This window comes from Nothobranchius furzeri, chromosome 14 (assembly GCF_043380555.1).
Source record: "Nothobranchius furzeri strain GRZ-AD chromosome 14, NfurGRZ-RIMD1, whole genome shotgun sequence".
NCBI classification, from domain to species: Eukaryota; Metazoa; Chordata; class Actinopteri; order Cyprinodontiformes; family Nothobranchiidae; genus Nothobranchius; species Nothobranchius furzeri.
Window position 1 is genome coordinate 12265522 of NC_091754.1, and position 141630 is coordinate 12407151.

General features: G+C 42.5%; 8 protein-coding genes, 2 long non-coding RNA genes and 1 pseudogene across 40 annotated transcripts in view; 8 read left to right on the plus strand and 3 right to left on the minus strand.

Moving 5' to 3' along the window:
- Positions 1–1556: 1556 nt before the first annotated feature.
- On the minus strand, positions 1557–20849 carry nxph2a (neurexophilin 2a). The gene is made up of 3 exons (XM_015966804.3): positions 20640–20849; positions 20394–20543; positions 1557–2450 (listed from the first exon to the last, which is right to left on the minus strand). Exons 2-3 carry the CDS (start codon positions 20436–20438, stop codon positions 1704–1706), a joined length of 792 nt encoding a protein of 263 aa, XP_015822290.1. The 5' UTR covers positions 20439–20543; positions 20640–20849; the 3' UTR covers positions 1557–1703.
- A 7296-nt stretch (positions 20850–28145) lies between these two features.
- LOC107390211 (UDP-glucuronosyltransferase) lies at positions 28146–31210 on the plus strand. The gene is made up of 5 exons (XM_015966803.3): positions 28146–29142; positions 29855–29986; positions 30193–30280; positions 30368–30587; positions 30689–31210. The coding sequence occupies exons 1-5, from the start codon at positions 28282–28284 to the stop codon at positions 30969–30971; spliced, it is 1584 nt and encodes a 527-aa protein (XP_015822289.1). The 5' UTR covers positions 28146–28281; the 3' UTR covers positions 30972–31210.
- An 8099-nt stretch (positions 31211–39309) lies between these two features.
- Positions 39310–40937, plus strand: LOC139062613 (uncharacterized). 2 transcript variants are annotated; one of them, XR_011516173.1, is made up of 3 exons: positions 39310–39712; positions 40602–40665; positions 40752–40937. It is a non-coding gene; the product is annotated as an uncharacterized lncRNA (long non-coding RNA). The 2 variants fall into 2 exon arrangements; XR_011516172.1 differs by having other exon boundaries at positions 40602–40937.
- A 522-nt stretch (positions 40938–41459) lies between these two features.
- LOC129164973 (spectrin alpha chain, non-erythrocytic 1-like) lies at positions 41460–46456 on the minus strand. Of its 6 annotated transcripts, none has more exons than XM_054747104.2 (10): positions 44004–46455; positions 43716–43933; positions 43200–43292; positions 42985–43089; positions 42877–42909; positions 42501–42548; positions 42320–42388; positions 41928–42239; positions 41627–41833; positions 41460–41544 (listed from the first exon to the last, which is right to left on the minus strand). In XM_054747104.2, exons 3-7 carry the CDS (start codon positions 43263–43265, stop codon positions 42338–42340), a joined length of 303 nt encoding a protein of 100 aa, XP_054603079.1. In that variant the 5' UTR covers positions 43266–43292; positions 43716–43933; positions 44004–46455; the 3' UTR covers positions 41460–41544; positions 41627–41833; positions 41928–42239; positions 42320–42337. The 6 variants fall into 6 exon arrangements, with proteins under 6 accessions (XP_054603079.1, XP_070400026.1, XP_054603078.1 ...); XM_070543925.1 differs by adding an exon at positions 42757–42792 and having other exon boundaries at positions 42320–42548; positions 44004–46454; XM_070543926.1 differs by lacking the exons at positions 41460–41544; positions 41627–41833 and adding an exon at positions 42757–42792 and having other exon boundaries at positions 42224–42239; positions 44004–46454.
- Positions 46457–47526: 1070 nt separating this feature from the next.
- Positions 47527–60393, plus strand: LOC107390210 (mast cell protease 1A). 3 transcript variants are annotated; one of them, XM_070543927.1, is made up of 8 exons: positions 47573–47652; positions 49539–49682; positions 49812–49883; positions 50031–50162; positions 59203–59350; positions 59543–59684; positions 59766–60023; positions 60133–60393. In XM_070543927.1, exons 5-8 carry the CDS (start codon positions 59262–59264, stop codon positions 60283–60285), a joined length of 642 nt encoding a protein of 213 aa, XP_070400028.1. In that variant the 5' UTR covers positions 47573–47652; positions 49539–49682; positions 49812–49883; positions 50031–50162; positions 59203–59261; the 3' UTR covers positions 60286–60393. The 3 variants fall into 3 exon arrangements, with proteins under 3 accessions (XP_054603076.1, XP_054603073.1, XP_070400028.1); XM_054747101.1 differs by lacking the exons at positions 49539–49682; positions 49812–49883; positions 50031–50162 and adding an exon at positions 59043–59122 and having other exon boundaries at positions 47527–47652; XM_054747098.2 differs by lacking the exons at positions 49539–49682; positions 49812–49883; positions 50031–50162 and having other exon boundaries at positions 47559–47652.
- A 139-nt stretch (positions 60394–60532) lies between these two features.
- LOC107389878 (granzyme B-like) lies at positions 60533–70292 on the plus strand. Its single transcript, XM_070543928.1, has 6 exons — positions 60533–60909; positions 61010–61110; positions 61870–62047; positions 62211–62364; positions 63924–64062; positions 67900–70292. Exons 3-6 carry the CDS (start codon positions 61951–61953, stop codon positions 68215–68217), a joined length of 708 nt encoding a protein of 235 aa, XP_070400029.1. The 5' UTR covers positions 60533–60909; positions 61010–61110; positions 61870–61950; the 3' UTR covers positions 68218–70292.
- A 4532-nt stretch (positions 70293–74824) lies between these two features.
- LOC139062614 (uncharacterized) lies at positions 74825–75812 on the plus strand. Its single transcript, XR_011516174.1, has 2 exons — positions 74825–74892; positions 75700–75812. It is a non-coding gene; the product is annotated as an uncharacterized lncRNA (long non-coding RNA).
- Positions 75813–84809: 8997 nt separating this feature from the next.
- Positions 84810–86866, plus strand: LOC139062728 (granzyme B(G,H)-like; annotated as a pseudogene).
- On the minus strand, positions 86547–94307 carry rabl3 (RAB, member of RAS oncogene family-like 3). The gene is made up of 8 exons (XM_015966800.3): positions 94198–94307; positions 93387–93478; positions 93028–93157; positions 92826–92940; positions 92573–92723; positions 92429–92500; positions 87232–87270; positions 86547–87128 (listed from the first exon to the last, which is right to left on the minus strand). Exons 1-8 carry the CDS (start codon positions 94241–94243, stop codon positions 87072–87074), a joined length of 702 nt encoding a protein of 233 aa, XP_015822286.1. The 5' UTR covers positions 94244–94307; the 3' UTR covers positions 86547–87071.
- A 55-nt stretch (positions 94308–94362) lies between these two features.
- Positions 94363–105301, plus strand: gtf2e1 (general transcription factor IIE, polypeptide 1, alpha). 2 transcript variants are annotated; one of them, XM_015966798.3, is made up of 6 exons: positions 94363–94546; positions 95244–95539; positions 95622–95779; positions 99841–100033; positions 100197–100432; positions 104618–105301. In XM_015966798.3, exons 2-6 carry the CDS (start codon positions 95250–95252, stop codon positions 105067–105069), a joined length of 1329 nt encoding a protein of 442 aa, XP_015822284.1. In that variant the 5' UTR covers positions 94363–94546; positions 95244–95249; the 3' UTR covers positions 105070–105301. The 2 variants fall into 2 exon arrangements, with proteins under 2 accessions (XP_015822284.1, XP_015822285.1); XM_015966799.3 differs by having other exon boundaries at positions 100200–100432.
- A 29480-nt stretch (positions 105302–134781) lies between these two features.
- Positions 134782–141630, plus strand: part of stxbp5l (syntaxin binding protein 5L) — a 210037-nt gene continuing 203188 nt past the window's right edge. For all 22 annotated transcript variants that reach the window (XM_015966780.3, XM_015966783.3, XM_015966784.3 and 19 more), the window contains exon 1: positions 134782–135957. In XM_015966780.3, the coding sequence (XP_015822266.1) occupies positions 135790–135957 (168 nt within the window). In that variant the 5' untranslated portion in view covers positions 134782–135789. The remainder of the gene's footprint in view (positions 135958–141630) is intronic.

Here is a 141630-nt window from a genome sequence, read left to right on the forward strand (position 1 = left end):
ATCCAGTGTACAGCTTGCTTGGCGGGCTGATGCCTCAGAGTGCATCCTGCAAACACAGATGTTGGATTTCAGACTAGTTTAGCACACACACGCCTTAGGATAACTGTAGCACGAATGTGTTTTAGGGAGGAAGCAGGGGAGTATTTACGCTAAAGGTGGACAGGTGGTTAGATGTGTGATAATTTACAATCGTGCTTCCACATTTTGTTAAAATTAGGTTTGTTGGATCAATTTATTTTGTCATGGGCAATTTGGGATTGTTTGAAGCCATGCTTCTGATGTATTCTTACACAAGAAAGATTTTTAAATGGCTATAATTAAATATATAAATAAAATAATGAAATTAAATAATTTAAGCAGCAATCAAGAGTTTTTCAGTAATTATACATATATTTTAGAAATTTGTAAAAGTGATAGTCTTACCTACTGTGATATAAATGTAGACAATACCTCTTTTTTTCTCGCTAAGCCACCTTATGTCCGTAGAGCACCATGCAATTTGAGTTAAGCGCCGATCAGCGTTAGCCAATAGCATTAGACATCCGTTCACATGTAGATGTCAATCACAGAACGTGTGCAAGTATTTGCGGACATACCTAGATGCAGTTGGTAACATTTCTCATGGTAAGAAAATAAAATAAAAGTAAACATGTATATATATATATATATATATATATATATATATATATATATATATATATATATATATGTATATAATGTTATGTTACGTGTTCACAAATGAGAAACATAGCTTTCAGCCTTTTTCTTGAAAGTAGCGAGTGGGGCTTAAGGTGCACCACCACCTTTTCACTGGTAGATTGTGCCATTTGAGAAAAAACTCCAGATTTCCGCTCAAATTATTGAAAGCTTTTTAAAAATAGCTACTTTTTCCTTCTTTTGTGTTCTAAGAAGTATGAGTGAACAGTGGTGGACTAGGTATCGGGAGCACTGGGACAAGTCCTGCTGGCCTGACAGCTGGAGTGACCCGCTCAGTATTGCCTGCAGTCCCCCCTGTCGGTGATGTCCGTTAATCCAACTCTCTTCTCCCTGCTCATAAATTCCCCAATGCACGACCGAAATTCGATCTGCTGACCCCTCAATCAAATGGAAAAATGTTTGCAAGTTACTAGTCTGCTCTGGGTTGGTGCCAAATTCCCGGCCTGAATAATTTTTCTAGTTTACCCCGGGAATAGATTCCAGATCTACTACAGAGAAAATGATTAGACTACATTGGCTAAATATTCAAAAGGCAGCAATGTCCCTCATGAAATAAAATCTGTGGGTATTGCAATAACAAACATGGTGACGTTAGCATCAATTCAGAGCAGTAGGAAGCCAGCAAAGCTGTTCCAGTCAGCCCTGAATTTGCCTGTGGTCTAGCCTTGTAGGAAACATCTGGACAACACAGTAATTACACCAAAGAAGTGTGCTGTTGTGATGAGGAGATACCGATGGTTGGTAGCTACTGGGGCATTCCACACCAGCCCCTAAATTCAAAGTCTCTGGACGCCTCTCTGAAGTTGTGTGTGCAGTATTTACAAAGGTTTCTCCAAATCCCTTCAGCATGTCTGTTTATTTGTGGGGCGGGGGGGACTTGTCAACATATCACAGGTTGTTAGGTAGTTCAGGACGACGAGTTTGGAGGCTGACTTTACATATTTTGAAGATTAAACAAAAGACAGATGCGTGTTTCAACAGCTAGGTCATCCTGTGGAGGAGTAAGGTGTGTCACTGTGGTAGTTGTAGTCAGGACAGACCTTCTGCACCAGTTTGTAGTCTACACTATAAAAGGCTATGTAGATGCATATGACCTTGAAGGGTTTTGAGCACAGCCATGACACGTGGCTCTGTGTGTGCTCCTGATAGCACACCTTGGATGGGTCATAGCCGCACAGGGCGGTCTTCTTGTTGCGGTCCGTCTTTTCGTACTCGATGCGACAGTTGAACGACTTGGTGTCTTTGGTCTCCAGAGTCGACTGCTGGGCGATCTCAAACTCTACGACCTTGGACGGTGGCACCAGGCTCACGGATACGTTCCCCATCCCTGTGGAGTTGTGACGGAAGTAAACACTAAAAGTGCCATTCCCGTGGTCGACGATCTTCCCCGTGATCAGGAGGTTGAGTTTGACGGTCTTGATGTTGGAGTGGAAGTCCCCCCACCCAAACATCTTTTTGAACTTGCCAGTCTTGACGATGGGTCTACGTTTAGTTCTGGTCTGTGCGCCCTGAGCATCTGTCTGGTTAGATAACCAGTCCCAAAAGTCCTCCATATTCTGTAAATATGTCATCTCCCTCGTGTTGCTCTTGAGCTCGGGGGAGACCCTGGCAAATAAACGAATGGGGTTGAGAACCCGTGGACTGGCCCCCGTGGGAGAAAGCTTCTGTTCGTTATCACTGTCGCTCCACTCGATGAGTTCTCTGGCTCCTCCATGAACTTTCCTGCATGTGACCTTTATAGACAGCAGAGACAGGGTAGACAAAGAAACATGATTAATCTTTGAAGCACTGCAGACTTTTATTCTTGATAAACACTCAAAATCAATAACGTCTTTAAACATAGGATCTTGTCAGGAGTCGTGAAGTAATTCAGAGGTTTGCTCAGGAACCCTAAAATCGCAACATTTCTTATACATATTTGAAAGTTTTTATTGCAGTAAATCAATGAAATGTGGCCTTTTGGCATTTTTACTTTGAAACAGTGGCAAACAGTCCAAATTTTGTGCTCCTCAAAAATGTGGGATTGAAGCATGCATGCTTAAACTAATCACTCAAATGTTTGCAGGTCAAGAAAAAGAAGTATTGGGCAAAAGTTTGGATGCAACAAACATTTGTTTGTACTGTAGATCTGCAAATGAGCCTTTGTTTTTCCAGTGTGACAAATCTGCAGTTCCTTTTACTTATGAAGAAGCCTCGGTGAAAATATCTGTTGCAAATGTCTAAATGTGTTTGTGTGTGTGGAGGGGCCGAAGAAAGGGCCACATTTGTGCAGTTTAGTATTAATGGTATTGTCTAGATATCACTCAACATCCAGGGTAAAAGAGGAAAGATTACTGGAACGAGCTGCATCATTTAAAGATGTGGAACAGCGATTTTTCTGATTATTATCGGTCCCTCTGAGTTTTCATGCAGGCTGAACATGAAAATAGTCTCTTACACCTATCTCCTATAGCTTCTGATAGAATAGATGGTGAGACTTCAGGATTTGAAAAGCCTGACACATCTACGTCACACTGTCACTTAACATTCATGAACTCACCCATCTTGACTCAACAGGGAAGGCTGTTGTTGGTTTAGCATCCAGGAAACGTCCCAAATAGCAGAAGCTAACCGTAAGCATTAGCACCTCCACCACACAGCAAAATTCCCTCCGTCTTGTGTTATTTGTGGAGATAATCATCAAACCAAGCAAAGTCAGTGGTAGAGTCATGCTGCTGTTAGCCAATCAAAGGACAGATGCCAAAATATCAGGAAATAAGACTCCAAATTCTGCCCCCCCCCCCCCCCCGTACAACTTACAAGGCATTCGTTCCTACTAGAGACCGCTGAAAATGCATTGATTAAACAAGTGAACCACACCTTTAAATTTTGATTTAAAATGAGGGAACTTTATTTTTTGACTATTGCTGCCCTCCTTTTGGAAAAAAGGATTTCTCATTCTGGAACGCCCCACCTGTTTGAATATCACACTGATCTGGGCATTCAAGACAAAACATAATTCAACTTAACTAAAAAAAGAAAAGAAAAACACAAGTTTAGGTCTGTTATTTTGAGTGCCTTGGACTCCAGGTACGGTTCTATTTTAGTTTGACAGGTCTGACCTCTCCTCTTTAGTTTCACATTACCATTTTTGATTTCTACACCGATGCTCAACAGGAAAACCATTCTCTATGGAAGCGTGGTTAAAAAAATGCTGGTCATAATCCAGACGCGGCTACGAACCGTGATCCCTCGTATCTCAAAGCCGTTTAGCTTCGGGAGCGATTTCTGGTCCACTTCAGATAAAGCTGCAATAATTCACAGCAATGAGCTTAGCTAGTTTTATTAGTAATTAGTACTGCTCGCTCTCCCCAGGCCCTGTTCTAGGGATCACTGAGAGAAGCAGATGTTAAAAGTACAGAGCAGCGGCTGTTTGAATCCTCACTGAGATGCTCCGCGCTATACTCCCAGACTAATTATAATTTTGCTGTAAGCCTAACAGAAACACGTGTGTACAAAGCCAACAAACTAGGTCGTCTGGCACTATTTGCTTTGTCACGGCTTCATACGAACAAACCTTTCCGCCGAACACGTGAAAGTGCTGCATTTATCCAATTATCTGGCACAATGTCTTTTAATTACAACTTCTCGCTGGTGAGGCCACAGCCCCAGACCGTAGTGGCACCTTAAAGCCTAAAGCAGAGGGGAACAGCTCGGCTTTCTGGATATGTGATGCAGAATCAATACGTCTGGCCAATCCATTAGCTCACACGGTGCTTAATTAAGACAGTTGCTCCTTGAAAACACGAACAAATGAAGCAACACTGTAATAACGGTCCCGTGTGTAGTTCATGATGGCCACGGCCGTTCTAATCGACCCGTGCCACTGGCAATATTCCCAGCTGATGATGCTCTTAGTAATACCTCGCGTGAGCTCTGCTGTTAATTCGGCTGGACTCCTACAACATGACAGTCACCGCTGTTGCACAAAACCCGTGAGCTCCCAACGGGAACATTTCCTCACCTCTGTGAACAACGGAGACATGGCGCTCGTCTTCCCACCAGCTCGAGCTGTCTTATCCCTTACACGTCGCGTCATGGCGCGCCGCTTCAGAGGTGAAACTAAATTGTCTTTCGGTGTAAATCTCACGTGAGCTTTGTCTGGAATAATTATAATGGAAATGAGAGAGGAGTTTAAGTATGATGAGCAACGGGGGAAATTGCTGTGACAACAAGCGGATCAGCACAGGGATGTCTAATACTTAAATGCCCCAAGAGAGATGAAGCACGGGGAACTTGAAAGCGTCGCGCTGAAACACGGGCTTTGCTTTCTGCCTCTTTCACCGTCTCCTTGCACACCTTGTGCGTTTAGGTGGAGATGACGGTTACAAAACAGAGGAATATGAGTGTTTGGAGGAAAGAGGGAGCGGGGAAAAAAAACGAGGCAAGGTCTGATGAAGGAGAATCTACAAAAGCTTAATTAAGATTTCCTAATCGGAGCAGCCGTGCTAGAGGCGTTTCAGGGCGACTTGAAACAAGACATTATTATGATAATAACTGCAGACTTATGGAGCTGAAAACTCCAGACTTCATTTCAGCCGCACGAGGCAAAGTTACCCGAGGCGGATATCTGTCTGTGTGGTTTGGCTTCTTCCTTTTCCTGTAGAAAAACACACTCCAACCTCACACACAACAGCTAATCTATATCTCCTCATGCACCACAACAGAGTTCATCTGACTTATAACACAGTGCATAAATACGAATCTAAATGTAGAAAAAAATATGTAAAGTTGCTCCAGCTGATATTCAGCATCAGATAATTAAAATTTTATTTATTATTAGGAAATGCAGCAATTCAAAGTTTTTCCCATTTAAGGAATTGTATGGTTTACTATGTGCTGTGACATAATCTAGGAAATGTGCCATTTTTTTCTTTGCTAAGCCCGTCCCGTATAAACGAAACAAAAAGAATGAATAAACAACATAAAGCGATTATTCATAGTTTAGTCTTCAAAGTGTGCAGAGAAGCCACCATTAATACCACTTTAACATGTTCTTTTGTGTTCTGTTTAAACCCAGAGTCAAAAAATCTGCATCATGTGAAAATTATGAGTTTGTGCCAAAAAACGTCACAGAAAGTTCTAATTAAGTCATCTACTGGCTTTCCCAAGAGTGGTTTGGCAGTCGTCTTTTTTTTTGGCAGGTTTCTGAACAGACTGACAGGTGAATGGAGCTAGCACAGAGGGACAATCCCATTCCACATTCATGTCCAGTTTAGATTCAATAATTACCCCAATATGTCCCTTTTTGGGGGGTAGTCAGTAAAAATCACAATCTTATACTGTAAATCAGCAGCATTTGCACACATTGCAGAATAAAATGTGAAAATTCCTTTCAGACAAAGTGAAAACACAACACATTCTCACTCCCTAAGCATCAAAAACAAACGCTTGGTCAGCCACCCTCCACGTCAGACCCCTGACGCCAAAAGTGCCCTTTTTCGTTACTTATGTGCGAAAAGGGTTTTTTCCCTTATTTGACTGCAGATCCCAATGCAGCGTAAAACTGAAGCCATGGGATGTCCGCTACCGTTGCATCCCAATGCAGCGTTACACTGACGCGATGGGATGTCCGCAGCCAGGGCACCAAACAAGCTCATTGTACCTCACCTTAACCTCTTATTATTTAACCTTCCCCTCACCCCTATCCTAACCTTAACCATCTTGCTAGTGAACACGTTAGTGATGTGTCGATCGCTCTAAAAGCCGGCTCTATGAAGTGAACGGCGGGAGCCGCCTCGTCATTGGTCGAGTTTGGACCGAGCCAACGCGAGGGGGAGGTTTAAACTACCAAGGTGGAGGTTAAAAGTAGAGGGTATGTGTAACCTCCCCCTCGCCAGATGGGATGTTCTAACGTTCCCCTTGGGCGGCAGATACGAAAATTCACAGTCAGACTCTGACTGTCAGAGTCAGAATGCACGGTAAACAAACACTTGATCACAGCGAGAGTAACGTTTTAGGCAGCAAGAGGGTTAAGGTTAGGATGAGGGAGAGGGGAAGGTTATAAATAGTGAAACGTTAAAGTTTAGGTGCGGTTAAACGAGCTGGTTCGGTGCCGCATCAGCGGATATCTAATCACGTCAGTTTTACGCTGCATTGGGATCTGCAGTTACAAAAGGGAAAAACCCCTTTTCGCACATAAGTAACGAAAAAGGGCACTTTTGGCGTCTGGGGTCTGACGTGGAGGGTGGCTGACCAAGCGTTTGTTTCCGACGCTTAGGGTGTGAGAATGTGTTGCAACTGGAAAAAAACACAAGTTACGTGTTTGAGTCTGCATTGACCGAGTTGTGCAGCTTTCATCTTACTTCACAAGCAGTCATTACTCTCTTTGTTACATTATTGCACGTATTTTTACTCACGAGTCAATGTGTAATATTCCCACAAAAGGACTTATTTTTCTTTGAAGGTCTTGAAGAAAACGGTTTAATGTTTCTCAAACCCCAACTTCAGGCTTTGAAGTCAATATTAAAATATTCGGGCTACAGGTTTCACCTTTAAATGTTTGCTGCTCTTTCTGCACCGTTTGGGCCGTTTATCCAGCCAAATACCTACATTGGAATTATTTTTGACAAATGTTCTTTGCGGTATTTTGACAGTCAGACTTATTTAGAGATTTTGGGGAAAAACAGTGACCGGAGCGGGAGCGAGTCACGCGGTGAGTCAGGATGAATCAGCCTCGACATCCGTCTGTAGTTATGGAGCTGGCTGCCTGCTGCTCCTGTGGGTAGACGTATCTTTTAGAGGCCTGACATAAAGGTAATTGCCACAGCGACCAGAACTAGCCTCTAGAAAGTTATTAAGAAGCCACTGACATCTGGCCTCTGGATCATCTGGAAGATGACGTTAAAACACATTTGAAATGAGAAGCGGGTGACTTTGTGCTTATAGCTGTGATGAGCCGAGCCGGAGGCAGGGCTGTTGTTTCGTTTGCGAGTGACCGTGGACATCACACTAAACTCGCGTTAACGTCCTCCCTACTTGGTGCGTTAGACCTTTTTATTTAAGCAGAGGAAATAAAGTTTCTTTTTGTGCAACTCAATCATTTTCCTACATTTTATATTGTGGATTTTTCTTTCTTTTGTTTGTTTTTTGCAGCACATAAGGCCCAGATATGTGTCTGGGGGAAATTGGTTTCAGGCATTTCTCTCTCAATAAACAAAATAGGTAATTAACCTGCTTATCAGTGCAAGCAGAGTCGTTTCCACGATGCACCCCACTGTTCTTCATGGATTTATCTGTGCAAATCGACCCCACTTTGGTGGTGCAATTCATTTCTCTGCTAATTTTCCATGTACGAACCTTCATTAACTTGATGCTATTCTGCATAGTAAAAAATCTGGACATTCAATGAAAATTGCACCACCTTCACCTTTGCCTTTCCTAATACTTTCCCAGCATCGCTGAAACACAACACCTGCCAGCTGCTCAGCTGGCGCTGTTAGTATCAGTCCACCGATTGAGTGCAGCAGGTTCCTTCCAAGCATCCACCATGACAAACAGCTCAGTTGACATTAAAACCATTCTCAGCTGCTTGAAGACCTTCCCGAGCCATCTTCCTCCTGATGTTACAGGGCATAACATTTGTAATGACTCACATCCAAAGCCGATTCCAGGAGAGGAGGCCCTGGAGGCGCGTTGGCAGCACGCTGCAGAGACTCGACACCCTGCTGAAGAATAGATTGGTGCTCTGATCGCTGCAACAGCCTCACGCTCCAGAGCCATCACTTTTAATCAGAGGCCGGCCAGGGAAATACATGGCAGGTGCTTCAGCACTGTGGTGGATCGCAACAGCAAATCCACACCGGGGGCCACTTTACCAATCACAGAGAGCCACCGTGTGTGTGTGTGTGTGTGTGTGTGCGTGCATGCAGCAAATCTGCTCCCCTCCAGTATAATCCTTTAGGCCATTACCTCCTGACCTTTGTAGAAATCAGACAGCTTCCAGTATTGGAATGCTCTTCCCAAACATCTTATAAATCCTAATTTGATTTGTGACCATATTTGACGTGAGTATTGATCAGCATTCACGCGCGATTCAGTACCGTGCAGACATCCTAAACTATGTTCACTTTTTCATGTTTATTATTCAATAAGAAAACCGTTCTCCAGGTTGTCTGAAGATAATTTACACGGGACGTGTTTAACCAATTTTTTCTTAAGTTATAATAGCTCTAAGATCGATACAAAACACGTTCATGAAGTTTCTTGCTCTAAATCCATCTAACACAAAGCAGTCTGAGCAGTTTTCTTCTTGGCATTGTCAAAACTTCCAGAATGAGCCGTTTCAGGGCTCTGTCGCTTAAATAAAACAAGCTGAAGCTGGCCACGTCCACCCATTGCCTGCCCAGTCTGCTATAAGATGAGAAGCTCCGATGTCTGGGAGGAGATCGGAGTAGAGCCACTGCTCCTCCAGCAGCAGCTCTCTCTTGCACCCAAGAGTCAGTTTTAATGTAATTTCCCAGTTTGTGACATCACAAACAGAGACTTTTTGAAACGGTTTGTTTTAACTGCATAATTCCTAAAACAAAACATTGTCAGAAAACAGATGGATGGACTTTTAAACTTTTGGTGTGTTTATAGAGACAGTAGAGACCCACATGGTAGCATAAAAATTTGCCAAAGGTGTGTTTTTGCATAATACGCCCTTTTTAAAGAGTAGTTCATTATATAACCATTTGAATATAAAGTATTCCAGTCATTATTTTTACCCTAGCCCATTGTGGCTGCAAATGAAAAAAAAAATGCAAAAAAGACTCAAAGAGAATCTTTGTGTTGGCTTTAAAGTGACGATGTGTATTTTCCCTGGTGATAGGGGGCAGTACATACCTGAATCATTGCAAACAAGAGTTATTTTGTGTTCCAGTAAGACATTACCAACGGATGGCCGTTAAGGTCAAAAATCCTGATGAGCGCAACCTCCAGCAATATGAAAACACATCAGACTCCCTTTCGTCACTGGCAACGAGCTAAGAGTTAAATGTGTAAAACACACGTGTCAGACACAAGGCCCGCGGAGCATTTTTATGTGGCCTGCGAGATAAATATCAAAAATATATTAAAACTGACCCGCTTGGCGATTTTACTGCAAAGACTACAACTCCCATGACGCTTTGCGGCGTTAGCGCAGAGCCGAAGCGCACCCTCCTTTGTGTTTTTTCCAGCGTCTCCAGCGAGTCGTGGTGGATGGCTGCTTATACTGAGCCAGGATTCTCTGGAGGTTTCTTTCTGTTAAAAGGGAGTTTTCCTCTCCACTGTCGCTGCATGCTTGCTTAGTATGAGGACTGCTGTAAAGTCACTGACACTAGTCAGTGACTTGATGCAATTTGCTGGGTTCCTTATATAGAAAACTTTTTTCTGATTGGCTTAATGAACTGACCTGAATTGGAATGTTTATTATGTGAAGTGCCTTGAGACGACTCTTGTCGTGATTTGGCGCTATATAAATACAATTGAATTGAATTGAATTGAATTGAATTGAATTGAATTGGTGTCTGCAGCTCCACTGTCTCGGACAAACTAAACAATCCTCTCACACAGCGCCGAGTTTACTCAGCTATTTGCTGATGGAGTCTCCTCCTCAGCTCAGGTCAACCCCATGATGCAGGTATCTGGCTGGAACAGGTGAGCATCACAGTAAACCAGTGGAGCAAACTGAGCTTTAAATATTTTGGTTTTACGCTCTTTTTCTGCTCCAAAACATGAAAGTTAACAGGTGAGATGTTGCATTTTCATTTAAGATAAAATTACATTTTTATTTTGTTGTTGGCCCGTGAGAAAAGATTTAACCTACAGTAAACAGGAAGTGGAAAGGCTGCAGATAGATGAATAGAATAGAAAATCCCTTTATTGTTCCTCAGTGGGGAAAGCTAGACGTCACAGCAGCGATGACACTTATTACAGGAGAAAAAAAGGAGAATAACGCATAAGAAAAATGAATAAACAACAAGAAAACATAAATCCTGAATAGATTTTAAAAATGCTGATTATACCACAAGTAATGAATACCACTGATGTGTTTTATTTAAAACTGACTTGCTCGTGTGTAATTTAGTTATTCCACATTCAGTGTTAATGCAAAAGTGAGTTTGTTTCCAGGTTCAAAATTGCATATACTGTAAAGACAATGTGCAAATTTGCCGTCAAATATTTTTCAAAAAATATTAAGTTTGGCCCGCGACTTTTTCACAGATTTTCATTTTGGCCCCGTGTGACTTCGAGTTTACACCCCTGGTGTAAAACAACAATGTTTATGAATGGTGAATGATTTGTAACCACTTGTTACAAATTAGGAAATGTTTGTCCTCACAGGCTCCTGTACAAGGAAACATGGAGTCACCCAGAGACTTTGGCCCGCTCCCATGTAATCTAGTCACAATTTTTATGTTTATGTGCAACAAAATTCATTTTCAACAACATTTCGATGAATATTTCCAGAGTTCAACAGTAAAAACTACACAGTGTCTCTTTAAATGATTAAATGATGGTGGGAACATTAACTAACTTTTATTCCTTGTCTCACATTAAATATACATTAAAGCTAAACAAAACAATTTATTCATAAGACAAAAATATGATGCATGGGTGTGTAAAAATATAGATAACAAAGGGCGTCTACCCATAAAAAAGAAATTAAAGAGATGATGAAACCAGTAGAAAGTTCAGATGGGTCATGATATAAAAACGCTGATAATTTCAATAAATCTTCCTGAAAAGACATAAAAAACAGATGATCCAGAATGTTGTGGTGCATTTTGTATTTGACTGACTTCCACTGGTTTCCAGTGGCGACCAGATTGACACTGACGCCCCGATGTTGCACAAACAGACTCAGAACAACGTCAGCACTAAACTCGGCACTTTCTCCACCACTTCTTTTATTTTTCCCAAGAACTTTTTTACTTCTACCATTTCAACACAGAAGGCATTTCCAGCATTATATCCATCTCCATCTCTTTTTCTCCACTTTTAAAAATGTGTCAAAGACTCAACTTCTCTCCAGGAAACACCTCCTCACTCATCACCTCTAACACACCCAGCATGCATCACCAGCCCTTTCTTTGCCCCCCCCCCCCCCCCCCCCCACACACACACACCTGCACCACCTGTACTGCCGTTTGAGCTGTTTCAGAACCTAAATGGAAAGTTCAGATATTTTAGATATATGGACCACATAAAGTATTTTGTTTCAGTTTAAAGAGACAATGTGTAGTTTTTACAGTGAATCTCTGGAAATATCCATCGCAGTGTTGTTGAAAAAGAATTAAGTGATGCCCAGTTGTTGAAAAATATTGGCAGCTTTGTAGCATATAACCAGAAAAACCAGGTCTCAGTTACATGGGAGCGAGTCTAAGGTCCAATTCCAAAATTCGCTCTTTCACACTTGTGCCCTTCAACTGCACGATCCCGGCCAGGGGTGCGAGTGTGATTCTCAAGTGCAGAAGTTGATCATACCCCTTTTGCACCTTAATGCTGGTGGTGGTCAGAGGGACTAGTAGCTCTAGTGTTCAGCAGGCCTCATTTCTGTCAGTGCGCCCCCGGAAGACCAGAAGACCACAGGGCACAGTGCAAGTATTGGGACTGTGCCCTCGTCTCTGGGTGATGCCAAATTAGATGCCATGTTTCCTTCTACAGGAGCCCATGAGGACCAAGTGCATTTGCTGATTTGTAACAAGCGGTTACAAACTTTCGCCATTCATAAATCTTTTTGTTTTACAGATTTACCTCTTCCCTTGTTACTAGAGATGAAAGGCAGTCTGATGGGCTTGTCACTTTGCTGGAGGTTGCGCTTCCAGTGATTTTTGACCCTAATGGGCATCTGTAGGTAAGGTCTTACTCAAACACAAATTATTTAGGTATGTACTACCCGCCATCACCAGGGAAAATACACACCATCACTTTAAGCAAATTTATTGTAAACTATTTCAGATAAACTTTACGAAACCAACACATTATTTGGATGCAGTTCTGTGGTTAATTGTGGTGGACATTAGCTGGGAACCTTTAGCTACTTATACCATTCTAGATGGGATTTCATAACAATTCTGTTGCAATAATTTTGGAATATCAAATTTATAGAAATGTAAATAAATAAACTCATGTGAAAGTTTTCAGACTGGCAATGAGATGTTAGCTTTTCTAACTGATCAACTCAAATTTCTGTTTCTCCAAACTGAAGCCATTCAAAGAGCTATCTACTACAAGTATTAATTGTTCATAATCTTTGCAGAGACCCCTGCTCTGAAAACTGTGCCACATTAAGGTGTAACTGTTGATAAAATTGTGCAAAATATGTATAAAAAATGTGACTATTGATGTTTATTTTGATATAAATGAAAACTTGTCAGTGTTAATTCCAGATATTCCCCATATAATTAATTACATGCTATTTTCATGATTTAAAATGCTACTGTTGGCTTTTCGTTCACTCTAAAGACTGTTTATTAAATTTTTAAATGTACATGTTAACATTTAAAGTGTTCATGTGCACTGAAAAGAATGAAATGTTGAATTTACTTAACCAAGTGACATCAACTGTTTTCACTAATCCATGTTGCTTAAAGCAACACCGAAGAGTTTTGAACACTTTAAGCAAATGCTTTCAAACTGCTTTCGGTGGTTCTTGAGCCGTAAATTTGAGCTACTTCCATTTGACAGCACTGCTTCCCTCTGCTGAGCAAAAACTGCACTAAACCACAGGTGGGAGCTCATTTCCTGCTTTACAGCAATAGCTGTTTACTTTTATGGTAGCTCATATAAAGGCTAGCAGTTAGCTTTTCAGTTTGCTGACCATCAAGAAAAAGCACAAGAAAGTTTTTTGCTTTTTAGTTGGCATCGTGGCAAAGCCTGGAAGTAAAAGTAAGACCGGTGAAGCAAAGAGCCGAAACCAGAGTGAACATCGGCGTGGCCTACGCTAGCTCGAGGAAGGTAAAGGAGGCTACTGGACATGTAAGTAATAATATTATCTGTCCAACAGTTATTTTGTGGCTTATTTGGCTTCAATTGGCTTGTGGTAGCATTAGCTTGTTGTTAGCGCTAGCTACAGCAGGCCATGCCAGAGTTTTTCAGCCTTCAACCAGTAGAAGACAGAAGGGGGAAACTTATTAAGTGTTACTTTAAATATAAAGAGTAACATACATTTACTGATAACAATGTATATTACTCTTTACGTTTAAGTAACACATAACTTGGATAAGTAAATTCATCCAGTGTGGCATTCAGGCTGACGGACATCTTCCTGAACGCTCTCTTCCATTTTCACTGTTGATCTGAAGTTCTCTCATCGAGAAAGTTACGTTCATCTTTAAAAAATACGCTTTCTTTTCATTTATTTCTTAGATTTCTAATTATTCCTCAACAAATGTGCTCTTAATAAGTTATAATAGAGTCAAGCAGCATTTCCTGTACAAGACCACCTGAGAGCTCATGATGTCACTTGGGGCTGCTCTGTGATTAGCATAAATTATAGCATCCAGCTTAACCCTCCTCAGGCTACCATAAATCACATCATGTGAGCCATTAGTCATGTTTACAGTGTCAGTGCTGCTCTGGTGCAGCTCAATCACAAATATCTCCCTTTTTCCTCGGCGTCACTCCAGTCTGACATGGGCTGCATGGTGGCGCAGTGGTTAGCACTGTTGCCTCGCAGCACGAAGGTTGCAGGTTTGAAACTCGGCTGCAGCCTTTCTGCGTGGAGTTGCGTGTTCTCCCCATACGTGTGCGGGTTTCCTCCGGGTGCTCCGGTTTCCCCACAGATCACAACATGCCCGATAGGTTATAAATTGTAAGTTGCTTTGGATAAAAGCGTCTGCTAAATAAATAAACATAAACATAAATATAAACAGTCTGGCTAAAAGGAAATGTCTCTGATCTTAAGTCGACATTAAGACTTCTAATTACTATTTTTGTTACTAAACTGAATGAAACATTCACAATGCTTTATAAATTTGATCACTCCTCTACAAACAAACACTCACGTACCATATCTGAATCAGGTATTTAGGGCAGTGACGGTCCACTTAACTACAAAAATGATTATTGGCAAGCAGCTTGTGTCTGGGATTGATTGCTACCCTTTGTGATACTGATGCAGTGATGAAGATAAATGTTGGATACGTTTGCTTGAGATGAGTCTCAGTTTAAAACTAAAACCTGCGAGTATCTGTGAAAACGTGGCATAAATGTGTTTAATACCATTTTACATTAGTCACTGGGAAGGAAAGTCACCTTAAAGTGTCAGTTAAAGCTCTCCAATAATTAAAAAATGTTGTAAACTGTTTTTTACTGTAAAATATGCATATTAAATTATAAAAACTAAATCACCTTAAAAAGAAATGCGGTTCACCTGCAGAGATCAGGACGAGAAAAGGAGAAAACGGCACCGTGAACGAGTGAGAGCAGGAGGGGCTGCAGTAAAAGCGTGTGTGAGTGTGTGTTTGTGCATGTATGCATGTGTGTGTGTGTGTGTGTGTGTACGTGCACGTGTGTCAGCCGGCTGTTGGGAAGATGAGAGGACACGTAAACAAATCTGACATGGATTTATTCAAGTGCAGAAATTGTGTGTCAACACTTTCCAAACACAAACACTGTTACTTAACAGTGATAAATGTCTGCATGAAGAATGTTTTTACAAGCTTTTATTAAAAATTTATTTAGATTTTATGATGAAGAAGCACAAAATTGCCAATTTTTAGAGAAACACAGCGTGGATTATTTATTTTATTGCAGTTGCAAGTAACTGTTCTTCATTTTATCTTTCATATTTTCCACGGTGTAGATAAATAAAAAAAAGATATAATTTCAATCTTTTTTTTTAAGTTGTTAATTCTTTGATTGCTATTCATGACATGTCTAAAAAAAGTCCCCATTTCCTGTGCAATTTTCACACGAAGGTGTAAGAAAAATAAAGAAATATTCACATTTTTTCCCAGCAGAATACTCAGAATATAAGGTCATAAAATCACAATGTCTAAAGAAACAGAGAATTTAGGTTTGAAATAAGAATCTAATTTAAAACTGACAAAGAAAACTACATTTTGACAGCCAACTGTTGAAATCTAATGAAAGTATAAACGCTAACACTGGCTTGCTCGTCACTCCAAAAAACTTCTCGCATGCCATTATTTTTATTTTTATTTTTTGTAAAAACCGCAGGAGTCATGCGGGTGAAAATGAGATGTTAGCGAACGGTGTGTAAAATTAAAATGTTGCAGATGTTTTAAAAAGTGTTAACGAAGATCCCAAAAGGGAGTGGGAGGGGCTCTGGGACTGGATCCACCAGGTAACGGGAACACTTGTTATCTCAGCACCTGCCACATCCGACAGCAGCAAAGCTCTCAACACTTCACTTTTAGGCAGGCGTCACCTTTCAACGCATCATCACTTTCATAATCCCCTTACATGGTCAAAGCAGCAGCTCCTGCTCCAGCTGCTGACACCTGCTGCACACCCCTCGGATTTCTGATAGCAGGAATTTGGAGAGGATGATGCCACAAGGCACACGGACTGGGTGTAATTATCCCATGACCAGTTTTAACACCTCCCCACAACGCCTAATGCACTTGTAAACTCTTCAGCCAGCGCAACAGAAGCCGTGATCCAAACACTCTTCCCCTTTACCCTTCGTGACAACTCCCGTTTAACATTTCCCTCCAAATCTGCGCCGGATAAGAATTGAAACAAAATTTAAAAAAAAAAAAAAAAAAACGCTTCTGTTGGATTTGCTCAAACGTACGTCAAACGAATTCGACTGAGCAAATGTTTCTGTTCTCAAAGCTGATTGTGCTGCGACTGATTTCACAGAAACGGCTCCCCTTGAAGAAGAAATGAGAGACTCTTTTTACCCAAGACGCTCAGAAGACAGGTACATCACAGGAAATACACAAAGACGGTGGCAAGCTGACAGCGCTTTGTTAGGGCTGGGAATGACGAGCTGCAGAGGAAGGCCTCAGAAGCTCCGAGGCAGGAGGAGAAGAAAAAAACTCAACATGCTATAAGGAGAATAGTCAGAGCAGAGATGTATTGTACTTATTCTGAAGCCGTCACATCTCGCCGTTTTACATGAAAGCCATGCAGCTTTAATTAAAGAGGTCAGTCATTTTTCTGAGCTTTGACGTGTGGCGTGATGGGCTTCTCCCGGACCAAACCAGGTGGTTATTAAACATTAGCACGTCACTGTGTGAAAAAGCTTGTTTTTGACGCGTTTAAACAAACTTTAAATGAAAAAAATGACTAAAATTTTACAAAACGAGAAACCGATTCCATCTGAGTTGTGTTACGATGAAATGCGTCGCGTTTCGTTGCTGCCCTGCAAGAAAATATCATGAAAATGCAGTCAACAGCCTGTTAAACAGAACGGCTGGACATCGGTGTTTCTGAGACTGCACAGCAGTAATGACAATGCTCTGAAGCAGCAGCGACTCCAGATCTAACGGCGCCTCGGGCTGCGCGACGCCCATAAAAATTCATAGCTGTGGACGGAGACCAGGAAAGCCAACAGCATATTTAACATGACGTCTCCTGCACCAACACTGTAACCTCACAAGAGCAGCAATCAGGAAAATAATCAGGCCGTTAATAGCTGACTTGGGTCTCTAATGGGCCCTCTGGTTTACAGATGAAGGTTTTTGTCAGCACAAAGGGCAATTGTGTCACAGCCATCGTTCACGTCCCGTCTCTTCAGTCCCGGACCTTTATCGAGGATTTATTGTCAGTAGTGGTGTTGTTGATGATTGGAGAATGAATAGCTCAGCTGGAGCAACATGTGGAGGCTGCAAACTGTGCTTAAAACCACAACTTTGCCTTCAGAGGCGTGAGACGGCAGAACGAGGAGCCCAAATGCCACAGACCGCGTTGTTTATGAGGGATTATCGAATCCAGCCTCTCTGGCTGTAAAGATGGTGACCCCAATATGAGCGGATGTACACATCTGCACCGTGTAAGCCCCAAAATGATTCCTGGAAGGCGGCGCGTGCATACATGCCCTCTTCACTCTGCCAGTCCACGTTTTAATCACTTCCTCTGAAATTTTCTCTGGCCTTTTTGGCCATTTTCTCCTGCATTTCTCTCCCTCTCCAATTCCTCTGGTGACTTTTTGAAGACTTAAGTTCCACTCTTCCTTTTTCTCTCTTCTCACAAGGCAAATCCTGGGAGAGGTTGATGTGAAGACCAGGCAGAGCGAGCGAGGATGTGAAGAATACAAACACTTTTTTTTATTGTCCAGGGGCGAGGGGAGGGGGGTGCAGAAGGGCTTGGGCGGTGGGGGTCTGTAAAAGAGACGAGGACCTTATCACAGCCCAGCAGCTCTGTAATTCGCCACCGTGATAAAGTGGCGGCGCGGAAAACCTTACAAGGCTGGCACAATCCAAAGACGGATTAAGGTTTTCTGACATAAGCTTGCTGAAAAACTAATCAATCAGCCCATGCAGCATTATCAGGAGCGTGAGATTAAAGAGCTTCTCCTAATCCTCCCAACTGTACATTTTATTACACTTTCCACTGTTTGTTGACTTTAAATATACAATAAATAAATAATAAAAGCAAACCAAATGGAGCATGTGGAAGGGGAGGCGGGTTAAAAGGTCCCAGGAGAGGGATTTGGTGTAGAATGTGTGTTTTGTTGTGAAGACGCGGATAAAAGCGTCGTCCTTGCCAGAGCCGTTTCTGCTGGACGGAGAGGAGCGGGAGTTTCACCGACACAAACGGGAAATTATTCTCACGCTCAAAACTCCATCTCTGCTCATCGCCCGTGCACCACGTGGACGATTAATAAATAAAAGATTGAAAATTAGGGCCAAATCCTTAGAGAAATCTCGCGTAATCCCCCAAATCGGCACACGAACGGACTCGGAGCTTGGCGTGATCCCAACTATAAAACTGGAAGTCAGTCTGGAAAGTGCTTTAGCCTCAGGCTGCGACCCAGCCTCCCCGTTAGCGTGATCGCTCATTCCCGGGGTGCTGCTTTCATGTGGTCACAGGGAAGGGTTGCTGTGCATTTAACGCTGCCGCCGATCCGTGCCAAAGTTTTGTCGTGATTTAAAACGACCAAAGAGCTCTATCTCTTGTCAGCTGACACAAAGACTCTCCTACTTAATGCTAGGCAGAGTTGAAAAGTCCCACGGTGCCCTGCGTGCTATCTGAGGCTCAGAGCAAGGTGACCAGACGAGAGCGGGGTGCTCATTCGTGTTTTCCTTTCATCTACATTGTCCTGCTGCCACTGCACATGGACGCCGGCAGCAGATGTCACAAGGTAGAACGTATTCTCCAAAGACGGTTTTGACCCTCTTATTCTCCCCCCTGGGTTTTGCACAGATGTTAGGAGTTGCTACTCGATTTCACAAGCATTTTACCTAAATGCATGTTGGATACAGCATCTAAATGATGCTCTAGGTGTTTAACATCCTCTTAACCATAAACATCAAAGACTTTAAGAGCTTAAAATGAACTTCACCCAGTTTTGTTAGATAAAGTTAAAGTAATATTGCTAAAAAGGCTGCTCTGTCTCCAGTCAGGACAGCAGTGGGTGCTCTGGGACAGAAGGCACCGAGGCGTATAAAGTGAGAGCCTCCCCAGAGAAGCAGCCTGCCTCTTTTTTCCTCTGGAGGCACGTCTCCCAACAGGCTCAGCGCTGATTACAACAGAACAGAGAGACAGCACGTTGCAGCTGCAGCTGCACGGTTCAAGGCTATCTCTGAAGGAAGCCCTCTTTGAGGACTGGGCACAGATGTGAAGAACGCCTTCAATCGGATGATATTTTCTGTTCGAGTCTGATCAGAAAAAGGATAATAAAGACAACGAGGACGAGCAGAATGAAAAGCAAAATGAGCAAAAATGAAATGAAAGGCAAGACAGCATCAGCAGATGTTGATCAAAGTAGAAATAGACCTTTTAATTTCACCAAAGACAGCTTACTGTAATATATTTTCCTTTGAGTAAAGCAAGATTATCTCCAAAAGCTTAACTTAGTTTTCAGTACAAACAATTTTCTGCAGACAAGAGATGATTGTATAAGTTTTAAAGAAGAAAGCTTTAAAAAAATCTGCGAGTTTGTTAGCTTTAAGCTATTTTTTACAGTGTATAAGAGAAAAGGGTCATAAAAACTTCCGCTTTTTGGTTCTGCAAATAAAATGAACAGAAGAAGAAATTAACTCCTGTTGCGTAACATCCAACAGCAGTACCTGATGTATTCACAGAGGTTTTTTTACATTAAATCAGGAGGTAAAGAAGCACAACTCTGCAAGTTGACAAAAAGTGCCGATTAGATTATTTATTTTTAAAGAATTATTACTATTTGGTTCAGAAATTATACATTTGCATACATTTCTGAGCACAATTGCTGCAAAACTGAATTAAAACATAAGAAAGCATTAAAATAAATTATTTAATCTAGTTTAATATTACATATAAACAATCTTGAATTTTACTTCAAATAATGCAGATAGTTGAGCATTTTATAGTTTTTAAAAGCAAACATTTGTAAGAGTTAAAATTTTACAAACAATATCCAAAGGAAATGAGATGAATTCTTTTTTTCAGTGTATGTTAGGATGTTTAAACAAAAATAAAGAGCTACAATGAGGTGAGATCTGCAGGTTAACAGTTGTTTAGACACAGATTAATGCCTGAAACGGACTCAGCCTCACCTGATGCAGAAGGAGAAGCAGCAAGAATGTTTGCAGGACTCTCATCTTCAAAGACTTCTCAGTTTATTCTCGATGAGCGGCGCTTTAATCCTCTCTGGGTGACTCGGAGAGGACGAGACGCGCATGCCGCTGAAACATCTCACAGATCACCTGGAAAATAAAGTTTCATCTGCTGAATGCATTAAAAGCTAAAGTCTCCAGTACTTGTTAGGATTTTTTCCTGCAGTGATAAAACTTTTCCCTTACTGGTAAAGGCAGCACGCTGGAGTCATGCCTCTTCAGTCGGACACGGAGTTGTTAAATCCTCTCCAAGTACGTCCTCCTCTCGGGAATGTTTGAGTTTCCTCTGAGAAGCTGGGACTAGAAATGAGACCTGGTGGAAACAAGCTCTCGTCTAAGTTTCAAATCCAACCGAAACAGAAACAAACAACGAATTTTCAGTTGTTTATTCGGGAGATCTAGCGGTGAGTTAAGGCGGCGCGCAGTAGAAATGCAGCCAAGTGAATCCGCGCATCCCAGAAACAAGACTGCAGTCAGACAGACAGCAGTGCGCTCCTCAGCGCTGCTGGAGCTCAGTGCGCAAAATCCTCCGCTGCGCGCCTGGAGACTCCAAGAGCGGCGCGCATCCGTTTGGAGAGTCAGGACCAGCCGATCTAACCGTGTAGTCTCACTCTCTCTGTTTAAAATTTAAGATGCTTGGTGTCACACTTTCTACGAAACAAGCTTTAACCCTTTAGTTACACCTAAAGATTTAAGCAATATTTGTCTCTTAATGCCTGAAGCATCGAACATGTGGCTCGACTGTGGTCACTGAGATGAGCAAGCTCTTCAGAAAGTTCTAAAAGAACTTTGACTCTCATTTATGCAACAATAAGCTCATTTTAATATTTGTTTTACCATTTTTTTTCAAAACACAAAATAAAGAGTGACGCTTTGGCGTTTGGAAGAAGAACCCGAGGAGGAAAAGACAGCAAAAGGTCAAACTTTATCCAAATGTCAGACTTCTTTTCACAATGGAGCTCACGATTCTGAAGCGATCTTTGTGACTTTAGCTCCACCACGTGGTTAGTGTTGAGAGTTACGTGCTGAGAAAGCTACAGCTTTTCCACTGCCAAACTAACCCATTTCTACCAATTATTTCTAAAAATGAACTAATAAGGTCAAAAAAGGGCAACATTTTGATTAACTGATTTATTGTTTTTGTTCAAAATCTGGACGGGGAAGGGGAACTAATAGAAGCATCCACACAATTCTGCCACTACTCTCTTGTGTGGGTAGTTATGAATCCAATTCAGTGTCAAAATATATTCCATATCTAAATGTCCATGATGACATCATTGCTAAAATCATTTTGTGTGTTACTACTAGAGGTGGATAGGTCATTGACTTCACATTTTATGGGTTCATGTTTGTAAGGAGATCTGGAGAAAAGTGATCTTTTTATCTTGAAACCTGCAGCTCTGGAGCCACAAGTGGCTCTTTAGATCTTCTGCAAAGGCTCTTAATAATCTCGGCTACAAATTATAAAATAACATACAGTTTTTATATAAATATAATCAAATGCAAGCTCAAGCTTTTTGTTTTTTCATGGAATAATTTCATTGAGTTTAGTCTACAGATTGACATTAAAATAACCCGCATTTTTGAATTTATTAGTTTTTTAAAACAATTTCAGACAAACATAGACATCCAAAAAAGAGCAATAAATCCATACTTATATTGGCAGAAATTACAAGTTTTACAATTACAACACATCTCTTATAATAGATATTTACAAAAAAGGAGTTTCAGAATTTTCTCATTTTTCTTAGAAATCTGAGAAAATAAAGAGAATTTTTTTGCAGCCCTAATTCTCATCCTTATATATATATATATATATATATATATATATATATATATATATATATATATATATATATATATATATATATATATATAATAAATAAATATATATATATATATATATATATATATATATATATATATATATATATATTTATATATATGTATAAAACAAAGCTGCGCTCAAGGCTCACACAAGAACTTGAATCACATCCTGAAGTCTGCTGCGACTCAGGATGTGACTTCTGATATTGATGTGCTGGTGAAAGCTAAAAGATGTTTGGTAAAATGAGTCAAATATACTTTACATGCTGCATGAAACTGATCTAGCCATGTGACCTGTAAGCTCTTTGAATCACTAAGGAATGTTTTATTTATTGATTGATTTTTTAGTTTTTTCAAATTTTCAAGTACACTTCAGGTGTTGTACTATTTTGGATACACTGTCCTCCGGCTCCAGCTTTGTTTGATTGTATTAAAACAAAGAAAACAATCTGAATTTGTTTTTAATTTACCGGTCCGGCTCACTTGGGACTAGATTTCCCTCAGTGTGGCCCCTGAGCTAAAATGAGTTTGACACCCCTGCTGTAGACCATAACATCTTACTTAGCAGGCTCAAACATCTAGAACTTTCTCAGGCATCCGTGTCATGGTTCAGAAGTTATATCTTCGACTGTAAGCAGACTGTGAGAACAGAGGGTTACCAATCTGCTCCTCTACCCCTGTCTATGGGCGTTCATCAAGGGTCGATACTGGGCCCAGCCTTATTCAACATCTATATTATTAATATTGTTCATGCTGTTGACAGTTCTCATATACATTTATATGTAGAGGACACCATTTTATATTCATGCAGTTCTTCCTTGAATGCAGCTTTGTCCTCCTTGCAGCACAACTTTAATCATCTTCAACAGACCTTCTCAAACCATCATCTTCATTTAAACACACGTGAACTTCAACCGTAACTTACCGCAGCCCTGGCACTGTTTCCCTGGAGGGTGCAGAACTACAAGTTCCTATAAGTATCTGGCTTGACGGCACACTTTCATTTGACATTCACATTAATTCATCACTTTCGAAAGTCAACTCAAGAATTGGGTTTCTATAGCAACAGGTCATCCTTAACTCATTCTGCAAAGCAAACCTTGGCCAAAATGACAATCCTTCACGTCTTAGACTACGGTGACATCATTTACATTATTGGGGGCAGCAGTAGCTCATCAGGTTGAGCGGGTTGTCCAGTAATCGTAAGGTTGCAGGTTTGATTCCGGCTCTGGACAGAGACTTCTGCTGTTGTGTCCTTGGGCAAGACACTTAACCCACGTTGCCTGCTGGTGGTGGTCGGAGGGACCGGTGGTGCCTGTGCTCGGCAGCCTCGCCTCTGTCAGTGCGCCCCAGGGCAGCTGTGGCTACATCGTAGCTCATCACCATCAGTGTGTGAATGTGTGTGTGAATGGATGAATGATACACTGTAGTGTAAAGCGCTTTGGAGTCCTTACTCTGAGAGGTGCTACACAAGTGCGGATCATTTATCATTTATAGGACTGCTTCAAAGAACTTCGTCATAACCTAGCTGTCATTTATCACTCAGCAATGTGTTTGGTCATTGGTGCCCCTTTCACTACTCATCATTGTGATCTGTGCTCACTCGTTAACTGGCCATCACTCCATTCCTGCAGGTTGTTACATTAAATCAATTATACCGTAATTTCCGGACTATAGAGTGCACCTCAATATAAGCCGCACCAACAAAAAAAAAAGCTTTTCTACACATATGCCGCACTCGAATACAAGCCGGATTTTAAACAGGTGTGAACGTGCCTGCAAGTTTAGAAAAGAAAACAGCACTGATAGCATTCATATTTCTGGATGATTAGAAAATAAAAACTGCACACAAAACATGCCTGGTTAGTAAATAAAACACACTTGCCTACCAGAAGAAGTCATTCGCTCTCATCTTCCTCTTGCGCACTAAAGCCATTAAAGTCCTCTTCTTCAGTGTCGGAGTTGAACAGCCTCAGAAGAGCTTCGTCACATACCTTTTCTGTGGCGATGTCAGTGTCGCTGTCCGTGTTGCTGTCATCATCCCCGGGTGAAGCTGACTTGAATGAGTTCTTCCCGCTGCCGTCTCCAGCGCCGAACCATGGATTCATTCATGCCAAGCTTACGTGCGGCAGTGCTGTTTCCCTCCTTTACTGCCAGATCGATGGCCTTCAACTTAAATGCGGCATCATAAGAACTCATACGTGTAGTTACCATGATGAGGGGGTATGGATTTGAAAAAAATTCTTCGTCATGCCGGCTGCTTGCATGTGCTAAATTAAAATGAGCACTTTCTTCCATTTCCACTTTTGACTTCCACCTGTTTCACGTTCTGCTAAAACGCCCCCTAGTGGCAGGTGAAGGAAAATCTTCAGTAAAGCCGCACCTCATTATAAGCCGCATGGTTCAAAGCGTGGGAAAAAAGTAGCGGCTTATAGTCCGGAAATTACAGTATACAAAACAATCATCGGTGGAACACCGTCATATCTTCGCTCATTATTCATCACTTCCAACAACCAGAGCAATTTACGTTCCAGTAACTTAATCTCTGTGGTTACTCCCAAAGCTCGCACCTCCTTTGGCCGCTCCTCATTCCAGTTTGCTGCTTCCAACGACTGGAATGAGAACGAGCTGCTAAAATCACTAAAGCTCACTACCTACCTTCCAATAATTTATTGCAATCAGTAGTTTCTGATCAATGTGCCTGCTTCACTTAAAGATGGTTTTAAGTCTGTTTTGATTGCTTGTACATATTGTAAATGAGAACAGTCGGTTATATCTTATCTTGCTTTTTTTAAAATCTTACCTGTTTTTCTTTGGTGTAAAGCTAATTATGTGTCTGTTGCCACTCTTCTTGGCCAGAGCAGCGTTGTAAATGAGAATAAGTTGTCAATCAACTCATCTGGTTAAATAAATAAACACATTTTGGTGAACTGAGGGGGAAAATGGCTGCAGACCCCTTTCCTCAATTATCAAGTGTGTCCAAAATAAACTTTAGTTACTCGAACCTGCAATTAACCCCAGATGAACCTGATTAAATATACACTTTGCACTAACTTGTGCTAATGTGTGGCTTAAATGACATAAAACTGAAGTTTGGTACATTATGTGCACAGATTTGATGGCTCTAAAGGCCAGTCTAAGATAAAAATGTACTTTTCCCACATTTTTCTACTTTTCAATTCAATTTTTAAAAATGTTTTCACAGTTTTCATAATTAGTGGACAAAACCTTTTCACGGTAAGTCACTGTGTCTGTTTTATTTTAAAGTTGTGCTTAAAATTTAATTGGCTTGAACTCTAAACAGGGAACCGCTTCATGAAAGCTTGATTCAGCCAACAGGCAGCAAAGGTTAAATGAATTTATACTACCCTTGATAAGAGTTTATCACTGATTATTACAGACATCCACAAACCAGCAGGAGTCAGAAGCAGTTGGTCAGAGTAGACAAGCCTTTAGATAAAACAATCAGCACACTCACAGAACCACTGATAAATGGTTATCTTTGAAAATCTGACATCATCAGCACGAGCTTTTGTTCTTACCTGGGAGAAACTAATAAAAATAATAATCACATGCATTCATCTCTTGTTTATTCTTAGTAAACTCATCTTTTGTAGCTTTGGCGCTCCCATCTGGTTTGATGATGCACAAATCACTATGATCAGCATGGCATTGCGATAATTGAACACGTTCACCTCCTTTTTTATTTGTTCATCGACATAATCAGATTGCTGGGTTTCAGATGATGACTGGTATGTCTCACATGTTTTATTGTCTGTAATGAATGCATCACAAATTTTAAATACGAGCCTGTGTTGACGCAAACAAACAAATAAACCAACACATTTAACACCCAATCAGCACTAATAAATGAATTTAAACTGATGCAAATGTGCATTTTTCTGTAAAAGCTCATCGGTCATGGTTGGCATAGTTAGTGGGAGTGATTTTATTTGATTTGGGGTTTTATTCTATATTTTAGTGTTGCACAACAAAGAATGGAGTTCAGCTCAATACTTATTTTTGTATTTCTGACCAGTCTTGTTTTGTTTAATCAAACTGATGTCATTCCACATGCACATCTAATGTAATTGGCAGGTTGTTATCTGGGTTCAGAGGTCTAGACAGTCTAGATTATTGATGGGATGAGAGTCTTGAATGCATTTGAGAGGCCATGACAATCATTGGGCCCTTTTTTTAAAATATGGTTTGTGACAAAAAATCAAGACCTTGCACACCGATCGAACAGTCTTTATTGATGCTTCATAATTATTTTGCTCAGGATGTTGCGTGTGTGCCTTCATGATCTCACCTGTATATTTTTGATGTATTCTGGCATCTTTGACAAAAGGGAATGGCTAACAGCACAACCAAGAAAAAAGGCAGCGACTCCCAAGTCCCAGAGGTTACTGAAAGTCTTCTGTTAGCTGAAGAGGCTCCAGAAAATTCCAGGAGCTTGTGAAATCCAGTGCTTTTGCTAGAACATGTGCATATCTCCATTTCATCAGACGGGCCATTTTCAGGAACCAACGGAGTCCTCGAACAGGGGCAGGGACATGAATGGCCCGGTGGAGTTGCTGAGCGCCACTTTTGTTCAACTCATGCTGATTGGTTGTAACTCAGTAGGAAATCAGCAGATGGCATCCAGAACAACAGGCAATAGTAAAATTAGAAGCACTGCTTCTAAAGCAGAATGGAAGCAAAAGAAAATATGCACAGATCCCACTGCTTTAATACGGCCATCACCAAACTCCTAATGACTGAATAACACGGCGGAACCCCCCCCCACAACTAAGTAATTCACAGGTTTTTGTTAACTCACATGGTGCTGAAAAAACTTACCTTCTTCTGGTCATTGAATGCCACATTTTACATCAACCAGCAGCTCTTTTGCTCCTCCGTATGTATTAAATGATGCTGTACTTTGACAGAAGGAAACCTTGAATAATATTGTTACTGTAAATGCATTTTGGAGCTGATCAATGACATCCCCATCATCAAATTTAGACTAAAAAGGTGTCTAAAACTTTTGTTAAATGTGTTGGACGCATAGTGTTTTAATATAAATGCAATCCACAGCTAGAGCCTAAACCCTGCCGACGTTACCACAAGGACCAATAATGTTGTGCCACACCAAAGTTTTCTCTGGCCCCCAAGAGAATTTCCTCTGAGCGCCACTGCTGAAGTCTGTGTGGATTGCAACGATAAACTGCTGTCCTCCGGCCAGGCAGCAAAAAGTATTTAGCCCTCAAATTTCAAGGTCAAATTTGACTCAAACGTCATCGTACCTCTTGTTTTTTTCTGAAGGGGATCTTGACATTTTTACAGCCACAGTTGCTTAACTCACTGCAATTAGTTTGACGAGTAAAAATTCCTGTCGTAACTAAGCTGCGTTAGATACTATCAGCTTCCTCAAAACAGAAGGGGGTTGGTTTCCTCTTACAAACAGCTTCGCACGCCACCACTCTCGCTGCAAGCGTTAGATGTACCTGTGTGCGTGAGACCAAAGACAGCCACTGATTAAGCAGCGCTTACACGGCACGCACGCACGTCTGCTTTCCAGGGAGGAGGAGACGCGGAACAGCCAGAGTAAACAAAGGCAGCGTTGCTCAAAGGGGCAGTCAGTACATGCAATACGACACCAACTTGGAATTTCTTGGGGGACCTCCTTAAAAAGAGAAAAGAATAGACCTAAAGACAACTTTACTTGTAATCAATGTTCTTTGAGAGACATGATAAGACCTAACCATGTCATGTAAACCAGTGATTAACTGGACAGAGCCCCTGATTCCTAGGACTTCCCCCACAACGCTCTGGGAACTTCCGCAGTCTCCCTGGGGTTATATAACAGCTTGACTCAAAATGCTGCCTGCACTTCCTGCACCATTGCAACACAAACACACTCGCTGACTCCCACACAGGCTCACACATAAGTGCCACCCCTTAACAACAGGCACCAGTAGCACACACCAAAGCCAGCTTGCAGCACAGAGAGAAGGCAATGGGAAGCAGGGTGTGGTTTCCTACAGCGGGACTGCTGGTCTGGCTGTGCTGCCTCAGTCTCGGGACCGTTCACGGAGGGAAGGTGCTGGTTATGCCTGTGGATGGAAGTCATTGGCTCAGCATGAAGATCCTGGTGAAGGAACTCAGCCGCAGGGGCCACGAGGTCACGGTTCTGGTTCCTGAGAGCAGGTTGCTGATTCAAGGCTCAGACAGCTACAAGACCAAGATTTATCAAGTGCCGTACACTCAGGCTGAACTGGATTCACAGTTCGAATCGCTCAGAGAGAGACTCTTTGATACACCTCCACATTTCACAGATTTCTTTGTGAACGTGGACCGCTTGGTCGCCTTTACCTCCGTCCAGGCGTTGGGCTGCAAGGCTCTGCTGAACAACGAGCCTTTAATAAGCCAACTAAGAGTGGAAGGCTTTGAGATGGTCCTCACCGATCCCTTCCTTCCATGCGGCTCCATCCTGGCAAAGATCTTCTCCGTCCCAGCTGTTTATTTCCTGCGCGGGCTTCCATGTGGGCTGGATACCCAAGCCAGCCAGTGCCCTTCACCTGCATCTTACGTCCCTGTGTCTTTTTCCGGTAACACCAACAACATGACGTTTCTACAGAGAGTGACAAACATAATGATGTCTTATGTGGAATCCTACCTGTGCGGCATCATGTATAAGCACTTTGATGATCTCACCAGCATGCAGTTTGGAAACGGCATGACTTACAAAGAGCTCATCAGCCATGGGGCTATTTGGCTGCTCAGATATGACTTCACATTCGAATGGCCCAAACCTGTCATGCCAAACCAGGTTTTTATCGGAGGGATCAACTGTGCAAAGAAAGCTCCTCTGCCAGCCGTGAGTATAAATGCATCATCACTGGACTAAATAAACATGCATCTTATTTAGATTGGCTCAAAGCTAATCCGGTCTGGTCGATCTGATCGATCAGAAGAAAGTGTGAAATGTTTTCACACTTCATTAATGCAGAAGAAATCTCAGCAAAATGCTTTTTACTTGGTAAAATGTTAAAATTATTTGTGATTTAGTTAAGTTTAAATGCGTGAACAATATTTTTAGTGTTTGCAAAATGCTTTCTGTGATTTAAAGCACAAAAAAAAATCTAACTCAGATTTTATCCTGCAGGACAGGAAAAATAAGATTTATCTAACCACTGAAGGCATTCTGTGCATCGGTTAGGAAGTTTATTTAGGTTTTGCATTATGATGTGGTGAAACTCATCTGTCTGTTCTTGTGGTGAATTGTGTTGGAGCAATGCAATCCTGATTTCTGGACTACCGCCGGCCTACCAGCAGAAGGGCTGAGGGGCCCTGTTATGTCAACAGGGATCCAGTAATTCACAGAAACAATGGGTTTTTTGACATAAGCACAGAGGCCGTTACGCTTCCAAAATCAAATAATTGGGAAGCCGTTAGTTTCATTCAGTGCTAATGAGGCAGTATTTCTTTTAGTTTATATAAGAAGTCATGATGCGATGGCTGCAGAGGAAAAAAGGGTTTTCAGCATAAAAACTGAGATTTTGTCCCATTTATGTCTTTTTTCCCTGCAGGACTTGCAGGAGTTTGCGGATGGCTCAGGAGATGATGGTTTTATCGTCTTTACACTGGGATCACTGGTGGCCTCTATGCCCGAAGAAAAGGCTAAGCAGTTCTTCGACGCCTTTCGGCAAATTCCCCAGAGGGTAAAATTTCAAACAGACTTTTATTTCACATGATTTTTCTTCTTTAACGACTCAGGAAAAGAGAAACATTAATGAACTGGTGAATATACTCACTCAGTACATATGCTAAAGGTTAACTTATGTCCTGGACTTTGAGCTCAGCTTTGCCATAAACTCACCCGCTTGTTCGTCGACTGCAAAATGAGGCGGTGTGATTTGTGTTGCAGGTTGTGTGGAGATACACCGGCCCGCTTCCTAAAGATGTGCCCAAGAATGTCCGAGTTATGAAATGGCTCCCTCAGAATGATCTTCTTGGTGTGTTTTTTGGCGTTTCTAATAAAATGTTCATGCTTTTCAACTTTTTGGTGGACCAACACTAAGCCTGTTCTTTGTTCTCCTCAGCCCATCCCAAAGCTAAAGTCTTCATGACTCATGGAGGAACCCATGGCATATACGAAGGCATCTGCAACGGCGTGCCTATGTTGATGTTTCCTCTTTTCGGGGACCAGGGAGACAACGTGCATCGGATGGTGGCTCGCGGTGTTGCAGAGAAGATCAGTGCCTTTGAAGTGACAACAGAAACAGTCGTAGCTGCACTGAAAAAAATGATCCAGGACAAAAGGTGAAAGTCCTTTGGATGACCTCCGTATAGAGAAATGCAGATTAAACACAAAAGGAGAGAACATCATAAATCCTTCATAACAAACCATGTTTTCTCCTCAGCTACAAGGAGCGGATGGAGGCGCTGTCCCAGATCCACCTGGACCGCCCCATTGGGCCTCTGGACCTGGCCGTCTTCTGGTCCGAGTTTGTAATGAGACACAAGGGAGCGCCGCACCTGAGAGTGGCAGCACATGACTTGAACTGGTTTCAGTACCACAGCCTGGACGTCATCGGCTTTTTAGTCGCCGTTGTTCTGGTCGTTTTATGGGTGACCCTGAAGTCCTGCGCCTTTATTTTCCACAAGTGTTGCGGGAAAAGAATTGTAAAGAAAAAATCTGAATAGTGTTTACCACTAAGTAGATCATCTGAACACCACTGTGAATTTTAAATCTGGCGTATTGTGTGTGTGTGTGTGTGTGTGTGTGTGTGTGTGTGTGTGTGTGTGTGTGTGTGTGTGTGTGTGTGTATGCTCAGGTGTCTGTGTGTATCGATTTCTACGTTGTGCCACAACAGCTGTATAATAATGATCTTGGTAAGGATCCTTTAAAAGATCCCAGATTTAATTAAATGACTTCAAAAACAGTTATGGATTATTATTTATTAATAAATTCTGGTGAAACTTACATTTTTTAATGTTGTCAGAGGAAACAGATGTTGCCGGGACATCAAAGTTAACGAGAACCTAAATGAATGATTTATGGAACCCCTCTGTTGTCAGAACTGACATAAAAGTCTGACTCGTATATTAAAAGTAAACATTTATGTTTGATATGTCAACACCATCTCTTCATGGATGTAAATTCAAAGTGTCGGAGTACCCGGCCCGGAGGGTTACCGGGGTTCCACCCTGGAGCCAGGCCTGGGGCTGGGGCCCGTGAGCGAGCACCTGGTGGCCGGGCTTTCGCCCATGGGGCCCGGCTGGGCCTAGCCCGAACCGGATACATGGGCCCCAACTGTGGACTCACCACCCGCAGGAGGAACATGAAGGGTCCGGTGCAGTGTGGATCGGGTGGCAGACCGAGGCGGGAGCCTTGGCGGTCCGATCCGCAGACAAGAAAACTGGTTTTTGTGACATGGAACGTCACCTCGCTGGCGGGGAAGGAGCAGGAGCTTGTGGCAGCAAGATTCAGGAAGCCTACAACATGCTGAAGAAACAAGGTGAGGGATAACAGTAATCATGATTTTTTTATTTTTTCTGCAGGATTTTGCCAACCTGAGAAATGCCACAGATAACATTAAAAATTAATGTTATGTTTGGAAAAACTTGAAGAAAATGGGGTTAGGCTTTGAATTCAATTAAAGATGAAAAAATAAAATAAAATTCAGCTGATGTTAATTTCAGCATTTTGACTGTATTAAAAGCAGTGGGACCGACGGGAATTCCGGCCCTGCTTATTTCTGCTTATGTGGACGAACAAAGGAATGGTTTTGAGAAGAGACGAAACTGAGAATAATTAACCTAGAGTAACTGCCAGTCTGTGCACCAAAGACACGGCTGTGCATCTCCTAAGTTTGGAGCCTAAGTGCTTACTTCTGTGTCCAGATCGATACTGGCGTGTGAGGGCCTGTGTTGCCCAGGACCCTCGGGGGGCGGTATACAGAAACCCCTCCCCTCTGAAACCCAGTAGGGGTCAGGCTGCATTCTGGTGGTTGAACATGAGCACTGCATGTGTGTAAATGTGCTGGGTTTCATTTGTGAAGAAATAAGTCTCAATAATAAGCACTTGTTTGTTTATTTGAGATGTGCATGTAAGATAAATAACTCTTTATCATATTAATCTTCTTTTGCTCTCGCTCTCTGTTTGAAATCAGTTAATCTTTAATTTAGGAAGGGCAATTTTAGAGAGAAAACAAGTTATTCCATTTTTTTTCTTTCCCTCTCTATAAATATTCTAACCACGTGTAAATAAACTCAAACCTTTGGCCTAACTATTAGAAGTGGTTAATAATTTTAAATTTACCATTAATTCTAACCACGGGAAAAGGAAGGGAAGTTTTTCGACTTTCAACCAAACTGGTAAACATGGCAGGAAAATCTGAGGTCGTGGAGTCCGGTTCTTTCGAGGAGCTTGATGCAGTCCTTCAGGAGCTGACACAGAACCACATTCCAGAATATTCTGATGAAGTCCAGCAAATGGACTCCGAGAAATTGCAATCTGCTATGACGGATCTAATCGACACAGGGATGAATCAGACAGCCGGGGACAAATCAGCTGTGAAAACCATCAGCAGCTTAGCCGCCGTGCTCTCTAGAAGATTCCAATTAGCCCATAAGCTAATCGGTCAGGCTTCGGAACAATTAACAAAAAAATCTCAAAAGATGGATCAACTTTGTGAGGAGACAGCTTGGTACAAACGACACCTTGCAGAGGTTCAGGAAGAGCTTAAAATTGCCACGAGCGATTTAGCCAAAACCTCTACTCAACTTTATGACGTTAGTAAAGAAAAAGAGAGAAATGAATCACTCATGACCGAACTTGTGACAGAGAAACAGGCCATCCAGGCTCGAAATGAAACCCATGTAAAAACACTAGAGGCGCAACACAATACAATTCAGGATTTACAATCCCAGCTTCGTGAATCAGAGGAAAAAAAGCGCTTAAATGAAAGGTTCCGATATCCCATATCTCAGTTTATCTCACCCGAAGTCAAACGTTTTGTAGATTTCCCAGCACCTACCGGAGGTGCTGCTGCACGACAGAAGGAAGAGAGTGGTCCTGCTAGGGTAAGGGAAGAATTAACAGGCACTTTCAACATATTCTCCACCACGAGGATTGCCTCCTTTCTTGAACAGCAGGTCACGTGAGCACCTAAACCTAGACGGACCCAGAAATAAAGATTTAGATCAAATGGCAAGAAACATTACCCGATTTGAACCTAGCCCAGGAGTTCCTTGTCATGTAGAATCTTACTTGAAGGACATCCAGTTTTGTTTGAGAAAATACCCATACGCAACAGTAGATGACAAAATCTACCTCATCAAGATGACCTCGAGTCGGGAGGTAAGTAGATTCGTTGAGCGACAGCCTGAGACCATCAAAGAGACTACGAGCGTTTGTCCCAGGTAATAACCAGAGAGTTCTCCGGTTTTGTCTCCCAAACGGGATTGCCCTTAGCTCTAAACGTCAAACAGGCCAAGAATGAGCATCCCCAAGAATATTATTAGGGATGAGCGAGTACACCACTATCTGTATCTGTATCTGTTCAACCAACTAAATTATCTGTATCTGTATCTGTACTCGGAATGGGCGTGGCACAACCCGGAAGTGGGCGTGGTTTAACCGGATGTGGGTGTGGTTTACATCATACATTATTTTAAGTCTGAAATTGATATGGATTGATCAGAAGTTGATATGTGTGTGGTTTATTTGAAAACTATTTACAGAGCAGCCTCAGAATTGACATTAAATATTTTTGATAACAATAGTAAAGGAACTATTTCAGAACAAGTTTTTCAATAAAATCAGAACATTAATATTTAAGTGCATGGATTAATGCATCTGAACTCATGCAGTAGGAACTAGGAAATATGAAATGCTAGAACCAGACACAACTTTATATATATATATATATATATATATATATATATATATATATATATATATTAGGGCCTGCACGACTTTATTTTTTTTAAAGTCGACAGTCAAGTAATGAAAGTCGAGTCGACTTCGACTAGTCGTTGATGACGTCATACGCCGGAAGCGGCGGCGGGGGGAGGGGGGGGGGGGTTCGGTCGGTAGGTTCGCTGGAGTTTTTGACAATTAAAATTGCGCCCACATTTGCTAAGTTAACACATCTCTTTTAACAACGGTAGTTTCTGCATCCTACTTCAGTCCTCTCCCCCCTCCCCCTGCGCAGCAGCAGCAAACTCACTGTTGCACCTGCACCCTTTCCTGCTGCTCTAAACATTAAAATAATTATTTCATTTTCTGTTCCTCACTTCTGATTACCTTCAGTGGTGTCTGTTTGTTGCAACCACCAGGTACAAAAACAAACTTGTTTTTATTTGACTATTTTTCTGTCCTGTATCTGTTTATTATCTTCCTGCATCTCCTCTCAGTCTAAAGAAAAACTGCTACCTGGGTTCATATGTATTTACCTTGTGAGTTACCTTTGAACTGCAGTTCTAAAAGATCTACCGACCGCAAAAACAGCGGAGTGCCACTGCTCGCCGGCCGACTATAACGGGACTGTTTTTGCTGCGGAGTTCATGCCGGAGCGGAGTGGAGATAGTGGAATCTTGGGGGTGCGTCACCGGAGGACAACAGGTGATGCACCTCGCTCCGCAGCAGCGAAACGCATCAGGCACAAATAACAGACAGAAAACATGAAAGGAAATGAGCTGACATGAACGATCGCGTGTCACCTGATTTGGCGGTGCTCAGGACGCAATGTCTGGAGCGCACGTCAATGATCAGAGCTTTGCATGTGCAAACTGGTTAAGATTAGGATGGGGGTGAGGGGAAGGTTAAATTGCAAGAGGGAAAAGGTCACAGTTTGGTTAAATGTCCGTTTTACCGCCAGTGTCAGTACCGCACAGCGCGTCGCCTCCGCCTCGATCCAGACGCGCAGGGGCTCATCACCTGCTGTCTTTTCCGAGGGCTGCATCTTGTCGGTCATTATCACGTGACAGCGACTAGTTGATGACAGGCATAAAAAGTCACTACAGAGCCGTGAAGTCGACTAGTCGACTATTTCGTACAACCCCTAATATATATATATATATATATATATATATATATATATATATATATATATATATATATATATATATATATATATATAATGTCCTTGTTAGGGGGAGAAATATTGGTTTTATGTAGTGTAATTGGTTTGCTGGAATTTAAGTTTTTTGCAAAAGGTTTTTCTGGTTTTAAGTTTTGCTGGTGGAAACTTGGATCATTGCATTTCTTAGCCTCTTTACATATGAATTCACAGAAGTACTCAAAGGGTGGGAAACAGCCTTGGTTGTTCTCTTTATATTGAGAGCCATGTGACATCCACCTCTCCTGAAGTCCATATGGGGGTTTGTCTATACGATTGGGCTTATTCCACAAGACGTGTCCAGATAGAGTAGACCAGGGAGATGGCCGTCTTCCTTGGCGCCTTGAATCTCTTGCAGTAAATCCCCTAGTTCACGTAGCTTGACATGATCTTTGGCTGTTAATTTTGGGAAACTGTCCAACCGTTGGAAAAGTGACCTTTCGATTATTTCTGATGCTGCATAACATTCATTCAGTCTTTCCCATGCTTTGTATAGAGCTACTGTGGGGTTGTTGACATATACTGAACGTATGCGTTTCACCTGATCACTTGACTCCCTCCCTAACCACTTCGTCATGAGATCTAGCCATGTATTGGGCAAAGGGCTCTGCTGGATTTAAAATGCTGGCCGTGGTGTTACAGTCATGCTGAGGTATAAATGGTGAGCCGCATGGGTTGAGAGAGGTATTTTGTTTCTCCACTTTAGGTTTTGTGTCACCTTTCAGCTGGCTGGGGTTATTTAGAGCAGTGATATTAGCTTTGGTAAGCCTTAATTCAGAGTTGATGGGTTGTGGCTCTAAATTGTCTTCTTCAGATGGATGCCACGTCGTGGACTGGGAGATAGCTTGGTGTCCATTTGAGATCGTACATATTCATTCATATGTTCTAATTTTACACTTTCTGATGGAGATTTTCTACTCTCAGTTTCTTCTTGTATTGCTTCAGCTTCCTCTAGCACTTCTGCTTCAGCTAGAGCAGCATCAGCTTCTCTCTGTAATGTTAACACTTCTAATTCCGCATCTATTTTTGCCTTTTCCAGTTCACTTTGAGCTTTTTCAACTTTTAACTGTGCTTCTTTTGTTGCATAGCATGCTCTCACCTTTGCAGCCTCCGCTTTAGCTCGAGCATGAGCAGCGCTTACTGCTGATCCAGATGAGCGGCTCGTCCTCAAACTGTGTGCAGACTTGTTACTCGATACCATTTTGACCGTGATGAATTATCAGCAGTGGTGGCTGGCCACTAGAGGGCGATAGGGCACCGCCCCCCCAGTTTTCCCCAGTGTTTTTAATTTTTATTTAAAAAAAAAATAAATAAAATTAACAATAATCACATATTCTAAGTTAATTGTGTGTTTTGTAACATAAACAAATCATACCTATATCATTGGTGAGAAGCTCCCTGCCGAGCGGTGGAGGCGACAGAAAGTTCCAGTTTTAAATTACTAAAAATGTTCTTGTGTATCAGAATCCCCAAATGCTCAGCTTGACTAGGGAAATGTGTCCCTCTAGTGCTCAAATTGAGCAAACGTCTTAGTTAATGTGAAAGCAGTCAGTAATCTCAGGTCATCTGTCTGTAGCAGTGATTACATTCTGCAAGAACAATACAGCTGTGACATTTTCTGCCATCACTGCAATCACCACACATGGGGAACAGAGGACATGATTCCTGGATGAGAAAGAGTCCAGGAGGGACCAGACAGCCAGGCTGACGGGACGAAGCCTCTTGGACAGGCGGAGCTGACTCGACTGGAGGCAGAGCCGCTGCAGGCGGAGCCTCTTGGACAGGCTGGATGTGGTGCGACCTCCGGGACCACTGCTGGAACAGGATGCGGTGCGCCTTCTGGGACCACCACCGGTACTGGACGTGGAGCGTCCTCTGGGACCACCACCGGAACTGGACGTTTAGCGTCCTCTGGGACCACCACCGGAACTGGATGTGGAGTGCTGGAGGGTTCTGGGGAAGGTGTCCATCCCTCACAGCAGGTCAGACCCTCTGCGGTGACATCCTTAAGAGCCGACCCATAAACACTCCGAACATAAAGGTAATAATTACCAAGGGCTGGAACCGTTATCAATTCCGGTTGGGTGGAAAAGAGGGTATTTGACTTTTCAGCCGTCCGCAGTCCAAACGGAGGCCGCAAACTCCCTGATGCGCCTGCAGCCTCTCAGAGTTCCTGCTGCTCTAAACACTGAAATAATCATTTCATTTTCTGTTCCTCACTTCTGATTACCTTCAGTGGTGTCTGTTTGTTTCAACCACCAGGTACAAAAAGGAACTTGTTTTATTTGACTGTTTTTCTGTCCTGTCTCTGTTTTTTTTATCTTCCTGCATCTCCTCTCAATCCTAACGAAAAACTGCTACCTGGCTTCATATATTTTCACCTCATGAGTTACCTTTGAACTGCAGTTCAAGAAGATCTACCGACCGCAAATATAGCGGAGTGCGCGCTGACCGCACTGGTGCGGTCACCGGAGGACGAAACAGGTGATGCTCTCTGCACCGCAACAGCGAAACCCATCAGGCACATATAAAAGACAGAAAGCATAAAAGGATATGAGCCGACATGAACGATTGCATGTTAAGTTTCTTTTTGAGGTGGCGACACTTTGATAATGTTACTGTGGCCGTGCTCAGGACGCATCTGTCAGGAGCGTGTCAACGATCAGAGCTCTGCGCCTGTCAGCTCTAAATAATCCCTGGAGAGTCCACAGAGATAATATCAGTAAAACCTGGATCGTTTCGGGCTCCCACTGGGTGTGTTGACGGCTTCAAGGAGCTCCATAGCTCACCCGTAATTCGAATCCTGCGTATAGCACAAGTTTGTCGCGTGAGTTACCGGATTCCTAGAAGACAGTTGCCGGATTGGTTGTTTCAAAATACGATAGTTCCCGCATCTTGTTCCAGCAAGATCCGGCTCAAATGGAGCACTGATTGGTGAACATTAAGCATGTTTTCGGAAGGACTTTGTTACTGTGAATTAAGCGCGGACCCGTTACTGGATTGAGGTTGAGTTTCAATTTACAGCTGATGACATCCACAGACAACATCCCCTACACTTTTGAAACGCTTGCAATGCGCCTGTAAGTAAAGACTAGTATAAGTAAAGACTAGTATACGTTAAACTAATATGAGTAAAGACTAGTATAAGTAAATACTAGTATAAGTAAAGACTAGTATACGTTAAACTAATATGAGTAAAGACTAGTATAAGTAAAGACTAGTATTAATATACTTTAAACTAATATGAGTAAAGACTAGTATAAGTAAAGACTAATATTAATATACTTTAAACTAATATGAGTAAAGACTAGTATAAGTAAAGACTAGTATACTTTAAACTAATATGAGTAAAGACTAGTATAAGTAAAGACTAGTATACTTTAAACTAATATGAGTAAAGACTAGTATAAGTAAAGACTAGTATACGTCAAACTAATATGAGTAAAGACTAGTATAAGTAAGGACTAATATACTTTAAACTAATATGAGTAAAGACTAGTATAAGTAAAGACTAGTATACGTTAAACTAATATGAGTAAAGACTAGTATAAGTAAGGACTAATATACTTTAAACTAATATGAGTAAAGACTAGTATACGTCAAACTAATATGAGTAAAGACTAGTATAAGTAAGGACTAATATACTTTAAACTAATATGAGTAAAGACTAGTATAAGTAAAGACTAGTATACGTCAAACTAATATGAGTAAAGACTAGTATAAGTAAAGACTAATATTAATATACGTTAAACTAATATGAGTAAAGACTAGTATAAGTAAGGACTAATATACTTTAAACTAATATGAGTAAAGACTAGTATAAGTAAAGACTAGTATACGTTAAACTAATATGAGTAAAGACTAGTATAAGTAAAGACTAGTATTAATATACTTTAAACTAATATGAGTAAAGACCATAGACTGTACATATACTGGACAATTCGATTCCATAGGCTTCAATAACACGTTATCTGTCCATAATGGGAGGTGTCCACCACCGCCATTTTGACCGTGTCACAGGTTCCGTCCAGCCCAGACAATTCCATAAAAGGGAAGAGAGGAGGCGCTGAGGGTGGGGCTGTAAGGCTGGGCTCGAGTGACGACACCCAGGCGAACTAGCTACGAGCTAACCTGAAGCTAACCCTGGCTAACCCAAAGCTAAAGCGGAGGTGGGAGCCGAGCTAACGGATGTAGCCACCTAGCTTCAACCCAACCGGAGCTAACTGGAACACCCATCGACCTGAACCTCACACGGAGTTTAGGTGGAGGTTTTCTGCGCCTGTTCGTGAGAAGTACCTGTATTAAAAAAGTTTTAAATCGGTAAGTTTATAATTTATTTCCGTAATGAATACATTTTGCTTTGAGCAAGTTTTCAGTAGTTTTTTTCGGCGCTATCACTCCTGAGTCGCACCAGCCATTAAATGTATCATGAATAAGAGAAAATATATTTAAGTCGTATTTTGGGGGGACATTTTATTATCTTTCTTACAAAATCTGAGACCAAGCGTTTCACATAGCAACACAAGCACCGGTAACCATAACAGAATGAACAACAGCCAGCAGAGGAGAGGATGGCGGTGTTTCAAACACTCCCGGCCGGCGAGGAGAGCTCATTCCTGGGCTGGAGCCGGCCCTCAGCACCCCGCCACAGGCTCTAACAGATGCTGGCGGTGTTTGAAACCCTCCCAGCGGGACAGGGGAACTCATTCTTGTGTGGGTCGGAGTCGGCCCGCAGCAGCGCGGTGTAGCCTACATATTTTGTTAAATAAGTAGCAGGACCTGCCAGAAAATGTAAAAAAGTGCGAGTTATAGTCCGGAAAATATTGCAGTTATTAGTATTCGAGCTAAATTAGCAGCGTAAATACATTTCATATATTTCCAAAATGTTACACTTGTTTGTATCTTGTACAGCCAACTAGTCTTTATTCTGGACTCAGTACAATTTATCAAAAGTAAAGAGACATTCTACAGATGAAGTAAGCACAAGATAACTTACTGGAAGACACGGGATTATCATGAGAACCAGAACAAGAGAGCCTGATAACAGTCATGTGAAAATAAGTTAAAAAGTATGTATGTATAATAGAAATAAAATATATTAGAATTAGTGTAACTCACTGTGATCCAAACAGTAAATCAGCCATAGCTGATTAGTAAATATGACATGAGGTCTGGGAGTTTTTAAGTTTCATTTTTATTTTTTTGTTAGATCTGTTTAAATGTCACCATGGCAGCCTGTGTGTCTCCAACATCAGCTATGCAAAGCAGCAAGTGTAAGTTCCACATACCTGTCTCACCACTTCATGTATGGTTTTGTACTTTAAACAATTATGACAAACCTGTTATTTTTTCTCCATAGCCATTTGGATCATTGGAGACAGCTACGTGAGGCGTGGTGCCCAGAGAGCTGCAGAGACAACCTTGGCCTCCCTGACGTCTGTGTCTCCTGGTTCGGTTGGGGTGGACCATCGACATACATACATGTGCCGACACTTTGCGCCCTGTTTTATAAAATGTAGTGTTAAAAATAAATGTTTTTGCTCAATTACTGGAATTTCTTTGGTTAAGACAAAAGTGAGGAATAATCATTTACAAGTTATTTGTACAACAGGCCCATTTTAAATCCCAACAGTTTCTTAGCAGCCAATAGAAATGTGTTCTTTACTAACTTTACTTGGTTTAAAAATCTTACTAAAATAGTGCCGTATTGCAAAACCCAATCATACTTGTTATGTATACATTAGTTTTGTAGATATTTTTTACAGATATATATTTGTGTGCAACAAATCCAAACTTAAATAATTTGTCATTCTTTATTGAAAAACAACAAAAGACAGTTATACAGAAAGTGTGGGAAAATGATAATGTGAAAGTATTGCTATTTAAATGTAATCCTATTTATCTTTAAAAAGAAAAACTCTAAAAATGTCCTGTACAGCATCATGACAGAAGAATGGTGGTCTGTCTGTCAGAATGTGCTGAACAGATTTGCTCTTTGAGGAGGAGTGTCATGTTTGGATGAAGGTACTTAACCCAAGACATGCAGAATACAACACTGACCAAAAACTGATGGAAAAAATGATTTATTTATAAGGAGGAACTTAAGGTGCACAGATAAGTCTGTGGTTGGAACTGCAACAACAGCTCAGCGTCTGGAGGAGGGAGAACACAGGTGAGCTTAGGTTCTGGTTTCAAAATCCATTGTAGGCAGGCAGAGGTGTTCAGCAGACTTACTGTGGTGGGTGTATGTGTTGGCTGGAGGAGGGAGAGGTAGAGAGGAAGCGCAGGAGAGGGAGCAGAGGTGGAGAGAAGCGGGGCGTCCTGGTGGATGGGGCACTGGGTGAGATGAGAGGTGGGTTATGGAGGGTGGTGATAAGGTCCGTGTGTTGAATATCCAAATCCTGGAGTAGAGGTCAGTATCCAATGAGGTCGACAGGAATCCTGAAGAATGGTAAATCCAATATAAGAGCAAAAACACTACGAAATAACATTAATCCTAGGAACACTAGAGGTAACACGAGTGGCTGGTTACTACCAAAACTGAGGCAATCTTCTGGCGTCAAATTTTGTCCTCCATCCACCTTAAATAGGAAAGCACCCCGCTGATTGCTGATCAGGAATGGCTGGGGTGTAGTCACCAGAACCATGAAGAATGTGTCTCCAGAGACAACTCGGGTCCTGGTACCAATCAGGAAAGCGGACCTTATCACCCAGAGCTGCCAGGTCACGCTCAAAGCCTTCATGTTCACGCTGCAGAGCCTGAACGCTGGCCAGGTGGTGGCCGTAGTTGTCTGTGTTCAGGGCCTGGTTCTTCTCCTCGATCCACTCTTTGGTCTCATCAGCGTCTCTGAGAAGACATCAGAACTCCGTCTGAGTGTGGGTCCAAACTCTACTGACCCGTAAGCGGCGCATAAGTGTGCGGGGTACCTGTGGAAGCGCTACACCTCATGGGCGCTGCCCAGCATGTTGCAGCGAGCGCCAGCGGTTGTTCAGCTCCTGGAGAGAAACCAAACCCAGTGAGATGAAGGTGGACGCCAGCGGGCTGGACGCCGGACGAGGAAACCTGGAGACGGATCGCTCAGACAGGAAGGGAAGAGCTTCCTCTTACCTTGATGGAATTAAAGTTAGCCGTCGTCTGAACGCCCAACCGTACGGTCTGAGGTCAAAGGTCACAGGAAACACACACCAGTCAGCAGTCATACAGATGCATAAAGATAACTGTAGCCATGGCAACCAGCTGACATGTCCCCACTTTCACCAGCACCTGGTGCCTGCCGGGTCACCTGAATTCCTGTGTGATGTCAGCACGGTCGGCCGTGACTGCTGCCATCAGAGGTGACCTCTGATCAGCTGAATGAACTCACCTTCTAGGGTGACGCCGTGTTAGAGTCGGCTTCGTCCTGTAAACAAACAAACAAACAAACAAATGAGTGGTAACATAAACACCACGTCTGGTTCTGGTGGAGGCGGAGGACAACATGCACCTTTCCAGGAGCAGAACCCAGATGTTCTTGTTGCTACAAACAGAGACGAGCAGAGTTAACAAACCAGGAAGTGAGAGGGACCAGCTGCTGCAGACAGGTGACGCTCACCTGAGCCTGAACCATAGGAGCCTCCTCAGCCATCAGACCTTCTGACTCCAGTTCAGATGCCACCTTGTTGATGTCCCTCAGGCGGGACTCGTTGGCCTTCAGGTCCTGCAGGACAAAAGCACCTGCTGATCACCTTGTTGCTGTCGGGTTAACAGGTCTGGTGTTAGAACGTGGTGGATAAGAATGTTCTGACGGGCCGAGGGCTCTGAACTCACCCTGCAGGACTGGGCCTGCTCCTTCAGGGCCTGGATGCTGCTGCCATAAGCCGACAGGTCCGACATCAGGGCCTCGTGCTTCTTCAGGAGAGCCTGTGGAGCAGAACATCAGAACCTTCAGCTCGTCTGACACAAGTGGAGCTTTCTCGCAGCGATGGTCCAATCGGATCCGCCACCGTCAAACAAACCCTGCTCAGTTCACCGCAGACGCAGCTCTGCGGGTGTTTAGTGGAAAAGCGTGAGCCTTCTGCCGGCAGCCACGTGTCATGGCTGCTCTGCAGCGGGAACACACATCACAGCTTGTAAACCGTTTGAAATAAGAGCGCCGGGAACACGTTTGTCATCACTTCCTGTGCGAGGCCAGCACTTCTACCCCTAACCCATGAGACGCTCAAACGAGCAACGATGTCTGGTAGACAACCGAAGGAAATGACAAATACAGAAACACTAATTATGAAGGACTGGAAAGAGAGCAAAGAAAAGCGATTGGAGTTTCTCAGGAAGGGACTTCCATACCTCGGCCAAGTCCTCGTCTTTCCCTTAGTCTGGACTTCCAACGATGGGCTCCTTCTCCCTCATCCAGGACTCGGCCTCATTAGCATCCGCAAAGTACTGCTGGGCCTGCAGAGAGTCCTCCAGGTCCTGCCTCCTCTGGGACGCCTTGGCCTTTAGCGTGTCCCAACGTCCATGAAGCTCTGACAGCTTAGTCTTCACCTCCTCACCAGCGAAGTGACCTGGACCCAAAAAAAGTGAGCCAGAACCTGCAGACACCTCAGAAACATGTCAGGACCAGACCTGCTCTACCTTCCTCCACCATGGTCTCTCCTTTCTGGGTGACAGCCTTGATGCGAGGTTCATGACCTGTGATCTCAGCCTGCAGAGCCTGGTGCTTCTTCAACAGGTTCTGGACACCAATCAGGTCCTTCCCTGAGGACACATGTTAGAGTTCAGCATTATGCAGTAGACAGACCAGTTTAACCCAGGGGTTTCTTTCTTCTACAATCTGCTCTTTAACTGTATTCTTTCCTGCTATTTCAGCTGTTAACTTTATTTTTTCTCCAAGTGTTTTTCTCCCCAGAAGAAGCTACAACGATGTTCTGCTGAGCTGTGGTGGCCTCATGGAGGGGGCCATCGGCTAGCACACTGCTGCTAACCACTTAAACATTCTCCCTCTCCTGATAGTAACATTTTACTTTCTTTGATGTTGGATCTGCTACTACTAGTTTACCCGTTTAATTATAGATTCACTAGGATAAATACAATAAAGTTTATCTCTTGCCAAATAGAATATTTACTGTGGCGAGCCCGTGAAGAGGTGTAGGAGAATGCGACAAATTTGTCTGTTAAAAAGTCTGTTATGTACAAAAAACACAATATCATCACACTATTTTGGACCGATACATGACGGTCAGGTCCAGCTTGGGGAGAAAATATGACACGTCTTTCAGGATGGACTTCATCTTTGGTAGCTGGCGAAGCCGGGAAAAGCAGGATCTAACCACCTGGCTAATGTGGGAGTCCATCCGCATCTCTGGGTCCAAAACCACCCCCAGGTTAGTGATGGTTGGCTTCACTAAGCTGCAAAAACAGGGTTGCAGGACAGGACTAACTGCAGTGGGAAAGGGAGGAACAAATATTCCAGTTATAAATATTAAATATTTGAACAAATAAATATTTGTTAAAAGGAAGAAACTGATGATGACTTTAAGATTAGAGGAATGTTCTAGAACGGGTCTGGAACCAACGATGGCCCTTTGGATCAAATTTGGATTAAAAAAATAGCTCATGATTTTATTTATGGATGGAATAAAAATACAGGTTGTAAGCATCTTCTCAATATCTTCATGTTGCACGACTTTCCACAGCAGAAGGACACAAAAACTGCCAGAATTATGATTAGAAAGATTTACGTTTTAATCTCAGAATCCCAACTTTTCCCAGAATCTTCACATTATTCTATGAATTCAGAGAAAATATACATTTTTCAGAGGTCTCGCTCCCCTGTTGTGGATATTTCTCAAAATTCAACCATTTTTTCTTTTTAAAAGCTTTAGTAAGAGTTTGGACTCTAAACAAGTTTTACTTTGCAGACTGCTTGTCTAAACCTTCATCAGATCTGCTCATAATAAAACATTTGGGTTATATTTAATGCCCAGGAAGATGCTCTTCCTGGGCATTAAGTTATCAAAAACAGATAAAAGTATTTTTTACCATAATTTTAACTGCTATCAGCTGATAAAAATAATAAAAAACAGCCTGATCATTAAAGGGGTGTAAGTGAAACCTCGCGGATCACACAAACCATCATGCTGTCTATATGACTTTGAAAATATATAGTTTAATTACAGTTTGATTTATTTGACATCTGTATAATGTTTATTATTTTGTTTTTTCCCCCTAAATGCCTAACGTTTTAGTTTTACATGAATATTAGTCATTCATCACAATACATAAAGTTACACATTTTAAATTTTAATAGGGGAAGACTGCAGGAGGGAGCGGTAAAATACAGAAATCCCCAGCAAAAACAAGAAACTTTACGAGTCTGATGAAACCCGCTGGAGTTCCTTCAGCAGGCCTGGTGGCAGCTACAACGGCCCAGTGGCTGTGCTTGGTCAATGTTATCGAGCTCAGTCCGGCTCGGCCGTGAACGAGCCGAGGCGACATCCTGCTCTGCTTAAGAAGAGGTGTTATTTTCCGCTTCAGAAGAAGCGTCCGTGTTTTACGCTTTCTCAGAGACATGTCACGTTGCTAAGTTGTTAGCGCCGCGCGCTAACACGTCAATAGTGCAGCATAGCCTGCTGGAGGGTTCAGATGAAAACACCCTACCACTCAGGCTGCTTACACATCGATATTAAGTTGTCGCTGTTGCGCTCACGCCGTAATACAGTATTAGATGCGGTTAAAGTCAGACATGAAAAACTCCACGAGCGGTCAGACCGCGCAGCAGCTAGGCGCAGCAAGTAGGCACCGGATCGGTCAGGCTGCCCGGCCTGACCGCTGGGGATTACCGGATGGAAGAATGGACACAGAAGTCTCCCTCTTAGCGCTCCGTCATATGTCAACCCATTTTTATCTTAAATGCACTGGGTTTTACCCTATTACCCATCTAAATATGCCCTATTAATTATTTTACCGTATTTTACATTTAAATTTCATGGTTAAACAGTACATGCTACATGTTAAACTGATAGTTAGCTAGCTACTTCGGTAAACTCAGCTAGTTTAAAGGTGGCAGTGACATAAAATACGAATATAGATTTTAACTTACCGAAAAAAATGAAGTGGAGACTCCTTGGACGCTCTATTAGTGAAATTAATACCACTGCAAGTCATTTTGTCCAACAATTGCACCAATAATATCCAAAGAAGAATACACAAACACAGAGACTCAAAATGCCGGAGCAGTTTCCAAGCCAGACCGAGGCTGTACTGAGGCCTTTCCACGGAGCTAGCTCTGTGGTCACGTGGGTCTGAGGCGGCGGTCACGTGTGTCGGATGCTCATTAATTATACAGAATTTTAGGCTTTCAATACACTTAAACAGAAGAGTGAGAAAAAAATTCACCCCCCTCAGAGTTGTCATGAGTATAAACTAGATAATTTAGACAAAAAACATGTTTTGGCACCAGGCTGTAAACATGTTTATTTCTGCTGTGAAATCGGCATTTTTAACATGGGAGTCAATGAGGATTTGCTCGCTTCTGGCACCAGCCCCCAGCGGATGAGGGTGGAACTGCAATTTTTCTTACTTCCGGGATGGGACCATTTTCTGAGCGGCATTGTGGGGGCTTGGTAAAGACTAGTATAAGTAAAGACTAATATTAATATACTTTAAACTAATATGAGTAAAGACTAGTATAAGTAAAGACTAGTATACTTTAAACTAATATGAGTAAAGACGAGTATAAGTAAAGACTAGTATACGTTAAACTAATATGAGTAAAGACTAGTATAAGTAAAGACTAGTATACATTAAACTAATGAGTAAAGACTAGTTTAAGTAAAGACTAGTATACTTTAAACTAATATGAGTAAAGACTAGTATAAGTAAAGACTAGTATACGTTAAACTAATGAGTAAAGACTAGTTTAAGTAAAGACTAGTATACGTCAAACTAATATGAGTAAAGACCAGGCACGTGCAGAGGGGGGTGCGGAGGGTGCTTGAGACCCTGCCCCTTTTGTCCGAAGTGCCCAAAGTGCCCTTTTTCCGGTCGTTCGTCAGATTTTACGTACAAAACTGTTATACTGTGTTACATTCGGGCACTAGGACCATGCTGAGGCAGCCGCCTCAAGCTGAAGGCTATTTTCCCTTAAACCCGCCTACAAACTCACTGATTGGCTCTGCCGCGTCATACTAACGAGTGATTGGTTGTCCTTACTGTCGCTCTACCTTGTTGAGACGACAGACCGGTGTTTTCCCTGCGGACAGGAGTCTGCGTTCATCTACCTGTAAGTTTTTTTTCTGCCTGCTTCACGTCAGCTGGATAGATTTTAATATCAGAGCTTTTGTTTACGTGCGTTTGAGTCCGTGGTTAGTGTGTGTGGAGCAGAGACAGGTAGCTGCATGTCTGGGACAGAAAATGAGACACGAGAGAGACTTCTCCTGAAGTGTTGCAGAAACTCAAAGAATCAATGTCTCACTCTAGATTCTCCGGGTCATAACTTCTGAATTACTAATCGAATAAAAATAATTCAAACGGTTTCTAAAAGTACATAAAACGAGCTTTCCAACGAGGTATTACATGCAGTGGCGGAGCTTGATATGTGCAACATGTGCGGCCGAACAGGGCGGCAGTCTGGAGGGGGCGGCATTTAATTTTATTTATTTATTTATTTTTTTTTTTTTCTTCCATCAACCGATACATCAACAAAACATAGAAATCACATGTTCTTCATAATAATAATAGTGATGAGTGATGATAATAATAATATTTCTGTAATAAAAGCACAACAAAGTCATTGTTTGCGTTTATATTGGGATTTTATTGCGCCCCCTTGTGTCCGCCGCGCCTCTGTGGTGCGCTCTATAGCGCCCTTCATCAGGTGGGGGGCGGAGGGATCTCGGAGAGTGATGATGGAGGGATACAGGTACCGTTTCACATATCACCACTCACAAACATAATGGAGAAGAAGCGGTCGAAGCCATCTGGTGCCCAATTTCGGAAAAAAATAAAAGAAGAGGAGGAGAAACGAGGAAAAGATGCAGGTATGCATCTCTTTATTATTTAGTTGGTATTTTTCCCGCCTGTCCCCCAACTTATTGATTAACTAACCTCTCTAATCTGTACGTTTTGCATGGTGCTATGATGATCCCTTCAAATGTCTTTTGCTAGCTTCTTACGTTGCATGTATTTAGAACTACTTCCAACCGCTAGCTTTTTCTTTGTCAAATGAGCTTTTATGAAAAGCTAAGAGTGGGAAAACCGAAAGGCTGATAACCAAACGCTATCAAATTAAAATGAGTCTTTGAGAATTTTGCTGAAATACATTGACGGCGGGCGGCAGGTCTCGCGCCGGCGCCATTCGCCTTTCTATTTGGACTCGGGAAATGAGCTACGTATTATTTACCCCACGAAAAACGGAGCGGCAGCGGGCCGCTGGAGGTGCCCTGCTAGTAAGATCCCGTTTATACTGTAAACTGCCATAAAATAAAAACTATAATAGCTAGAGCGGTCTTTTTTTTAGCTGAAAGTTGAGACTGTCTCGCCTTTCAGCACTGTACAAGTCGATGATGTCATCGTGTTGCGTTGTGTGCTGCACAGCACACCGCGGCTATGTTAACTCACAGTGACCTTGAAGCAGCGTGGGAGAGTTGAAGAATTTAACCAGTTAAAATGGATCAATGGATATTTAATCAATAGTTGTGGCGCCTCTGGTCATTTAGTTCTTTGTGTGCCGGAGACATTTGCTGAATAAGGAAATAAAAACTTAAAATGACAAAAAAAATTAGGGAAAAACACTTGTTTTGTATTTTATCAATTATTAATGATTAATAGATTGTTGGTGTTTTAACTTTTGGTAAAGGAAAACACACAATTTCCAGGCAGCCCCAGTCTGGAGAAGTGATGGTGACATCAGCCGTTAAAAATAAATAATACTCTGAGGTTTTTATGAATAATTTGTACTTTTACTTGAGTATTTCTCTAACAGCAGTACTTTTACTTGTAAATGAGTAATATTTTAGCAATGTAACAGTACTTGTACTTGAGTACAGATTTTCAGAATTCTTTCCACCACTGCTGAAAACTGTAAATGCTCATTGTAACATGTTAATTAAAATGCTAAAGCAACAGACGTGACATGAAGATTGTATTGTTTGTTTTATGCAACATCAGGAGCCCTACACAGATATTTTGGGATGACATCAGCTGCCACTGAGGAACAGCCATCTACCTCCACTGCTCATACCAGTAGGCCAGTATTTGAACTCGAGGAGGGACAGTCTGCTGGCACCACATCTCCCCAGGAAGATACTTTAGGTGGGTTTTGCACATGTGTGTGTGTCCAGCAAACATTTAGCTATAGACATTTAAATAGTATTTTCACAGAATAGGGGAATTGTTCCATATAGCAATGTGGTGAGTTATGCTTCCATTTTCTGTCAATAGAGAGACCTACCAGTATATGTGAACTTGATGAGGGACAGCCAGCTGCCACGTCTCCCCAACAAGATATGGCAGGTAAGTTTTGCACAAGTGTGTGTGTGTGTGTGTGTGTGTCCTGCAAACATTAGAGAAATTTGAGTGTCACATATTGTATTTTAATAGAATATGTGAAATGGTCCACATAGCAATGTGTTGAGTTACGATTCTGTTTTCTGTCAATAGAGAAGCCTGAACGATCAACCAATGAGTCCCACTGAAGGTGATGATGAGCCTCTTTCTTCAGACCCAGCCAAGTGGCCATCACCAATTACCGACAGCATACGCACAGAGCTAGCTCGAAGAGGACCTACCAAGGTGCCAACTACTTTCATATTTCCCAGGAATGAAGGCGATGGCAGGTGTTGTCATCATCACTATTTCAGTAGAACTTTGACAAGTGGTGAGAAGGTGGCCAGGAGCTGGATGTTGTATTCAGTTAGCAAACGTTGTTATATATAATACACTCCACGCAATTTGAAACAAAGTTGTAGGTGTAATTTTTTTTCTTGTGTGTGTGTGTGTGGGGGGGGGGGGGGGGGGGGGGGGGGGCTTGCGGGGGATCTCGCAGGCGCCATTTAGGCCAGCTCCGCCTCTGATTACAAGATGTTATTCATGTTACTCCAAAAATCACTGTTAGAAGGAAACCAGCTTTGCAGCGTCACAGAAAGAAACGTAGCGAACCGCGACGGGAGGGCGAGAACCGAAAGGAGGAGATGATCTGATCATCTTCATCAGCAGCTTTTATAAAGTTATGGAAACGCCACAAATAAAATCCACCTGGTTGGTCAGGTGTCCCAGAAGGCTGTTTCTGTAGATGGTGACATGAGGAGGGACAGATTAAAGTCACACTGGTTTTTATTTGAACACTCAACTGTTTACTAAATGATTCAGCTTCATTCCAGCATTATTTATACGTACAATAAATATTTATTTAGCTAAAAATATAATGTTATCAGTGCAGAATTTTATTAGTTGACTTTTTGTAATGGAATGTTTACATTTAACCTTTTATCTGCTTATTGATCTTCATAATGCTGGTAGAAATGTAGCTACAGCTGTGAAGTAGCCTGTGGGTGTTATTTTATGATACCTAGTATTTATTTTACTGTATCCCGTTCTCTGGATCAGAGCGTAGACCTGTGGTCACAGACAGGCTGCAGTCATTAAAATGGTTAACATGAGGTCAGGGGTCACACTGTTTTCTGAGTGTTTGCAACACAGTTCTGAATTTAAATACCGGTAGTTCTTTTGACATAGTTTGCTCAAGTCATTTTGAAGTTCCTGTTTAGTAATAAATGTAAAGAAAATTCAAATCTGTTTTTTTTTTTCATTTAAGCTGCAGTTTTACAGACTTTAATAAACATAAACACTAAATACAAACCAGACACTGAAAGCTGAGGTTGTTCTGAAAAAAGGAGCAGAGTTACAAACATTTTACACTTTTATTACAATTTTAAAGCCATAAACAAAAAAAAATACTTGTTATATTTATGGTCATAAGAGGGTTAAACGTGATAAATGTTCCACCTCCCACAAAGAGATGGTAAAAGAGAATGTGAGCATAATTATATACATTTTATTACTTTATTAAGTATTTTTTATTATTGACTATTACTCCAAAGAGTTCAGATGAAGGCAACTGGACTTCTTTGGTTTCTTTAAAACATTTCACTTCTCCTCTGAGGAGCTTTGTCAGTTCTGACTGGAACATGGGAGAGTCAAGCTCATAAGCTGTAGCTGTCTGTTGTTATTTAAAGAGCAGAAACTACTCTGAGTACCCCGCCTCTCCATCTCCTGATGAGTGGTTAGCCTCTATTGATGGTGAGTCATCGTGTTGATTAGATGCAGGAAGATGTGACCTAGACTGAAACTGAATGAGATTCAAAAAAAGTTCTAATCTTTTAAACAACGCTGTTGGTCCTCTTGGTCCTTGTTCTGGTTTTCTAAAAGCCTGTGTTAAAAACCTTGGTGTGTTTTTAGATGGTTCTTTTAATCTTTACAGACAGGTGAGTGCAGTGGTCCAATCAGGTTTTTATCATTTAAGGCAGATAGCAAAGGTGAAGCCATACCTTCCTGCTAATGTCCTCGAACCTGGACATTAGCAGGAAGGTATGGCTTCCTGCTAATAGCTTCAAGACCGAACACCTGTTCGGTCTTGCTGATTGGACTACTGCGACTCCCTGTATTCTGGCCTGGGCCAGTCCTCCCCACACCGACTTCAGCTGGTCCAAAATGCAGCGGCCCGCTTGCTGACTGGAACCAGCAAGCGGGATCACATAACCCCGGTTCTGGCCTCTCTCCATTGGCTTCCTGTCTCTTACAGGATCCGTTTCAAAATTTTACTTTTTGTTTTTAAATCCCTTCATGGCCTGGCCCCAGTTTACATCTCTGAGCTGCTGTCCGCTTACGTCCCTGCCAGAACCATGAGGTCCAGCTCTCAAGCTCTTTTAACAGTTCAAAAAACCCGCCACAAGACTCGCTGCAACAGAGCGTTCTCTGTGGTTGGGCCCAAACTGTGGAACAAGCTACCGCTCAACATCAGGACCACACAGAATCTAGACCATTTTAAATCCCTTCTTAAGATGCAATTTTTGATTTGGCTTTTTATGCAGGTTGACTTGAGCATCTTAATAGTTTTTAACAGTTTTTATCACAGATTGTGACTGTTGTGTGCTCATCTTATTTTAGGTTTTTATTGTTGATTTGTTGTATCTTTTTTTGTTTTACCTTGTACAGCGCTTTGGTGTAGCTTTGCTGCTGTAAATGCGCTCTGTAAGTAAAATTGACCTTGACCTTGACCAAAGCTGCATTATTGGTTCTGGAAAGGTGAAATCTAAGCCCCGCCCCTATTTAAAGTGGGGTTTTCACGTTTTGACATAGATAGCTTATTTTACTCCTCTCTCAAATCATCTATCTTCTCTGTCCAGAATGTGGACTTTGTCATCTTCAAAGGTGTGTCCCTTGTCCTTCAGGTGAAGGTGGACTGCAGAGTTTTGACCTGAAGAGGTGGCTCTCCTGTGTTGTGTTATGTTCTTGTGTAATTGTTGTTTAGTTTCTCTAATGTGAACATCTGGACAGTGCTCCTACACTGGACTGCATAAACGAACCCACTGAGCTTCTGTTTGGGTGTTTTGTCTTCTGGATGGACCAGGTTCTGTCTGAGGGTGTTGTTGGGTATAAAGTTTACCGGGATGTTGTGTTTGGAGAAGATTCTTCTAAGTTTCTCTGAGACTCCTGCCACGTATGTGATGATGGTGCCTTTGTGTAAAGGGTGTTGTTGTTAGGTTGGTAGCAGAGCTCTCATGTTAAGTGTTAAGTTCAGTGAGATCATGGAATGGGATCAAGAATTTCCTACTAACAGGAAAAAGATCTCAGCTAACATAGCCGTAGATCACAATGGATAAGTCTCTGTGGTTGCATATATTTTACTACCTCTTACTAGAGCTGTCTTTAGTAAGCACAAAATATCTTTGGTTGTACACCTGTGCAATAGCAATACAGTATCTTGATTTCTGTTGAATGTACTTCCTGAATGAGTGACCTTTTCAGGCTAAAATAACAAAATGACAAATACAGACAGAAGGACAACTTCTTTCTTCTTTTATAATGCGTTGCATCACCACCTGCTATCAGAACAGGACTCGGTATTGGAAGATAATCAAAAATCAAACAACTTGGACTCGGATCAGGGGCAAAAATGTGGTTGTAACATCTCTAGATACAAGTCAGCTTTAAAAACTAAAACTATTATTTATGAACTAACATTAACACTAATGACACTAATTTATATATTTTTATTATGTTGTTTGAACCCAAGGGTCTCATTATCTGAATTTTCTAACTTATTGGATTGCTCTATAAGTGCCCCTTTTTTTACTTTGAGCACCCGCCCCGTCAAAGGTCTCTGCACGGCCCTGGTAAAGACTAGTATAAGTAAAGACTAGTATAAGTAAAGACTAGTATACGTCAAACTAATATGAGTAAAAACTAGTATACGTCAAACTAATATGAGTAAAGACTAGTATACGTTAAACTAATATGAGTAAAGACTAGTATACGTTAAACTAATACGAGTAAAGACTAGTATACGTCAAACTAATATGAGTAAAAACTAGTATACGTCAAACTAATATGAGTAAAGACTAGTATACGTTAAACTAATATGAGTAAAGACTAGTATACGTTAAACTAATATAAGTAAAGACTAGTATAAGTAAAGACTAGTATACTTTAAACTAATATGAGTAAAGACTAGTATAAGTAAAGACTAATATTAATATACGTTAAACTAATATGAGTAAAGACTAGTATACGTCAAACTAATATGAGTAAAGACTAGTATACGTTAAACTAATATGAGTAAAGACTAGTATACGTTAAACTAATATGAGTAAAGACTAGTATACGTCAAACTAATATGAGTAAAGACTAGTATACGTCAAACTAATATGAGTAAAGACTAGTATACGTTAAACTAATATAAGTAAAGACTAGTATAAGTAAAGACTAGTATACGTTAAACTAATATAAGTAAAGACTAGTATAAGTAAAGACTAGTATACTTTAAACTAATATGAGTAAAGACTAGTATAAGTAAAGACTAATATTAATATACGTCAAACTAATATGAGTAAAGACTAGTATAAGTAAAGACTAGTATACTTTAAACTAATATAAGTAAAGACGAGTATAAGTAAAGACTAGTATACGTCAAACTAATATGAGTAAAGACTATGAGGCCAGTCTTTAAACGACAGCCGCTGTGTCTTTAAACGTTTTCTTGGTTTCTCTTCAGTTTTTTAAAAATGTATTCCTCTCTCTCAGTTGTAAACGTAGCTGTTTTACCTTCATCTGCAGATGGAGTCTCATCTTCCCTCTTACGTTTTTTGCTCTCAGGCATATTAACATTTGATCTGTAGTGCTCTTTGTACTTATTCCAGGTAAGCTTGGTGCAATCCCGTGGTTCGTCTAGCTGAATCTTTGGTCGCTTTTTCAGTGCCGTGGCCACGTCGTATGAAATGCATTCTGCTTTTCTTTTACCTTTCTGAATTTCCAATGGCGTGTGCAGTTGGACAGTCTTGGGGGAGCTTTGCGCTCCGTCTGACAGATTGTGGTGGCCTAAAGCTTTTAGTGGCTTGTAACACAGTTTAGCCTCTCTGTTGTTAAAATCCTGTTTCAAAGTCTTGTTTTGCTGTTTCTGCAGCTTAGCCCCGCCGGCAGATTCATTGGAAGGTTTGCCTTCGAGGTTATTCATAGCAGACAATAAATTCTGTTGACCTATGTTTAAAACGGTCATCTCGACATCTCTTTTAAACTTTTCCTGAGCCATTTTGCTGTGGTAGGTCTGAGCCAGATCTCTGGACTTACGGTATTTCTCTTCCATCATTTTGTTGGCCTCCACTTCATTGGAAAGTTGTTTCCTGAGGTATTTAATTTCCGTGAACTGCTTGTCATTTTGAAGACACATTTCGGTGTATCTGGACTGGAGTAATGACCTTTCAGATTTCTCCTTTTGCAGAGATGTGTCGCTCGCCCGCCATTTGCTCTCCATATTTCTGGTGGCCACCAGTTGTTCAGAAAGCTTTTTTCTAAGATCCATCACTTGTTCCCTCAGATGTTTAGTCTCAAGCATTAAATCAGCATTTTTTTCCTTAAGCTGAGAATTTTCCTGACGAACCGGCTCGTTTTTGGGTATACGATAATTTTGTAGTCCAGGCATTTTGATTAGAAGTAGACAGTTATTGACTGAAACTGCTCAATAACACAAGAACCACGCACTGTGTGAAGGACAGTCAGTAGAGCAAACTGGTCGTCTCTGGCTAAAGATTCCAAATGACTCAGACCGCGTTGTTCCTTTGTGACGTCATCGTCATGCCGTGGTCTGGTTTGCAGCTCCTTTATGTGCAGAGGTGGAAAGTAACGAATTAAATTTACTCACGTTACTGTAATTGAGTAGCTTTTTTGTATATTTATACTTTTTAAGTCGTTTTTAAAATCTGTACTTTTACTTTTACTTGAGTAAGTTTTTTAAAAAGAATTGTAATTCGCTACATTTTAAATCATATCCGTTACGGAGTAAAAAAAAATTGTAGGCTTAATAAATTAAAAATATTACGTGCAGCAGCGTCGGAACAGAAAGAGACACCTGCATGAGCGCCACGTCTAAAGGGGGGGGGGGGGGGGGTACACCCGTGATAATGAGAACTGTCATTTTTACCGCAGGTTTGCTCAAAAACATCAGGTCAATCCCTGTGATCCACTCGCTGTTTATCTCCTCTCTCCCTCCTCACCTGTTGGTTGGGACCCGCACCTTCGCGCACCGGTGTTACGTCATCGGAATTCTGCTCGGTTCGGTAACCTGATTCGGTTCCGTGTTTGAAACGTGTTTCTCTACCGCTCCGCACGGAAGCGGCAAAATAAAATTTAGCGCTAATAACAAGCGGATTCTCAGCGCTCTGCTCCTAAAACAGAAGACCTGCAGGTCTCTGTGAGTTAATCCTGATACTGTTCAGGTGTAAACATTGTGCTCCATCCCTGTGTTTGAACTCAGAAGATGCTTCTTGATGCCACAGATATGTGATGATTTAGCTTGTTTCTTTATTTTACTCCAGAATAAGAGAATAAATTATTACAAAAGCAGTTCAGTGTTAGTCATTCAAATGATTCATGCTGCAGTGTGTGTGTGTGTGTGTGTGTGTGTGTGTGTGTGTGTGTGTGTGTGTGTGTGTGTGTGTGTGTGTGTGTGTGTGTGTGTGTGTGTGTGTGTTACACATATAGGACTGCATAAGACAGCATGGTTTCATCAAATCCATGCATCCAATATTGGCTGAAGTAACGGCTCAGGAACATAACATATTTCATAAATGATGACGTCTCTGCAGTGTTTATGATAATGTTTTATCTTATATTGGACCTATCTTTGGTCTGGGAGGTGTAACATATCATGATACAAGCCTTTTAAATCATGTGTTACAAGAGCAGATGAATGCATGAATTTAAAGTTCATGTTTGGAGACCACCCTTCACAGTTTGGAGGCTCACGCTGGTGGGGAGACACCATTAGTTCTAGTAACACCTGGGCTCCCAAGTAGAGCCCTGCACTGAAGCCCTAGGCCCTCGGGTCGGCCTGACCCGACGGCCCGAGGGCCGGGCTTCGGGCCAATGACTGTGTAATTACCCCGGACACTGGCCGGGCCGGGCGCCTTTATTTTTAATCGAATTCATAAAAAAATTGAAACACTTAAACGCAGCAGTAGCTCTGCGCGGGACTGTTTTCTTCATCCCGCTCCTGCCCGCTCCCGCTGAATTTCTGACCATTACCGCCCGCACCCGCAGCGTGCATGTCTACTCCCGCCCGCAACCGCAAAACTCAGAGAAATTATTACCTCACAGTAAAAGAGATGTATTGAGTTTGCGTCCTCAACGTGTCATTTTATAGGCTATACCAGGGGTCGGCAACCCGCGGCTCTTCCATCCATCTGATGCAGCTCTCTGTGCTTGTAAAATAATGAATGGATATTTAAATAAAATGCTTTATATTTTACTGAATTAATTTTATATCTGTAAGTCAGTTCTATGTAAAGATTGTCTGCGTAAACCTGAACAGGCCCAACCCGGTCTTACTGTGAGACCGGGTTGACGCGTCACGCTTGTGCGTAATCATAGGCGCTTATGAGCTGAAGAGGATGTGAGATTCTGGGCTTCTCCTCAGACGGCTCCTGGATGCATCACCACATTGGAGACAGGAACAAGCGCTATTCAGCCAAAGTTTCATAATAAGGGAACATTTTCTAAGTGACAAGTCTCTCTGAGAGACAGGGTTTGGAAAACACTCGCTTCAGTAGGAGGAACCTTCCCGCATGCGCTCTGGTTCTGCGACGCGCTCCAAGCCAATCTCCACAACTTCACAACTAGTAGGAAACATTATTTCTGACTAGCTTAATGAACTGACCTGAATTGGAATGTTTATTATGTGAAGTGCCTTGAGACGACTCTTTGCCTTGATTTGGCGCTTTATAAATAAACTTGAATTGAATGGAACTGAAAAAGGAAATGTTGGATCAACATTTAATTTATATATATATATATATATGTATATATATATATATATATATATATATATATATATATATATATATATATATATATATATATATTAGTTAATCTATGATGTTACCAGTTAAAATGTTGTCCATAATGCTTACTGGTGTTAAACAGAAAATAAAATGTTGTACTAGTCCTTTAAGAGAAGAAGAAGAAAAACAAAATGGATGCTTGAGTTCTGAACCAGGGGCATTTTTCTGTTAATAAAAGTTGCAAAAGTATGAAGAAGAACGTGTCGTCTGGCAGTTCATTCAAAGGGGGCAACATTAGCAGAACAAACGTTTCTTGAAGTAGTTTGAAGAGGCTTTCCTGTTTCACAGGAAGCAGCTTGAAGGTGTAAATCAAGTCTTTGAATTTCAGAAACCGCGCAGGTGGTCAACGAAGGCGAGGTGTGAAAAATTAGATGGACTTTTAACCTTTGTTGCTGCATGTTGTTTGCGCAGTAGTTGCTGTTGCATCACTTAATGCAGTTTAGGAAACCTGATCCACTTTTACAAAACTGCTATTTGATTTGTAGAACTTTTAAATGTATATTTTTATTACAGAGCTTCAATGACACCCTTGAAAACGTGCCTATATGCAGATGTGCGTTTTCAGCTCTTCTCTTTAATTGCAAAATCATCTTCAAAGCTGCAAAACCTTTTGTCCTGTAAAACGTCTCAGCCTGTCCTGTTCTGTAAAACTTTCACTGCAGGTGAAAGCAATAAAACACAACAGTCATAAAACTGATTCGGACCATAAAAACTGATGCAGGAGTGTAAGACTACATGCCACCACCTAGTGGACAAACGGCTGACCTAACAGCAAGGAGACTGCATGCATGCTTTGAATGTCTGTTATATGTGATGCATTTTAAATAGATTTTTCAGATCAAGAGTGACAATTTTGCAAACACACACATAATAATGAAGTACATGAAGACTTGGAATCAAGAGTGCATTAAAGTCCGTCTTTTGAGAGAAACAATTAAAAAAAGTAAAGTTCACCTTTGGTCAGAAATAAACCCAAAGAGTAGAAATGATTCAGCGTGGCTTGTTGACACCTTCCCACAGAGCTTCCGTTCTGAGGTTGTCTATAAAATGTGGTGTACAGGTTAGAAACCCAGACTATCGGAGTAACCATGATGCTGATGAGCTGCTTCCTTTACGTCCTGCTGTCGGGCGGCATCGCCGGTAACATCACACCTTTTCTTTTTCTTAATATTAACGGATCTCTAATAAAGTGTTTATTTCATCATTTTTTCTCACGGTAGGGGCTGCCGGGGGCAGCGTAGTAGGTGGCACGGTTGCAAAGCCCCACTCTAGACCCTACATGGCATCACTCCAGATTGATGACCACCATACATGCGGTGGGGTCCTCGTTCGGAAGGACTATGTTCTGACTGCAGCACACTGCAAAAAGTCAGTTTGGTTGAAACTTAACTACTTTAACCCTGAAATTACAGTTTAGTCAGTTAAACGTAATTTTCTCTGTCAATGTCAAGAATAATAAATGTACAACATGATTAGCAAAACTATGTGATTTTGACCCTTTACAGACGGGGCCTAAAGTGCCCATTTTATTAACTAGAATCACTTGTCTTTGTCTTACAGCTGTTACCGGGACTTGACTGTGGTGCTCGGAGCACACAACATCTGCAAAAAGGAGAAAAGTCAGCAAAAAATCAAAGTGAAAAAGTACCAGCCGCATCCCAAATACACTGGAAAATTCGACTATGACATCATGCTACTGAAGGTACTGGCTTGTGTCAAACGTTTTCCTAAATAGCAGTTATAGGCCAAAATGTACTTTAAATGTGTTTTTCCACTTCTTCAGTTGGAAAACAATGCCAAACTGGATAAGTACGTAGGGCCGATTGAACTTCCGGAGATGGATGAAAATATCCTGGCTAATGTTAGCTGCGCTGTTGCTGGCTGGGGCCAATCTGGACCCAAAAAGCCAACTTCGGATGTGCTGAAGGAAGCTACCGAGAAGATTCAGTTCAGCGTTGAGTGCAACCATATTTGGAAAGAAAATTTCACCAGCCATCGTATGATTTGCACCAAGATTACAAAGGGAGGAGGAGTTTGCCAGGTAACAAAACGTTACATGAAGTGCACCTGATAACAAATAAAACCCAAGTGTGTTAGTATAAGATGACAGAGTCACAGTTTAACTTATTCATTGTTGCTTTGGACTTTAGGGTGATTCTGGTGGACCGCTGATCTGCAACGGGCATCTTCGAGGAATAACGGCTTACACAGCTGAAGGTCAATGTGATAACCCAAAGTTCCCACATGTCTTCACTAAACTTGACTTCTATCTCCCCTGGATCAAGAAAGAGATGCAAAAATGATTTTTTTTCTTTTTCTTACAATAGAAGGCGTTTAGCCCAGGTATGGAGCAAAAAAATGTTCTGCTTGTCAAATATTTGCTTAATAAAAATTTATTTCATCACTTCTTATTTGATTAGATTTATTTCTTATTATTCATCTTTAAATGATCCAAATTAGGTATTTACATTTGTTTCTGGCGCTGGTTTCTTTTGTTTGGATCCTAATCAGTTACAGTGATGATGCCAAAAGCTTGGCATACCTATCTATGTGCAGTTTTGCCCATTCCTCTTTGCAGCACCTCTCAAGCTCCATCGGGTTCGATGGGAAGCATTAAAGCAGCTTTTTAAAGATCTCTTTGGAGATTTTCAGTCAGTTTCAAGTCTGGGCTCATGGCTGGGACGCTCGAGGACGATCACAGAGTTGTCCTGTGGACGCTCATTTGATGACTTGGCTGTGTGTTTGGGGTTGTTGTCCTGCTGAATGATAAATTGTTGCCTCTGTCTCAAGTCAAGAGCTCTCTGGAGCATGTTTCTGGACATTAATCTTTCCATGTCTCCTAACTCGTCTCCCAGTTCTGCTGAAAAACATCCACACAGCATGATGCTGCCACCACCATGCTTCACTATAAGGATGACATTGGCCTGGTGAGGAGTGCTGCCTGGTTTCCTCCAAACATGACAGCTGGCATTCACATCAAAGAGTTCAATCTTTGTTTGATCAGACCAGAAAGTTTTGTTTCTCAAGGTTAAAGAGTCCTTCGGGTGCCTTTTGGCAAACTCCAGCCATGCTGCCATGTGCCAAGGCCCTTCTCCCCTGATGGCTCACTTAAGAGGGTTGACTCTAGGGTGAGTCCTGATGGTTTTGAACTTCTCTTACTACTCAGATTTGCAGTGTTGGGAAAGTTTGTTTAAAAAATGAACTAGTTCAAATTTCAATTCATACATTTTAAAATGAACTAGTTCAAATTTCAGTTCATACATTTTAAAATGAACTAGTTCAAATTTCAGTTCATACATTTTAAAATGAACTAGTTCAAATTTCAGTTCATACATTTTAAAATGAACTAGTTCATTTCTTAGTTCATTATTTAAAAAAATTGAACTAAGTTCCCTGAAAACAAAGTAGTTCATTGGTAGATTTTTCTGTTTGAATCAATCATAAACAGTTGCTAACATATTTTTGTCCAATACCAGATAAGGTTTATTATAAAAGTTTGTGTTCGTTTTTCGTAGTATGTTAATTGGGTTAGGCGTAATCAGTATTTATTACTTCAGCCTAACCCTTTCGGTCATGTTGCACATGTAAATTAGAATTTTTTTGTTTTTTTTTTTTGTTCGGCGTTTAATGGAGTGTAATAATCGAATAAACTAAACTTCACACTGTGCAACAGGAAGCACCTGAGCTCAATCTGAGCTTCATGGCAAAGGCTGTGAATATTTAAGTGAATTCATATAAATTTGTAAAACGTTCCCAAAGACTTTTTTTATGTTTTCTTTACGGGGTGTTGTAGAAAAAGTTGTAGAAAATATAAATGAAATCCAGTTTTGAAAGGTTGTGACTTAACAAAATGTGTAAAACGTGAACACTTCCTGTTTGCTCTGTAGCCCACACCTAAGGCGTGAAGCTCTGTGACACCTGCCCACACAGTTTCCATCTGAGTTTGGGGGTCGACTATAAAAGGAGGTATGGGAAGAGGCCCGAGACTCCTCAGACCCTTCTTTAACACAACCATGATACACCCAGGCTCCATCGTTTACGCCCTGGTGTTGGTCACAGTCACTGGTGAGATCAGATTAGTTTCATCTTTTAAAAAGTATAAACAACTCATAACTTTTTAGTGAATTTTGTAAATGTAAAATGCACACTATGTACTTTTTTAATCAGTTACCTTCACCAGAGAATGACATTTAACTGATGTTTTTTTATTGATTTTCTTTTTTTCTAGTGACAGGAGCTACTGAGAGTGGTATAGTAGGAGGTCGAGTTGCAATGCCGCACTCCAGACCCTACATGGCATCCCTCCATTATCAAGGGCAGCATCCGTGTGGCGGGATCCTCATTCGGAAGGACTTTGTTCTGACTGCAGCCCACTGCAAATAGTAAGTTTGTTTGGCCGTAGCTTAAAATCATTTTTTGCCCTTGAGATCAAAAGAAACCTTAATTTTATCATGTTTACTATTCACTGACCTTAGTTCAGTCTACCTGGACTTCTGGACGAGTGTTATTTTTTACAGATGTTTTATTACTCATGTTTGCTTCCAAAGTCACCCAAAAATCCAAAATTACCTGATTAATTTTCAGCTTGAGATAACTATGAGTAAAACTGGATCATGATTTGACAATGATTAAAAAGACATAGGAACATTGATGTTAAATAAAAACTTGACTATTTATCTGGGGAAATTCCAGGGGGGGATCCGTGGTGGGCCAGTGCCACCTTGACTGCAATCTTGGACCCCCCCAGAGCCCCTCTGTTGAGGGCAGAGCCTAGGCATTAATAAAAATCTGCAAAATAATTAATTTTTTATAATTATTATAGATGTTTTAAGGATGTAACCCCCCCCCCCCCCCCCCACACACACACACACACACACACACACACCGGACTTTATACAGGCATTAACATTTTCACACATTTCTCTCTCGTTTGAACACTCAATGCGTTGTAAAAAGAAGCATGCAAAATTCCGCTAAAGGTAAGAAATGTTTTCAGGTGTATTTATTAGTTTTCCCTTAACTACGTAATTAAAGTGAGCTGCCTGAACACTTTTATGGGCTGCCTGAATGTTTTTCCTCACAAAAACATCGTTTGAACACCCAATGCCAATTATATTACAGCCGTAGCTGTCATGATCCGCCCCGGCCTCCCTGACTGTGTCTCTCCTGCCCTGATTAGCCTTATTGTTCTCACCTGTCCCTGATTACTCTGCCCATGTGTTCCTGATTCCCTTGTGTATTTATACCTCCCTCCTTGTTGCTGTCTTTGTCGGTTCATTGTCGCTTGTGCATGTTCGTTCGTCCTGTTGCTCCCGTCCTACAAATAAACATCTTTTTATTTTTTACATCTGTCTGCCTGCTCTTCTGCCTCCTGGAACCCACCACCACACATGGTCTGCCACCTCCACCCGCAGAACATGACAGTAGCTGCACTACAAAAACAATAAAACCACCAGATGCCCCGTTTGGTTCGGGTCCAGCATTTCACTCCACAGCTGCCCCGCGCTGTTACCAATGTAACTTTTAAAACCAGGAGAGACCCTGGATATGCAAAGATGGTCACGTCTAATGCTTTTCCTTCCAGCTGCGGACATTTTTTCAAATTAGACATAAATTGTTCAACTATTACCAGCATATATGGTAACCACTAGCTTGCAACCGCTAGCAGCCAGTTCCGGACTCTGATTGGTTCTTTTCTCATCTAGTCCCACCTCTCCCAATTGTTGATGTTTTTTTTTAAATTCTGGTCATCTTTTCCATTTTCTGATTGGATTTTCATTAGAGTCAATTATCTTTGTCGCCTTTTAGTTATTGATGGAAAAAATCAGTGAAGGGTGAACCGCGTTATAGCGAGGGACTACTCAAAGGCAATGTTTATAATGTTTTCCTAGTGGGCCTCGCTAACAGAGCAGCTCTCGTGCTATTTATTCTTGTTTTTTAGTCAAGATAACATGGTTGTGGTTCTTGGAGCACATAACATCAGCGATAAGGAGAAAATGCAGCAAAGGATTGAAGTTGCAAAGTACTATAAGTATCCAGATTACACTGGAGGGTTTGACTATGACATCATGCTTCTCAAGGTAAAAACACTTAGTTTTCTATCTTTTATTTTCTCACTTATGTTGAATTTGCTTAAATCTTACAAAATTAAGCTGAAATAAAATAAGTTTTCATTTTTAACACGTTTGTTTAGGTATGGGTGGTGATGTAAAACATTTACCTTACACCTCTGATGCTTTGTTAAACGTCACATCTCAACTTACAGTCAGGTCCATAAATAATGGGACATTGACACAATTCTAACATTTTTGGCTCTATACAATGGATTTGAAATGAAACAACCAGAATGTGCTATAACTGCAGAGTTACAGCTTTAATTTGAGGATATTTAAATCAGGTGAACTCAGGTGAATTCAGGTGAACGATGTAGACAACAGTTTACATAAGTGCCTTCCACTTGTTAAGGGACCAAAGTAATGGGACAGAATAATCATAAATCAAACCTTTTCTTTTTAATACTTGGTTGAAAATCCTTTGAAGTCAATTACAGGCTGAGGTCTGGACCACATACACCACCAGATGCTGGGTTTCATCCTTGGTGACGCTCTGCCAGACCTACTGCAACTGTCTTGACTGAAGGCTTGTTCTTGGGGCCTTTTCAATTCAATTCAATTCAAAAATACTTTATTAATCCCAGAGGGAATTTGATTGCTGTAGTAGATCAGAATAATAATAATAATCAAGTCATCAAAAAGTTATTGTATATTACAATGGCTGTTGGCAGGAAGGGTCTCCAGTAGCGGTCAGTGTTGCAGCGAAACTGAAGAAGCCTCTGACTGAAGACAATCTTCCGTTGTCGGACAGTCTTGTGAAGAGAATGCTCAGGGCTGTCCATCATTTTCTTGATTGTAATTGTAATGGAAAATAGTAGAGTAATGTGGGCTAAATAAATTGCTTTAAAAGCTATTTATTTCTATTCTCATTACTTGTGACCAGTAGCTGTAATACTCTATTACTTATAGAATATCACCTTGCTTGGTCTTAGGATGATTAATTAGAAGGTTCTAGGATTCTTTTAATTGTTAAGGGATCGTTAACACTTCGTTCATGATTCAAGAACCAGTCAGTGTTTGTAAACAAATAAGAATTTATTTTAAAAACAAAGACTTGACAAATGGTTTAAACTATTATCCTGTGAGTGGATGGAACTAAAAGATGGGTGTCTGAAAACTTTGTGTGAATATGAGATGATGAATCAGAATCTACGTATCTTCAGAGAGGTGCGCTCTGGATAAAATAATTTGGTTTGCAGACAAGCTAGCTGTTATTTATCAAACTGCATACAGACGCTATCTGTGTGTCTACATTACCGTAGAGGCACCCTCTTGGTGGATCCGAAAGTCAGAGTGGTCAGATTACCGCTGGCACCGGAGGGCTGTAGAGTACCGAGGTGCCATGTTTTCAGTCCTAGAGATGTGTCGGGTCACGACAGATGGATGGAAACCACGCGTCTTAAAATAACTCTGTAGGAATTTTGCTAAATCAGCTTTGTTCTGCAGGAAAACTATCTTGTTGTTCAGCTTCACAGGTGCGGAAAAGGTTTAAGGTTTTGGCAGCGTGTCAAAATCCTTTCTGGGTTAAAGATCTGCTAGAGATGGCCAGTCTCCAGCTTGCTCTCAACTGACGAGAAAGCAGAGCGGCTGGCTTATATACCGGCTGTTATCTATTACCAAACTTACCAAGAATCTCAGAAACACACGGTCTGAGACGCAGCGTCTCTGAGTCCAGGGACTAGGTTTGTTATGTGTCATGCGTTCTTCATTTTAGCCTTACTTCTTGTCTGGTGTAATGACGACCTCATCCTGTAAACATTACTAAAACATTGAGCACATTAATTAGACATTTCATTGCTTATAATTCTACATAACAAAAGTTCATTCAATTAATATTTTGAATTATAAGGATTACTTTTAATTATGAAATCTTCTTTCTTCTGGGAATAAAGATTTATCTAAAACAGTTCTCTTGTGAAAGGCCTTGGGGAAAGGAATGCTACTGTTCATGTTTATTATCTGATGAAGCTGCGCTCAGCTGATGAAGTCATCTGATTAAAATGCTGAGCTGTGCAGACTCACAGACTCCTGACGAGGGAAGATACAGCAGAACATGTAGCAGCCAGGGTTATCTGCTCTGGCTGCATACGACCTGTGGGATCTTTAAAATCAGGCCATTTGGTGACGTTACACTCTGGAGAATCCTTCTTTGCATTATCTCCTCCAGTGGTTCCACAGTCGTCCCCAGAACAGAACCAGCCTTTGTTATTGGCTGTTGAGCCTTTCCAGGTCCCTGCTTCTGATGCTGCTACCCCAGCAGACGATGGCTGAAGAGATTACACTCTCAACAACTGACTTGTAGAAGATCTTCTCTTCAGTTTTGTGTTCAGCAAGTGAAATGCATGCTCAATCGGATTCAAGTCAGGCGATTGACTTGGCCATTGCATAGCATTCCACTTCTTTGCCTTAAAAACTTTTTGGTTGCCTTTGAAGTATGCTTTGGGCCGTTGTCTATTTGCACTTGAAAATGCCGTCCAATAAGTTCTGAAGAATTTGGCTGAAAATGAGCAGATAATATTGCCTGAAACACTTCAAAATTCATTCTACTGCTTTTGTCAGCAGTCACATGATCAATAAATACAAGAGAACCAGTTCCATTGGCAGCTACACATGCCAACTTCAAGACACTGCCACCATGTATCCCTGAAGAGGTGGTATGCTTTCCTTCTCCATACTCTTCTCTTACCATCTCGCTGGTATATTTTGGTCTCATCTAGGATGTTGTTCCAGAACTGTGAAGGCTTGTTTAGATAACGTTTGGCAAACTCCAATCTGGCCTTCCTGTTTTTGAAACTCACTAATGGTTTACATGTTGTGGTGAACACTGAATGCATTCTGGTGAAGTGTTCTCTTGATTGTTGACTTTGACACACATACAGTACGCCTACCTCCTGGAGAATGTTCTTGATCGGGGTAAGGATTCTTCGGTCATTTATTTTTTGCGATCTTCCAGGTCTTTTGGTGTTGCTCACCAGCATGCTCCTTTTTTTTAAAGAAGGTTCTAAATAATTGTTCCAAGCACTACCAGAACAGCGGCTTCCTTTTCAATTTTCAAGAAAATCCTGAAGACCCTGCTCTTCAGAGAGCATCTTCTTAACTAACACCTTGCCTGCACCCGTCCCCCCTCTCTACTGTCCACTCCTTGTTCCCTCGTCTCCATGACTGATGTCAATGTTGTTGTTGTTGTTAGCCTCAAGGGCAAAATGCCGATTATCACTTGTAAGTCGCTTTGGACAAAAGCGTCTGCTAAATACATAAACATGAACATAATTGTTGTGGCCACTTCTAGTGTTTTTGCTATGTCTCTGGATTAGTTTTGTTTTTTCAGCCCAACAATGAGACTTGCTTCTCTAATAGTGACAACTCTTTGGATCTCATCTTGAGCGTCGACAACAACTGGTTCCAAATGCAAGTAGCACACCTGAAATGAACTATGGACCTTTTATTTGCACATTGTAAGTAGGATGACGAAGGAATATAACACGGCTGTTGGCCATGGAACAGCTGAGAAGCCAACTGTCCCATTACTTTTGGTCCCTTAACAAGTGGGAGGCACATATGCAAACTGTGGTGATTCCTACACCGTTCACCTGATTTGTAATGTAAATAACCTCAAATTAAAGCTGCCAGTCTGTAGTTATAGCACACCCTGTTTGTTTCATTTCAAATCCATTGTGGTTGTCAAGAGCCAAAAATGTTAGAATTGTGTCGATGTGCCAATAATAAATATGCACTTGACTGTACCTTAGTAGGAATCACAAATATTAATCGGGTTTTAAGCTAACTTGTGTTGTTTTGTTACAGCTAAAAACCAAGGCCACGCTGAATAAGTACGTCAAAACCATTGACCTACCAAAGAAAGATAGAAGCTTCCCAGCTAATGTTAAGTGTGCTGTAGCAGGCTGGGGCAAAACTGGATCCACAGTAACTAACTCAAAGGTTCTCAGGGAAACCACGGAGAAAACACAATCAAGCCCTGAGTGCAAAAAGGTTAGGGGAGAGTATTTCTCTGAGGATGATTTGCACCAAGTTTACCAAGAAAAAGGGAGGAATATGCCAGGTATAAAAAAAAAACACTGTAAAAAGTGCATCATGATAAGGAAACACAAATATTTCAAATAGCAAATGTTTAAGTTGTGTTGCTACTAAATGTAGGAAGTAGGACGATATTCATGAATAAAAGCTGCAAACAAATCTTCCTATTGCTGGTGGACCACTTATCTGCAACAGCAAAGTCGAAGGAATAACTGATTTTCCAGCTGAAGATGAATGTGATAATCCAGATTATCCACATGGGTTTGTTAAAGTTGGTTTCTATCTTCCCTGGATCAAGACAACATCGGAGAAATAAGACAATGCTGCACAGATTCTCTATTACACCTCATTAAATAAAAGAAACCTGAGTGAAAATCAATGTTTTACATATGAGCGAAAAACGTATTTACAAATTCTATATTAAAATACATTTACCTTTAAATGCCTTTTAATTTTCCAGATTACCTTTATGTATCTGTTGTGAATGATCCGTAAAGAGTTAATCGACTATTTACAGAAGAAATTCCATGAGTTTAAGTGAAAGCTGGTGCTGGTTGGAGTTGTTTTCTTTAACTAACACGGTTGAGTTGATGCATAAAAAAAAGCAAAAGTAACCACAGACCACCGCGGCTGCAGTCATGGTTTTCGGTCATGTGATAGCACAGCTGTGGAGCAAGAAAATATGTTCGTTTTTGCAGAATAAAAGCTTTTTCCACACTTCTTCATTTTAAAAGTTATTTTATTTCTAATGAAATTTCTCTTTATATGGTGTTTATTAACATTTCAGGAATTTGTTCCTTTTTCTTTAGATTTTAGTCAGCAGGAAGTGCTGGGGATGAGGGGTTTCCTTCTTTGAGCGTTGTGGGTAAGTCCACAGCTGCAAAGATAAAACCACAAGGTCTGGAAATAAATTATTTGCAAAAATGTTATTATACAGCATAACTAATGAAAATAAAATGTATATATTACATACACTGGACAGAAGGAGGACACAATGAGGAAGAATGTGTCCAGTGTCAACTTGTAAAATGTAGGAGACAGCTCCTGAACTGTTTACAGTGATCCCTCGTTTATCACGGTAGATGCGTTCCAGACCTGGCCGCGATAGGTGAAAATCCGCGAAGTAGGGACACCATATTTACAGTATTTATTTAACAGGTACGTATTCAGTATTCAGACTTTTAAAACCCTCCCTTTGCATAGTACTGTATTTTACTTGTTTTTTTTATAGTTTTATTACAAAAAGAGCATTTTATGATGAAATTGATGAAAAAAAAAACAGGAATTTCTTGATATTTCGCATAGAAAAATACGCGAATCGGTGAATTTCCCTTGAATAAGGCTCCAAAGAAAAAGTAGCGAGGGATCACTGTATTTGGAAATGTGATCATGTTGGTAGAAACATGGCCATTCTGTCCTTCTGCTTCCCAGGAAGCAGCTTCAAAGAGTAAATAAAGACCTAAACTGGATCGGTTTCTGTTCCAAGAGTCATTTTTTGAGAGGTAGCCAAGCTGCACACAAGCTTGTTTTTGGGAAGACACTAGACAGCATATAGAAGATTAATGCATGGAGGAGCGTTAAACTGCATGGAAAGGCCATGAAACAAAGCATGGCCTTCTAAATGAGAGGTATCAGTGCTAACCACCACACCACCACCATGCTGCAGAGATAGCCACAGTAGCCACACATTTGATTTTCTGTCAAAGAATTTCCAAGTTAAGATTCACTATAGTCAACGGTATACTCAAATGGATGGCACAGGCAGAGGAGTGCACCCCCCAGCAGGCACAGCTTGCCTGAGCCCTGACCCACCCACGCCCAGGGACTTTCTACTTGAAGCATGGGATCCACCCTCCATCAGCCAGGCTGTTCATCAACCCAGAAGGGGACCGAGGCCTTCCCCCAGAGCCCTAAACGCAAGTCGCCTATGGATGCACATCCTTGGTAATCAGCAGAAATACACACAGGCCTCTCTGATGGTCGAGCATTTAAACATTCAGCTGATATCTTTGGCAAAATATGTGGCAATCGTTAAAAAGATTGATGTTTCTATAGTGACGCATACCAGGACAAGTTTAACGGTTTACAGACAAGAAAAGTGTGACAAGTTTAGCAGCTGAAGGTGGGAATACTTGCACTGCGTGCATGAAGATCTCTCAGTACCTGCCCACAAAGTTTCCATCTTAGTTGGGGGGGGGGGGGGGGGTGACAATAAAAGGTGAGGTAGGGGGTCAAAAGTCATTAGACTTTTCTTCAGCACAACCATGATGCGCACAGTCACCATCATTTATGCCCTCGTGCTGGTCACCATCACCGGTAAGATCAGAAGGTTTTTATAAACCCACGCCATTTTAAACTATATGCAGCTCATGAGTGGAGTAACATCAACACTTGGTACATTTTCACTAATCTGTTATTTCTAGCAGACATAAATGCTGTTCAGCTGTGAATTTTCATTGATTTGACTTTCTTTTTATGACAGGAGCTACTGAGAGCGGTGTAGTAGGAGGTCGGTTTGCAAAGCCGCACTCCAGACCCTACATGGCATCACTCCAGTATGAAGGGCACCATTCGTGTGGTGGGATCCTCTTTCAGAAGGACTTTGTTCTGACTGCAACTCACTGCAAACAGTACGTTTGTTTGGCAGAAATCTTTGTTTTTTTTTCTTTTGGGATCATTAGAAACTTTCTTAACTTGTTTACTGGGCCATGCACCATCCCATTGGATGGTCTTTTAGGTACAAACACAATTATTTGTTAGATATAATTTTTTTCTTACATTTGTTTCAAATGACACAAAAAATATGAAATTATAGGGATGTCCGATATTGTCACCCTACCATGATCATATCGGAAGTTATGGTATTGGTTTTTGTATTTTCAGGAATTATTTAGGATTTTCTTTTATCTATATGTTACAATCTTACCCTGAACTGTGATATAATTCCCCGTAATGTTCAGTTCAGTGCACATTTACAATGTTCTGTGTTCATTTACACTTTATCAATGACACAAGTACTCATATTTACACATCCTAACAAATCCTACAATGGTTGCCTTTTTAATAAGAACAAAGTAATCAAATGGACATTGTGGTTACAGAAATATACTCAGTAAAGTGTGGGTGTGTTATCTGTGCCTCAGTAAAATTATTTTTAATTATTGAGAAACTGTTTGAGGGCAAATTTTCCTGAAGATTAATTACTGTCAGGTTTAAACCCCTAGACACCATACACAAGGAAGAAAAGAGACACAAGGTCAGAATTCTGTTTTCTGCTCGAGGAGAATGGAATAAGGCCTCACCAACCCAGTCTCCACTGAGCTGACGGTTCCTTCAAACCATTCTAACTTTGAGATCCAAGCATGTTCTTTCATTACAAGCTGGGAGGGTCCCTAGACACGTGCCCGATGAGCTGATTTGAAGGGAGGGGGAAAACACAGCTCTCAGTTTTTAATTGTTACAAGTTTCACACAAAGAGCATTCAGTGCTAATCAGTGTTTAATCACACAATGTGCAACAAACAGTTGCACGAGTCAGCAGCTGTCCAAGTCAGCAGATGTCCTTTGGGTCACGTTAGGTCAGGACCAAGATTCAGCATTTTTACATGAGACTTCAAACAGCAACTGTTTAAACAAAAATAGTAAAATCTTTAAATGTAATAAAAGCATAAAGCATGATAAAAGAAAACATATATAATTACCTTAACAATTACTAAGCCTTTGATTAATTAGATTAATTTATTTAACCGTGTCTCAAACCTATTATATGCATAAGTACAACAAAATGAAGGAACAGCATAACATGAGAGTAAAAAGTTTGAGACAACCTCTGTTGCCTGGTTAGAGGTGCGCATTCACGAATTAAAAAAGTTGCCTTCAGTGACAAACATGGAAGTGCATGGTGGCGCCGTTGTTAGCACTGTTGCCTTGCAGAAAGAAGGTTGCAGGTTTGAAACTCAGCTGCAGCCTTTCTGCGTGGAGTTGCATGTTCTCCCAATGCATGCGTGGATTTCCTCCGGGTGCTCTGGTTTCCCCCACAAATCCCAACATGCCCTATAGATAAAAAATTGTACGTGGCTTTGGATGAAAGCGTCTGCCAAATAAATAAACACAAGTAGGGAGAGGGGCCTAAAGGTGCCATTTATTTTTCTGTCTCTAGGTGGTGCCATCTGAGAAAAGAAAACTTTGATTTTTGCTTTAATGACACAACTTAATACCGTGCAAATATCACACATCAGTTTCTTCAGCTACTTCTCTTGCTCAAAACGCCAACATATGACAAATCTGAGGTCTAGTTTAGGCAAAACTGGCTTAACGTTCGTCAAGTTATGCACAGATAATATTTAAAGTAGAAGTGTGTACGATAGAAGATATTCAATTCAGTTCAATTCAAGTTTATTTATATAGCGCCAAATCACGACAAAAGTTGTCTCAAGGCACTTCACATAATAAACATTCCAATTCAGGTCAGTTCAAAGTTTAAAGTCAAAGTTAAAGTCCCATTAGTTGTCACACACACAGGTGTGTGTGTGAAATTTGTTCTCCGCATTTGACCCATCCCCTGGGGGAGCGGTGAGCTGCAGACACAGCCGCGCTCAGGAACCGTTTGGTGGTTTAACCCCCCCCAATCCAACCCCTTAATGCTGAGTGTCAAGCAGGGAGGCATTGGGTCCCATTTTTTCAAAGTCTTTGGTATGACCCGGCCAGGAATCGAACCCCTGATCTCCCAGCCTCAGGGCAGACACTCTACCACTAGGCCACTGAGAAAGGTAAGCCAATTAATCATTAAGCCAATCAGAAAATTGTTTCCTATATAAGGAACCCAGCAAATTGCATCAAGTCACTGACTAGTGTCAGTGACTTTACAGCAATCCTCATACTAAGCAAGCATTTAGCGACAGTGGAGAGGAAAACTCCTTTTTAACAGGAGGAAACCTCCAGAGAATCCTGGCTCAGTATAAGCAGCCATCCTCCACGACTCACTGGGGATCGAGAAGACAGAGCAGACACACACACACACACACACACACACACACACACACACACACACACCAAGCAATGTGTCCATGGTTAAACCATGATTGCTTAGTAAATAATCTATTTGGCGAGAGATAAACTTTATGGTATTTATCCTAGTGAATCTATTGTTAAACGGGTAAACTTTGGCAAATGTGATGTTAGTTATCTAAAATGATTACGTTTTTCTTTATTTTAAGAAGAGGAACCACATTTATTGCGTATTGGCTTAAATCATATCAGAAATGAAGAGTTAGGATATTGGTCAAAAAATTATCCAATTCATGTCCAGCTCATTATGAAAAACATTTTTTTTAAACAGCATCATTATTGTTACAAGCTAATTTACCGGGCCAGCTCCACTCTTCTAGATGTTACTAAAATCTCGGGTTTGACTTGTAATCGGTATAGTGGGCGTGGCATTATGTACCAACAAACACCCTTACTCTGTAGAGAGTTGATTAGCAAATCACCAAATTACCCAGGGCTTCTAATTCTGACCAATATAATCTTTAAGTAGAAATAAGGAGGCTCAAACACACCTACACACACCCCCAGTCCATGAAGCTTATGTACACTTCAGGTGAAGACCCCAGCCAGCTGTTCCTTTTATGCTGAGGAGACAACGGACTTTACCTGTAGCCTAGGATGGAGGAAACGACTTAAATCAATACCACCTTGGGACGGCATTTACAACCAGCATCTCACCTTTGCTCGGTTACCGACAGGAGGAGACCCCACTCGTAAATCCTTTTTTCATTCCTCGAATCCGAGGAACTAGGTTTTATTTCACACAGTTGAAAAGAAGAATAATAATCCAAACAAAACCCCGACACAGCGGGTTAAAAAGTGAAACAACCCTTTGCCAATAAACCGAGTTATAGCAAAGTTGAGCTGAATAAGCTCTCCAAAGATGACACTAGGTCAGATTATCACAGACAAAAAGCTCAAAGCGAAAGCTTCCTTCTTTCCATCTCTCTACCTCACACACTCTTCCCATCAAAGGGAATGTCCCCCACAGACTCAGCAACTCTCTTTTATACACTGTATGTAACCCAGAAGCTAGAACCTTAATGAGGTATTAACTAATTGGCTTACTAATATGATCCATCCTCAATTTAGATAAAATATAAAATATAAATTAAGGAAATTAACAATACTAATTAATAGATATCTAATTAACTAATAGATAATTTCATAATGAATTATTGGAAGGGTGAATAACTAAAATAACGAGTTTAATATTAAACATCGGTTAAAACAAGAATCTTGAACATCCCTAACAGAAACAGAAGAGGAAAGCTGTATACTATTGGTCCAGGTGGGAATCTGAAATTTCATTGGCTGAGAGAAATAAGTCCCGCCTCCGCGAAATAAAACCGTGCGACGCAGCTGAGCGAGAGGAGAGACAAACGGCTGTGCAGCACGCAGATACAGAAAGCAAAGACTGAGCGGTTAGAGAGAGAGAGAGAGAGAGAAAAAAAAACAACGGTCGAGGCCGTGAAGAACCCTGATTTGGGTGCCGCATAGATAGAGGGAGAGGCGGACTTGACTCCTTCTAATAAGAGCTAGGAACTTGGAACCAACGCGGTGAGTAAAGGAAAAAGAAGAGAAAAAGCTAACGATGCAACTTAAAAAAAAAAAGGAAACTTAAATAGCTTATCAAATTAATTCCATTCTTATAGATTTGTGTGGAGACGACAGAGTGAACCAATCCTCTGTAGGAGGGAACCGTTGGAGCGCGTTGGTGAGTGAATGAGATTAAATTCAGTAAATTATTAAATTCAAAAAGCTAATTACAGCAACCGAGGTGACAGCAGTGGGCTGCTAGACGTTAGATCCCAGGAGTTAACATCTCAAACTACCAGTTAACGGTGGTAGGGCATATAGGAGTTAACGGCTCAAACCGCCAGTTAACGGCGGTAGGGCATATGGGATTCCCAGGAGTTAACGGCTCAAACCGCCAGTTAACGGTGGTACGGCCTAGATGTACAAGGTCCTCAGGGGCGTTATAGCTAACGCCATAGAATTAGCAATGCGTCCCTTAACCAAACATTTAATAATAAAAAAAATAGATAAATAAAAATAAATAAAAGCTAACTGATTAGGGAAGAATTATTTTACAAAGGTGGACCAAAGGACCAGAATTTATATTTTGTTAAATTTTGTTATAGAACATTTTATTTATTTATTTATTTATTTATTTATTTATTTATTGTGTTACAGATATACAAGGTGTCACAATGCTGTATAGAAACACAACTAAATGTATCCTTGTTGTCATGAATGTATTTCTTGTTGAATAGTGTAGAGTAATAGAATCTAACTGAGCCTATTGAGCTGAACAATTGTTGTCATATGTAATTATATTTCCAGAGCTACTGAGAATTATTTTAATAGACAATCAAATTGATGTTATGTTAGTTGAACTGTGAACCCAAACATGATTGGCTATGCCAATAGAGTGAAGCATTTGTTTAAGTCTGTAAGACTTTATGCTGTGATGTGACGAGAAGGGTCGATGCCAACTCGCTAACAGTCCTGTTGTTTACAGGCTGGGTTTTTTTTTTTCTTGGGTTTGATCCCGACTCCTATGATCACTCACTTGGAACGAGAACTGGATTTCTTCCTGACGAGGGAGATGGCGAGCCTTAACCACTGAACGAACCAGGACATCTCAAGTAACTGAAGAGCAGACTGCTCTCTTCTGTGAACAATCTCAACGGTGTGGTAGGAAAAAATCGCACCACCGGACTCTGACTTTCACCCCAAGCGTGGGGATTTGACTTGACGCCGGCTGACTTGTGACTCATATGATCAAATCTCATACCGACCATTTTACTATTGTCGATTGTTTTCATCTGTTTTTGTGTGTTATCTTTATGTGTTATATTTCCCATTATTATTAAAATTTAGTATATAAACCGTTTCATGCTATACCCGTGACTCCAGTCATTCTTAAACAACCTCCAATTCTCCCCGAACCTAATTATTGGCCCATTTGTTTATTTTTTCTTTTAATTATCTTATTGTATCCTGTAATCCGGTTACATAAAACTTGGCGAGCCAGCCAGGAGAATTGTAGAGTTGTTACCTTAGCTAACCATTGACTGACATCATAAGAGTGCCTGGAGGTCACAGTGGTTTGCCATTTTGGCATTATTGGTACTTTTGAGTGTTTTAAAATGGAAGTTGTAAAAACAGAAAAGGTCAAGGTTTCAAATGCTGTTTTAATCAGTGGGTTAACTGATACAGACCTTGATAACGAAGTCTTTGGGTTTATGGAAGGATTCGGACCAGTTAACAGGCGCATTAAGTTACCAAACTGTGATCAGATTATTGTGGAGTTTCAACATGAAGCCACTGTTAAGGAATTAAAGAAACAATGTTTACCCTATGACAAACCTTGTACTAGGAACCCAGATGTTTTCTTCCATATTCAAGACCTAGCCAGCGCGTACAGTCTAGAAACTAGCACATCTGCCACTGATGCCTATCTGTCAGAGCTCAGGGACATAGCTGCGCGTAGCAATCAATCATTTAAAGACCTTCTAATGGAGGAACTGGCAAAAATTGGGGAATCTTTAGGAAGGGATACCCATGCATCTGAACCAGTCACTGAACCAGAGCCAATGCTCCATAGTGACCAAGTTACATATTCCCTGCCTTTAACACCAGAAGTTAACTATATGAACAACTCAAAGGACAATTGTCCACCTACAGAGACTGGAAAACAAAACCCTTGCATTCCACCAAATCTTTTAAACACACCTGAGGTTCAGCGAGTTATTGTGGAACACATTGTTAAAAGCAGTGAGGTTATCCCTCCGCCTACTTCACAATACAGACTAAAACCGTTCTCAGGGCGAGTTCCACACCCTTCTTTTGAAACTGACTATGATACTTGGCGTAGTAGTGTAGTGTTATGCATAAATGATCCTTCACTCACCAAGTCCCAAATTGTACGAAGAATCGTGGAGAGTCTGTCAGCCCCAGCAGCGAGCATCGTTAAAGCTCTTAGTCCAAAATCCGACCCGGAAACGTACCTTGAACATCTCGATTCAGCTTACGCAGCTGTCGAAGACGGCGACGAGCTCTTTGCTCGCTTCTTAAACACAAACCAGGACAGTGGTGAAAAACCTTCCGATTACTTTCAGAGGTTATACACCTTGTTAAACCTAGTTATTCAGAGGAATGGAATTTCCTCCAGTGACGCCGACCAGCAGCTGCTCAAGCAGTTTTGCAGAGGCTGTTGGGACAGCTCGCTGATTTCAAACCTGCAACTCGAACAAAAGAAAGACAACCCGCCTCATTTTACAGCACTTCTCCTCAAACTGCGCACTGAAGAAGACAAACAGGCTACTAAAGCAGCACGCATGAAACAACACTTAGGGGCACAACGAACTAGAGTGTATTCAAATGTGCAAACAACATGCTCTCAGAGTAAAAACACTTGTGAACTGGAAATAGATGATAACTGTGATGACTTACGCAAACAAATCGCTGAGCTCAGGAGCCAAATTGCACAGCTTAAGGTTAACAACACAGATAAAAAGGCAAAGAAAACTCAAAAAGAGTCAAAACCCCGTGTGGGGACTAAAATTCCAGATGAGCCCAAACAGATTCAGCAGATAACAGCAGTGGTGCCCAGACCAAAGCCTGGATACTGTTTTAAGTGCGGAGAAGATGGGCACATAGCTTCTAGCTGTAGCAACGAGCCAAATCCAGCACTAGTTGCAACTAAAAGACTTGCTCTTAGACAGAAGCAGCGCGAGTGGGAGATGTCAAAGCCAATTGCTCAGTCTCCTCCTTTAAACCGGTAGAAGCTCCTATCGTGGGACAGATAGGTGCTAAAGTAGAACCAAGTCCCTCTAAGGAAAGGACGGAGAGACTTTTTTGCAAGCCAGTTCATGCTCATTCAGTGCCAAAACTTCCCAAAAGATTAGTGGGTGGGCGATGCACAGCTACAGTCTCAGTTAACAGTGTTGAATGTAATTGTTTACTGGATTCAGGGTCCCAGGTAACCACCATTGCCAATTCTTTTTACCAAGAACACTTACCTGACCTCTCAATTAAACCCATCAGTAATCTGTTAGAAGTCGAGGGCGCAAACGGTCAAGCAGTTCCTTATTTAGGATACATAGAGATAAGTGTCACATTTCCAAAAGAGCTCGATCAGTCTGGACTTGAGTTACCTACCCTTGCGTTAGTGGTTCCGGATATAAGCTCAAACTCTGATACACCACTACTCATTGGCACAAACACACTCGATCCTTTGTATGAGCAATTGTCTGCCAATAACTTACCTGATTCCAAGGCACTCTCTTATGGGTACCAACACGTGCTAAAAGCCTTAGCAGTCAGAAAAAAACAAAGCAAAGATGGACGAGTTGGTGTGGTGAAGCTTCGAGGGAGAACCCAAGAAGTTCTCCCTGCAAATAAAAAACTGTTACTAGAAGGGTTTATGCAACCCAGCCAAAACAAGCATGAGCCTTATGCACTCATTGAACAACCCACCAATGGTTCTCTACCAGGGGGTATAATTGTAGACTGTTGCCTCATTTCCTTACCTTCACATGGTCCATACAAAGTACCTGTTGTACTAAGAAACGAAACTAACCATGACATCACATTACCCACTAACTGTGTGATCGCTGAGTTAGTTAAAGCCGATCGTGTTATGCCATATCCAGAACCTGACAAAAGTGATCAGAAAGTACTTGCGGCGTGTAGTTCGCAGCAACAGACTTCACCTTCAAACCCTCCTCTCAGTTTTGACTTCGGTACTTCGCCCTTGTCCGAAGAATGGAAAGGGAGGATCACCAACAAACTTAACACTTACTCCGATGTGTTTTCGCACCACGATCTTGATTTTGGTCATACACAACAGATAAGACATCACATCAACTTAAAAGACGAGACCCCATTCAAACAGAAATCTCGGCCGATCCATCCACATGATTATGAAGCCGTGAGAAAACATTTGGAAGCCCTCTTGGAAACCGGTATAATAAGAGAGTCGGAGTCTCCATTTGCCTCACCAATAGTGGTAGTTCGGAAAAAGAATGGTGAGGTACGTCTATGTATAGACTATAGAAAGCTTAATCTGCAAACCATTCGCGACGCATATGCCCTGCCTAACTTGGAGGAGTCCTTTTCTGCTCTCGCTGGATCACAGTGGTTTTCTGTGATGGACCTCAAGTCAGGTTACTATCAAATAGAGATGTGTGAAAAGGATAAACCTAAAACTGCTTTTGTTTGCCCGTTTGGGTTTTATGAATTTAACCGTATGCCACAAGGAATAACAAATGCTCCAAGCACTTTCCAACGGGTTATGGAAAAGTGTATGAAGGACATTAATCTGAAGGAAGTGTTAGTTTTCCTAGACGACTTGATCGTCTTTTCCAACTCCTTGGAAGAACACGAAACCAGACTTTCTCACGTTCTTGAACGGCTTAGAGAATACGGACTCAAGCTATCACCAGATAAGTGTCGTTTTTTCCAGACATCTGTGCGTTATCTTGGACATATAGTATCTCGAGATGGCATAAAAACCGATCCAGATAAGGTGGAAGCACTCAAAACATGGCCGAAGCCTCAGACTTTGAAGGAACTCCAATCTTTCTTAGGATTTACCGGTTATTACCGACGCTTCGTTAAAGATTACTCAAATATTGTCAAGCCACTAACATCTCTCACGGCTGGTTATCCACCCAAACGGAAAAACTTTAAAACACCACCATGTAGATCAAAGTACTTGAACCCCAAAGAACCCTTTGGGAATCGTTGGAGCCAAGACTGTGAGAAGTCCTTTCAAACTATTATTGAAAAACTTACCACTTCGCCAGTTCTTGGCTACGCTGACGCAAAACTCCCATATCTAGTACACACAGATGCTAGTACGACCGGACTCGGTGCAGCGCTATACCAAGTGCAAAACGGTGTCACACAGGTAATCGCTTATGCAAGTCGCGGTTTAAGCTCTAGTGAAACTAGGTACCCTGCGCACAAGTTGGAGTTTCTAGCCTTAAAGTGGGCCATAACAGATAAGTTTCATGACTATTTGTATGGGAACACATTCACTGTCATTACTGATAATAATCCGTTAACTTACCTCTTAACAACGGCAAAACTCGATGCAACGAGCTATCGTTGGCTAGCTGCGTTGTCCACCTATAATTTTGACATCAGATACCGTGCAGGTACACAGAACGTTGACGCGGATGGCCTGTCTAGGAGGCTGCATGATAAACCTGAAGACAACTCAAAATTCACTGAGGAATGCCAACGACTAGATGAGTTCCGATCTCATCTTTTATCCTCTGTCAAAGAAGTCGAGCTTCAACTTCAAGCCGAAGCAGTGAAGGCAACATGCCAAAAGCACATGGTCTTGGATGAGACTGATTCTCCTTGTGGTTTAGTTCAGTCACTTGCCATGTCTGCAGCGGCCATTCCAGACCTATTCCAGTTGGAAGACAATAGTGACAGTTTCTTTGCTGTGCCCAAGTATAACCATGCTGACCTTGTCTCCTTGCAGAGGAAAGATCCAACCATTGGCCGAGTCATTCAGCTGCTTATGACTGACAATAAACCGCCAACTGATACTATTGCAGAACCCCCGGTGGTTCTTAACCTTTTGAGAGAGTGGAAACGGTTTGAGTTTCAAAATGATTTACTGTACCGGAGACGCCAATTAGGACCAGAGACATCATTGCAGTTAGTCTTGCCTGATTCATTACGTTCAACAGTCATGCAAAGCCTACATGATGATATGGGGCATCTTGGGGTTGAACGTACGACAGATCTCATTCGGTCCCGTTTTTACTGGCCAAGAATGGCTAGTGATATCGAAATCAAAGTTAAAACTTGCGAAAGATGTATCCGTCGGAAGGCCCTCCCTGACAAAGCTGCTCCAATGGTGAGTATTACCACCACCAGACCTATGGAGTTAGTTTGCATGGATTTTCTCTCCATAGAACCAGACAGTAAGAACACTAAAGATGTCTTAGTGATTACAGACCATTTTACAAAGTATGCAGTGTCCATCCCAACCAAAGATCAGAAAGCCACCACCGTCGCGAAGAACCTGTGGGAACATTTTTTAGTCCACTACGGGTTTCCTGAGCGTCTTCATAGTGATCAGGGACGGGATTTCGAATCACGTACAATCAAGGAACTTTGTTCTTTACTTGGTATCCGTAAAGTCAGAACGAGCCCTTATCACCCTCGTGGCAACCCCGTTGAACGGTACAATCGTACATTACTCAGCATGTTGGGAACTTTACAAGCCACTGAGAAACATCACTGGCGCGATTTTGTAAAACCACTTACTCACTCGTACAATTGTACAAAAAATGACGTGACGGGATACTCTCCCTACGAGCTAATGTTCGGTAGGCAGCCTCGGTTGCCTATAGATATTGCCTTTGGGTTACCGCATTTGAACAAGCCCTCTATAACTCATTCTCAGTATGTTAAAGAACTGAAGAGTCATCTGGAACAGAGTTATGACATTGTCATAAAAAACTCTCAAAAAACAGCGAGGAAGAACAAAGAACGGTTCGACAGAAACATTCGTGAGTCCACACTAGGTGTGGGAGATCGTGTTTTAGTCCGAAATCTTCGCTTAAGAGAAAAGCATAAATTAGCAGACAAATGGGAGCAAACAGTGTATATAGTTCTCAAACAGATGGAAAACTTGCCAGTATACACTGTAAAACCAGAGAACGGAGAAGGACCCAACAGAACACTCCACAGAGATCTTTTACTGCCTTGTGGTTTTCTCTCTTCATTAGAAAATGAAACAGAACGCGTTACGAAACCTAGCAGACCTCATACAAGACAGAGTTCAGCCTTAGAACCTGACCCAGATGAGCCACTTGACGAAGAGGTAGATGAGTTTTATTACTCTGATCTTCCACAAGTGCTAAACCGACCATCCTATCAAATAGCGGTCACCTTGCCAAATAGGGAACTCATAGCAGATTCAGGACCGGTAAATAATATTCAACAACAAAACACACTATCCTTACACACAGGGGATCGCAAGGAACCAACCTTAGCTGGTAATGAAAATGCTGAATTGTCCTTACTTGACAAAGGCATCAACACCGAAACATTCTTACCTGACAGAATGAGTGAAACTGCGACATTCTTACCTGAAAGAGTGAAAGAAGCAGCAACATACTTACCTGAAAAAACGAAAAAAAACGAAGTATACTTACCTGACGTAGAAACGGGGGATGAAACTAACACAAACCTACCTCAATTGGATGGTGTCCTAAAGTCGCAGCAACGTGATGTAAGTTTTGAACCCATCATACACGATCAGACACATACATCTGAAAAGACCAAAGTCTTAGAGAATAGCTCATCAGCTCTGTCGGAAACAGAGAGCTCACTTCGTCCTGTCTCAGTTGAGAATCAAACCGAAACGGATGAGCATGATACTGTGCAACCAGAGATGTATGTCAGGAGATCTGAACGAAGTAGTCAGCCTCCTCAAAGACTAACTTACTCTCAATTGGGCAATCCACTAGTGACCGTAGTTAGGTCCCTTTTCCAAGGACTTAATAAAGCTTTTATTGACTCTCTTACTCAAGAAGTTGTGTACCCCGTAGAAACAATGCACAGGGACGTGCATGATATTTAATGGGGGAGGATGTAACCCAGTAGCTAGAACCTTAATGAGGTATTAACTAATTGGCTTACTAATATGATCCATCCTCAATTTAGATAAAATATAAAATATAAATTAAGGAAATTAACAATACTAATTAATAGATATCTAATTAACTAATAGATAATTTCATAATGAATTATTGGAAGGGTGAATAACTAAAATAACGAGTTTAATATTAAACATCGGTTAAAACAAGAATCTTGAACATCCCTAACAGAAACAGAAGAGGAAAGCTGTATACTATTGGTCCAGGTGGGAATCTGAAATTTCATTGGCTGAGAGAAATAAGTCCCGCCTCCGCGAAATAAAACCGTGCGACGCAGCTGAGCGAGAGGAGAGACAAACGGCTGTGCAGCACGCAGATACAGAAAGCAAAGACTGAGCGGTTAGAGAGAGAGAGAGAGAGAAAAAAAACAACGGTCGAGGCCGTGAAGAACCCTGATTTGGGTGCCGCATAGATAGAGGGAGAGGCGGACTTGACTCCTTCTAATAAGAGCTAGGAACTTGGAACCAACGCGGTGAGTAAAGGAAAAAGAAGAGAAAAAGCTAACGATGCAACTTAAAAAAAAAAGGAAACTTAAATAGCTTATCAAATTAATTCCATTCTTATAGATTTGTGTGGAGACGACAGAGTGAACCAATCCTCTGTAGGAGGGAACCGTTGGAGCGCGTTGGTGAGTGAATGAGATTAAATTCAGTAAATTATTAAATTCAAAAAGCTAATTACAGCAACCGAGGTGACAGCAGTGGGCTGCTAGACGTTAGATCCCAGGAGTTAACATCTCAAACTACCAGTTAACGGTGGTAGGGCATATAGGAGTTAACGGCTCAAACCGCCAGTTAACGGCGGTAGGGCATATGGGATTCCCAGGAGTTAACGGCTCAAACCGCCAGTTAACGGTGGTACGGCCTAGATGTACAAGGTCCTCAGGGGCGTTATAGCTAACGCCATAGAATTAGCAATGCGTCCCTTAACCAAACATTTAATAATAAAAAAAATAGATAAATAAAAATAAATAAAAGCTAACTGATTAGGGAAGAATTATTTTACAAAGGTGGACCAAAGGACCAGAATTTATATTTTGTTAAATTTTGTTATAGAACATTTTATTTATTTATTTGTTTATTTATTTATTTATTTATTGTGTTACAGATATACAAGGTGTCACAATGCTGTATAGAAACACAACTAAATGTATCCTTGTTGTCATGAATGTATTTCTTGTTGAATAGTGTAGAGTAATAGAATCTAACTGAGCCTATTGAGCTGAACAATTGTTGTCATATGTAATTATATTTCCAGAGCTACTGAGAATTATTTTAATAGACAATCAAATTGATGTTATGTTAGTTGAACTGTGAACCCAAACATGATTGGCTATGCCAATAGAGTGAAGCATTTGTTTAAGTCTGTAAGACTTTATGCTGTGATGTGACGAGAAGGGTCGATGCCAACTCGCTAACAGTCCTGTTGTTTACAGGCTGGGTTTTTTTTTTTTTTCCTTGGGTTTGATCCCGACTCCTATGATCACTCACTTGGAACGAGAACTGGATTTCTTCCTGACGAGGGAGATGGCGAGCCTTAACCACTGAACGAACCAGGACATCTCAAGTAACTGAAGAGCAGACTGCTCTCTTCTGTGAACAATCTCAACGGTGCGGTAGGAAAAAATCGCACCACCGGACTCTGACTTTCACCCCAAGCGTGGGAATTTGACTTGACGCCGGCTGACTTGTGACTCATATGATCAAATCTCATACCGACCATTTTACTATTGTCGATTGTTTTCATCTGTTTTTGTGTGTTATCTTTATGTGTTATATTTCCCATTATTATTAAAATTTAGTATATAAACCGTTTCATGCTATACCCGTGACTCCAGTCATTCTTAAACAACCTCCAATTCTCCCCGAACCTAATTATTGGCCCATTTGTTTATTTTTTCTTTTAATTATCTTATTGTATCCTGTAATCCGGTTACATGTACACTACTTCCTGGTCACGTGTTCCTCTTCTTCGTTACTTCTCCAACGGCCCCAAAGAGACCATAAATCTTGGATGTCATGATGTCACCGTTGCTTCTCCCGGTCTTCATCCGTTCACTAGTTTCTTCTCCTCAGCGCCTCCTGCAGGCTTTCCTCTTCTTCTTCTCTACATGCTGTTGACATTAGCCCAGCGTCGCCCCTCCTTCTTATCAGCCTTCTCTGTAGGGCGGGGGAACAGTGAATCTTCTCCTTTTTGCTTGTTTAGTGGGCTTATCGGTTTTAAGAGTACATGATCTGTTTTTGTAACTATTAGCTGGTGCACCTGGACTTTCTCCAGGATAAGCCCCTTTGCCTCCTCCACTTCTCTGGAGGTCAAAAAGGTCACCCCAGAACCGTGGGACCGAAACAGTTCAGAATATTTACGACTTCAGGGGTGATGAGAGACAAGGCTGTAGGGACACACACACGCACGGATACACTTTGGAAAGCCTAGAACTGATTTCACATAATGAGAGACATAATCCAGACTTAAAGAGCAAGTCACCCCCTACCAGAGTCTAACTCCACTCCCACTTCATGTTTGAAAAATGCAACAAATGTTGTTGCCTGGCAGACCGAGAGGGCGGAGCCGCTAACAAATACACACACACACACACACACACACACACACAGGCTCACGACAGCATTGTGACATCATAATGTACCAGTTTACATCATAGCATACCTCTTAGCCAATAGCGGTAGCAGATTTAAATTAAAATACAGCGCAGTTTTTACCTGACAACGGCACAACACTGCCAGTTTTAGACAGAATATTTAAATTTTAACTAAGATGCACTGAAGTGCCAAATTATTGACGACACGTCTGCAGCACAATTAGACACTCGTTTATTTAGTTTATCAGCAAAAAGTAGTTTATTTGGGGGTGACTTGCTCTTTAATTCCATACATTAACGAGTCTGATTATACTCCATACAACAATTATTTTACAATTAGAAACAAAAGCCAAACTAACATTGACATTTAATAAAACAACCCTTTATTTGCGTTTTTCAGTCCTGATCGACGTGACATGACAGTGGTTCTTGGAGCACGACATCAGCAAGAAAGAGAAAACGCAGCAGTGGATCAAAGTAACTAAGTACTACATGCATCCGAATTACACTGGAAAGTTCGACTATGACGTTATGCTGCTCAAGGTAAACTAATTCATCCAAAAAGCTCTTTATTGAAACAAACAAAAAAAGACTCATTTTTTGTTTTGGTTTTTATTCTCTCACTTAAGCTCAATTAAAGCAGAATTACAGTAAAATTCATTTAAAACACATTGTACAGGCGTGAGTGGTGATGTGGCTGTAAAACGTTAATCTTACACCTCTGTTGCATTAGAAATGACAAAGCAATGATGTCATCAACTTGTGTTCTTTCATTACAGTTAAAAACCAACGCCAAGCTGGATAAGCATGTCAAAACCACCGACCTACCAAAGAAAGATGGAAAGATACCGGTTAATGTAAAATGTGCTGCAGCACGCTGGGGCTAAACTGGACCCAAAACGCCGACTTCAAACATTCTCAAGGAAACCGCGGAGACGATGCAATTCAGCCCTGAGTGCCAAAACATCTGGAAAGAACATTTCTCTGTGTTGCGGATGATTTGCACCAAGTTTACCAAGACACCAGGAGGAAAATGCCAGGTGAGTGCATGAAAACATGACAACTGCAAACAGAAAGTGTTGCTAATAGCTAACACTGAGGAAGCTGGTTTTATTTGTGTAAAAAAATTGGTGCAATCAACTCCTGTTTTGTCTTTAGGGTGATTCTGGAGGACATGAATGTGATAATCCAAAGTATCCACATGTCTTTGCTAAAGTCGGTTTCTACCTTCCCTGGATCCAGAAGACGATGGAGAACTAAAGCAACGCTGCACACGCTCATTAAATAAAAGCAAGACGAGGAGAAATGAACAACTGGAGACTAAATAATGATGTTCTGCATAGGAGTGAAAAAAGTTTTTCCACAATCTAATCTAAAATAAATTTACCTTTCCATGACTCTTCATTTCGCCCATAACATTCATGTTCCCTTGTGAATGATCAGTAAAGAGCTAATCAACTATTTACAGAGTCGGTTCAGTCGGTTTGAGTTTAAACAGTCAAACTGGAGGGGGTTGGTTTTTTCCTTTAACTAGCACGAGTGCAAAAATAAAAAACCAGAAGCAAAAGTAAACGGTAGTCACCGCTGTTGCATTCATGGCTTTCAGTCATAGTGCAAACTTTTAAAGTTGAACCTCTTCCTGTCTGTGAAACCCGTCATCTGGAAAAAAAAAAACAAGGTTAGGGGGTTAAGTTCATTAGATTTAGTGACATTTTTAATTAGTTTCTCTTAAAAATTAAAGTATGTGTTAAAAAACACTCACCTGACTTGGATCTCTGGTGAAATATCTCTTCTCTATTACCTGTGAAGAGTTTTGTCGAATTACAACCAATAATATTTTACATGCATCATTTTTGTCTCATCAAGTTGGTGGCAAACGTCTGCTCGAGTCAGAAAAGCAGCAGCGGTTGGAACCACGAGAATCGCATTCTTTGGTTTCTCTGAAGCTTTTAACACCTCTGAGCCTCTGCTGCTGAGTGAGAAGCTGCAGGTGATGCTGGGTACCAGTAGCTCACTCTTCACCTTTTACACCAGGGCTTCCAGTGCAACACCGAGTCATGCCACCTACAGATATTCTTGTCTTGTGTCTCGTACAAGTCATGCTGCTGCTGCTCAGTAATGTCCCAGCCCTGAGCTCAATGAAGAACATCTCATCTCATCACACACCAGTAGAGGAGGTCAAGGTGGCCGTGCGTTGTTGTAAATATCCCTTTAACCCTCCCACTGTCTTTATGGGTGACCCCGCGAGGACAGTTGACCATTGAGCAGGATTAATGGTTTATCTCTAGAGGTCCACGTGGCGGAGGTGAGGTGGTGCTCACTCGTCACCCCTGCCATGTGGACCCAAGAGATAAACCATAAACCCTGCTCAATGGTCAACTTTCCTCGCGGGGTCACCCCCATTAGGACAGAACCAGTCTCGGTTTAAACCGTGGTGCTCTGAGGGATTCAGTTTTATTCCACAATTTTGGGGCACAGACAGAAAAAGCCCTTTCCCCGCGGGTCTTCAAACGTGCCTTAAGGACAGTTAGGAGTAGTGTTGTCAAAAAAATCGATACCTAGATATAAATCGATGCTAAAAGTGGTATCTAAATTAGATATTCCATCCCTGTGGTATCGATATTATGGACTATTATACACAGCCTTCTTCAAGTACACCGACACGCACGACAGCCAGATGCCGTAAAGCAGCCTCCGCCTCCCAGACAAACAGAAGAAGAAGACGCCGCATGGCTACATAGCAATTTCCTACATGAGTTGTCTCCGATCCAAGTTTTGTCTGCCAAATAAATAAACAAAAACATAAACAGCGAATTTGGGAGGCGCTTCACAGCCCATCTTAATTAGCATACCAAGTCCGACACGTAGTTGTATATTCACGCTTATGTGCTTAAAGGAAACTCCCGTTTATTGCAACCCGCACTTTATTTCTAGCATGCAGTACGTTTGTTTACTCACGCTGACAACTTTGGTGCTACTTGGATTCCCCGGGGTATTTAGATCCATCAGCGAATCGCCATCAGTGTGTATCCTTTTAGCGGGTGCGGACGGGCACCCATGGTGCAGCCTCGAAATAAGACATTATCTGCACCAAAACATCTCAATGTCGAAAGGTTTTGTTAGGAATCATTAACATGATTCCCCTGTTCGTTTGGAGCGGGTCTGGGATTTCTAGGCGTGAACAGACTAGCTGTGGATAATCTAACCGGCACTTTTAATGACGTCACTGCCGTGCGCCAATCTGTTTTTATTAAGATTACCGGTAGATGTACCTTTGTCCTACTGTGGAGAAATTCCTTTTCTCCCTTTATTGACCAACAGAGTTGTTCAAAAGTACAGAACAAAAATTTTAGTATCGTGACAACCCTAGTTAGGAGATGCTGATCTTCAGACCTAAGAGCACGAGGAGGGTGGTAGTAATGGAGGAGTTCACACAGAGGTAACTGGCTGTTCAAAGATTTGAATGCAAGAAGCAGAATTTTGAAATTGATCTTGAACTGAACAAGCAACCAGTGGCGGGATTTAAGAGTGGGCGTAATGTGCTGTCTTCTGTCAGCTCCAGTCAGGAACCTCGCTGCTGAATTGTGGACAAGCTGAAGTCTAGACATAGCAGCTTTACTGATGCCGTACAAGCAGGAGTTGGAATAATCAAGCCGAGAAGTGATGAAGGCGTGAATCATAGATTGTAGAAGACGGACACTCAGGATGGGCTTTAGTTTAGAAATTCCCCTACGGACCTGAGCATGCATCTTCAGGTCTTTTTATTCCAAGGTTGGAAATAGCAGAAGTAACATTAGGAGACAGATAGTGGAGGCCAGATTCCAGGGTTGCTCTAACATTGTCGGGACTAAAAACGATTAGCTCTGTTTTAGAGTCGTTCAGATGGAGGAAGTTATCAGCCGGCCATTGCTTGACATCGTGAAGACAATCAAACAGAGGTTTAGTGGAGTCAGTGGGTTTAAGTGAAAAATAGATTTGACAGTCGTCTGCGTATAGATGGTATGAAACAGCACGCTGTCTGAAAATAAACAGCATTGATTGCTTTTCAGTTTCATTTTTGTATTTTAAACTAATCTTTTAATAAGCACTCCCTAGTAGGTTTGATCTGAACATTTTGTTTCCTGAGGAACAGCGCAGCAGCCAGAAGTAAACACTGAGAATCATCAGTTTGACAGTCAGGACTGACCCAAACACAACCTGCCAACTCACAGCAGTAGGGCTGCAACAAACGATTATTTGGATAATCGATTAATCGGATGGGGTCTCGACACGATTAATCGATTAATCGGATTACATGGGGAAATTTTTAAAAACTGCTAGGGAAACGTTATTTCTCTCCTTCCTTCACTTATATTTAACACAACATTATTAGAAAACAGTTCAATAGCAGAAAAACAACATGCCATCACCTAAATTGTCTTATAAGGTGTATAGACAGAGACCCTAAGCTACATCTATCTGTGACCTAAAATGCTTGGTCCAAGTTAAACAGCTTAAGGGCAATTCTCATCTGTTTTGTTTGATCTCATCTGTTGACATATATTTTAAATGTAATTAAACATAGGCTGTGAATTAATCAAAATTGATCACTATTTCCAAAAATGACTGAAAAAATACCAAATAAAACAAAAGTAAATGAATGCCATCCTCCTTGCGATGATGCCCTGGGCAACTGCTATAAAGTCACATCAAGAAATGCTGCTGATCATTCCAATGATCCCAAATAGACTCACATTAGGCCACATGAAAGCAACTGAACCCAAAAATATATTAACCAGTATATAACTGCACTCTCACACAACACGCCTGCAGCAACAGTTAGGACTCCTCCCTCCCTTTTAAAAGCGTTTTTGCTTCTGAGGACATTGTGGTTGTAAAACCACATGCTAGTAGTCTGGCCCCGGTGTGATCAACCAGTTTCTGCGGGAATGTGACGGCGGAACCAGGGCCAGATTAACACTTTGTTGTACCCTGGGCAACAATATTCAAGGGCTCCATCATCACGACCCGAGGATCACCATAATGTGGTCACATACAGAATATTTTACTGTAATATGCAGTAAATATACTCAATACTTGAATGCCTGACAACACGTAACCCGCCCAGAGTAACCTTTGACCCACCTCGTGTGGACTGACCAATGAGGAGAGGGTCTTAACTTGAGGCCCTCTCTTCATTGGTCATTCTGCATGAGACTGACTCTCAACTGACGTTCAGTCGTAGGCAGCGAAGCGTCTCTGTGCAGCGCAAAAGCCCGGGTGGACAGTTTGTTTAATGTAGGGTGACCATATTTCCATTTCCAAACAAGAGGACAGGGGATCTGTGCCTATGACGTCACACTATGGCAACGCCACACAAACCATGTTGGGACCCATTTTTTGTAAGAACTAAATTAATATCAGATTCTGCCAATTAAAGGGCTCTAAAACAATTCATATATAAATATTTAGCATATTTAATGCAAAATCAAATTTTTCTGCTTTAGTTCTGCAACAAGGTTTTATTAATAATAAATTATTATACCTTTTGTTTTACTACAGCATCGGTACGCTTCCTGTGCACAGATTATTAAGGATGCTTGTTTCAGCTGTGAGATTAGACGATAGGATCAATGAAAAAATAAGTTGTCACACACTCCATGGAAACTTTCAGAGAATCCACAAATAGTGGCTTTCAAATGGTTTTGTTACTTTTTGCAAGTTTATAAAAGAAGCAGATGAGACAGCATATCTGATAATTTAGTTTTTCATCTGATAATATTAGAACATGTCAGTAATGTCTGAGGGGCTTTTATAAACACCATGTAACTAACACTACTGGAGAGGGCATGAATTACAGAGGCTTCTGGGGAGCCCAGTTATTGGGGGGGGGGGGGGGGGGGGGGGGGCATTTTGCCTTGGCCCCCAAAATGTCTTGAAACGGCCCTGGGTGTGTGACTGAGTTTTGAAGGTGATCTGAATTGTATCAGATGTATAAATATGACATGTGTATAACTTATTGTTTTTTATAGGTAAAAACGTGTAGTGGTGATAAATCTACCTACATTTTACTTTTCAACACTTTGTTTTCAGCGCTTTGTTTCACTTTCAGCGCTTTGGGCTTCCTGACAGGGTTGCGGAAGGCGCTTTATAAATAAAGCTTTGATTGATTGATTGATTGATTGATTGATTGATTGTTTTTTTGTTTTTATTGAACTATTTTCCTGTCCTGTCTGTCTCTCATCTTCCTGCATCTCCTCTTAATTCTCCAGAAAATCTGTTGCCTGGATTCTTACCTTTTCACCTCATCAGTTACTTTTGAGCAGATCAAAGGGATCTCCTGACCGAAAAGCGCAGAGCGCGTTTTCGATGCTGCGTCAGTGAGGTGACATCACCACAGCACAGGTGATGAGCTCCGCAGTAGCGAGCTTCAGGCACAAATAAGACAGAAAATAGAGAAGATGTGCAGACAAGAACGATCGTGAGCTAATTATAGTTTTTTGGTTGCGCCACTTTGAGAATGGACCATGCGCTGGAAGCAGCTGCCTGGATCGCTGTGCAACAATGCGGAACCGGTTCGCAGCAGCGCAAGTCTGCCGGCTCTCCCTCGCGCTGATCTGCCGCTACCGGCTCTCCCTCACGCTGATCTGCGGCTCTCCCTCGCGCTGATCTGCCACTACCGGCTCTCCCTCACGCTGATCTGCGGCTCTCCCTTGCGCTGATCTGCCGGCTCTCCCTCGCGCTGATCTGCGGCTCTCCCTCGCGCTGATCTGCGGCTCTCCCTCGAGCTGATCTGACTTGCTCTGGTCTGCGCGCAACGGCGGGCGGGATTCGGGAAGGGGGGGGGGGCGCTTTTGGAAGAGTTGTGCGACACAACGAATCGATGACGCAATTCGTTGCCAACGCTTTTAGTAATCGATTTTCATCGAATTTATCGATTCGTTGTTGCAGCCCTACACAGCAGCCATCAGGATTCTCACCTTGTCAAAAAACCTGCTAAGTTTCACAGCGTTTGAGGTGCCTGCAGCCAGGTACCTTGGGTTTGTGCAGTCCTGGAAAAACGAGGAATAACTTCAAACACAAAGCCCAAACATTTTGTATTTACATCATGGAAAAACACCAACCAGATTGATCTCCTCAGCATTAAAATCCTCAGAGAGGAAGGCCATCCGGGTGAGAACCTCACTGCGTTTGTTCTCTGGAATCTGATCGAACTTTGTTCCGATCAGGAGCAACGGCACCGGGTTCTCAGCAAACTGCTCTCTGTCGTACTCTCTGCATCCAGAAATTTGAAACAAGATAAAGACACACCTACATCCTGTTAGCTGTACTGTTGACAAAACTGAGTGTTTCAGTCCTTGTGTAGTGAAAACTGACCCATTTGACACAATGACTCTAGTTGGGGAGGAATCCTTATTTAAAGCTTCTAGTGACCAACGATAGAGGTTTTGGGAGGATTTCTTATTTGTCAAATCGTGCACCAAAACAATTCCTAGAAAAAAAAAAAACAAAAAAAACACAATTTTTAAACTACTTGCGATGTCTGTTTTGTTTAAACTTGTAAGTGTACCTCCTGTACCGTTAACAGAATTGTAAAAGACGGCTCTTGTGCTTTTGATACTGCTTGCGCTGCCAACAGATCCTCCAACATCCCAAAGTTCAATATAGAAGGTTTTCTCCTCGGGGGTTCCCTCTTTGTAGTCATGAATCTATAAGTGAACAAATGTCATAAATCTGCATTATACCAGCGACAAATTGATATGTTAAAATTAACCAACTGTACTGGAATAAAGCAGCTATTACAACTGGATTATTGTGTGATGACAGAATAAACCACTGAGGTAAATTTAACAAGGGAAAATACAGATTATTTTTGTTGACGCTGACACAACCACTATGCAAAAGTTGACTGAACTAAAGAAATACAGATGAGCTTACCCGTACATCCACAGAGCAGCCAACAGTCCAAGATGGGTTCCCTAAAACCTGATTATGACACAGAAGATGAACTAAGGAACTCTTGCCGACGCCTAAAAAAGACAAATATGTGAGAACAGAGCTGACACAAACCAACAACTCCTGTGGCAGTTTCCTGTATTAGTTTTGAGTGTGTTTAAGAATCCAGTTTGCTAAGAACTATCAACAAATACATCATGACGGACTAAGACAACATTAAGTTTAAATAAAATAATATTTATAGTAAATCCTTCCAACGTATGACCATCCAAAGGCATTTAAAAACTGAACCAAATATAATAACACTAAAACAAATGTTGTGCTTTCTTTGAAGCATCTTGCTTTGAAACATCGTCTATCACAAATTAACTCGTTTGTAACTTTAAAATAACGTCTCGTTTTTCTTTATTTTTTTATTTTAAAGAGTCTGACTGAGTTTGCCTTTAATTTGGGCACATTTCCCAAACACTTGGCTCCGTTTCACTTGATTTATCTCGAACTAAGTGTCTTCTTGCAAACAAATGTCCTTTACTTGGCCAGTAATCTAACGGAAGCTCTTTGGATTTAATCCGTTATTTCATCAAAAATAATAATGAGTTTATGATGCGTTTTGAATTACCCGAATTTTTGTTTTGCAGCACAGCTAAGTCATGATTGACGATTTTAACTCGATAATTTCAGCCTCTAAGATATTTACAAATGAAAGAAACGCATTAATATTAAAGACGCATTTTTAAATGTACAAAAGTGTAATATGTGATGGGTCAATAGGTAAACTACTTAAGAAACTTACCAGAATCTCCTAAAACTAGTACCTTAACCCTGTCAAGAGACGCCATATTTTTTTTGCTAACGTCAGAGTGAACCGGTACAACAACATCTAAGCCCCTCCCAGAAGACTAATTTCTGGATATCGGGATTGGTCAAATTTAACGTCACTCAAGAAACCCTCTGGTTCCTGTTCCGGTAAGCGCGAGACAACTCGTTGATTATCAAGGTAGCTAGCTTGACGTTCAAAGAAAATCCAAGTTTGCTAAAGTTTTCTGTAACTTTTAGTTGTGGCAAGTTACTAGTAGTAAACATCAGGTTGAAATGAGTTAAGGAGCGGTTCAAGTATCCGGGGTGGAACAGAAGGAATACAGGTAAGACTTGGTGGCTGCTAGCTTGAAGCTAGTCTGGCTGCTACCTTTGGTTTAGAATTCAAGGCTAGGAAACTTGAAATGTTAACATTCACGAGCTTTTGTGTGGAGAGTCTAAAGTTAAATAGTTAGGCACAGACTAGTTTCACGGTCATTTAGCTGTTTTTTTATCACTATGACGCTTTTGTTAGTTGCTTAACGTTAAGGTAATAAAGTTATTGGTGAAAATGCCTCTAGTTTTGTATATGTTGTGCAAAAATTGGGGAATATCAAAAGCTTGAATCCATTCATCACGTATTAAGGTAATTTATATGTTTAAACCTCAATATGGGGAAAATACTGAATGAAATAAAGCTTTGATCAGTTTTATTTTAGTGAGCAGATGGATCATGCTGGCACTTTTAATTTAATTTGTTGGTTAATTTCGATTTTATTCTATCAGGGACATTATCAGTGTTTTATATTTGGAGCCGTGTTTATAATATTTTTGGCTATCCGTAGGAGTTTAATGGTTAATTTGCTTGTTATTGAACTTGCAAACGGTTGACATCACATTTTCATCATAAAGGGAGTGAGTACCATGTGGATGAACAGTCACACATTTGACTTATTCTTTCTCCTGAAAAAGCACCATCTTTTTGTTTATGTGCCCAAGAAAACAACTCATTAGCAGTTTTAATATTTGCGTTTCCCTCCACAGCCCAAGATGATTGAGCCAGAGCTTCTAACCGAGGTCCCTGCTTCACTGAAGAGGCTAGCTAAGCAGGTTGTGAGGGGATTTTATGGTGTAGAGCATGCCTTGGCCCTGGATGTGCTCATTCGCAACCCTTGTGTGCGGGAGGAGGACATGCTGGAGCTGCTCAAGTTTGACCGGAAACAGCTGCGCTCTGTGCTCAACACTCTGAAATCAGACAAATTTGTAAAGTGCCGCATGAGAGTGGAGACGGCCCCTGATGGCAAAACAACGCGACACAACTACTATTTTATCAACTACAGGTTTTAGGATTCCTTAAGATTTTTTTTATTTAACTTGACATATGTTGGATTTATAAATATAGTGTTTTTTTATTTTATTTAGGCTATTGGTCAATGTTGTAAAGTACAAACTGGATCACATGCGAAGACGCATCGAGACGGATGAGCGAGACTCTACTAACCGGGCCTCCTTTAGGTGCCCCTGCTGCTTCTCTACGTTCACTGACCTGGAGGCGAATCAGCTGTTTGATCCTATGACGGGTACGCTCTCATGAATAATCATGTTCATTGTTTTCATTAAGCTCAGAAATGTTTTTTTCTTGGTAGTTTTGTGAAAATCTTCTAGGAAACTCTGGTAAATATTCAAGCTAAAATCAAGCCAAATCTGTTCACTGAATATTGATATAAAATATCAAATGGTTTGCAGTTTGATTATTTTGATTGCATTCTGAGCAATTTGCCTCTAGATGGCAGTGAAGGCAAATGCATTTACTAAATCAAGTTCATGTACAAAGCCATTTTTTAAATATTTAGTACATTGTTTTAATGAACGGAGCTATTAAACTTTACATACAAACTTTAAATTATGTCTGAATGAAAATAAGCTCCAATTGGTGCAGAACTCAGCTGCACGCAGCCCTGTCCTCCAGCAGCTCTACTGGCTTCCTGTTAACACATTGAATTCAAAATCCTTCTCACCTTTAAAGCCATCCATAACCTTTGCCCCATACCTGTCTGACCTCATTCACATCGTCTCTCCCATTCATTCCCTCAGATCTTCCGCTTCTGTTCCCTCATTCTGTCTCAGCACTATGGGGAGCAGAGCTTCATCTGTTCTACTCATTTCTGAAATTCTCTCCCTCAAGCCGTCTGTAACTGACTTGCTCTCCACCTTTAAACCTAGACTCAGGCCCTGTCCACACGTAGCCGGGATCTGCCAAAACGTAGATATTTTTCTACGTTTTGGCCTGTCATCCACACGAAAACAGAGTTTTTTCACACGAAAACTGAGTTTTTTCACACAAAAACGGATCTTTTTAAAAACTCCGGCCAAAGTGAAGATCTGCGTTTTCTCCGTTTTGGGTGTCTGCGTGTGGACAGACAAAACCGGAGTTTTAAGGTCTGCAACGTCACTTTCCGCGACAAAAAATGCTGACATCACGTGTGCGACCTGTGTTTACACTAGCCGACAGCATGGATGCCCTCAGAGCTGCGCTCTGTCACTACCCGATCCATCAATTGTCCAAGCGCTTTTTGCTTGTTTGTTTTTGCAAGTGGAATTACTGATCCTTGCAGAAGACCACAGACGAAGGACGAGGTTAAGAACGGGGGAAGTACTGCCGCCTACAGGTCTGGCATGTCCTTAACAACGTATTTATCCGGGTACGTGTGGACAGAGTTTTTTTTTTTAAATGAGGTGGTGTGGATGCAAGTTTTTGGAGGGGCGGATATTCGTTTAAAAAAAACGGCTACGTGTGGACTAGGCCTAAAAAACTCACTTATTTCCAACTGCCCTGATGTTATTATCTAGTTAGTATTTTTAATGTTCCTTTGTATTTTTTGCTGTTTTTAACCTAGTTTCTTTGTGTTTTTGGCTATAAAGTGTCCTTGTGTTTCTTAAAATAAATAGATAAAAAGCATTCTTTTTACAAAGCATGTCAAACTACTTAAGAAGGTCAAAGAGGATTTTTCTCCCAAATTGATCAAATTTCCTCTTAACAGCAACATGGTAAAAAGGAAATGTACCAACAGTGGATGCTTTTTTAAAGAAAATTTTTCTTTTTTTATGAAATTCATGAAAAATTCTGGGTGTGGTGAACATTGCTGCACCAGAAGGGTCTTTGATGTAATTAAAGCCGTTTGTCACAAATCAAAAACACTTTCCAAAATCTTGATTCGTTTTGATCAACTTTTCATTGAGTTTTTTATTTTTTTACTTTGCGAAAAAGCAGCAGTTGTCTGTGTGAGTCAGTCTTCATAGCTGATGTAAAAAATTCTAATATTCATGACGATAGATTTACAATTATCTTGCAAAAATCTCTGCATCTGACTTTTTAAAAGACTTAATTGGTGTATGTTGCTGCTTCGAGGACAGTTTCTGAGTCACCTTGCAGAGCCTGTCAAACCCAGCACTAGGATCTGACACTAGTCTGGTGTGCTGATTGCCTCCATGGGACCAGTAACACTCAGTGTGAACTCATAAGGATGGGAAATGACACCGCTGGTTTTCCAGCTCAATCTGACACACAAAGGAGAACCAGAACCCAGCGACTCTAAATTTTCACATTTCACATCATTATCATCATTATAGGGGCAAAACATGTTTTTGAACTCATTTCCTTTTGCCTTTCAGTTTCTTCTCTTCACCATTTATATTTACTTGGAAAAGTAATGCAGAACAAATTTTCCTGCCATGATTTGTTTTGACTTAAGGTTTGAAAGAGGATGTTGTGGACTTTACAGTGACTTTTATTCATGTTTTGTTATCATAGCAAACGGGGCGATTCTCAATGCAAGCTGTTGGCTTCGGCCTCGCCTAAAAAATTATTATTGGCAGAAGCTCAATTCAGTTGGGCAAAACAAAATATACATTTATATTAATTTCTGTTAGCCTTGATTAGCTGCTGATTGGCATTGCAGTACTCTCTTACACAGGTCCTTCTAAAAAAATTTGCATATTGTGATAAAGCTCATTATTGTCTGTAATGTACTGATAAACATTAGACTTTCATATATATTAGATTCATTACACACAATTGAAGTAATTCAAGCCTTTTATTGTTTATAATATTGATGATTGTGGCATACAGCTCATGAAAACCCAAAATTCCTATCACAAAAAATTAGCATATTTCATCCGACCAATAATATAAAAGTGTTTTTAATAAAAAAAAAGTCAACCTTCAAATAATTGTGTTCAGTTATGCAATCAATACTTGGTCGGGAATCCTTTTGCAGAAATGACTGCTTCAATGCGACGTGGCATGGAGGCAATCAGCCTTTGGCACTGCTGAGGTGTTATGGAGGCCCAGGATGCTTCGATAGCGGCCTTAAGCTCATCCAGAGTGTTGGGTCTTGCGTCTCTCAACTTTCTCTTCACAATATCCCACAGATTCTCTACGGGGTTCAGGTCAGGAGAGTTGGCAGGCCAACTGAGCACAGTAATACCATGGTCATTAAACCATTGACCAGTGGTTTTGGCACTGTGAGCAGGTGCCAGGTCGTGTTGAAAAAGGAAATCTTCATCTCCATAAAGCTTGTCAGCAGATGGAAGCATGAAGTGCTCCAAAATCTCCTGATAGCTAGCTGCATTGACCCTGCCCTTGATAAAACACAGTGGACCAACACCAGCAGCTGACATGGCACCCTAGACCATCACTGACTGTGGGTACTTGACACTGGACTTCAGGCATTTTGGCATTTCCCTCTGCCCAGTCTTCCTCCAGACTCTGGCACCTTGATTTCTGAATGAAATGCAAAATTTGCTTTCATCTGAAAAAAGTACTTTGGACCACTGAGCAACAGTCTAGTGCTGCTTCTTTGTAGCCCAGGTCAGGCACTTCTGCCGCTGATTCTGGTTCAAAAGTGTCTTGACCTGGGGAATGCAGCACCTGTAGCCCATTTCCTGCACACGCCTGTACACGGTGGCTCTGGATGTTTCTACTCCAGACTCAGTCCACTGCTTCCGCAGGTCCCCCAAGGTCTGGAATCGGTCCTTCTCCACAATCTTCCTCAGGGTCCGGTCACCTCTTCTGGTTGTGCAGCGTTTTCTGCCACACTTTTTCCTTCCCACAGACTTCCCACTGAGGTGCCTCGATACAGCACTCTGGGAACAGCCTATCCGTTCAGAAATTTAATTCTGTGTCTTACCCTCTTGCCTGAGGGTGTCAATGATGGCCTTCTGGACAGCAGTCAGGTCGTCAGTCTTACCCGTGATTGCGGTTTTGAGTAATGAACCAGGTTGGGAGTTTTTAAAAGCCTCAGGAATCTTTTGCAGGTGTTTCGAGTTAATTAGTTGATTCAGATGATTAGGTTAATAGCTCGTTTAGAGAACCTTTTAATGATATGTTAATTTTTTGAGATAGGAATTTTGGGTTTTCATGAGCTGTACGCCAAAATCATCAATATTAGAAACAATAAAAGACTTGAACTACTTCAGCTGTTTGTAATGAATCTAATATATATGAAAGTCTAATGTTTATCAGTACATTACAGACAATAATAAACTTCATCACGATATGCTAATTTTTTGAGAAGGACCTGTATTTATAATGTAAACAAACTCAGCCTGAGGTGTGTTTTGGTGGGTTTTTTACCCACAGGTACTTTTCGCTGCACATTTTGCCAGACTGAGGTGGAAGAAGATGCGTCTGTGTGTCCTGCTGGCAGGACGCTGGTGGCCCGCTTCAATGAGCAAATCGAGCCCATCTATCAACTCTTAAGTAAAACTGAAGACATCAACTTGTCTCATGATCTGCTGGAGCCCGAGCCCACAGAGATCCCTGCTCTCAAACGGTCAGTTCCCAACATGTCTCGCTGCAACACAAACGCCTTTCTGGGTCATTTAATGAAGCCCACTTTTGCTTTGTTTCTTCTCAATGATGTTTTATATTCTAAAACAAAAATGTTCACATCGTTTTTGTCAGATGTCTATGTTATGAGATATTTCTGTTTCTAGTAGAGAACGTGCCACAGCCTCTGGAAACCCAGAGGGCGGACCGCATCGGGAAGCCTGGGCAAACAAAGGATCGGCTTACGCTGACTTGTACACACAGAATGTGGTCATCAATATGGAGGAGCAGAATGATCAACAGAAGCAGATCAATCGGGACAAAGCACCTAAGGAACAGCCCATCTGGTTGACCCAGAGCACAGTTCAGGGTGCTTACAATGAGCTGGACTCCATCAAGACCTGTGAGTAGAACAGCAACGTTTCAACATACCGTTACAATATATTATTGTTTAAATCGGACATGTAGCTTTTTGTAATCTTTGATCTGATAACCAGTTTTAATCCGTAAAGTTGAGAAACTGCTTTAATCTAGAATGAAAACGCGAAGAGTCTAGTTTTATTTATTTTCTCAGGCTGATCGATTTCACTTCAGTCACTCAGGGTCATTTACATATTACCCAGAACGGATGTTTACGTTGTTTTTAGACCTCTTTGAGTTTAAACTTCGCAGGAAAAAGACAAGGCATGCTCACATGTAGGTGTCAGCGTCTGACCATTAACTCATTCGCTGCCAGCCGTTTCCTGATCGGTAAAGCCCTTCGCTGCCAGTGTTTCTCGACGTTTTTACAGTTTTTTTAAAGAGTCACAGAACGTTGCGCGCTAAGATGATGTTGACGCCAAAACAACCAAAACAAAGGGGAGACTCACCTCTTATATCAGGAAGAATCTGCGCGCTTCGAGCGTTATCCGTTCTTTCATAATCCGTTGTTGAATTGGGATCGGCAGAAGCTTTTCCAGTTCGCGCCTCACCTTTTTTTTACAGAAGCGGCCCAAAACGATCTCCTAACACATGGATTTTCTGCTTCCTGATCACGTGACGTATGTGGATGAAGATCGGCTTTAGAGCTGAGGTGTTTGTTCTCACGGTACGGGGGCTCGTTCCGACCATCGACATACATATATGGACAATGGGTTTCCAGTAACATGTTTTTGTGCTAAAATGGGAGGTGGCCACCACCGCCATTTTGACCGTGTCACAGGTTCCGTCAAGCCCAGACAATTCCATAAAAGGGAAGAGAGGTGGAGCTGAGGGTGGGGCTGTAAGGCTGGGATCCACTGACGACACCCGGTCGAACTAGCTACAAGCTAACCTGAAGCTAATCCAAAGCTAACGCGGAGGTGGGAGCTAAGCTAACAGAGGTAGAAACCTAGCTACAACCGGAGTTAACTGTGCACAACACCAGAGCTTCTGAGTCAGAGATACGGCGGGCTGACCGCTGGGTAAAACCAGGTGGAACACAGAGGTCTCCGAGACCTCCACAAGCCGGCAGTCGCACAGCAGACAAGCGCCGCTGCGATCTGAGATGCGCAGAGCTGCCGCTGGGGAGAACCGGCTGGAAAGGTTTCCATCCCAGAGCTCCACAAGCTTCCCGCAGCTCTGTGCATCTCTGTCTGATCGCGGCTTCTGTGTGCGCGGGTCACTTCCCAGAATGCTTTGGGAAGCAAATAACAATGGCGGCCTCCTGCTAAATCGGTTTTATTTAAGTATTACTTCAAGGAAAACAATTGGCATATTTTTTACTTATGACAGCAAAGTACAGGTCCTTCTCAAAACAGCATATTGTGATAAAGTTCATTATTGTCTGTAATGTACTGATAAACATTAGACTTTCATATATATTAGATTCATTACACACAACTGAAGTAGTTCAAGTCTTTTATTGTTTCTAATATTGATGATTTTGGCATACAGCTCAAGAAAACCCAAAGTTTCTATCTCTTAAAATAGCATATTTCATCCGACCAATAATATAAAAGTGTTTTTAATACAAAAAAAGTCAACCTTCAAATAATTATGTTCAGTTATGGACTCAATACTTGGTCGGGAATCCTTTTGCAGGAATGACTGCTTCAATGCGGCGTGGCATGGAGGCAATCAGCCTGTGGCACTGCTGAGGTGTTATGGAGGCCCAGGATGCTTCGATAGCTGCCTTAAGCTCATCCAGATTGTTGGGTCTGGCGTCTCTCAACTTTCTCTTCACAATATCCCACAGATTGTCTACGGGGTTCAGGTCAGGAGAGTTGGCAGGCCAATTGAGCACAGTGGTGTTGGCACTGTGAGCAGGTGCCAGGTCATGCTGAAAAATGAAATCTTCATCTCCATAAAGCTTTTCAGCAGATGGAAGCATGAAGTGCTCCAAAATCTCCTGATAGCTAGCTGCATTGACCCTGCCCTTGATAAAACACAGTGGACCAACACCAGCAGCTGACATGGCACCCTAGACCATCACTGACTGTGGGTACTTGACACTGGACTTCAGGCATTTTGGCATTTCCCTCTGCCCAGTCTTCCTCCAGACTCTGGCACCTTGATTTCCGAATGACATGCAAAATTTGCTTTCATCCGAAAAAAGTACTTTGGACCGCTGAGCAACAGTCCAGTGCTGCTTCTTTGTAGCCCAGGTCAGGCGCTTCTGCCGCTGTTTCTGGTTCAAAAGTGTCTTGACCTAGCGAATGCGGCACCTGTAGCCCATTTCCTGCACACGCCTGTACACGGTGGCTCTGGATGTTTCTACTCCAGACTCAGTCCACTACTTCCGCAGGTCCCCCAAGGTCTGGAATCGGTCCTTCTCCACAATCTTCCTCAGGGTCCGGTCACCTCTTCTGGTTGTGCAGCGTTTTCTGCCACACTTTTTCCTTCCCACAGACTTCCCACTGAGGTGCCTCGATACAGCACTCTGGGAACAGCCTATTCGTTCAGAAATTTCTTCCTTTGTCTTACTTTCTTGCTTGAGGGTGTCAATGATGGCCTTCTGGACAGCAGTCAGGTCAGCAGTCTTACCCATGATTGTGGTTTTGAGTAATGAACCAGGCTGGGAGTTTTTAAAAGTGTCAGGAATCTTTTGCAGGTGTTTCGAGTTAATTAGTTGATTCAGATGATTAGGTTAATAGCTCGTTTAGAGAACCTTTTAATGATATGCATTTTTTTTAAAGAGGAATTTTGGGTTTTCATGAGCTGTGTGCCAAACAAACAATTTACAAACAAGCCTAAAGGATCTCGCTGTGTTTTCGTCTCTGGTCACGTTTGTGTGTTTATTCTCTACTAAAAACATTATTTTACAGACATTTTCACCAAACACATAAAAAAAAAACTGACTCAGACTCTTAACCATTTATCATTTAGTTCCTAGTTAACACCTTGCTCAGTGGCCAAGAGCAGACCACAGGGTGGATGACGTGGACAGCTACAACAACCCAGAAAACATACCTTTTTGTTATTCCTACAAAGAGAACAGGGGTTAAAGGTCACAAAAGCAGAAAGACAATAGTAGGTTACGCTAAAGTTGTCTCCCTCCATCAGAGGGGTGCTTCAGCAACCTATGTCAGGCTGGCATTGTTTCCTTTACCAAGGGCATGTGGCAATCAGGCCTGGCCAGACCTTCATTGTTCCATAATTAATTGAAATAATCAGACTTGATTAGTCTGTGGCTCAGCAAGGACGTCCTATTAGGAGATTAATACTAGCGGAAATTACATGCTCTATGTCTTCTAAACATCCTTTCTCCTAAACAAGTTTGCATGTGTTTGAAAGAAGTGTGCCCTGTTGGGGGGGAGATGCTCAAACATGACCCATGCCTGTGTCCTGATGTTTAAATGTGACACGACCCCGCTGAACACGACGGAATTATACGGAGAAGACTTAAAGAGCAAGTCACCCCCAAATCAACTTTTTTTCCCCTGATAAACTAAATAAACGAGTGTCTAATTGTGCTGCAGATGCGTGTAGTCAATAATTTGGCACTTCAGTGCATCTTAGTTAAAATTTAAATATGCTGCCTAAAACTAGCAGTGTTGTGCCGTTGTCAGGTAAAAACTCTGCATTGTATTTGAATTTAAATCTGCCACCGCTATTGGCTAAGAGGTATGCTATGATGTAAACTGGTATATCATGATGTCACAATGCTGTGGTGAACCTGTGTGTGTGTGTATTTGTTAGCGGCTCCGCCCTCTCGGTCTGCCAGGCAACAGCATTTGTTGCATTTTTTAAACATGAAGTGAGAGTGGAGTTAGACTCTGGTAGGGGGTGACTTGCTCTTTAAGGCGCCGTCAGCAGCTGCACCATGGAAGATGTGCTGGGATGTTTTCAGTCCAGTGACACTGGGAACTTTATTTAGAGTGACAGAATAAAATAATCTAATTGGGTGTTTATGAATGCAAATTAATTACCAGCTAAACAAAATCTGGGATGGTAAAAACTCAAGGTTTAGTTCATTTAGTTTGGTGAATACTCTCTTTGGAGCTTGTTGTTTTCCTACTTTAAAGTTCATCTCAGAAGTAAATTCTGTAAGACTCATCAGTTCTTTATGTCATAAACCTTCAGCTCCCGGGGAGTGTTCCATTTTTAATGAGTCATTCTGTTTCCACAGGTGGAGAGGTGATGTCTGGAGCCCAGGATGGAATGACGGGTCATGGAACAGGTCAAGCCGATGAAAATGAGGAAGTGATGCGCGCCCTGCTCATCCACGAGAAGAGGGCTGTCACAGGGGCAGGTGTGGGCGGAGCCAGCTCTGCTGTCAGGGGTCTCGCCTCCGCTAAAGCTAATGCTAGTGACTCGGAGAGCGACACCAGTGAATCAGATGACGAGTTTCCCCCGGGCCCTCCAGCTGCTGCAGCCTCTCAGCGCCGTGCTGAAGAAGACGAGGAGGATGAAGACGACTTTGAGGAGGTGGGGGATGAGCCCATGGTGATGGTGGGGGGTCGGCCGTTCTCCTGCAGGGAGGTGAGCCAAAGACCTGAGCTGGTGGAGCAGATGTCTGTGCAGGAGAAGGAGGCGTACATCGAGATGGGACAAAACCTCTTCCAGGACATGTACTTCTGAGCAGACACTCACTCACTCACTCACTCACTCACTCACTCATTTACCTTCTCCAGGAAAGCAAGATGCTGCTGAATTAGCTTAATGCTGTCATAAAAAGCAAGTTTACCAGAGCCGTAGTATTTTGTCTGAAGTGTTTCGAACGCCACCGAGTGTTTTCTTTTTAGTTCCAAGTCTCGTTTGAACTCCACATTTAAGAGTTTTAGCTGCAGCGTCTTGGTTTGTGTGTGACAGCTGGAAGGGACACACATTTGTTTCAATCAATACAGCTGTCTCACACACAGGAAAATATCTCATGCCTCTACTCAGTTTTCCCCAACGGGCGTAATTGCATTGATTGTGTGAGACCTGCCAAAAGATTTCTGAGCACTAAACGGTGTAGAGGCGGGACACGGTGAGCGACTGCTGCTGCCTTTGAGGATGATGCATAAAGAAAAACACTTCCTGTTCCGCTAAAAACACAGACTTGGTTTTAAAGTCCAGAGGAGTAAAATGAATTTTGACTTGCAGGTTTTTTAAGAGTCAAATGTTTGTAAGTTTGACTGATTTGTCATAAAACGCTACTGCTGTACAGCCAGAGGAATGAACGTGTTAAATTCATTAAACCAACTCTGATCAGTTATAGACTCCATTATTCATAAACGTTTCACACAAAGAAATAATACTTTTGTCATCATGAAACTGTCAGATTGTTGACTTTGAGGAGGATTTGTGTATTTTGGGATCCATGTAGTAGTTACTCAGTTTCAATACTCAAGACCATTTGCATAATCGGTCTTATTGCTTTTCAGCCTGAGAAATGAGATGGTGAGATGTGTGCGTCTCTCGCACCTTGCCCCTATTTCCTGCATTAGCCGCCGATTAGAAAAGCCAGGCTGTAAACGAGCATTCATGCACCCAGCCATCTTGGCTCCTACCGGGGAAGGCTGTTTGTTTAGCGTCCAGGAGGCAGCAGAGAACACCTCGGCTAGTAGAAGCTAACCGTTAGCATTAGCAACTCCACAACACAGCAGAAGTCCTCCAAGCTTGAGTTATTTGTGGAGATAAAACATCAGCATTGCAGAGCAAACGGAGTCAGTGGTAGAATTGCGTTGTTAGCCAATCAGAGGTGAGTTGTCCAAATATCAGGAAGTAAGACTCCAAACACTGGCGGACACTGGATTCCCATTATTTAGAGCAAATAAAATAACCGAATGTAAAAAAAGTTCCAAATTACATTAATTTAAATGCAGGTTGAAGGTAAAAGGATTAAGATAACAAGTATGTTCTAATGAATACCAGATGTTAATGTTATAAATGGTTCCTGATCCAACCAGATTCATCCCCGAACATGCCTGGATGGTGCAAACGATGTGCATGTTCAAACCTGCACATCTGGTCTATGATCAAAGAACATCATTAAACTGATAATAAATAGATCACCATGTTTCATATGACATAAGAAAAGCCTGCTTAGAGGTGTCAGATCCAGCTGAAAATGTCAATCCAAGCGAGGCGTGGCGAGGCAAAAGCCTCTGGGGTAACCCTACAAGCCCATACGTTCTTTTTAAGTTGGAGGATGGACGCCTGTGGTGATGAACCTCAAAGGTCAGGATGAAAACAGGACCAGGGGCTCATTAAAACAGCCCCTGCCCTTCAGGACAGCTCAATTAAAAACCTAACGTCGTGCTGTTCCATTGATCTACCCAGGCAGGTCTGGGTCACAGAGGGGGTGAAAAGAACTCGGCGGGGAGTCCATAGAGCTTAAAGAACAGGTGGCCTACTGAGCGTGGTTATTATATTGTTTAGTTATAAGTCGAACAAGTTTTTAAATGTGAAGTTGTTATTTCTAACTTTTCTGTTGTGTGTCTGATACTTTTTTTTTTGAAGAACAAAGAGCTGACATTCAAAGTGTGTGTGTGTGTTTTTGTGTGCGCGCATGCGTGTGTGTGTGTGTGTGTGTGTGTGTGCGCGCGCGCGATAAGTGACGCTTCAAAAGGCTCGCTTGAGAAGATTACATAGATTGATTGACTGCAGGTGTCTTCGTCACTCTTGATCCAATAAATCCCAAAGATTAACAACTTCATAATCGACCCTGTCTGTCATCCACCCTGCTGAAGTTGTTGCTATAGGCAACGGTCCATCATATTGTGTGTGATTAAGCTATTACTCATGATCTAATGTTAATTCATACAGCACGTTTAAAGTAAATAATGAGATTTAGCAAATATGTAACCTAAAACTATTCATTTCTTTATTATAGAGAACTGTTGGTCCATTGATCTGGTTTGGTTTTGAGGCTGCAGAGAAGGCAGAGTTGAGAGATTCTGATTTATTCTGTGAGTTTAAGTTACAAGCTACACTCACCCAAAGGATTATTAGGAACACCATACTAATACGGTGTTTGACCCCCTCACAACTGCCTCAATTCTACGTGGCGTTGATTCAACAAGGTGCTGAAAGCATTCTTTAGAAATGTTGGCCCATATTGATAGGATAGCATCTTGCAGTTGATGGAGATGTGTCGGATGCACATCCAGGGCACGAAGCTCCCGTTCCACCACATCCCAAAGATGCTCTATCGGGCTGAGATCTGGTGACTGTGGGGGCCGTTGTAGTACAGTGAACTCATCGTCATGTTCAAGAAACCAATTTGAAATGATTGGAGCTTCATGACATGGTGCATTATCCTGCTGGACATGGTGGTCATGAAGGGATGGACACGATCAGAAACAATGCCCAGGTAGCCCGTGGCAGTTAAACCATGCCCAGTTGGCGGTAAGGGGCTTAAAGTGTGCCAAGAACACATCCGCCACACCAATACATAATTGACTCATCAGACCAGGCAACATTTTTCCAGTCTTCAACTGTTCAATTTTGGTGAGCTTGTGCAAATCGTAGCCTCTCTTTCCTCGTTGTAGTGGAGATGAGTGGTACCCGGTGGGGTCTTCTGCTGTTGTAGCCCATCCGCCTCAAGGTTGTGCGTGTCGTGGCTTCACAAATACTTTTCTGCATTCCTCTGTTGTAACGAGTGGTTGTTTCAGTCTGATAGGTAATTTTATCCCATATTACCATAAAGGACGACACACACAGATAAAGAGAAGATTATTATTATTCGTAATGTCCATGAATCGTCATGCGAGAGCTGGGTGCAGAAACCCCTCCATGGAGCTAACCAGCCCCCCCTCTGTTCCTGGGGAAAGCCTTCAGCTCACCAGCTCTGCATGCCCGCATCCTCCACCAAAATGTTAGGTAATTAAATGTTAGGTAATATTTAATCTCCATATCCCTGGAACCTGAAATAAACACTCTTGACAACATGGAAGACATTTTACCCTGAGTCCCCAAAATAAAGGAGAGTTAACGCAGGGAAAAACCTCCTCCGAGGCTTTCCCCCCGTCACTCCCATGTATTCTCAGTTAGCCAGGGGTTTTATTTAGCAAAGGATGGAGAAGGCGGGGCCTTCTCAGGTTACAGAGGTACAGAGGTTTCCTTGGAAATCTACAATCAACATCCTGGAAATCCACAATCAACATCCTTGACTGCAAACGAGCTTCTCTGCTCAACCTTTCATGAACAGCCACAGTTGGCAAACACAGAGATTCATGAAGTGTTAATAACACAAATTGGGCATCTTTTAGGCCTCAAAAAGGTACAATTATAAAAATACCCAACACAGTCAAAGTTGCTCTTCTATCAGCGTGAATCAGTCGGCCCATTCTCCTCTGACCTCTAGCATCAACAAAGCATTTTCGCCCACAGGACTGCTGCATACTGGATGTTTTTCCCTTTTCACACCATTCTTTGTAAACCCTAGAAATGGTTGTGGGTGAAAATCCCAGTAACTGAGCAGATTGTGAAGTACTCAGACAGGCCTGTCCGGCACCAACAACCATGCCACGCTCAAAATAGCTTAAATCAGCTTTCTTTCCCATTCTGACATTCAGTTTGGAGTTCAGGAGATTGTCTTGAAGAGGACCACACCCCTAAATGCACTGAAGCAACTCCCATGTGATTGGTTGATTAGATAATTACATTAAGGGGGTTAAACAGGTGTTCCTTAGGTTAGTGTACATTTCCTTACCACTTTTTTCACTTGTTGGCAAGGGACTTCTTTGTCTGAATTTTCTGAAGCCAACAAGGAAGTGACAAAAATGCAGTGCCACTCCCATCCACTAGGGGTTGGCACAAGAAACGGAAACCATCCATTCAGCACAATATCTCAATCCAGAATGACTTCCTATCTCTGGCTCCTTCAAAGGCAGTTCGAAATCTGGGTGTTGCGATTGATGAACACCTGACCTTTAAAGATCATGTTGCCTCTGTTGCCCGTTCATGCCGCTTTGCGCTCTACAACATACGTAAGATCAGACCATACCTAACACAACATGCCACCCAGCTCCTGGTGCAATCTACTGTCATCTCCCGCCTTGATTACTGCAATGCTCTTCTAACTGGTCTTCCAGGCTGTACTGTGAGACCTCTTCAAATGGTCCAGAACGCAGCGGCGCGTCTGGTCTTCAATCAGCCAAAAAGAGCACATGTCACCCCTCTGTTCATTGAGCTCCACTGGCTACCACTAGCAGCATGCATCAAATTCAAACTGCTAACATTAGCATACAAAGTCCGAGACGGTACGGCTCCCATCTACCTGAATCCTCTTGCAAAGGCTTACGTCTTGGCCCGGCCGCTCCGGTCATCACAGGATCGTCGGCTAGCAGTGCCTACACCACGCTCAGGACAATCCAGACTCTTCTCATGCATCGTTCCACAAATGTGGAATGACCTTCCTAACACTACCAGAACTGCGGCTTCCTTTTCTATTTTCAAGAAACTCCTGAAGACCCTGCTCTTCAGAGAGCATCTTCTAAACTAGCACCTTGTCTGCACCCGTCCCTCCTCTCTACTGTCCACTCCTTGTTCCCTCCTCTCCATGACTGATGTCAATTTGTTGTTACTATTGTTGTTAGCCTCAAGGGCAAAATGCCGATTATCACTTGTAAGTCACTTTGGACAAAAGCGTCTGCTAAATACATAAACATAAACATAAACATAAACATAAGAAACGAGCAAGTTCCCATTCCCATTGACTCCACTGTTAAAAATGCCACAGCAGAAATAAACATGTTTACAGCCTGGTTCAAAAAATATTTTAAGTAGATCTAGTTTACTGTCATGACAACCCTGAGGTGTGTGGGGGGGGGGGGGGGGGGGATATTTTTAATAAGTCGACCTTAAATCCTTGAAATTAGATTTGATTGAGAGGTAGCATGAGCGTCAGAGCTAGTGCTAGCTCCAGGAAACGCCTCAGCCTCACGTTGATGTTCAGCCATTTCAGTTCTCTGAACTTTAGTGTCTGCCCCCTGTGTGTTCGTGTTGGCGGGGCTGGGAGACTTCCAGCCCCGCTGATCTCCGACCGCAGGAGAGGAGAGCAACCCGGCTCTGCCGCCTCACTGCAGCCAGACCCTCGCCCTGATTGCAGAGGGCTCACGCAGCCCGAATATGATCGCTGCGGTCTGAGGCTGTTCTTGTGGCCAGTGGAGCTCTCTGAGGGAGAACAAACTCTGCAGCTTGGTGAGTCGATGGGTGCTTTGAGTTATTCGCTCCACCACACTTCTGCGCAACACTCTGTTAGCTTCAGTTAGCTTGTAGCTGGGAAAAACTCTGGAGTCAGAACCACATAGCTCCTCTCTCATCTCCACCTATTTTCCCATTTTAGAATTTTCTGGGCATGATGAGATATGTGACACAGCCAAGATGGCGGTGATCAGAACCACCCATCTGGCTGCAAATAAGCACCGCAGAAAGCTGTGGGTGGGGTTGTTCCTATTTTTACAGTCATTGCTTGTTAGTTATGGCTGCTATATATATTTTATTTTTATCCTAAAATCTCAAGAAATCGTGAACAGCATGATCTGTCATCAAGTTGAAGTCAACACAAAAGAGAACCATTTATCTTTTTTAAGGTGTTAATAATAAAAACAGGACTGCTATAAGAACATTTGTCTGAATTTAAGGGAGACTTGGATTAGGCACTTTTTTCTCAGGTCAAATAAATCATAACGGATTTTTCTCAATTTTTAGAAGCTTAGTAGAGTCGCACTAGCCAAGAAAAGTTGTGCAACTTAGAAATTACTTGGATTAGACCTACATCATAAGAGGGGTTAAATACCCTCTCGGAAACTGGAGGGTTGCACACTTGCGCCCTAAAGACACTTCACCCTCCTTGCCTGCTGCTGGTGGTTGTTCAGTTATTTTTGTATTTAAAGAGGTACATTATGACTTTTTAAGTTATAATGGTTCTATGGTTGATTCAGAACATGTTCATGAAGTTCTTTGCACCAAATCCCACTCACATAGAGCAATCTTGGGTGGTTTATTCTTGACATTTTCAGTACCATCCAGAATGAGCCATTTCAGGTCTCTTGTCACTTTGAGAAATAAGTTGGAGCTGGTCACTCCTATTCAACCCCCTCTCGTGCTGCTATAAGTTGAGAAGCTCTGCTAATTGAGAGGGGCTCAGAATAGAGCCACTGCTCCTCCAACTGCAGCTCTTTCATGCACGTGACAGGTGGTTCTTGTCTAGTTTCCTCATTTGTGATGTCACAAATGGGGACTGTTACGTGCAAAGCATTTTTGCTGGCAGTTTCTATAGCTGTTTTCTTTTCCAGGTTCAAGTTGCCTGATACACTGAGGTGAACCTTCCCTTTTTGTTGGTGATTGGCTGCTGTGCACCTGGTTGCCCAATCAGCTGTTGAGCCTGCCTTTAAATAGCCTACACCTGGTGGACACGGCGGCCATTTTGTTCTGATCCTGCCTTTGAGCCCAGAGCTTTTTTGTGCTTGCTCTTTAGTTGTGAAGTTGAAGCTGAAGTCCTTTTAAAGCTGGTTATCAGGTATGTGGTGGGAAGGTTGTGGACCAGGTAAGATGGGGTACCCTGTACATCTGCACACGTAGTATCTGGATGTCTAAAAACACTAGGTAAGTGTGGGTAGTACCTCCCTTGTACTGGTTTTAGAACGCCATTTTTGTAGATACGTAAGTTAGGTTTTTCTTTCTCTTTTTTTCTCAAGGTTAAGAGTTCAGTTAGGGTGTGTTTTGTTTTATTTATTTCATTTATTTAGTCAACCCACAGGTCCCTTCTTTTCCCCCACATTTCTTTTTTATTATCTTCAGCAAATAAACTTTTTGCTCTTTAGCAGAACGGCCTCCTCCATTATTGTGACTGTCATGTTGCTTCCCCCACACCCTAGACTTGGGGGAATGTAACAGGGACTTTTTAGAATTCCTAAAACCAAACACTGACAGAAAATGGAGGGATGTCTTTCCCCCCGGTTTGGAGTGTTTATAGAGGCAGCAGAGACCCACATGGGATGCACACAAAAGGATGCAAAAGGTGACTTTTACATAAAATGTTCCCTTTAATATTTCTTCTTCCTGTCCTGCAAAAGGGCCAACGATTCACTCAAGAAGGTCAAAAGAGTCGAAGGCAGCATTGTAAAAGCTGATTAGTGTGTACGCCTAAACATGATGTCTAATGAAATCCCAGCTGTTTCCTCAGCCTGATGAATGCAAGAACACATAATCAACAAGCGTTGATGAGACAGCTGCATGTCTGTGCCTCTGCATGCCACAGTTCGTCACGGTGCATCACTGCTCTGGCGGCGCAGGCGAGGGAATCGGTGAGAAAACTATTGACCTTCAATCATGGGAAACTGAGATCGTCTCATCGGCTCCCAAAGAAACACCGGAGTCATGATTGAGTTATTTTTAGAACACAGTGATGCACCGAGATCGCTTTCTAAAGAAAACCCAATTTGACATGCTTGAATTATTTTAAACAATGCTAAAAATGCTCACGCACGTTGATGTCTAAAAACGGTTCTATGTGAAGAACAAAAGCAGCGACTGATTCAGTCGGCTCTGTAGACACACATTAGTGTCACACATAGTGACTCCGTCGCCCTCTCCACCTCCAACTCCCCTCACGTAGGTTCTGTAACGAACGTGGAAGTCTCCAGACCATGTCATCCTGCACGTTTCCAGTAGTTGCCCTTGTCGAGCTTCTTGCTCCATCCAGTCACATGATCCAATCATCCAGCTCAGCTGTCTCTTATCACCCTCTCAGTGTGTGCTATAAGGAGGACAGGTTTCAGTATTCGTTTGCCAGATTGTCCGTGGTGCCATGGCCTGTTATCTGTCTGCCTCCTGCCTGTCGCCGGCGTCCTGCCCATCCAGTCTGCCCCTGCCTTATCACCTGCCTCTCCTAACCCCTCTATGATCCCGGATTTAGCAAACAGCTTTTATCCAAACTGTCATGTCTCTTGGTCTGCTTTTGTTCACACTTTGCTAACCAAATGTGTTGCAGCGTCTATATTTACTGAGCGCCTGCGCTGTGTGAAATTGGAACATCCTCCCGTGAGTGATGACCTTGAAGTGTTAACAAGTTCAAATTAGTTTTCGGTCATCAAGGCACAGTCGGTGTTGGCCACATGACGGACACATGCCATCTTATTCGAGCTAGTGTGTGGCCTCGGGCTGTTGTCCCAGAAAGCATGGGACATCTCCATATTTATCTGAGGATATTCCCAGACATTTTATGACGTTAATGTACAATAAATCAAATACACGTTTGATTTAATTTTGTCTCCCTAAATAGTCAAAATGCAAATAGCGCATTAATATGGGTTTATATATGGGCATGTCAAAGCTGGGAGTGAAATGCATCAATCATTTGCATAAATCAGGAAGTAAAAGGAGATAAAAAAGGAAGCGCTAGAGTTTTTAATCGCTACAACAACTGAAATCATTTTCAGCATCTTTTTACTTATTGCTTATCCTTTCTAAGTAACTTGATTGGTTTTGCACGGCTGGAGATCTTTGAAGTCCAACTAAACCATGAACTCGTTCAAGCACGAAGATCAACATCAAGCTGCGTTTTACCCGTGAGGCTGTCGTCTTTGACTGAGTGGGTTTAGTTTAAAATCGGCTCAGATCTTTTTTCTCTGTTGGCTTTGGATCCATTGATGTTTGTCAAGGTGAAAATCTCTCAAACAAAGTTGAGGTCAGGATGTGTTTGATTAGAGCAGATTAAGTAAAAGGAAAGTGAACAGAAGAGTAGCACATATACTGAGCTGCGTGGGCGTGCTGAGCCGTCTTCAATAAGGAGGATATAAAAGTGCATTCTTTTGAAATTTGTGACCAAAGGGGTCAAATGTTGACGTTTTTCTCAACTTATAATAGTTCTATGGTTGATTTAAAAAAAACTTGTTTCATGAGGTTCTTTGCACAAAGTTCCTCTCGCATAAAGCAATTTCTGCAGTGTTATACTTGACAATTTCAGTACCTTCCATAATGAGCCATTTCCGATCGCTGTCCCTTTAAGAAAACAGCCTGGAGCAGGCCACACCCACTAAACCCCCACTCATGCCGCTATAAGCTGAGAAGCTCTGATATTCGGGAGGGGCTCAGAGTAGAGTCGCTGCTCGTCCAGAAGCAGCTCTTTGTTGTATGTAAGAGGTGGTTCTAGTCTAATTTCCTTATTTATGACATCACAAATGTTTGAGGTTTTGAAATGGCCAATTTTAGGCACCTAATTCTTAAAACCAAACACTGGAAAAAAAAGTATGGATGTAATTTTTTCCTGCTTGGAGTTGTTTATAGAGGCAGTAAAGACCCACGTGGTACCATAAAATAATGCAAACGGTGAGTTTTGCACATCTCTCCTTTAAATTTTAACTGATATGCAAGTTTTTGAGTGAATAAACCCTAAAACTGCACTCAGACCACTTCCCTTCTTACATGATTTGTTGATATTTGTGGGACTTTTGTATTGAAAAAAAGTCTGATTCATAAAAGTAATTAAAATTAAACTATGTTGTAACCTTGGAACAGTGTCCAAGCATTTATTCTTATTAGATTTTTTTAAATTAGTTAAGAGTTTGAACTGTGAAAGAGAGTGAGGCCACTCGTTAGATAACCCTCGACTCTTCTTGTTTACTTCAGAACATCAAAGGGAGACATTTTCCCTACATTCCTGGAGATTTGTGTCACTGCTTGGTTCTTTTCTTTTCCTTCGACTGGTGCAACTCTAGCTTCACACCACCCTTTTACCGCCTACCTCTGAGTCCTGAGGGAGAGGTCTCCAGAGTGAGCGGAGTTGACGTCACATCCTCATGAAGTCAACCGTTGACCAACGCTGGAACTTGTTGCAACGCCAGCAAACAAAAAGCCTTGTTTCTCTCTCTCTCTCTCTCTTCTGGCAAACCGCGTCTTTCAAACCCCTCAGGAAAAATAATGATGCACTAATCTGTGACTCAGTCATATCATTAACATGGTTTCATTAACCTGGAGATCCATTCTGTGTTTATTAATCCAATTAAGGCAAAATAAATGAAGAAATATGGTCGTTTCATTTTATGCTATGCTGATTCAACGTTCATATCAAAATATTAGGTTCTAAATTTGAATCCAGCAAAAAGGATGAGATGGCGTGCTGATTGTCTTAACTGATAGAAACTTAATAGCTTGTTGGATTTTATTAATTTTTGCTTTTTAATGAGCAAATCTCCATGGTGCATTAAAATCAAATATCAAATACGTCAAGAACCTCTACATAATTGTTTAATTTCTTTAATTCCCTGTTCTAATTCCCTAAAGTGAACAAAAATGATCAGACAAAACTTTTTGTGAAACTTTCTTTTCCGGCGACTCACGACACTCTCTCCGGCATGACCCCGAGTGAACTTTGCAAGCCTCCCTTCTCCTCGGTTGAAGCCGGGTGTGCTGAAGAGTCGATCTGGCTGCAGGCCAGCGTGCAATGTGCCTGTGCCAGCAGATCTCCGGCTCTGCTGCTGACAACCTCCACAGCTGTTCATCCAGTCATCAGCATTCAACAAGCAGGAGGCTCACACTTAGAGGAAGCTTAAAGGTACAGTAAGATTCGTAGGGGCTGTGCAAAGACATGCAGGCTCTTGTTTTTATTCAGGGTTACACAGAAATATTAAATCAATTCACGTGTTTGAATATATTAAACACTATATTACCTATATTTAAAAAATGTGTATCCATCGAGAGGAGCCAGTTGAGGTGGCTCGGGCATCTGGTCAGGTTCCCTGGTGAGGTTTTCCATGCATGTCCAACCGGGAGGAGGCCTTAAGGAAGACCCAGGACAAGTTAGAGGGACAACGTCTCTCACCTGGCCAGGGAACCCCTTGGGATTCCTCCGGAAAAGCTGGCCCAAGTGGCTGGGGAGAGGGAAGTCTGGGCCTCTCGCCTTAAGCTGATGCCCCCACGACCCGACTCCGGATAAGCGGAAGAAATGGATGGATTGATCCTTTCATGTTCCTCTGTGTGATCATTTACTTAAAATGTTGCTAGCACCCTAACCTTTGTCATGCATTAGCACTACCAGTTTCCTGTTCCTCTGCCCTTATGGTTGAAAGTTGAATTATAACTGTGGTATACAACCCTGCTGTAGCTAGCGCTAATGACAAGCTAGCACCAACATGAGCGAACTAATACTAATATAAACCACAAAGTAAAAAGATCCAAATTGTTGGACAAAAAAATTATTACTTACAAATCCAGTACCAACAAAGCCAGGTCACCATCAGTCCATGATTTTGTAGCCTCTTTTAGCTCCCTAAAAACTAGCATACACTGTGCTGATGTTTACTCTGGTTAAATGATTTACTTCATCTACAAAGGTATTACTCTCTTACTTTTACTTCGAGGCTCCACCATGAAGCCAACTAAAACGAATACTTATTTTTCTTGTTTTTTATTGAAGATCGGCAAACTGAGAAAGCTAACTGCTAGCATTACAGCTAAGAGCCTTAAAGCAGGGAAAGAACCCACCCATCCCACAAAACTGTTAATTGCAGTATCTGGCCAGCAGGTGGCAGCAGAGTGGTGTCAAATATGTTCTAACTCAACAATCGCCAAGATCAATGTTAAAACTCTAGCTTAAAGTTTGACAAAATATTTAGCTTTATTTTAAAGACAGGTTATCAAAATATTTCTGTTTGTGTGGAGGTAGGCCTTCTTGCTCATACAAACGTCAGCGGTTTTCAGAAAACACCTAAAAATATCACTGTAATTAAAGCTTCGTCTGACCTAGCCGGAGGCACTCATGTTGCAAAAAGATACATCCAGCCTCTGAGTGAAGCTGTAAAAAATGGTTGCAATTTCTAAGGGAAATGAGTTATAATTCATAGTAACTTGCACCAAATAATAAAGGTTATTCTTTTATCTGTCAGTAAAGCGATCATCTGTTGGCATTCAGATGTTGGAATTACGGTGTTTTGTGTTTTGACTCACAATTATTCAAAGTGAGGTTGAAGTCAGGATGTCTCCTTTTGCAGATTGAACCATCTCCCCTCAATGAGGATAATAATAAAAAACACAATGACATTTCTATTGTAAGTGAACACCGGAGCCCAAGAACTACAAAAATAAAACTTTGACATCAAAAACTCAAAAGTCTTTTCAAACTGAAGGCACTAGGGGGGACAAATACCAAAGAGAGACCTCCTGTGGTGTTTGATTGGCTGCACTCAAACACAAATCTTTAGAAAGCATCAGAAGAAGAAATGGTTATCATGGCAACAAAAAGGAAAAGTATCTCGAAATGTGATTTTAAAGAGCAAGTCACCCCAAATCAACTTTTTATTTCTGATCAACTATATAAATGTGTGTCTAATCGTGCTGCAGACGCATGTAGTCAGTAGTTTTGCACTTTAGTGCATCTTAGTAAAAAATGTAATTTTCTGCCTAAAACTGTCAGTGTTGTGCCGTTGTCAGGCAAAAACGCTGTACTGCACTTGAATTTAAATCTGCCATCGCTATTGGCTAAGAGGTACCCTAGAATGTTAGCTGGTACCATATGATGTCACAATGTCATTGTGAACCTAGGCAACAGTATTTGTTGCATTTTTCAAACAGGAAGTGGGAGTTGAGTTAGAATCTGGTATGGGGTGACTTGCTCTTTAATAAAATACATTTGAATTTTCCTTGTTTATTCCTAGAAAGTATGTATTTCTCATTATTACTGAGTAGTTTTGGCGAAACCTGGACCACGATACAAGCATTACTAGGCATGTAAATGCCGTTTAATAAGCGGGTGATTTTGTTTTCTACAATAGACTGATTTATTTGTATTTTTCTTTACTTACCAAATATGTTTGTTTAGAAAATGTCTTAAAATGAAAGACGACAAACCATGACTTTGACATTTACAATATTTTTTATTTCCTTTCGGAGATGGTGAATAACAGCTTTTCAATTTTTTAGCTTTGAAGAGACTAAGCATCTACACTCTGCACAGAGCTGAGATTCAGCAGCTCTGGAATAAGAAATCACCTCTTAAGTAAAAACGGAAAGTGGTCGTTACTTGTTTTTGTCTTTTGGCAAATAATGAATCCTGAAAACCAGGTGTGCATTTACCAGCTCATTCATATGGAAATGAATACTCCCTGTAGGATCGTCTGTTCCTCCCAGCCTCACACACTTACAACTTTGTCCATTACAAGCAGTCTTACAGATAGGGAAGTATTCTTAATACAGAATTGATTTAAAGAGAAACTTTGCACAGCTTCACTTTTAAACTCTACACCTTTGCTTTTTTATCAAATAACCCTGCAGGTATTAATAATAGGCTCAACAGAATGGCAGGAGGTAGTGGTGCAGGTGGGGATAACAGGTAGATGGAGGGCTGAAGGGAGATAAGGAGTGTTTCTCAATGTCAAGGCGCCTTGCCCTGCGAGGCGATGTCTTGCGAGGCCAGGCTCCTTACTTATGAGGACACTGTCCTTCCTTGGTCAAGGAAAACGGTTAAATGGAACAGATTTGCATCACATGACCGCGGCTTCCACGGCGGTCACGTAACGTCACTTGACATGGGTGTAGGGTTAAATATAGTTGCTTTTAAGCTTAATATATTACCTTTACTTATGACCAATAAGCTGGGATATTCTATATAAATATAGAGTATCACTCGGATTGGTCTTTGAATGTTTAATCAGAAGATTCTAGGATTTTTTGCTTTTTCAGGGATCAAACACACTTTATATCAATTCAGACAGAGTCAAGTTTATAAAAAGTAAGAATTTATTTTCTAAACAATTAAAAACATGGCAAGTTAACTAAGACTACTGTTATTGATGAATCTAAGTGGATGGGATGTGATGTATGGTGATTGAATGGTGTGTGTTTATCAGAACCTTGTATCTAGAAGAACTGAGTTCTGGGTGTGAAAAGAATTAGGTTTGCAAACTTTTAAACTATGAAGTTGGTTCTTATCAAAACGGCATCAGACGCAATCATGTGTGTCTACCTCACCCTTTCTTTGGAGACCCTCTTCGCGGATCCAGAGGTCAGGAAGGTCGGATGACCTCTGGGCACTGAGGTTCAGTAGATTAACCGCAGCAATGACAATCCAGTCCAGAGATGTCGCCAGGCACACAGGTTGGAACTAGTTCGCGTCTAGAGCAGCTGTTTCTGAATAGCTGAAGGAACCGTTTAGCTGTGTCAGCTGTAGGCAGCTTTTAGCTTGTTGAAAGGTGCTCTAGGTTAAAGAGGTTTTGCTTCGGATGGCCGGTCCGGAGCTTTCTCAAGAACTAGAACTAGAACTAGACTCACGGTGAAGTGAGCTCTGTTTTAATGATGGTCATATTTAGATTTTCTAACAAATCAGAATTTGACATGTAAAAAGGGGTTTTACCAACAAACCTCAGAAAACACGCCTTGCGTCAGATACAGGAGTTCTGATTGGTGGAACAGAAAGCAATGTGTCATGATATTAGCTTAACCTTGTCATCGTAACGTGTCTGAGTGTGTGAGCTGTCAGAAGATAGTGATTCACTTGTTAAATCTAAAATTACTGATATACCATAATAAAATTCATTTCAACCACAGTAATTTAAGCACAGATTAATCAAAACATGTCATTACTATTCATATAACATTTGTTCATTCAACCATATTATTATCTAATGATTATTTAACTTATATGAGCTGAAAATGTACACTTTATTCAGAGGCATAAGGAATCCTGTAGAAGCGATAAGGGAAGCTTAGGCCTTGAAACAGGAACAGTTAGTTGACAATATGTTATCATGTGTTCAGAGCTGCAGAATCTTCTGGGCTCGTTGGAAGATAGCATGTCAAATCCTCCTTAGAGAATGGAATTTATGTCTGCAGATGACCGGTGGCATGTAGGTGAAAACTGACCATTTCTGGACGTTACACAGGAGATAACGTTATATTTTATATGTATTAGTTTCAATGTAAATATATAATGAGGCTTTTAGTTTTGAAATTGTGTAAATATTTGTTAAATTAAAAATATTAGCGAGTTACTACCTGCTAGCCACCGAAGCTGCAACTACTAAGCAACTAACCAATATACCTCTTCGAAACAAAAAAAAAAACATTTTAAATTAGCTGACTTACTTTTAAACTGGAAAATTGTCCCTGAAGTAGCTGCCGGCTTCTGATCCGCCGTTCTTTTAAAAATACCACGGTGTGTTGTGGGTAATTTTTTACCAAGGCTAGGCTACAATACACCTCCCGTGTATCCTTGCTCAGCTAGCTAAACGGCTAACAAATGGAGAACACACGCCTCGGTAGAACATGAACATTGGAACACGCCTTGGTGGCTCCCAGTGACGTATCTCCTAGGCAACCTGGGCGGGGCCAAGACATCAAGGCAAGGTTCCTTGGCATTGAGAAACACCCAAGGAGTGTACTCCTTATGGGCAGCAGTAAATCAGGAGGTAGAGCGTTAGCTTATTGTTAGCGCTAGCTACAGCAGGCTGTGGCAGGGTTGTCTACAACTGTTGTAATTCAGCTTTCAGCCAGTAGTTGGGAGAAAGAGAAAGTGTTACTTTAAGAATATTCACTTCATTTCAAGTGCAACTGTTTTTGCAGTGCAACACTTTGCTGTTTTTCACTCGTTGTTTGCTTAAGTGAACCAAATGGACCGTGGGTTCTGCACATCATTTCAGAGCAATCCTTTTCATTTTTGCACACTGTCTTGGTTGTGTGTTGATATTTTTAACCACTCTTCTCTGATGAAGGTTACAGTTTATCCTGCAATGACACCGGCTCCACCAAACCTTGTTTGCAGTCGACCCCGAGAGGTGAGTCACGGTGACTCAAAGATGACAGGTGGATAAAGGGCAATAACCTCCTTATTCAAACATGAGAGTGCAGCATATGGAAGGTTGAGTCAACAGCGGGAGCAATCTGAAAACATCCTGTCTAAGGACTGGGAGTCGTTGCTGTTACACACAGCAGAGCATTTGATGCTGAAGATTTGTTACTTGCATTTAGTTTCTTTTTTTGTGTGTTTTTATTAAAAAGCATTTATGTAAAATCAAAAGGTTTCCTAAGAAAATAGCTGGATCTTATAAAAACAGCATAGTTCAAAGGATTCCAAGCATAAAACATTAAATGTGTTAAATCAGAAGTTAAAACCTTAATAATTGATTTCCACAATCTGTGATTTAAATGTAAGCTAAAGGTCATGCCTGCCTACCATCAAAGATTTACATGAGAGGAAGAAAAATACTCCCACCATCCAATAAACTGCTGATTGTTGTTGAGTTAAAACTGAATTAGAGGTGGTAGTGCTCCACCGCCACTGAGGCCCTGTCCACACGTAGCCGGGGATCTGCCAAAACGTAGATATTTTTCTACGTTTTGGTCTGTCATCCACACGAAAACAGAGTTTTTTCACACGAAAACGGATCTTTTTAAAAACTCCGGCCAAAGTGAAGATCTGCGTTTTCTCCGTTTTAGGTGTCTGTGTGTGGACAGACAAAACCGGAGTTTTAAGGTCCGCAACGTCACTTTCCACGACAAAAAAATGCTGACATCACGTGTGCGACCTGTGTTTACACTAGCCGACAGCATGGATGCCCTCAGAGCTGCGCTCTGTCACTACCCGATCCATCAATTGTCCAAGCGCTTTTTGCTTGTTTGTTTTTGCAAGCGGAATTACTGCTCCTAGAGGAAGACCACAGACGAAGGACGAGGTTAAGAACGGGGGAAGTACTGCCGCCTACAGGTCTGGCATGTCCTTAACAACGTAGTTATCCGGGTACGTGTGGACAGTTTATTTTTAAACGAGGTTGTGTGGATGCAAGTTTTTGGAGGGGCGGATATTCGTTTTTAAAAAACCCCGGCTACGTGTGGACTAGGCCTGAGAACTACATCTCTGAGAAAGCACCAGCAAAATGGCCACCGATTGGTGATGAAAAGCACCTTTGCAGAAATGGTGGCGGCTCTGTTCTCAGTCAAACAAGAATCAACAAGCAAGCAAGCAAGCTCAACTCACGAGTTGACTCTAAAGATGCCAATGGTTGGTGATTATTGCGTTGACCATTTAAGTCATTATGCATTTAAAAATATAAAAGGTTCTGTTTCGTTCCCTCCTGACTGCCAGTGGCAGTAAACAGAGCGGATGTATCTCCTCGCGCTCTGCGCAGGTCGAGTACTAATGTAAACAAAGTCACGTACGTGACACGTAGCGCACCTGGTTGCGAGTCTATAAATTACGCGCCGATAGCTACGTTCGGGTCTCTTTGATCTTCTCGCTGTTGGCCTGGCGTGCTTCGCTGGTCAATCGCTCAGTGAGTCCGTGATTCGGATCTTATCGGTCTTGAGAGGTAAGTACTGTTTCTACTTGGCGTCTTCCTGCCCGGGACCGTGTGGTCGGAGCGCTCGAAGGAGCCCTCTGGGGCGGTGGATTGACGCTGTTATTTATCTGTTGTTTGTTACCGAGTGCGGGTGGTGCGGCCGGCCGGCGCCGTTCGGACCGCCGCTGCTGGCTCGGATAGGGCTCGCTGGCGGTCGCAGGTTTTCCCCTGTGGAAAGGGGAGGTGGGTGCGGCCGGCGAGCGCTACAGGTAAGTGGGGCTGGACGTTCTGACCGTTGTGGTGGCACGCTCAGATTACCCAGCCGACACACACACGTGTGTTGTTTTACAACGCTACTGGTGAGTGGGGCTGGACGTTCTGACCGTGGTGGTGGCACGCTCAGATTACCCAGCCGACACACACACACGTGTGTTGTTTTACAACTCCAGCACTGAATCGCGTTCTTCAGTTTTCCTCGAAGTCCTCGCTCAGTTCCTGTGGAGTCGCTGGCGTCTCCCACACCGGTAAGGATGTTGGAGTGTACGCCATGCGGGGCTCCCCTCCAGGTGGAGGACGGCCATGACTTGTGTCCTAAGTGCCTGGGAGTCGGTCACCTCAGAGAGGCGCTGACTGACCCATGCATGAACTGCAGCATTTTGCCGCTGGCGGTGCGGGAGGACAGGCTACGTCAAGTAGAGTGCCTCCTGTTTGAGTCAGACCTGCCGCCCTCTGGTATCCCTCGCCCGTGTTCCGGGAGACAGAGGGATAGACCGGCTGAGGAACGCGGCAGCCCGAGGTGCAAGAAGCGGCGTGTGGTGCATCCCTCTCTCCAGGAAGTGGACTCTTTGCGGGCGGAGGTGGAACAGCTCAAAGAGCTGCTGACCAGAGCCCCGGACGAGGGGGGCTCGGACGACCTGATCTCTGTGAGGGCCACAAATTCTGAGTTTCAGTCCCTCGAGGAGGAGGGCCCCTCTCCGGGCCGTAGTCAGGGGCTTTTAGTGGAGCCCCCGGGCCTGGGAGGTCACGGAGACTCGGGGATGTCTCTCCATAGCTCAGCAAGCTCGGAGCTGGCGGAGGACCCCTGTCAGTTGCGGGCGATTCTGCGAGCGGCACTGGCCAGGATTGGACCGGACGACATGCCGGTGGCCCGTCCGGAGGGGAATCCCTTCTTCCGCCGGGCTCCGGCGGTGCCCCCGTTTCAGGTCCCACCATCGCCGGCCTTTGTGGAGGAGCTGCAGCGGTGCTGGGGGGACCCGAGACAGCTCTCCCACCATGGTAGGGATGCCAGGACCCTGGCATCGATGCGGGAGGCAGGAACCTACGGGTTGGACCGCATGCCCCCGGTGGACCACTGCATTGAGGGACAGGGTCCGCTGTCTGAGCACCCAATGTCGGGTGACCGACAGCTTACTGTGCCGGGCTTACGACATCGGGGCACGGATGGCACGCACCAGCAATTCGCTGTCGGTGCTGTTGCTAGCCCAGTCCCAGATGCTGCAGTCGGGCGCAGCGGGGATGGCACTGGGTGATACAAACAACGCAGCCCTGCAAGCATTTGGGCTGATGTCCAGGGAGCTTGGTCGGTTGTTGGGCATGCTGGTAGTGGCTCGCCGTCAGGTCTGGTTGGCGCAGGCCCCGGTGTCGGATGACTGCCGACAGAGCCTGCGCGGTCTGCCCGTGGTGCCGGGCCAGTTGTTCGGTCCAGAGGCTGAGCGGGCGTTGGAACGTCGGCGGCAGTCCAGACAAGCCGCAGAGGCCTGGAGTGGGCGTAGTGGGGCAGGGGTCCTCCCCATGGCACAGTCCAGGCCACGAGGGGCACGGGACCCTCAGCGCCGGTTTCGTCCGGCCGCCCCCTTGCAGGTCGCCCAGCAGACCGCTGCTGCGGCAGGGACTTGGAGACGCTCGGGGGCAGGTCAGGCACCGCCCCAGGGATCCTCGGGGCAGGACAGGGGCCGTCCCCCCCCCCCCCCCCCCCCCCCCAGGGCCCCAAACAGGCGTCGGGACATGGCCTGAGGGCTGTGGGCAGCACCTGGCCCTCTGGGAGGCCCAATGCGGAGACGCTTGGGTGGTTCGAACTATGTCCCAGGGCTACAGGTTGCAGTTCTGCCGTCGGCCCCCACGCCCTTCGGGGGTCAGGGTGACTTCGGTCACAGATCCTGCGCGGGTCAGCATCCTGATGCAGGAAATAAATGTTCTCCTGGACAAACGGGCCATAGAGGGCGTTCCGCCGCATTTGCAGGCAGACGGCTTTATTTCGACGTATTTCTTGGTGCCGAAGAAGGACGGGCCCCTGCGGCCGGTACTGGACCTCAGGGGTCTCAATCGGTTCCTGAAGGTGCTGCCCTTCCGCATGCTTCGGACTCGCGATGTCCTTCAGGTGGTTTGTCCGGGAGAGTGGTTTACGACCATAGATCTCAAGGACGCATACTTCCATGTCCCGATCCATCCGGGGCACAGGAAGTACCTGCGGTTTTCTTTCCTCGGGAGGGTGTATCAGTTTCTGGTTCTGCCATTCGGCCTGTCTCTCGCCCCCCGAGTTTTCACGCGGTGCGTGAAGGCAGCCCTGAGCCCCCTGTGTCGGGCGGGGTTGAAGGTCCTGCCATATCTCGACGACTGGCTCGTCTGCGCGCCGTCGTGTCGCGAAGTGGGTCTGGCCACGGCCAGGGTCCTTGCCCACGTCGAGGCGCTGGGGATGACGGTGAACCTGCAGAAGAGTTCTCTGGTTCCGACTCAGCGGGTGGATTTTATCGGCATTGCCATAGATTCTGTGGCCATGCGGGCGAGGCTGACCGAGCAGAGGAAGGTCCGGATTCGGTCCTTGCTCCGGGCCTTTCACCTTGGGGCGGCACCCCCGGTCCAGGTGTGGCTACGACTGTTGGGGATGCTGGTCTCGGCTTCTGCACTGGTGCCTCTCGGGCTACTCCACCTTCGGCCCTTGCAGAGGTGGTTCAACGGCTTTCGCCTGGATCCCCGGCGACACAGATGGGTCGAGCTGGAGGTCACGAGCAGCTGTGTGGCTCTTTTGCGTCGTTGGGACGATGTCGCCTACCTGAGTCTCGGCGTCCCGCTTGGCTCGGTTCCCGCCAGACGAGAGGTGGTCACGACGGATGCGTCACCCCGGGGGTGGGGGGCGCATTGACAGTGCAGGTCGGTCCGGGGGTTGTGGAGCCCCCGTCAGGCACGGCTTCACATCAATGTCCTATAATTGAAGACCGTCTACTTGGCGCTGAGGCGCTTCTTGCCCTTTCTGCGGGGCAAGCACGTGCTCATCCGAATGGACAGCACCTCGGCGGTGTTCCACATAAACCATCAGGGGGGCACCAGGTCATTGCGATCATTGAGGGAGGCTCAGACGCTGCTGACATGGGCTTACCCTCGCTTGGCCTCCATCAGGGCGCTGCACCTTCCGGGGTGGAGGAACTCGGTGGCGGATTGCCTGTCCCGGCGGGGTCTTCCCCCGGAGGAATGGAGGTTGCACCCTCAGGTGGTGCAGAGGGTGTGGCATCAGTTTGGAGAGGCCCAGGTGGATATGTTTGCCTCGAGGAGCAGCACACATTGCCCTCTGTGGTTCTCCCTGGCAGAGGCCGACGCCCCTCTGGGGATGGACGCCCTCGCCAATGCCTGGCCTTTGGTTCGGCTGTACGCTTTCCTGCCTTCTCCGTTGATCTTACCAACCCTCCATCGGGTGAGGGACTCGTCACACGAGGCCCTTCTGGTGGCGCCAGACTGGCCCATGAGGATCTGGTTTCCACTGCTTCTCAGTCTGCTGAACGGAGAGCCGTGGCGGTTGCCGGCGAGACGAGACCTCCTGTCTCAGATGGAGGGGAGGATTTGGCATCCTTCCCCAGATCATCTTCGGCTCACGGTGTGGCCATTGAAAGGGGCAGGCAGCCCCCAGTCGGCTTGGAGCCCTCCATCCAGCAGGTGCTGGATAGTGCCAGGGCTCCGTCTACAAGGGCCACGTACGCTCGCTGTTGGCAGCGGTTCTCTACCTGGTGTTCCGGCAGGGACGTGGACCCTGGTTCTTGTTCCCTGCATGAGGTTCTGCGGTACCTCCGACACCTGTTTGACAAGGGCCGGGCCGCCTCGACCCTTAAGGTACACCTGGCAGCTATTTCGGCCAACCATCTCTTGGTGGATGGCAGGAGCATTGGGGGTCACTGTTTGGTGACCCAGTTTCTGCGGGGTGTGAGAAGGTTGCGTCCTGCCTTGTGCAGACCGGCACCTGCTTGGGACCTTCCCCTGGTCCTGCAGGCCCTGTGTGGGACACCCTTTGAGCCGATGACTACCGCCCCATTGGCAGTGGTGTCTGTGAAAACCGCCTTTCTCTTGGCAGTGACGTCAGCTAAACGGGTCAGTGAGCTGCACGCACTGGACATCAGCCCCGCCTGCCTGCGGTGGAAGGCAGATGGGTCGGGGGTGATGCTGTGGCCCAACGTTGCCTTTCTTCCCAAGGTTCTGCCCGCTGGCTACGTGAATGCTGCAATCAAGCTGGGGGCGTATTTCCCTCCCCCATTTCATTCGGAGGAACAACGGCAGGCGAATTTGCTGTGCCCGGTCCGGGCACTGCAGCTCTATATTGTGGCCACAAACACTGTCCGGCAGTCGAACCAGCTGTTTGTCTGTCACGGAGGTGTGAACAGGGGTCGGGCCCTTTCGAAGCAGAGGCTGTCGCATTGGGCCGTGGATGCCATTGCTATGGCCTGGGATCGTGTGCCATTCCACCAGGAGTGATGCTACATCCTGGGCGGCGATGAGAGGCGTGCCACTGGCGGACGTCTGTGCTGCGGCGTCCTGGGCAACTCCGTGCACGTTTGCACGCTTCTACCGCCTCAACGTTGGCCGCGGGTCCGCGCTCGCTTCGGCGGTGCTGCCTCTGGTGGCTACCTCCTGAGTGACGGTGAGTTTTATGTTCCTCGTGACACTTCTGGCATAAGCCATCCACTCTGTTTACTGCCACTGGCAGTCAGGAGGGAACGAAACAGAACGGCAGTTACGGTGTAACTATGGTTCTGTGAGTTCCTGGATGACTGCCAGTCACAGGGGTCATTCGGAACTTCTTGGGCGAGAAGATCCCGGGAGACCCGAACGTAGCTATCGGCGCGTAATTTATAGACTCGCGACCAGGTGCGCTACGTGTCACGTACGTGACTTTGTTTACATTAGTACTCGACCTGCGCAGAGCGCGAGGAGATACATCCACTCTGTTTACTGCCACTGGCAGTCATCCAGGAACTCACAGAACCATAGTTACACCGTAACTTCCGTTATAAGTATAAGCAAAAGGTTTGTATACAAAGTTAAAAATGACAAGTGTTGTCAGTCATGTAGGCATTTGATTTGTCTTCTTTGATACACTTGATGCTTTAATTTATTCCCATTTATTTGAGTTAAAAACATTGATTCATTAAGTGAATTTTAGTGGTTCATTCATACTTGTAGTTTAGGAAATTCTTTGTTTGGAAATATTGTATAATATATGATGTGATGCTTTAACATTTGTCTCTGTGCTTTGAAGGTTATCAACCTGATGAGCCAACAGTAATCTCTAAACTGGAAAAATAATGATTGGTAAGTGAAAACAAAGTGTCCCTTTGGAGTGTAACAAGAGTGGAACTTAATGGTTTTATTTTTATTTATTCACTTCAGACCATTCAAACAAATTAAAATCAAATACAAAATAAAAATGTCTTATTTAGAGGATAGAGATCCATCTTTAAAGGGGAATAGGGAGAAGCTCAAGGCAGTTGATAATCAATCTGGAAAACAAAGGGCTTCAAACCAGAAAAGCTGTGGACTCAGAAGGAAATGAAGATGGCAAATGTTGAGTTAAATCTGAACAACTGGATTTGGTGGTGCTCTGGTTGGTGATGAAAAGCACCTGTGCAGGAATGGTGGAGGCTCTGTTCTCAAAGTAATGTTCACCAACCATTGGCATCTTTAGAGTCAACGCATGAGCAGAGCTTGCTTGCTTGTTTATTCTTGTTTGACTGAGAACAGAGCCACCATCATTCCTGCACAGGTGCTTTTCATCACCAATCAGTGGCCATTTTTACCGTTGCTTTCTGGGAGATGTAGTTCTCAGTGGCAGTGGAGCACTACCACCTCCAATTCAGTTTTAACTCAACTATTCTCTCTTCGAAAAAAATTAAAGACTGCACCAGTGATTTCATGCTTCCAACAGAAAGATTCAGGCAGTAAAACATTCAGAAATGTTTCAGGAAGCAAAAAATAAGAACTACAGTAAAAGAACTTCAATTAAGGCTGATTTGAAAACTGATGTTTATATTTGCACAGCTTTCATTGATCATGTTTTGCAGGCAAATCAATACTAAATAAATGTGATACTGATTAATTTTAGTATTATTGCAGTGAATTTATCAAAAACTAACAGCTAATTTCTAATTTATCCTAAATATGCTGAAGCAAGAGCGTCAAACTTTAGCTGCCGTTGTCTTTGTGACCTGAAGAAAGGCAGAGTCAAGGTTTTTCTCACTTGCTAAGGATTTATTTATTTTTATAATCCATTCGTTTGGTTTACAATTCCCCGGTTGCTAGGCAACATCTTCAGCAGCACAGTGATATCGGATTTGAAATGAATGACACAGATACAATGTCGGTTTAGGGTTTTTAGGGGGATTTTATAATTGGAAGTAGCCCAATCAAATATGGCTTGCTTAATCACTCCGGTTGCTAGGCAACATCATCAAAAAGAATGAAATCACGCCGTTGTATACAATGGCAGTGATTGATTAGTGAGGTCACAGGTGAAACTAATGAAATATAAAACTGCCCAGTTTTTGATCAAAGTTACCTGTCGTATGCGATCAGTAAGGCCGTCAAAGTGTGTGTGTGTGTGTGTGTGTGTGCGCGCGCGCGTGTGTGTGTGTGTGTGCGCGTGTGTGTCTGTGTGTGTGTGTGTGCAGACTTTCCGTTAAAGCTGAAATTTCTTGGACGAACTTTTAATTATATCGACTGCTCAAAATTAATCGACCTCGACAAATCATCTCTGAGGTGAAGCCGGCTTAATACAGGGAGCGATATTCCCCATGATAGAGAAGTCGAGCATGGAATTGTTGTTCAGTCCGGCTCTTTTCCCCAATAGTTAGAGTTATAATTATCCGAAAGGGTCTACAGGTATCCTATCATGCTTCCTGAAATCCACCAAATCTCGAGTTGCAAAGAGACACAACAGGAAGTGTTGGAAAGGACGTTTTCATAAATGCGTCAACAGCCCTCAGTGATGCTGTCCTCATTCAAAATACCACAAATTGCTTCTGTTTGGTTGTTTTTTTGTTTTGTTTGTTTGTTAAATCTTCAGTGAAGGCTGCAAATTATTTCCGACCCTTAATTAGCAGGCAGCCTAATTACCACGCTGCATCCAAAACAAATCTCTGCATGTGTTTGTGTTCTGCAGTCCAGCTCAGATGGTATCATTTTCCATTACTTCAGGTGTCGTAAACACGCATGCCGTCGCGCCACATGCTAGAAACACACCTTAGGCATGTATTTGGACGGATCTGAATCCTACTAGAAATGCTCTTTGATGCTGAGTCTTTGCAGGAGTAAATATGCGATTTTTGTTAAAAGTTGGTCTGATTGTGAATATGTCTGAGCTCTTTAGAGACTTTAGTGTGTCCAACTTTCACATGAGATCAATAAAACAAGGTCGGTTTTAATTTTTTTCCATACAAAACAAAACGTTCCTAATTTAAGGCATAGCCAGTTTGCATAAAACATCTGATACCACCCTCTGCTGCAACTTTCTACATGAGGTATAAAGAATTCAAAGAACTTGATTTTAATTAAACTTTTTATGTAATTATGTATAAAATATTCACAAATTAAGGTTTTTCATTATCTTACAGCTGATAATTTTTTTTCTTGTTTGATCTCGTTTTCTTTAGGGCAGGGGTGTCAAATATGCGGCCCGCGGGCCGGATCAGGCCCGCACACAGTTTAAATCCGGCCCGCGAGATGATTGTGTAAATCTTATTTTCTGACTTTACGATGTAAAGTCTGAAAATAAGCTTTCATTTTTCAATTAAACTGCTGGTGAAAGCTAAACGATTTCAGGAATCAGGAGTCAAAGACATGCATGAAACTCAGGCCCTGTCCACACGTAGCCGGGGATCTGCCAAAACGTAGATATTTTTCTACGTTTTGGCCTGTCATCCACACGAAAACGGAGTTTTTTCACACGAAAACGGATCTTTTTAAAAACTCCGGCCAAAGTGAAGATCTGCGTTTTCTCCGTTTTGGGTGTCTGCGTGTGGACAGACAAAACCGGAGTTTTAAGGTCCGCAACGTCACTTTCCGCGACAAAAAATGCTGACATCACGTGTGCGACCTGTGTTTACACTAGCCGACAGTATGGATGCCATCAGAGCTGCGCTCGCTTTATCAATTGTCCAAGCGCTTTTAGCTTGTTTGTTTTTGCAAGCGGAATTACTGCTCCTTGTGGAAGACCACAGACGAAGGACGAGGTTAAGAACGGGGGAAGTACTGCCGCCTACAGGTCTGGCATGTCCTTAACAACGTATTTATCCGGGTACGTGTGGACAGAGTTTTTTTAAATGAGGTGGTGTGGATGCAAGTTTTTGGAGGGGCGGATATTCGTTTTTTAAAAACCGGCTACGTGTGGACTAGACCTGATATAGCCATGTGATCTGTGAATCAGTTATTTGAATTACTGAGGAATAGTCTGGGTTTTTTGTTTTGTATTTCACATTTTCAAATACACTTCAGGTGTTTTATTATTAATATTGATGTTGTGCTCAAACTATTTTGGATACCTTCTCCTCAGGCTCCAGCTTTGTTTTGTGTTGATCGTATTAAAACAAAGAAAACAATTTAAAGCAGTTTTTAATTTATACATACTTTAAGTTTACTGGTCTGGCCCACTTGGAACTAGATTTTCCTCATTGTGGCCCCTGAGCAAAACTGAGTTTGACACCCCTGCTTTAGGATATTGTATTTTCCTTATGTTTTGGGTCCCCTTGAGTCTGTTTGTTCCATCACTTATCATGCACACCTGTTTCCCATTAACTCACCTGTCCCTGATTAGTAATCACTTCCTTGTGTATTTATACATCCTGGTTTCATTCACTCCTGTTGTCCAATATAACCACCCTAGTCTCGTCCTGTTTTTCTCTGTTTCTACGTTTTTATTCTTTATCTTATTAAAAAAATTAAGTTACCTGCCTAGAGTTCGCACCTGCACCTTGGGCCCTCTGATACCACCACATGACAGTCCTCATTTGCAGCTTTTTGTGGAAATTGAGCTAAAACATAGATTAGAGCACAGTCATTTCAGACTTAAAAGTGTCTTTTAAATTAGTATAATTTGGTTTAGTGGCTTATCTCAAGTAAACCAATGAGCTACGTCAGCTGAAAATTATGGATAAATTATTCCACAATTTTTTCTTTATCTCATAAAACTCAAATTATTGTTTATTCTATGTAAGAAGTTACAAAGGTTTATTTTTAATGGCATTTAATTGCACATTTGGTGTAAAAAAATCAAACCAGTGTTGACGTCACTTACCCTCATGTTGTTTTTGTGCAGACATATGCTGACTGTGCTGCAATTTCAACCTCTTTAAATGACTTTTTAAATTTTTATTTAGAAAACAGGAGAGGCTGCCCACGTGCGCCATGCTCTGACTATATCACGTACGGCCAGGAGGCAGCGGCTGGTGATGTAAGTGCTTATGCAACACCCCTGATCTTGAACAGTTTTTTCTTTTTCCAAGCTTGAGAAAAGGTGTATCACCACTACCACATGCTCAGCTGTTTGTGTCTTTGCCAGCATGATTACATTCAAATAATGAGACAGAATAGTACGAAATAAGCAAAGGTCTTAGGCGATTTGCTTTTTGTTTCACTTTTAATATTTTGGGAGTTAATGCATTTATTTCATCTATTTATTTGAAAATGATGATGCTTCAGCAAAAAAAAAATCATCTTTTCATAATTTGCTTATTCTGACTTTGTCACCTTGGGTGACTGAGGTCGTGAAATATAAATTTAGTAAAGTAAAACATCATCTTTGCAAGTCAGTGGTAAATCGCGTTACTGTTTTCCAATCCGAGGCGAGATGTCCAAATATCATAGGACTCCAAAACCTGATGTCTTAAGCTCAGCTGTGATGTGGCTCACTTCTAGTTCCTGGAAATGGTTCACCAGTGTTTTTCTTCCCCAGAGTAAGACTTGCAAGGCGTCCATTCCCACTAGAGTATGTTTAAGCAGGCCTTTGACTGGATTGCTTCTGTTGTGCACAGATTAATCAACTGTTCTCTTTTCTCAGGGTGTGTTCCACTGTGTTTTAAACAGGATAAAGTGAATCCCCTTTTAAAGAAACCAAGCCTAGATGCAACATGTCTATCTAATTTTAGACCTATTTCCAAACTTAGTTTCTTATCAAAAGTTCTGGAGAAAGTTGTTCATGCACAACTACAGGATTATTTGTCTATACATCACATTTCAGACAAATTTCAGTTGGGCTTTAAAGCATGGCATAGCACTGAAAGTGCACTTCTACGAGTGGTGAATGACTTATTAATGATCACTGATTCTGGCAACTCAGCTGCTTTAATGCTGCCAGACTTATCTGCTGCTTTTGTCACCATTGATCATGATATTCTGTTGTCTTGATTAGAGTCGTGTGTTGGTATGAGGGGCACAGTGCTTGACTGGTTTTAGTCTTATCTACAGGACAGGTCCTTTTCTGTGAACTTGGGAACTTTTACATCCCCACCAGCACCTGTGACTTGTGGTGTTCCACAAGGTTCCATTTTAGGGCCAACACTTTTCTCACTGTATATTCTACCATTGTTCTCCATCTTTGCTGGACACAACATTTCTTTTCATTGCTTTGATGATGATGACCTTCAGATATATCTCCCACTCATCCCAGATTCAGCTGTTTCCTTAATGGCCTGCTTAGATGATTTGAAGCAATGGATGTCAATTAATTTTATGAAATCGAATGACCTGAAGACAGAGATTTTAGTGTTTGGCAGTGGAGACCTGTTAAAGGGTGCAGTGAGCCCACCTGGTTCTTTTTTGGATTTTGTAAAGCCTTACGTGGAAAAACCTGTTTTTTTATGGATGGTTCGTTTAAATTGGACAGACAGATAAGTGCAGTGGTCCAGTCCGGTTTTTATCACTTGAGGCAACTTGCAAAGGTTAAGTGCTATTTGATGGAAACTGTCTTTGAACATGTTATTCATCTCTTTGTCTCCTGTCGACTAGACTACTGCAATTCCCTGTATTATGGATTAGGGCATTCCTCCTTAAACCGCTTGCAACTGGTTCAAAATGCAGCAGCCCACCTTTTAACAGGTACAAGGAAGCATGACCATATCTCTCCAGTGCTTGCTTCCCTTCACTGGCTGCCAGTGCACTACAGGATTCAGTTTAAATTGTTGCTTTTTGTTTATAAATCACTTTATGGTCTGGCCCCTTTTTAGATGATTTATTGCCACCCTACACTCCTGCCAGGTATTTGCGGTTGGGCCCTACACTCTGGAACAGCCTACCTCTGCAGATCAGGACCTCTCCAAATCTGGATGTATTTAAGTCCTTGCTTAAAACTCATTTCTTCAACCTGGCTTTTATGTAGGATGATTTAATTTTTGCCATTGTCATTCATTCTCGTTGTTATTTATTTTATAATTTTGTGATGTAATGTTGTTTTTATCCTAACTTGCTGATTATTATGGTTTTATGGTTTTTAGTTATACTTTCTTGCTATGTTATCTTGTGTGTTGTACAGCACTTTGGGTTGAGGAAGCAACAATAGGTGTGCTTTAGAAATGAACGTGACCTTGACCTTAAACGTGACCTAGAGACCACTGCAGAGGCATTTATTTTTAAACAAGTGGTCCACACCTTTAAAAACCAGATGTAGTTCTGAGCGGATGAAAGGGTTTTAAGTTTTAAGGCTAAACGGACAATTTTATAACACATATCTGCAAATTCAAATCAAAATCGAGAAAAACAAGTAAAAATGTAATGGAAAGTTAGATGATGCAGCAGATTAGAAACATAATGACCTAAAAATACAGATCTGACAAAGTAACATGAAAATCAACAAAATACTTGAATCATCTATATTTACAGTGTTCTGTTTCCTCGGAGTAGTCTAAAAATGACTTCTTACAGGATTCCCCCACATAAATAGATTTTTATTTTAGATCAAGCTGAATTAGTCCTTTCTGCGGCTTGTTTCCTGCGTTAATCACGTTGTTTCACCGGTTTAGGGCTTTGTAACCAATCACCGAGCAGAAGGTGGTGGGTGGAGGGGCGGGGCGCGCTTCTGGTTTGATTTGGTTTTCTTCTTCAGCACCGCGGACAGCTCCAGTCACTCGTGTCCGCGCTGCAGGGAGGCCACGCTCAAACGCGACCGGGTCGCTTTAAAAGAAAGCAAAACGATCTGGGGATTTACCCCGGGTTCAGAGCAGGAAGAAGACGAAACGTCTCCGTCTCCACCTCCTCCTCCACCTCCTTGATGCTTGACTTGTCTCGTTTTGTGGCCTGACTGAGAAGTCCAACCTCCTTTTTTAACTGCATTGCCTCTGCGTCTCCGTCCTCCTGTGTTGGCAACCAGCGTGTTGTGGAAGTGCTTCTTCTCTGAAGGCGGGGGGAAGAGAGTAGACTGACCTTCTCCAAGTTTTCTTCTTTACTTGTTTCCCTTAAACACTTCTCCTCTGCGCGATTATGTCCAGGTGCGGGATTTTTGCTGAAGCTCTGGAGTGGATTGTACTTTAGGAAGATGAAGTTGGGTAGTCCGAGCATGGTGCAAGCTCTGAAATGAGATAAACGACTTGCATCTGCAACGTTGGCTGAAATCATAATTTCCGGGTGCGTTTTTCTACATGGACAACAGAGAAATCAAGATGTGGTGCATTATCAACTTCTTAAATTGCACCTAAGAGACAAAGAGGTGTCCCGTTTATCCCGCTGCTACGGGAAGCCACGTTGTCTGAACTCCCGCTCGCATCTATAAGTGAACACTGGGAAAAACAAAGAGAGCTGACCTGTTCTCCCCTCCTCTCGCTCCTCGAAACCTGAAGCAACAAACGGGACGGGTTGAAGGATGAAGAAGTTTCGGAAGGTGTTGGACGGTTTGACCACCTCCTCTCCGGGGGGGACTATTGGGTCTCCGTCGTGCGGCAGCGCGGCCGGGACTCCCACCGCGGCACCGACTCCCAGAGAAATTGACGTGCAAGAGACGCTAACGTCGGACAACTTTCAGCTGTGTAAGGTGGGTAGCCGTGTTTAGCTGCAGCGAGGAACATTAATCTAAGTTATGCATTTTTTAAATAAAAAAGCAGTTTTTGTGAGCATAACGACGCCAGGACGCGTAATTTACGCAAGCATCGCCTCCAAAAGTTAGGGTTAATTTAGAGCTGTGCAGCTTCGCCTGATCCCCTGGCCTTGAGTCTTCTGCGGAAAGTTCAGCACCAAGGACAGCTCCATTCATTCATCTCTGCGCAAACCAAAGATCCGTTTATGGGCATGCCCCGTGAAACTGAGTGTGTGATTTGGGTTATTCGCATCTGTCTTTGCAGCACGCTTCCTGTGCGCCAACACCAGCATGCTGCACACACATGTGCTACAGAGCAACCAAAAGGAAGTCAGTCAGTAGCCTCGTCCCCATTGCATCAGCGAGCAAGCACGAATGGTGTAGCAGCGATGACATAACTGGTGTCCCTCCCTTGAATAAAAAACAAGGCGCATCAATCCAGCGGAGGGGCCTGCAGTGCTGTCCTGGCTGATGCGCTTTTCTCTGGGAAGGAGGGAGACGAGAGGGAGGGGAGCTGAATGCATGGGTGGGGGTATTTATAGCGTCTACTGCCTCCCGTAGCAGCCAGTTTTCTGCATGCATTTAGCTGTCTTTGTTTATTTACTCTTACAGAAACGGGGATAAATCGTGGACAAGGCTTTTAATAATTCATTGAGGAGCTGCGAAACAGGGTTGTTTTGCAGAGCTCTGTTATTACTGGGCAGAGTAAAACTGGTCGGGGAGGGAGTGGGCTGGAGGAGGCTGAGGAGGGAGGCTGATTCACAAGCTGAGAAGGATGCTGCAGAGCTCCATATAGCAAGCAGGAGAATGTGCTAGAATGGAGCAGCCTTGTTGCCTGGCCCCAAGCTGGAAAGCCGCTTCCTGGAAGTGTGTGTGACTCAGATCGGAGTGATGGAACTTCTCCTGAGAAAATGTAGAAATTCACTTCCCTCCCAGCTACGTGCTCTGTTTTGACTTGGGTCTGTGCAGGTCAGCTTCCTTCTTCCCTTTTTCATGACAGCTACGGGGAACACAAGGGAGCAACAATACCGGCACTAGTGGGTTTGTTTGTGTCTGCAGATGAGGCTGAAAGGCCTTGTGTGAGACTGGCGTCACATTTAAGAACGTAAAATAGATTTATCACATTTTAATTAAACTGTTTCTGCCAAAAAACAAAAAAATCAACATTGTAACTTTAAACAAATTGCCTTTACTACGACTAGATAATGATTGTGCAAAAAAAGCCTTTTTTAAATCTTTCGTCATCTAATGAGGATTCTGCTGTCTCACGCCATGCTGGGAAGGAGGTTGTGCAGACACGCACTTGCACAAACCTATGAGAACTGAATAATGAGCAGAATCCTGTCTTCCCTGACCTTTATCTCCCATCACAGGGATTGAAATAAACCTGCTTCCAGCATAGCTAGAACAAAGCTGGAACAGGTAGCTCCTCTTTAGTTTAAATGGGAATTTGTGTTCCAACAAACTATTAGAATGATCTGAGTCATTGCTTGGGTTGAACTGATTTATCTAAATTCAGAACGGATGGTCTCTAAAATTTTGAGGATTTAATTAAACAAAAAAAAAGTTTTAATTGTTTATATAGAGATTTCATGCAGAAGTCTGAATGTACCTGTAGATCCAGAACCCCTAAAATAATTGGACGAGATGCACTTTCTGGTAGCGATGCAACTCCGTCGGCCGGTGCAGGATATGTGGGGGTGTTTGGCAGTCTTCTTTAGTCATGACTTCTGTTCACATGGTGCAGTGTGGGAAGATGCATAAAAAGTAGATGAAGTCTTGTTTACCTTTTATTCCGAGAAGTACTGTTGGAGGGTAACAGACACGATGCTGAAACAAGCTTGGAGTGAAATCTCAATTTCAGTGAAGAATAAAATAAAAGGAGATGCGACGCACGTAGAAGTTTCACTGAATCTATAAATTGATTTCCATTAAGAGTAAAATGAGTTAATTTTGCGTTGGGGTTGGAGAGAGGACCAGGAACTCGAACGCTGTACGCCGATTTGTTGCTTTTGGAGACAAAACTGAAGTTCCACACAAGCCTCATCATAGCAGTAATTTTAGATGCGTTTTAATTTGTCCAAATCAGGTTTTACAAGACATTAAAGCCACCGATATTCTGTATGTTGTGTTTGTGAAAATAAAATCCAGACGGTGAAACAGAATGACATCAAGGCTACTGATTACTAAAGCAGCAATGCAGAGTATCCGCTTTAAAGAATCATGATTTTATAAATTTTTAGAAATCCATAAAAGTGATCGACTTAGCCAGTCTCCCATCCCCTAGAGCCCCATACAAATTGAATTGAGTGCTGTTCATCATTAGCCAACAGCGTTAGACATCCACTGATGTCACCAATCAGTGCTAAAAAGCGTCCACAGTAACAATATAAACATTACAAGTGTTTAATCTATTAATTCATTCTATCGAAGTACATCATAATTTAATCCATTCATAGGATGAGAGCAGCTGTGTGATGTAAAATGTGGTGTTCAATTACCAGAAGAACTGTTGTTTTTTACGGTGCTCTGAGATTCAACAAAGGCCCAATAATTAAGTATGTGGAGGAACTTCCCCCTTTTTTTTCCAGTGTTGGTAGTTTAACAGCTGTGGGGGAATTTCCCCCTTGTTTTCCAGTGTTGGTAGTTTAATAACAGCTGTGGGGAAATTTACTCCTTGTTTTCCAGTGTTGGTAGTTTAATAACAGCTGTGGGGAAATTTACTCCTTGTTTTCCAGTGTTGGTAGTTTACTTACAGCTGTGGGGGAATTTCCCCTGTTTTCCAGTGTTAGTAGTTTAATAACAGCTGTGGGGAAATTTACTCCTTGTTTTCCAGTGTTGGTAGTTTAATAACAGCTGTGGAGGACTCCCCCTGTTTTCCAGTGTTGGTAGTTTAATAACAGCTGTGGGGAAATTTCCCCCTTTTTCCTGTTTTGGTAGTTTACTTACAGTTGTGGGGGATTTCCCCCCTTTTTTCCAGTGTTGGTAGTTTACTAACAGCTGTGGGGGGATTTCCCCCTTTTTTCAAATGTTGATAGTTTGTGTGTGATGTCAGGTGGGGCCTTTACTCCTCCCTTCTCCTGGGACTTCTTTCGGAGATATAGATCTTCATCTCCCCTCTCCCTGCCACACCTGGTGTGGAGTGCAGTGCCTTGGTCTGCCTGGGTCGTGGCTCCCGCGTCAGGGAGTTTAAGATTTTTGGCATCTGCCTGACCAGTCCCGGTGGCTGCCTGGTGGAGTCTGGGTCCCTGGGCTCTGCTGGGTCCCCGGCGGGGGTGGTCGCCCCATGGGTCCCGGGTCATTGGGTCCCGGGCTCGGCCATCCAGGGGGTGGGAGGCTGTGGGCGGGCCTGAGGGCTGGCCGCCGATATCTCCCGGCTGCTGGTTGTGGCCCCCCGGGGTTATCCTCTGTGCCTCTCGAGGGGGGCGGGGGCTTTTTTGGTCGCAGTCTCCCTGGAGTTCTTGTGCTCTGGGGCAACTCCTGGATCTCTGGTGACTTGGAGCTCCCTCAGTCTCCTGCACATCTCTAGGGGGCAGATCTGTGGCCCCTCACATTCTCTATTGGACGCTCCTATAGAGAAACCTTACATAAACAAGCATGTGTACACACACAGGTGCTCACATGGTGCTCTCATAAGTATGGACTTGGGCATTTTCAACACAAGTCTGAAGGCTATGGTGGGCACTAAATGCACTGTGATTTATTATCGTGTGATTGTTCAGTTAAACAAGGTTGATTATATATTTCCTCATCAAGTTGACGCAGTGATAGCTTGATCTTGTTGCATTGTTGTTGTGTCCCATGTTTTTATTTGCTTTTTTCTCTTTCAGCAGGTCTAGAAGCAGATTCTTGTTCATTATTGTTTATTTTAGTGGAAAGCTTGTCACCAGCATTCAGACATCAATTCTGTTTGCTTCACAGCCAGACAGGACACAGTTAAAAAAATGTTGATAGTTTGCTAACAGCTGTGGTGGAATTCCTTGTTTTCCAGTGTTAGCATTTTACTGACAGCTGTGGGGGGATTTCCCCCCTGTTTTCCACTGTTGGTAGTTTAGTAACTTTTTTTGGGGGATTTTTCCCTTTTTCCAGTGTTGGTAGTTTAGTAATAGCTGTGGGGGATTTCCCCCCTTTTTCCCAGTGTTGGTAGTTTAGTGACAGCTGTGGGGGAATTTCCCCCTTTTTTCTAGTGTTGGTAGTTTAGTAACAGCTGTGAGGGAATGTACCTCCCTTTTCCAGTGTTGGTAATTTAGTAACTGCTGTGGGGGAATGTCCCCTGTTTTCCACTGTTGGTAGTTTAGTAACAGCTGTGGGGAAATTTCCCCCTGTTTTCCACTGTTGGTAGTTTAGTAACAGCTGTGTGGGAATTGCTGCCCTTTTTTCAGGGTTGGTAGTTTAGTTAAAGCTGTGGGGGAACTTCCTCCTGTTTTCCAGTGTTGGTAGTTTAGTAACTGCTGTGAGAGAATTTCCCCTGTTTTCCACTGTTTGTGGTTTAGTAACAGCTGTGGGGAAATTTCCTCCTGTTTTCCACTGTTGGTAGTTTAGTAACAGCTGTGTGGGAATTGCTGCCCTTTTTCCAGTGTTTGTAGTTTAGTCACAGCTGTGGGGGAATTTCCCCCTGTTTTCCACTGTTGGTAGTTTAGTAGCTGCTGTGGGGGAATTTCCCCCTTTTTTCAAGTGTTGGTAGTTTACTAACAGCTGTGGGGGAACGCCCCCCTGTTTTCCACTGTTGGTAGTTTAGTAACAGCTGTGGGGGAATTTCCCCCTTGTTTTTCAGTGTTGGTAGTTTAGTGACAGCTGTGGGGTAATTTTCCCCTTTTTTCCAGTGTTGGTAGTTTAGTAACAGCTGTGGGGGAATTTCCCACTTTTTTCCAGTGTTGGTAGTTTAATAACAGCTGTGGGGTAATTTTCCCCTTTTTTCCAGTGTTGGTAGTTTAGTAACAGCTGTGGGGGGATTTTCCCCTTTTTTCCAGTGTTGGTAGTTTAGTAACAGCTGTGGGGTAATTTTCCCCTTTTTTCCAGTGTTGGTAGTTTAGTAACAGCTGTGGGGTAATTTTCCCCTTTTTTCCAGTGTTGGTAGTTTAGTAACAGCTGTGGGAGAATTTCCCACTTTTTTTCCAGTGTTGGTAGTTTAGTAACTGCTGTGGGGGAATGTCCCCTGTTTTCCACTGTTGGTAGTTTAGTAACAGCTGTGGGGAAATTGCTGCCCTTTTTTCAGGGTTGGTAGTTTAGTTAAAGCTGTGGGGGAACTTCCTCCTGTTTTCCAGTGTTGGTAGTTTAGTAACTGCTGTGAGGGAATTTCCCCTGTTTTCCACTGTTTGTGGTTTAGTAACAGCTGTGGTGAAATTTCCCCCTGTTTTCCACTGTTGGTAGTTTAGTAACAGCTGGTGGGAATTGCTGCCCTTTTTCCAGTGTTGGTAGTTTAGTAACTGCTGTGGGGGAATTTCCCCCGTTTTCCACTGTTGGTAGTTTAGTAACTGCTGTGGGGGAATTTCCCCTTGTTTTCCACTGTTGGTAGTTTAGTAACAGCTGTGGGGGAATTTCCCCCTTTTTTCAAGTGTTGGTAGTTTAGTAAAAGCTGTGGGGGAATTCTGCTGTGTTTTCCAGTGTCGGGAGTTGGATTTTAAACGCGAT

Coding starts and splice junctions, on each gene's coding strand:
- nxph2a (XM_015966804.3), bottom strand. CDS start 20,438: ATGAGAGTCCTGCAAACATTCTTGCTGCTTCTCCTTCTGCATCAG. Junction 2,451..20,393: donor TGCTTCTCCTTCTGCATCAG/GTGAGGCTGAGT, acceptor CTGTCTATAAAG/GTCACATGCAGGAAAGTTCA.
- LOC107390211 (XM_015966803.3), top strand. CDS start 28,282: ATGGGAAGCAGGGTGTGGTTTCCTACAGCGGGACTGCTGGTCTGGCTG. Junction 29,987..30,192: donor TTCGGCAAATTCCCCAGAGG/GTAAAATTTCAA, acceptor TTTGTGTTGCAG/GTTGTGTGGAGATACACCGG. Junction 30,588..30,688: donor AAAATGATCCAGGACAAAAG/GTGAAAGTCCTT, acceptor TTTTCTCCTCAG/CTACAAGGAGCGGATGGAGG.
- LOC129164973 (XM_054747103.2), bottom strand. CDS start 42,135: ATGAAGGCTTTGAGCGTGACCTGGCAGCTCTGGGTGATAAGGTCCGCT. Junction 41,834..41,927: donor AGAAGATTGCCTCAGTTTTG/GTAGTAACCAGC, acceptor ACCATTCTTCAG/GATTCCTGTCGACCTCATTG. Junction 41,545..41,626: donor CAACACATACACCCACCACA/GTAAGTCTGCTG, acceptor TCCCTCCTCCAG/ACGCTGAGCTGTTGTTGCAG.
- LOC107390210 (XM_054747101.1), top strand. CDS start 59,071: ATGATGCTGATGAGCTGCTTCCTTTACGTCCTGCTGTCGGGCGGCATC. Junction 59,351..59,542: donor ACTGCAGCACACTGCAAAAA/GTCAGTTTGGTT, acceptor TTTGTCTTACAG/CTGTTACCGGGACTTGACTG. Junction 60,024..60,132: donor AGGGAGGAGGAGTTTGCCAG/GTAACAAAACGT, acceptor TTTGGACTTTAG/GGTGATTCTGGTGGACCGCT.
- LOC107389878 (XM_070543928.1), top strand. CDS start 61,951: ATGGGAAGAGGCCCGAGACTCCTCAGACCCTTCTTTAACACAACCATG. Junction 62,048..62,210: donor GGTGTTGGTCACAGTCACTG/GTGAGATCAGAT, acceptor CTTTTTTTCTAG/TGACAGGAGCTACTGAGAGT. Junction 62,365..63,923: donor ACTGCAGCCCACTGCAAATA/GTAAGTTTGTTT, acceptor CTTGTTTTTTAG/TCAAGATAACATGGTTGTGG.
- rabl3 (XM_015966800.3), bottom strand. CDS start 94,243: ATGGCGTCTCTTGACAGGGTTAAGGTACTAGTTTTAGGAGATTCTG. Junction 93,479..94,197: donor ACTAGTTTTAGGAGATTCTG/GTAAGTTTCTTA, acceptor TGTCTTTTTTAG/GCGTCGGCAAGAGTTCCTTA. Junction 93,158..93,386: donor GCTGCTCTGTGGATGTACGG/GTAAGCTCATCT, acceptor GTTCACTTATAG/ATTCATGACTACAAAGAGGG.
- gtf2e1 (XM_015966798.3), top strand. CDS start 95,250: ATGATTGAGCCAGAGCTTCTAACCGAGGTCCCTGCTTCACTGAAGAGG. Junction 95,540..95,621: donor TACTATTTTATCAACTACAG/GTTTTAGGATTC, acceptor TATTTTATTTAG/GCTATTGGTCAATGTTGTAA. Junction 95,780..99,840: donor GCTGTTTGATCCTATGACGG/GTACGCTCTCAT, acceptor TTTTACCCACAG/GTACTTTTCGCTGCACATTT.